The sequence below is a fragment of the Crinia signifera genome, chromosome 5, assembly GCF_055691185.1.
Source record: "Crinia signifera chromosome 5, ASM5569118v1, whole genome shotgun sequence".
NCBI lineage: Eukaryota > Metazoa > Chordata > Amphibia > Anura > Myobatrachidae > Crinia > Crinia signifera.
The window spans coordinates 310,603,432-310,718,306 of record NC_139221.1 but is presented as its reverse complement, the minus strand read 5'-3'; the positions used below and the strand labels follow the sequence as shown (position 1 = coordinate 310,718,306).

Below are 114,875 nucleotides of genomic sequence, written 5' to 3'. Positions count from 1 at the left end.
CAGTCCAGTTTGTTCTCCCACTGCTGATGGATACATGGTAGGTGGCCTGACTCCCCACACTCCACCCGCATCCTTAACTCTGTTGGGCAGGCTTGACTCAGTGAGAGGAGGCCTGGCTCTCTTCCCTTCTCCTCACACTGCTGCATCACTGCTGGGATGTCTGTTCTCTTCATGCTCTCTGAATGCTGCCGCTGGATCCTCGGTTTATGGTCTTTCCCCCCTCCCTCCTTCCACCACTGCTGCCGCTGGAGACCTGATGGGCTTTAAAAGTAAGTACACTTTCAGCCCAAAAACTGCCTCTGCACTCTGTGTTCTCACTGTTACCCTCTTGCTCGCACTCTTTCGGTATCCCCACTGCCACTCTCCTGGTCTCCCCTCTGTCACTCTCCCAGCATCCCTGCTGCCATGCTCCCTGCCCCGTAGTCCCCGCTGTCACTCTCCCAGTCGCTGCATCCCCACTATCAATGTTCCTGTGTCCTCACTGTCACTGCACCTGCATAACCACTTTTATTGTCGTTGTGTTCCTTCTGTCACTTTCTGTGTCCCTTCGTCCCTGCTGTCACTTTACCTGCCCCTGTGTACCCGATGTAACTGTCTCCATGTCCCCACTATCACTATCCCCATGTCCAGTATTTGGATTAATTATAACCCTTTTTTATTTGGAGTTATTCTATGCAGCACAGGTGAGTGTGTCCCTACACCACACAGGGCAAACCCTGTAAAATTTATATGGACTAAATATACAGCAGAGGACAGCACCAATGGACTAAACTAGATACAGTAGAGCAGGTGACCCCAAAGCTGATACAGCACCACAGCACCACTGGACTGGACTGATACAGCAGAGCAGGTCACCCCCAACCTGATACAGCACCACAGCACCACTGGACTGATACAGCAGAGCTGGTCACCCCCAGACTGATACAGCAGCACAGCACCACTGGACTGAACTGCTACAGCAGAACAAGTCACCCGCAAACTGATACAGCACCACAGCACAACTGGGCTTGACTGATACAGCAGAGCATGTCACCCCAAAACTGATACAGCACCACAGCACCACAGGACTGATACAGCAGAGTGGGTCATTCCCAGACTGATACAGCAGCACTGCACCACTGGAATGGACTGATACAGCACCACAGCACCTGACTGATACAGCAGAGCATGTCACCCCCAAACTGATACAGCAGCACAGCACCACTGGACTGATACATCAGAGCTGGTCACCCCCAGACTGATACAGCAGCACAGCACCACTGGACTGAACTGCTACAGCAGAACAAGTCACCCGCAAACTGATACAGCACAACTGAGCTTGACTGATACAGCAGAGTATGTCACCCCAAAACTGATACAGCACCACAGCACCACTGGACTGATACAGCAGAGTGGGTCATCCCCAGACTGATACAGCAGCACTGCACCATTGGAATGGACTGATACAGGACCACAGCACCTGACTGATCCAGCAGAGCATATCACCCCCAAACTGATACAGCACCACAGGACTGATACAGCAGAGCGGGTCATCCCCAGACTGATACAGCAGCACTGCACCACTGGAATGGACTGATACAGTAGAGGAGATCACCCCCAGACTGATACAGCAGCAAAGCACCATTGGAATGGACTGATACAGCAGAATAGGTCACCACCCCACTTTCACCACAGGACAGCACCACTGAAATTATACAGAAAAGCAGGTCACCACCTCACACTATGCCACTTTCCCACAGAAACTAGAAAGACACATACTCTCACTACCCTCTCCAGGACTGGAGTGAAGATGGCGGGCAGGAGGCACAACATATATTAAGTCTGCATCTCAAAAAATTCCAACAGCGGGATGATGATGTTTTGCTTTGTTCCAACCAGGATCCAAGTTCGGCGTGAACGACTGAGCCCCACTGTGATCTTGACTCGGATTGCTCATCACTAATATGGATACATATCCAAACCTTGAGGGCTGGCATATATATCTAGGTAATACAATACTATTTTATATACAGCCACCTTCCTGTTAGCTTGTGCCAGCACTGCTGTCATTATGAAAGCTTGGACTGAAAAGGGTGACACCTAGTACTCGAAATGGATATTTATATATAATGGCAGGGGTCTTGTAAGGAGGTGGATTTAGACCTAATGAAGCCCTAAACATTTATTTTCCTGGCCATCCACTGCCACCGGGCACTAAGTGGTCACTAGTGTTTCTCTGCTGAGAATCAGCTGATTTTTAATAAGGGGGAATTCAAATATTTGCACTGGCAGCTGTCAGTGTTGGCAGCCCGATGGAGAATGTAATTGTTGTTCCATACAGATGAGAACAGCTGCGGTGTCTGGAACTTCTGCTCGCAGCCAACCTAAACTGGTAAGCAGAAATGAGCAAACAAATTACCCATTTGGGTGCCCAAATGCCAGTGTTCACATTGCACCCAGATCTTCAGTTGGTATAAGCCATATTGCCCAGCTAAACACGGCGCTGCAGAGCTGCAATCAGTGCACAAAAACAAATAAGTTAAATAACGCCACCACTATCCCCCTCCCCCTTACTGATCATCTCCTGTAACTTTAGACAGGAGATAAGGCACACATAACCATTCAAATTGCCCCCCAAAGTACAAAAAAAAATGGGTGCACAGTTTTTGTGCAAAACAAAACAAGTTCTTCCAAAATATACGTATGATAATATTGTGTTTGCAATGAGCTGCTCATGACAGAAGTAAATATAGTCTCATAGTATTAAGCAAATTGACATGCAGATAGACAGCCATCAGTGTACTCAGTAATAATGCCGTGACCATGGTGTGTGTACTGTACATAGTGACTGTGAGTCAGGTGGCAGTTCCGGGTGTAAGCGGACACCAGCAATGTCAGGGAACCTGAGCTACACTGAGAAGCACTGTATACTGTACACTAGAGATGTGTGGGCTCAGTTTCCAGGAAACCAAGCCCATCAGAACTTCAGGGATCCGAAATCGAGGAAAGATGTCATCATCCTGGTGTCGGATCTTGCAGGAATTGGATTCAATATGTCTCTCCCGTGGTGATATCATGGGGAACATGTCATACAAAACATCCAGAACAATAGAACACGCCATTTTGCAATGGGACCCCATCAGGCAATTATTGTGACTCCCCAAGGCATAAGATACAGTATTTAAAAAAATGATTTCCTTTGTACAACTGGGGTGTGCTCATATCGCCCTACTTTGGTGTTCTGTTTTGCGGGGCTCCTGCACGTGCCAAAATTTGAGGGGGTGACCTTGCGGTCAGGGGACTGCTTACAGTCCTTGCCACGGTTTCTGAACTAAATAGAGACTGGTAAATTGAGAGAAATCAGGAGACCAAGGTTCCCTTGCAAAGTTTATTTTTCAGGATACAGACATCCGACCATCTCTCTACAAGCTGCTTTGTCAGATGGTGGAGTCCTAGCCCCCCCCCCCCCCCCCCCCCAAAAAACAAAAAAAACAACTAACTATGGGCACAGTCAGCAAAGGGGCTTTTACATATAAGGGATAACTCTAACTAACTACAGACTCACTATATTCTTAGAATTAGTGACCTGCAGCTTTTCTGAACAGTAAAAAAATAAAAACAGACATTGAACAATATCATCAAACAGGTAATTTCAACTTTAGATTTCAATTTTGTACTGTATGAACATGGCTAGGAATAACAGAGGCACAGGCAAAATTTTTAAAACTATGTGTGCAAACGCTAGAAGCCTAGGAGACAAAATTCCTGATCTAATCGCAATAATGACAAGGGATGACCTAGACATTGTGGCTATCACAGAGACATGGTGGAATGAGAACCATGGCTGGGACGTAGCTATACCAGGATACAATTTATTTAGGAAGGACAGAATGGGAAGAATCGGAGGAGGGGTAGCAATGTATGTAAAGAAAAGCATAAATGCTACTTTAATACAAAACATTGAAGAAAAAACTGAGGCCCTTTGGGTGACCATAGAAATGGGGGAGAAGGACATTATTCGTACTGGGGTCATCTATAGGCCACCAGGCCAGGGGCAGGATTTGGACAGGAGCCTATTGCTTGATGTCACTAAAATGGCTTTAAAGGGAGAAGTCATAATCATGGGAGACTTTAATCTACCTGATGTGAATTGGGAGGAGTCTTTTGCAAGATCATCTACAAGTGGCAAATTTCTAAATTCCCTACAGGGAGCCTCTCTCATGCAATTGGTGAGGGAGCCTACTCGCAAAGACTCAATATTAGATTTAATACTCACAAATGGTGACAGGATATCAGACATATATGTGGGTGAGAACCTGGGATCCAGTGATCATCAAGCAGTATGGTTTAGTATCAAGGCAGGGTCCAACTCCAGTCACACAAAAACTAAGGTGTTGGATTTTAGGAAGGCTGACTTTGCAAAAATGGGGAGATGTTTAAGCGACTCATTAGCGGATTGGACGAACTTGAAAGGAGTGCAGGAGAGGTGGAGAAAATTAAAAAGTGCAATACTAAAGGCAACGGACCTTTGTATCAAAAGGGTTAAGAAAAGTACCAGGAAAAGGAAGCCAGTGTGGTTTACAAAAGAGGTATCAACTAGTGTAAAAGCAAAAAAGATGGCCTTTAGGACATACAAGCAGACTCAAAATAATAATGACAAAGAAGTGTATCTTGCCAGACGCAAAGAGGCTAAGAAAGTGATCAGGCGTGCCAAGGCACAAGCTGAGGAGAAAATGGCTCAGTCGGTAGATAAAGGAAACAAAACTTTTTTTAAGTATATAAATGAAAGGAGAAAATCAAATGGAGGAATAATAAAACTGCGGACAGACACTGAGAATTTGGTGGAGGGAGACAAGGCAATTGCAGATCATCTAAATAATTACTTTTGCTCTGTATTCACTATAGAAGGAGAAGGGAAGGGACCACAGTTAAGTTGCAAGGACATTCATAAAAATAAGGTAGATGGAGGTACATTTACTAGGGAGAAAGTCCTAACAGAACTTTCAAGACTGAAAGTGGATAAATCAATGGGGCCAGACGGAGTGCATCCAAGGATACTAAAAGAACTAAAAGATGTGTTGGTAGCGCCATTAACAGATTTATTCAATCAGTCACTAGATACAGGTGCAGTTCCAGAGGACTGGAGAAAAGCAAATGTAGTTCCACTGCACAAAAGCGGAAGCAAAGAAGAAGCAAGTAACTACAGACCAGTGAGCCTTACATCAGTAGTAGGGAAAATAATGGAAACACTATTAAAAGAATAGTGGAATATCTTAAATTAAACAACTTACAGGATCCAAAACAGCATGGTTTTACTGCAGGGAGATCATGCCAAACAAGTCTCATTGACTTTTTTGACTCAGTGACCAAAATACTAGATGAAGGGGGGGCTGTAGATGTGGCATATCTAGACTTTAGTAAGGCATTTGACACTGTCCCACATCGCAGGCTGCTAAATAAACTTGAAAGTGTGGGATTGGATTATAAAACAATTAAATGGATAAGAACCTGGTTGCAGGATAGGAAACAGACAGTTGTCGTAAATGGAGTGCATTCTATGGAGGGACATGTTACCAGTGGAGTACCCCAGGGATCTGTACTTGGACCAGTGCTCTTTAATATCTTTGTTAGTGACATTGCAAATGGTATTGAAGGGAAAGTATGCCTTTTTGCAGATGATACAAAGATATGCAACAGAGTAGACACACCAGGAGGGGTAAATCAAATGACTGATGATCTAAGTAAACTTGAGAATTGGTCAAGAGAATGGCAACTACAGTTTAATGCTAAAAAATGCAAAATTATGCACTTGGGACTCAAAAACCCAAAGGCTCAATATAGTATCAAGGGTACTATAATGGAAACTACTGAGGAGGAAAGAGATCTAGGAGTCACTATTTCAAGTGACTTAAAGGCAGGGAGGCAATGTAACAAAGCAATGAGGAAGGCTAGTCAGATGCTTGGTTGCATAGGGAGAGGAATCAGTAGCAGAAAAAAAGACGTAATAATGCCACTTTATAGGTCATTGGTACGACCTCATCTGGAATACTGTGTCCAGTTCTGGAGGCCATATCTTCAGAAGGATATAAATACATTGGAGAGTGTACAAAGAAGGGCAACTAAAATGGTTCATGGCCTACATCACAAAACTTACCTGGATAGACTAAAAGATCTTAACATGTATAGTTTGGAGCAGAGAAGGGAAAGGGGGGACATGATAGAAATCTTCAAATATATCAAGGGTTTTAACATAGTACAGGTGGGAAATTTTCTTCAAAGGAAAACAAGTAATAAAACACGAGGACATGCACTGAAACTGGAGGGAGGTAGGTTCAGGGGAAATGTTAGAAAGAATTACTTCACAGAAAGGGTAGTGGATAAGTGGAATAGCCTCCCATCAGAGGAGGTAGAGGCTAAGACAGTAGAACAATTTAAACATGCTTGGGATAGGCATATGAATATCCTTACAAAGAAATAAGGCTTTAAAAGGGTTGAGTTTACCTGAAGGGTAAAAAAGGGGCAGACTAGATGGGCCAAATGGTTCTTATCTGCCGTCAAATTCTATGTTTCTATGTTTCTATTTAAAAACACACTCATATATGGATGACAAGTCTTCTGTAGGTTTCTCCTTCAGTCTGCTGAGGTAATAGGTTTCCACTTTTTACAATGCAATGTATGTTGGGTTATCTATAGTTCATCCTATGTTAGTCTTTGATTGACAGGAACAGGATATATCCTTGAAAAAGCCCTTAGAAATTAATTCTAAATGATGAAATCAATGTTCATATAGTAATACAATAAAACTCTCATCTTATCAAGACTTATGAACGAGCTTCAGGTGATGAATAAGGGAGGATGTCCCTAGGTGGCCAATGGCCTTAACCTTGCTCATTGCAGCTTTACATAAGCTACATATGGCAAGACCGGTGGTCCGGATCTAGATAAAAATAATTCCAGACCAAAGAGGTGGATTTTTTGTTCTTCTGCCCAGGCATGGCAATTAGCTTTTCCATCCCACAAACTACAACTATCTCCCTTGGTGCCTATTTTAAGAAAACCACATCCCCACCAGCATCCTGCTCAGTGCCAGCTACATCAATATCCTACTCCTGGTGTACTTAAGCATTGACACCTTCAAGCTCATATTCAGAAACTTGAGTGTGGCTGATCCTTCCAGCATATGCAGAGGGCGTGCAAATGGATGAAGGAGCCACCTTTTCCCACACAGTGATGGGAAGTTCCAGAATCACAACTACCAACACCCTTGGACTCTCCTTGGGGATTTCTGATGTTTTTAGAATGCACAGATCTTTGCTGTGTTTTGGATGACAGCTTAACGCTTTTATATTTTCTAGCAGGGGAATGGAGGAGGATGGCTTAGATCATCATGTGGCCAGGGCCTTAGCCATTCCTTGCCTCTCATGTCATAGCATATTGGCAAGCTTACGTTTCTCTACCAATTTTTTTAATAAATAATCTCTTTGCGTTACTGAACTTTGGTATTTTGGATTTTACATGCCCTCTATGATGATATTGGACATCGGCCTTGCCAGACATTGATGGCATTTCATGTTTTATGGCACGTCTAGTGGCAGCAGCTTCAGCACTAGGAGGAAGTGGTTCTTGTTCAATTAAACCAGATAGGACAAAGAGATGTGTCTGATAGGTTAAAATAATAGGCAGAATGGCCGGCTGGATCCTTAATTGGCTCCTGGTCATGTCACTCAAAAGATCTAACATTGGAATGGTCATTGATCATAATATAACCTTCCTCAACCCAACAGTCGGGTTCGACCTATGATTAGGCGTTTAAGCGAAACGTACGTCAGGACCGAATTGGCGAGGTCCACATAACTGATGTGACTGGCCCGACACGTTAAAACTGTCCGCTATATATATGTGTGTGTGCAGCATTAAGCTAAGCTTCATGGTAGTCTTATAGGATCACTCTGTGAAAAGATCCAGATCTTTTAAACAGATCACCGGCTGACTTTGAAAAAAGGGGTAATTTGATAATAAAGAAGCATAATTTGTTTTACAATCATTTATTGCCATTTTTTTTAAACTTTTTTTTTTTGAACAGTGAGCTGAACAAATAAGAACATATATGACTGATTGATGGCTGGGTGCAGAATCGCCATCGGTGGCAACCATCGCTGGAATTTTGTGTGTCCTCACGCAATAGGCATACATTCCAAATCCACAATAGAATAATCTTTTCTCCTTCATCCAAGGGGACACTGAAGTCACTACGCTGGGGGATAGAGTGGTGCATTGGAGGAGTCGGCACTTTAAGAAATTGAAGTGTGGCATGGCTCCTCCCCCTCTATCCTCCCCTCAGACCCCAGTCTTAGTTAAGTGCCCAGGGGAGTCGGATCCCTGGGCTAGGGCTCCTCTTATGGGGGCTCTATAGTGTTTAATTTTTTTTATTTAAAGAAGTGTCTCAGGCAGCCAGAAGACCTTGCTGGCTGCCTGCTTCCTGGGATGCCCTCTGGTGGGTTCAGCGCGGCACCGCTTGCGGCGCACGCATCTGACCCTGGTCACCAGTGCATCGGCACTGGGGACCCGCCGCAGCCGCCCGCGGCCAGCGTTACGGGTCCAAGACCGTGTCACCCGCCGGAGGTACAGGGGCTAACCTAGGAGTGACGTCTGGACCAGAGAGCGCACTGGTCCAGCTCGGAGGGCAGAGGCACGCAGTGCCGCTGTTCACAGCGCGCGTTGAGCGGGTCGTCAGAGGGGGCGGAGCTTACCTTCTCTGCTACACGGAGGCGCCATCTTACATCCCACGCTGCCTCTCCTGCTGGTGCACCTCAATGGATCTCCTGAACAGGGCATTAGAGCACTGCTCCTATTCCTCATCAGCTGGTTCACTACGCTGGGTGAGTGACAGGGTATCCTGCTGGGATCCCCTTTGGAGTGATATCCTTTACTGTGGGCTTAATTCGGGGAAGGTGGGCTCCTCTCCCCCTATTACCTTCTTTCTCTCCCTCACTGCTACCTAATCTTGTGTGTGTGACAGGCTAAGGTGCTGTGAGTTTGGTAGTGTTTGCAATGGCAAAAAGTACTTCAAAGACATCTCAAAAACTTGTTGTCTGCACCCAGTGCACTCAGCAGCTTACTCAGCACATTAACTGGAACTCTCTTCCCAGAGAGGTGGTAACAGCTGGCTCATTAAATGCATTCAAGGCAAAGTTGGACAAATATTTACTGGATAAAAACATCCATGGGTACAAATAAGAAATATAATCTGTCTTTAAAATATCAGAACCTACCAAATCAGCAATGGATATCTATACCAGGTTGAATTAGATGGACGCAAGTCTTTTTTCAGCCTTACCTACTATGTAACTATGTAACCCTGTGCAAGGATTGTTATGAGAGGGATGAAGTAGACAATGCCCCTTCTCCTCTCCTCAATGTGGAAGGGGTCACTAGTGTTTTATCCACTTTGGCAGCAGAACTGGCTAAATCCCGTAGGGACAGGGAGGTGTTACACTCCCATCTAGCTTCTATGGGTTCAGCTGAGCCTTCCTGGGCCAGGGACCTTATCAGCTCAGTGGATTCTTTGGTAAGAGCTACTACCTCTCAACCCGTAAGCATTCCTCCCCCACCTAAAAAAAGGAGTATTCCCTTGCTTTTAAGGGGGGATTTCTCTGGGGATGAACAGGAGGATCCCTTAGGGGATGTGGATGTACAGGATGATCCCCTCCCTCAGGCTGATGGGGGGGATGACGAGATCATAGAAGGATGTTAAGTTTACTTTGAATGTAACTGAACCAGAACCGCCGGCCTTTGTCCCCATTTTTGGCCACCCTCCTAAGGCGGTGGAGTGTTTCCCAGAATCTGTGGAGTTAGACAAACCTTTATTGGATGTTTGGAAATCTCCAGGGAAAAAGTTTAAATTATCAAAAAGGTTTAAAACTACTTATCCCTTTGCACCAGAGGCAAGGGCTAAGTGGGAAAATCCGCCCTTGGCTGACGCATCAGTGTCAAAGCTTTAAAAAAAAGCAACACTTCCTATTCCAGGGGCTGTTGCACTTAAAGACTCTCCTGATAGGCGTCTAGAAGCGGGGTTGAAACATATGTTTACCACCGCTGGAGTCACCCTACGCCCTGTTTTAGCCATTTCTTGGGTTAGCAGGGCCATGGAAACTTGGGCTGAGGAATTAGCTAAAGGAATAGAGGAACAAAGGCCCATGGAAGAGCTGGCTTTGCTGGCGGCTGCACGAATCTGCCGCCTACATAGGAGAAGCCACCAGAGATTCAGCAGCCTTGGTTGCTAGAGTTTACGCCTTGTCCGTCACAGCTAGGCGTTCCTTGTGGCTCAAATCCTGGCAGGCGGAGGCAGACATAAAAAAGGCTGTAGAAGGTCTGCCTTTTACAGGTGATGTACTATTTGGGCCTGAGCTGGACAAGCTGATTGCTCAGGCCACAGGGGGTAAGTCCACATTCTGCCCACCTCAACTCCACCTCCTAAAAAGCCTTATCAAGGCCCCTCGTGGAGCACCAAAGTTTAGAGGGAAACCTGGAGGTGTCTTTACCATTTCCCGAGGCAGAGGCAGAGGGTTTGGAGGCGCGGCCACTACTTCAACCGCGGGAGCCCGCCGCACTGACTCTAAGCAACCAGAAAAGCCTGCAGCATGACTGTCTCCCATCTTATCTGGGGGACCCCAGAGTGGGGGGAAGGTTGCGGCATCACTGGATTATGTCATGTACAGACCAATGGGTTCTGTCAATTGTGACAGTGGGTTACAAGCTGGAGTTTGCTTGCAGACCTACACTTCAGTTTTCACAACAGGTGTCCCTCATGTCGAAAAGTACCAATTACTACTGATACAGGCCATTCAAAAACTTTTGGCAGCTCGGGTCATAATACCGGTCCCAGCAGCCAACCGCACAGAAGGCTATTATTCTCCTCTTTTTCTGGTACCAAAGCCAGACGGGACTGTGCGACCAATTTTAAATTTAAAAACTTTGAACAGGTACATAACCTACCACAAGTTCAAGATGGAATCGCTAAGATCAGTAGTGGCCGGTCTGGAACCAATGGAATTTTTGGCCTCTCTAGACATAAAAGATGCCTATTTACATGTCCCAATACACGAAAATCACCAACAGTTCCTTCGCTTTGCTAACAAGGAAGATCACTTTCAGTTTTGGGCAATGCCCTTTGACCTGGCATCCGCTCCGCGCCTCTTCACAAAAATCATGGCGGTGATGATTTCCTTACTACACACTAAGGGGTTAAACGTTGTCCCGTACTTGGACAATCTTTTGATCAAAGGACCGTCCAAGAAGGTACTTCTTCAGAGCATTCATGTTTGTTGTCAAGTGTTACTACAACATGGGTGGGTTCTGAATTACAAAAAGTCCCAGCTGACTCCGTCCCGACGGATTCTTTTCTTGGTCTTATCATGGACACGTCTCTACAGAAACTCTTCCTTCCATTGGACAAGATTCTTTCTCTTCAGGATTTGACCAGACAGGTTCTCAGTCCTCACAGAGTGTCAGTACATATGTGCATCCACTTGTTAGGCAAAATGGTCACCTCCTTCGAAGCACTTCCCTTTGGCCACTTTCATTCCTGGACATTCCAACTAGATCTGCTGAAACAGTGGTTCGGTTCGCATGTGCACATGCACAGGCGAATTATCCTGTCGCCATGCAGTCGTCTTTCTCTGCAATGGTGGCTCCATACACCAAATCTGTTGGAGGGCTGCCGTTTCGGTGTCTGGGAATGGACCATAGTCACCACGTACACCAGCCTCAGGGGCTGGGGTGCTGTTGTGATGGAACAGCACTTCCAAGGGCGTTGGTCTCCACAGGAAGCAAAGCTCTCGATAAACATCCTGGAGCTTCGGGCAATACATCTGGCCTTACTCAAGGCGGACCTTCTACTGTGGGGAAGACCTGTAAGGATCCAGTTGGACAATGCCATGGCTGTGGCATATGTCAACTGCCAAGGAGGGACCCGCAGTCGCAAAGCTATGCAGGAAGTACGCCCAATTCTCCAGTGGGCGGAATGTCAGGCCCTGGCTTTTTCAGCTGTGTTCATACCAGGGGTGGACAACTGGGAGGCGGATTACTTAAGCTGCCAGGATGTCCACCCAGGGGAATGGGCCCTACACCCGGAGGTCTTCTCTCAGATTGTCAACCGTTGGGGGATGCCCCTTATAGACATGATGGCATCAAAGCACAACTGTAAAGTGCCCCGGTATTGCTCCAGGTCACGGGACCCAGCGACGGTGGCAACGGATGCCCTAACCGCCATTTGGGATTACTCTCTAATTTACATATTCCCACCGTTTCCGTTGCTGTCGCGTGTACTCAAACGGATCAAGAGGGAATCAGCAACAGTCATATTGGTGGCACCGAATTGGCCTTGTCGTCCGTGGTATGCCGATCTTCAGGGGCTCCTGATAGACCGACCTTGGCAGCTTCCTCCAAGGGACAATCTTCTTCTGCAGGGGCCATTCGTCTACCAAGGCTTACCGTGGCTGCGTTTGACGGCATGGCTATTGAAGCCGCGCTGTTAAGCAGATGTGGTATACCAAAATCAGTCATTCCAACAATGCTCAGAGCTCGGAAGTAGGTCACTTCACAACATTACTACCAAATTTGGAAGGCTTATGTGGCGTGGTGTGAACGCCATAAATTACCCACATCTGTGTTCTGTCTTTCACGGTTGCTCCGATTCCTACAGGTGGGGTTTAAGGCGGGTCTCTGGCTGGGCTCACTTAAAGTACAAGTGTCAGCCTTGTTGATATTTTTTCATCGCCTCTTGGCAGTCATTCCGGAGGTCCAGACTTTCTTTAATGGAGTCCTTAGGCTCCAGCCACCTGTTTGGGTCCCAGAGGAGCTATGGAATTTGCCTCTGGTGCTTGATTATCTCAAGTCCAGTGTCTTTGAACCATTGGACTCCATTGATCTCCATCTTTTCACGTGGAAAACGATTATGCTTCTGGCTCTTGCCTCGGCACGAAGGGTGTCTGATCTTAGTGCCCTATCGTGCAGGTCCCCTTATCTGGTGTTTCACCAGGATAGGGCTGAACTTCGGACCAGAATGGATTATCTTCCAACGGTTGTGTCAGCGTATCACCTCAACGAACCTATTGTTGTTCTGGTACTGACGGGTGATTCAAAATCACTGGATGTAGTTCACACTTTATAGGTTTATGTGAACAGAACCAAGGAGATCCGTAAGTCAGACTCACTATTCATTCTGTATGCTACTGCCAAGAGGGGCTGGCCAGCCTCCAAACAAAATCTGTCAAGATGGATTTGCCTTACCATAAAGCAAGCATATGTGCAAGCGGCTCAGGGTCCGCCTTCTAAAGTTTCGGCCCACTCCATACGTTCAGTGGGGTGTGTCTCTGACTCAGCTGTGTAGAGCAGCGACATGGTCTGGTCCTAACACATTTATCAAATTTTACAAGTTTGATACCTTTGCGGCCTCTTCTTCAAATTTTGGCCGTGCTGTGCTGCAGGATGCCCAGCGCCTTCATGCCCGTAGGGATGGCTTTGGGATGTCCCCAGCGTAGTGACTTCACTGTCCCCTTGGATGAAGGAGAAAATAGGAATTTGGTACTCACCGTTAATTCCCTTTCTCCGAATCCATAGGGGACACTGAACACCCTCCCGGCGCTGTGCTTTTCTGGCTATGGGTGTGTCCAGTTCGCATGTGTTATTTGTTTGTGCATGCGATTGTCTGCAGTTTACAGTTTACAGTTATACTTATGTTACTTTGGCTGTTCTTTACTCTCTCTCTCTCTCTCTGTCCGAGATTCCCTGGTCTCTTTTCTCCTCTCGGGCACAGTTAACTAAGACTGGGGTCTGAGGGGAGGATAGAGGGGGAGGAGTCATGCCACTCTTCAATTTTTTAAAGTGCTGACTCCTCCAATGCACCACTCTATCCCCCAGCGTAGTGACTTCAGTGTCCCCTATGGATTCGGAGAAAGGGAATCAACGGTGAGTACAAAATTCCTATTTTTAACATTATAATTTTACAGTTAAACATTTGTTATACAATACCTAAATACATATCTTAGATAATAGATTACACTCTATATTGGCTAATATCAACACTGTCTATGTGAGGTACCTTGGTTATATTCCCCAGACCTAATCAAAGCCTGTTGGAACATCAATTGTATTTCCTCAGAGGATATTGTGGTATACTCGCCTGAGCAATACAATTCTGGAAGATACCTCTTGGTTTTATTTGCTACACTAGAGTATTATACAGTACAGTGGAATTAGATTCAAAAGTTGACACAGTTGAATCTGTACAATTGGGTCTTATGGTCTCTGATCCCTCTGCCATATCTATGCAAATTATTCCCTCTGTGCCTTTTTCTAGGACGGTGGCATTCAAATGTACTTGTTTGTGGTAATCCATAGCACACACATATTACAGTAGTACCACTGGACTGGACTTATGCAGCAGAATCACTGGACTATACTGACTGTAGTAGCACTGGACATTAATAGCAGTACCACTGGACTTTAAGACATATTGTTTTTCTTAGTTGAACCCCTGGATGTTTTTAATCAATAAATGTTTGTCCAATCTTATTTTAAAATGTATTTATTGTGTCTGCCGACACCACCTCACCAGGAAGAGAGTTCCATAGTTTGGTTGCTCTGCCCGTGAAAAAATGTTTCCTTCTAACGAAACAAAAACTTTTCTCTTCTAATCTACCCACGTGTCCTAGAGTCCTTCCTTGAATTAAAAAGTGCACTGGAAAGTTCCTTATATTGTCCCCTGATATATTTGTACATGTTAAGCATGTCCCCCCTTAAACGTCTATTTTTTAGCGAAAACAATCCTAATTGGTTCAATCTGTCCTCGTAGCTTAAATTCTCCATTCCGTTTATTCGGTTTTTTTATGCTCTTCTTTGGATTCTTTCCAGTTCTATAATGGCCTTTTTATAGCGGGGCCCAGAATTGTACTCCATATTCAAGATGTGGTCTAACCAGTGCTTTGTACAGTGGCATAATTACTTTTGAGTCCCTAGTTTCCATACCTCTTTTTATACATGCCAGGATTCTATTTGCCTTGTTAGTTGCTAAATGACATTGAGCACTGCACCCAAATTTGTTATCTATTTGGACTCTTAAATCCTTTTCAGGTTCTGAATTACCTACTGCCTCCTCGCTTAGATTATAACTAGCACATTGGTTATATCTCCCGAGGTGCATAACCTTGCATTTATCTACATTAAACCTCATTTTCCACTGGACCTAAACAGCATTACCAATGGACTTTAATGGCAGTATTAATGGATTGGACTTATGCAGCAGTATCACTAGACTGGACTTTAATGTCAGTACCACTAGACTTTAATGACATTTTTACTGGACTTTACTGACATTTAACGGCAGTATCACTGGACTTTAACAGCTGTAACATTGAACTTTAATGGCAGTATCACTTTACTGGTTTTTAATTGCAGTATCAGTGGATTTTAATGGCAGTATCACTGGACTTTACATCAGTACCAATGGACTTAAAAAGCAGTATCACTGGACTGGATTTATGCAGCAGTATCACTGGGATGGATTTTATTGCCAGTAGCACTGGACTGAACTCATACAGCACTATCACTGGACGGGAACTGCAGAATAACTGAACTTTAACTGCTGTATCACTGGAATTTAATGGCAGTACCACTGGACTTTTCTTATATAGCACTATCACTGGACTGGAACTGCAGCAGTGACACTGGACTGGACTTAAACAGCACTATCACTGGAATGGAGCTAAAGCGGTGTCACTAGAGTGAATTTATACAGCAGGATCACTGGGCTGGACATACTGTATGCAGAAGTATCACTGGACTGGACTTTAATGGCAGCAGTATCACTGGACTGGACTCAGCAGGACATGACACAAGTCTTGACACCACACCACAGCACACCCTTCCTCTCCTCTCTCCTAAGCTGGAGTGAGGAAATGGCACTGCCTGCCCACATATATAGGGTCTGGATATCACAAGATCTGACTGTGGCATCTTGCAATGTTCCAAGACCCGTGCTCTGAGCCTGGATGGGAAATCCCAACCAGGCTCTGAGAGCAGGTTCATATTAGGGGTGTCCAGGGGTCTCCGGTTCCCTCTAATCCGAATTTGCTCATCCCTACTTAAAACTGGGTGAGAAACTCTGCTACAAAGGTGAGGTTATGTATAGGATCCTATTTGAGAACACCTGAGGATGTGGAGGGTAATGGATGAAAAAGTAGAATAAAAAAGTAATGACAAACTGGTCCTGACCTTTTCATGTGTTGACCAGTTGTTGATATTGACCATTTCATCATGCCGAACATATGTATGTTGACTCTAGAGTGTCGACATGTTCACTGTCTATCTAGACATCTGTAAATCAATCTAAATATGTAAAGAGTGTCAGGAGTGCAAGGATGTCAATAACACCTATGCCAATTATAAGTGGTATTACAATCCGGGTACAGGGGGCGTAGCATGCACCCAGGTTTTACCTCAAAAGTCGTTACATCAAAGTGCCGGTGCTTCTGCAGTGACAGAAGCTGGCATGATACACTGTAGCTCTCAACAACCGCAGATTTATACCCGGCACTGCAAACAGTCCCATCTCTGGGGCCAGCCAGCATCTCCAGGGCTACTAGACTTGCTCCCTTAGTGTTGAAAACAGTCCCCCAATAAGGCAACACCCCTTTCAAGTAGGCCAAAAGAGTCTAGTAGCCCAATATGGAGTCTCCTGGAAATCTGTCAGAGCAGCTATAACTAACTCCAATATGAATTTAGGGGATTTCAGTTAGTTTGTATGTAGGTTGGGAACAGATGATCTTTTTGTGACTGGATTTATGTCCTTTTTATTTGATTTATTTCCATTTATGTCTAGATTGGGTATGATGAGGAATCAGACTCTCAAAGGGTAACACTGTTGTCTCAATTGAGCTTTAAACTTACGTCTTGGACCATTCATCAATAGGTATACTTGGGCACAGTGTCTGAGAACAACGTTGCCATGGGTAATTGCAAGTAGTCAAAATGAATTCATGGGTCAGGTGTTGGAGCACTGTCATTTTATCTCTGAAGTATAAAGGGGATGCGGTTACCATCCTGTAAGAGTGGGGAACATAACAGTAATAACACAAAACATAACAGTAATAACACTAGACAGGGTAATAACAGAAAGCGGTATATGTAATACTGTGGGGAACATAACAGTAATAACACAAAACATAATAGTAATAACACTAGCCAGGGTAATAACAGACAGGGGTATATGTAATACTGTGGGGAACATAAAAATAACAACAGGGGGGTCAGCTAAGTATAATTAACTGACCCCTTTCCGGATTCCCTGCAACCCTAGTGGGGATGCCGGCATTGGTTTTCTGACTGCTGGAACTCCACCGCAGGTCAACCAGATGTATGTTCCACAAACAGAAGAGAAGGGGGAGGCTTGAAAAAAAAAATGAAACACGATATATTCTATTATAACTTAATAAATAGTACTGTATTTACAGTAGAGGGTAAGGCACGGGGGCATGGGCTGCGGAGTGGGAGGGTTGTTATCTTTACTTGGGGGGATGTCAAAATAGGAGTAGGGGGCGCAATTTTTATAGATACGCCACTGGTGATAATGCATGTCATATAACCAGGGCCGGACTGGCCAATGGTCTGATGGGCCCGTCTTGCCTAAAGGCCCCCATACATTAGTCTGACTTGTCCTAGGGACAAGTCGGACCTGATTTCACCCTGCAGCTCCCCGGGAGGGGGACACACGATTAGGCACTTGATGTGCCATGGTTTGCATATGATAAATCGCATGGATTTATCAAATGCAGTCCCCGGGGAGCTGCAGGAGGAGGGATCCATGCGGGGGACATCAGCGGGCAGGGGATGCGGGCTAATAGAGAGCCGAGCAGGGAGGTGGCTGCATAGGGAGCCGGGGAGGAGGAGGCTGTTGCGGTGGGGTGACAGCGGGAGCAGAGCGCCGGGCAGGGAGGAACAGATTCAAGTGCCTCCTGCCCGGCTCCCTATGCAGCCTCCCCCTGCTCGGCTCTCAATAGCCAGCATCCCCCACCCGCTGTCATCCCCGCATGGCTCTGGCGCTGGGCTGCACATAATATTTAGCAAATCTTATGTGCAGCCCGCCCGACCTCCCGACCCCGATCCGATGCGCACGAGACCGCACACCGGATCGGACGGGGTGTGTGCAAGTTTGATTTTGGCCGATTTCACGGCCCGATTCATCCGAATCAGGTGAAATCGTGCCCAAATCGCATAGTGTATGGGGGCCTTAACAGCATGCCTGAGCAGTTCTGCTTAAGCTCATGACACAGAAAGACTGGGCTGGCAAGAAAGCGCTGCTCTGCTCAGCTGGAGCAGAGAGAATTTTATGAAGCATCCTTTATGAAGCCTTGCACTGGCAGATTCCTTACTGGTTGACACCTTCCCTCAGTACCTGTATGCAGGCCCAGCGACAGGGTGGTCAATGGGTATAGCTAACCCGGGCCCTGCCAATCTGAGGGGCCCGAGAAGAGGCCCGCCATCAGTGGCGGGCTGGGTCGTGAGACATACCCGGCTGCTGCTGCTCCTGCTCCCGAGGAGACTCACTGTCAGGTGTCAGCAGTGGTGTGAGAATATGTGAGAGCCTCCAGGAGCAGCAGCAGAACAGGAGGCTCTCACGTGTCCCAGGATTCTCAGTAGCCACAGCAGCACTCACCCCCTAGCCTTCCCCCCTCAGAAGCCCAGCATCCTTGCTAGGTGGGTGGGTGGAGCTACAATTGTCCCACCGGGGGCGGGGCTAAATGGGCAGAGCTATGCAGCTGCTGCTTCAAGTTCAGTGAGTTCAGTGTTTCCTCCTGTTATTGGATTTGCTATGGATATTTAATACCCTGGTACTGCAAGAGTTAATACTACAGGTTGAGTATCCCGTATCCGTATATCTATTATCCGAATTATTCCAAAAACCGTGGTTTTTGGAATCATTCGAATTTGTTTTTTTTTTTACCCTCCCTAACCCTCTTTTTATACTTACCAAGTCCCAGGGCGTCCACAGCAGGCCTCCGGCATCTTCTCCAGGGTCTCCAGCGGTCCCAGGAATGCATTGCGCGAGTGTGCGCGCGTGCCGGTGACGTCACCGGTGCGCGCACACACTCGCGCAATGCATTCCTGGGACCGCTGGAGACCCGGAGAAGATGCCGGAGGCCTGCTGTGGACGCCCGGGGACTGCGTGGACGCCGAGGGACCACCGGACACCATCAGGGGACAGGTAAGTATGGCTAAAACAATTTATTCTAAAAACTGGAATATTCCCCTATCCGGAATGCTCGTGGTCCCGAGCATTTCGGATAGGGGATACTCAACCTGTATTTAGTTTTATCATGCATAGCTACGGCTATTTCCTGTGCACTGATTGGGAGAACTATTGAGATCAGGCAATGATGACATGCAAGCCTCCTGCAGAGGGGGAAGACAGGAAGTGTAAGTTAGAAAGAAGCAGATTCAGCACAAGTTTGGAGTGAAGAAGAAGGTGCATGGATGGTTGCTGGGACCATGGAATGGCTAGCTGTCATTTCCATGGTCCCCAGCTTTGGAAACAGCAGTCATGAATTGCACTCCTTCTATGGAGAGAGCAGCAGCACATGTGGGTGCTTTTCTGCAGAGAAATATGAGGAGAATGCAGCCTCAGTGAGAGCCCCTCACAGTACATGTGGGGAGTGCTGCCAGTCCCAGTAAGGCACCTGACAGAGAGAGAGAGAGAGATCGCTGTGTGAAAGCAGCAGTACTCAGAATCCAGTGAGAGGGTAATGCCCACCTGTAGAGGTGCCCTAGAAGAGTGCCAGGTGTAAGTCTCAGGAGAGGACGTACAGTATCTGGGTGAGTGGTCGAAGCTACGTGGCATGCTGAGTAGCCCCCCCATTGACAAGAGTCCTTGTTATGTATGAGAGAGATAATAACCTGTGATGTGTAGCACTACTGGTCCAGGATGTGTATGAACTGATGTTCGCCATATTTATGCCACTGCAATTAAGTGATGTGCTGGAGGAGGTGCCTTGATGTAACTGATGTAACCAATATGATTAATGTGCTGGAGGAGATGGTGTGATAAGTGACCTGATGTAATTATTATGCTGTGTGCTGGTGGAGAGTGTTCAGAAGTTATCCCTGCTACAGTGTATCCCCGCTATATCCCCGCTATATCCCTGCTATCTGTTCAATAAACTGTTTATTGCTGTTTTATGAGATGGCCTGGCACCCAATTCTTTCTGCACTGCACTGACACCTGTAGTCCACTCCACAATGCAAGCGTAATTAAACTCCTGATTATTCAGGGGACCCCCTGGTACCTGTGCCTTACCCATGACCAGCCGGAGGAAAGTAAGTGTGATGCACTATACACAGTTACTGCAGGTATGCATACCTAGTGCTGGTGGGGTTTTACAGAGGGGACACAATGGAGAGGCTGCTGGAATTCCATGCCCACACAGGCAGTAAGACTGCACTCTGCGGATGGTTTAAAGGTAAGTGTGAGCGGTATGTTTGTATTTATGTGGGGTGTGTTAGGCTGGTGGGGGGGGGGATAGGCCTCTGGGTATGAGGGTTAAGAACTAGTGGGGACTGGGAGTGTCATTATTAGCTTGAGGGGGGAGGGGGTGAATCACGTCAGCATGATAGAGCGCAGGTCGCAGGGTAAGGGAGCGCATCATTGTGATAGAGCGCAGGGTGATGGAGTGCATCAGTGTGACATAATGCAGGTCGCAGGGTGAGGGATTGCGTCAGTGTGATAGAGCGCAGGCTGCATGGTGAGGAATGGCGTCAGTGTGACATAATGCAGGGTGAGGGATCACGTCAGCGTGATAGAGCGTAGGCCGCAGGGTGGGGGATTGTGTCAGCGTAATAGAGCACAGGCTGCAGGGTAAGGGATTGTGTGAGTGTGATAGAGCGCAGGTTGTGGTTTGAAGGTTGGCGTCCCTGTGATATAGAGAGGCCGCAGGGTAAGGGAGCGCGTCCAGTTTAGGTTCAAGCATGGGAGGGAGTTCGTAGCATTTAAGAGGGTGGGGGCCCTCCGTGATATCAGTGTATGGGGCCCCAAGTTTTCTGTTGCCGGCCCTGCCTGTATGTATGAATGTTTTATAAAGTACAAACTAATAACAAAGACATTTTGCACAATCTCAAGGGTTTTTTTTATGTCTCCATTGTTTTTTTACCAATTTACTCCTTAAAATTGTCTAATAACTTAAACCAAATTTAACCATAAGTTATCCAAATTAAATAATGACATAGACACAAAGACAACTTTGCTAAAAGCTTTTTATTCAGTTATAATTGATCCTGAGAGGTCCTGGTGGCCAGTAGATGCTACAAATCACTCCAAATCACCAAAGAGGCTGTCTGCAAGATCAGCCCCCACTTATACACCCCTAAAAACAAAACACTCCCCTTGAGCCCCTAATTGGCTCAAATTAATGATTGATACTGCAAGCCAGAACAACTAATCAGTAACAAAGATTGTCATACTTAGCCAATCAGGAAAAAAGCAGGATTCTAATTTATACTTATGCCTAGTCAGCTAATACACTCAATTGAAATAAATGTAATCAAACTATTAATTGTATACTGGATATAATATATTATACTTCATCTTCCGGTGTAGTGAATAAGTTTTGTCCAAGGAAACAGTCGGGGGTTCTCTTTCTTCTTTAAGAATCATCTATCGTGCCCCCTTCTGAAGATTCTATAAAGAAAACAGAATAGATTTGCAGTTAGACACAAGCACTATACACAGATATCAACGCTTCAGTCTTTTCATCAAGCAAATCTGAAAAGGCCACAGACGGAGAGCTTCAGGATCATGTACCACATTTTAGGTGAGATGTATCAAAGCTTAAGGAGAGATAGAGTAGAGAGAAGTTAAGGTGAAGATATACAAATCCTGGAGAGTTATCAAGTGGAGAGACAGATAGACAGATAAAATACCAAATAATTAGCCCCTGTTCTCTTTCAAACACAGCCTGTAATATTGTAGTTAGAAGCCGATTGGCTGGTAGTGTATCTCATAGAAACATACAGTATAGAAACATAGAATGTGACAGCAGATAAGAACCACTTGGCCCATCTAGTCTGCCCCCTTTTTAAACATTCTTCTCTTCAAAAGACAGAGGTGTCCTCTCATCAAAAGGTGGAATTACTGCCATACATCACTGGTGCGCCTGAATCCCATTCCGAACTCAGAAGCTAAGCAGTGAATGTCTGGGCAAGTACTTGTGTGGGGGACCAATAGGGAATACCCAGAGTTGTAACACACTAGACAGCAGAAACACCACAAACCGGTCGAAGGAGCCATTCTATTCTTTTTATTCCTAATCGTGCACTCAGCCACTCTACCACTGGGACTATATTGCATTAAAATTGACATATGGAATATAGTGTCATGCGTCAAAGACTCCCATGTGACTCAGAAATGTATTGAAATTTGTTTCAAAAATTAATTTAAACCATTTGATCACAGGGATTTTATTCTTGCCATTTTGCGCTTGAATATCAATTTGTGACGAAAATATATATTTTTTGTTTGTTATTTCTTCTCAACACGTACTGTCATTTTAGCTATGATGTTGTTGTGAAGAATGTCTCCCACCTGTACCTTGTTAAAGCCCTTGATATATTTGTAAGTTTCTATCATGTCCCCCCTTTCCCTTCTCTGCTCTAAAGTATACATATTAAGACCTTTTAGTCTTTCCTGGTACGTTTTGTGATGTAGGACATGCACCATTTTAGTTGCCCTTCTTTGGACAGTCTCTTATCTATTTATATCCTTCTGAAGCTATGGCCTCCAGAACTGGACACAGTATCTAGATGAGGTCGTACCAATGACATATACAGTGGCATTATTACTTCTTTCTTTCTACTGCTGATACATTTCCCTATGCAACCAAGCATCTTACTTGTCTTCTTCACTACTTACCTGCCTTTAGGTCCCCTGAAATAGTGACACCTACTGTAGATCCCTCTCTTCCTCAGTAGTTTCCATTATAGTGCCATTTATACTATATTCAGTCTTTGGATGTTTGAGACTCAAGTGCATGATTTTGCATTTTTCACATTAAACTGTAGTTGCCATACTCTTGACCATTCTTCTAATCTACCTTGATCATCAATCATTTGTTTTCCCCTCCTGGTGTGTCTACCCTGTTGCATACCTTTTGTGTCATCTGCAAAAAGGCACATTGTACCCTCAATCCCATTTGCAATATCACCAATAAAGATATTAAAAGCACTGGTCCAAGTACAGATCCCTGTACTCCACTTGCAACTTTTCCCTCTTTTGACTGTACTCCATTTACTACAACTCTCTGTTTTCTGTCCTGCAAACACGCTCTTATCCATTCAACTATCTTAGAATCCAATCCCAAGCTTTCAAGTTTAATTAACAGTCTGCAATGTGGGAAAGTGTCAAAAGCCTAAAGTCTAGATAAACTACATCTACAGCACTACCTTGATCTATTACTTTACACCCAGTCAAAAAAGTCAATAAGATTTGGTTGACATGATCTTCCCCCAGTAAACCCATGCTGATTCGGATCCTGGAAATTGCTGGTTTTTAGATATTCTCCAACTCTTTGTTTTAATAGTGTTTCCATCAATTTCCCTACTACTGATGTAAGGCTCACTGGTCGATAGTTGCTTACCTCTTCCTTGCTTCCACTTTTGTGCAGTGGGACTACATCTGCTGTTTCCAGTCCTCTGGGATTACTCCAATAGCTAGTGACTGGTTGAATAATTCTGTTAATGGTTTTACCAGCTCCCCTTTAAGCTACTTTAGTATCCTTGGATGTATCCCATCTGGTCCCATTGATTTATCCACTTTCAGTTTTGAGAGTTCTGTTAGGACTTTCTCCTCTTTAAATATACTTGTTTCTCCCTCATTTTTTCTGATGATACTTGCAAATTAACTGTGGCCCCTTCCCCTCTCTTTCAGCAGTGAATACTGAGCAAAAATAATTATTAATATGATCTGCTATTACAGCGACCCCCTCAAGATAGACTTCAACTCTCTGTCTTATTCCAATTTATCTCTCTCCAAGGCTTAGTAGATCTTATACATAGTACCAACCAGTCAGCTTCTAACTGTTAATGTCACAGAGTGGGTTTAAAATATCACAGCTAGATACTGATTGGCTGATTGGTTGGTACTTAGGGACTAATGCACTAAGACTTGGGGACATATTTTTCACAATCTGTATCTCAGTATCACAAGGGGGGGTGGGATGCAACGCTGTCCCTGGACTTCCGAGTCTGAGCTTTGGGAGTCCCTCTGTGCATGTGTAGAGTGATGGTGCTGGTCATAGGGCATGCTGGGAGCTATCCATGAGCCCCGCTTCAAGCTTGTGACTGAACAGAACCTGTTCAATGCATTCATCCACACACCAGCAACTGCGATAGCTGGAGCCTTCATCACATATGCAAGCTGTCAGCAGTGATGCTTTCACCATTGGCTGGATTACACACGCTGGGAACAGAGGACAGGTCGGGCAGCTAGTGCCAGCTACGGCACAGAAGGTAATATCTCTCCTGCCTCTAGCAGCAGCTCCCTGCTGCATAGTGCGAGACCCATTTTCATGCAGGGAGTTAGTTAAATGCAACATTAAATTAATTTACTATAATGTGTGTTCTAATCACTGAGCGCCCCATATTTTCCCTTTTACTGTCTTTTATATTTTGGAGGTGGGCATTCCTCCATTGTGGCAGCTGCCAGGTTGCACGGCACATCACTGCATTCCCCAGCGCTTTGGACATTTTTCCTCAACTCTTTTAGGGATTGAAACAACATTTTCTCGAAATAACGGGTTCATTTTTAATTAACCATTCTGTGATCATAGCTTTCTCATGCACCGCAGGTAAGCTCTTTTTTTTTTAAACCTTTCACAGCAGCCCCCTTAGTGCTAATTCAGGAGTTGTGATGGCCATTGTCTCACCTTTAAAGGTATTCGGCAAATGAGGTTTAAACCAGGAAACAAGCACATGTTCATCTTAGTTATAATGTGTCTGTAGTTGCCAGGTTCTTAAGAGACCAGTTGTTAGTGCAGTGAAATGGGGCCCCTTGGTGATGGGCTGCAAGCTTAAATGCATTGATCCATTCATGAACTAAAACCCTATTATTTTTGATTACAGATATATATATATATATATATATATACTAGGTGATTCATCGCACTTCACACCGTCGTAAGGGGCTGCGCCCCCTTAATTTGTGAACGTTTGTATATGAGAAATATGGTTAGAATTGTATGAAAGATGCCTGTATTGCAACTTAGGTGTCCGCGAATCGCGGGAGGGGGGGTCGCGGAGGGTGCGGTGAATTGCAGGAGGGGGGGTCGCGGGGGGTGCCGCGAATTGCAGGAGGGGGGGTTGTGGGGGGGGGGATGCTGCGAATCGCGGGAGGGGAGGGATTGCAGAGAATCGCGGGAGGGGGGTCGCGGGGTGGGTTGCCGCAAATCGCGGGAGGGAGGTTACGGGGGCGGGGGTTGCGGCGAATCATGGTAGGGGGGGTCGCGGGGGGTGTGCCGTGAATCACGGGAGGGGGGGTCACGGGGTGGGGCGCCGAGAATCGCGGGGGGGTGTGTGTGTGCCGTGAATCGCGGGAGTGGGGGTTGCGGGGGGGGGTGGGGGGGTGTGACGCAAATCGCCACAAGAAAAAATCAACACAGAAAGGTCAACACATGTAAATGTTGACATAAGTGTGGCACTTCATTGGTGTCCATGTCGACACATGAGAATGAATATGAAAACATTCAAAAAATGAAAAAAAAACTTCAAAAACTCATGTCAACCTTTTTCATTGTCGACCATAGCCATGTCAGTGTTTTCCATGTGCAATTTAATTCTGGAGCTGCCGCGAATCGCGGGGGGGTGCCGCGAATTGCGGGAGGGGGGGTCGCGGGGGGGGGGTGCAGCGAATTGCGGGAGGGGGGGTCGCGGGGGTGGGTGCCGCGAATCGCGGGAGGGGGGGTTACGGGGCGGGGGTTGCGGCGAATCATGGGAGGGGGGGTCGCGGGGGTGTGCCGTGAATCACGGGAGGGGGGGTCACGGGGTGGGGTGCCGAGAATCGCGGGGGAGGTGTGTGTGTGCCGTGAATCGCGGGAGTGGGGGTTGTGGGGGGGGGGGTGTGACGCAAATCGCCACAAGAAAAAATCAACACAGAAAGGTCAACACATGTAAATGTTGACATAAGTGTGCCACTTCATTGGTGTCCATGTTGACACATGACAATGAATATGAAAACATTCAAAAAATGAAATAAATCTTCAAAAACTCATGTCAACCTTTTTCATTGTCGACCATAGCCATGCCAGTGTTTTGCATGTGCCATTTAATCCTGGGGCTGCCGCGAATCGCGGGGGTTGCCGCGATTTGCGGGAGGGGGGGGTTGCGGGGGGAGGGTGCCGCGAATAGCGGGAGAGCGGGGTTCATGGGGGTTCCGATGGGGGGTTGCCGCGAATTGCGGGAGGGGGGGGGGGTCGCGGAGGGGTGCCGGGGTGCCGCGAATCGCCGGAGGGGGGGTTGCGGGGGGTGTGACGCGAATCGCCACAAGAAAAAAAATCAACACAGAAAGGTCAACACATGTAAATGTTGACATAAGTATGGCACTTCATTGGTGTCCATGTCGACACACGAGAATGAATATGAAAATATTCAAAAAATGACAAAAAAACTTCAAAAACTCATGTCAACCTTTTTCATTGTCGACCATAGCCATGTCAGTGTTTTCCATGTGCAATTTAATTCTGGAGCTGCCGCGAATCACGGGGGGGTGCCGCGAATTGCGGGAGGGGGGGTCGCGGGGGTGGGTGCCGTGAATCGCGGAGGGCGGGGTTCACAGGGGTTCCGGTTAGGGGGTTGCCGCGAATTGCGGGAGGTGGGGGGTCACGGGGGGTGCCGCGAATCGCGGGAGGGGGGTTGCGGGGGGGGGGTGACGCGAATCGCCACAAGAAAAAATCAACACAGAAAGGTCAACACATGTAAATGTTGACATAAGTGTGCCACTTCATTGGTGTCCATGTCGACACATGACAATGAATATGAAAAAATTAAAAAAAATAAAAATAAATCTTCAAAAACTCATGTCAACCTTTTTCATTGTCGACCATAGCCATGTCAGTGTTTTGCATGTGCCATTTAATCCTGGGGCTGCTGCGAATTGCGGGGGGGGAGGTGCCGCGAATCGCGGGAGGGGGGTCGCAGGGGGGGTGCCGCCAATTGTGCAAGGGGGGGTCGCGGGGGGGTTCTTTTTGCCGCGAATCGCGGGGGGGGTGTTTTTTCCGCGAATCGGGGGGGGTCACGGGGGAGGGTTTGCCGCGATTCGCGGGAGAGGGGGGTCGCGGGGTGGTGGTTATGCCGCGAATTGCGGGAGGGGTCGTGGGGGGGTTCTTTTTGCAGCGAATCGCGGGAGGGGGGGTCGCGGGGGTGTTTTTGCTGCGAATCGCGGTAGGGGGGGTCGCGGGGAAGCGGGTGTTTTTGCCGCGAATCGCGGGAGGGGGGGGGGCGGGGGGGTAAGGTTTTGCCGCAAATCGCGGGAGGGGGGCGCTCACCTGGTGGCTGTGGAGTAGCAGTGCTGGGCAACATGGGAAGGCAGTGGGTGTCTGGCACTGTCTGTGGGCTCACTGGGCTGGTTCTCTGTCACATACCTCCCAACATGACCCTCTCCAGGAGGGACACAATGCTCTGTTTCTAGACTTCCCCTTAATGTATGATTGCCATCACCTGTTTTAAACAGGTTAATTTTTCAGAAAGGTGTTCAGCACAGATGAAGGCAATCACACATTAAGAGGAAAGTCCAGGAACAGAGCGTTATAGACACAGACACCCACTTTGAGTGACAGATGTAGCCAAATATATAGGAGATATACACACACACATACACACACAGAGGAATCCGCACTCCCAATCAAGATATATGACAACAGTGAGGTGCTCCACTTAAAGTACCACTATGTGTACAATACACAGTTCCAGAAGCTGACGCGCTAGGTCGTCCAAGAGAGCACACTCCAAAAGCCAACAGACTAATTTATTGATACATCACCAGTATGACAAAAATCAGTCAACGTTTCAGACTGCAAACAGTCCTTTATCAAGACATCATCAGAACAGCCAAACAGCTCAGCAGCAGTGCAGGGGGAACTGTGCTGTGCTGAGCCTGGGTCGTCCCTTTTCAAGTTCACTGACACAGACTAAAGAATACACCTGTGACACACTAATCAAATAAATTAAGGAAGCCTAAAGGGCTCAATCTAACACATACCTGTATTGCCATCTCTACAGTGTGTGAAAACGCTGTAACAGCCACCGGGTCCCGGACAGTGCCGAATTCCGGAAGTGATCAACCTGTAAGTGATGGCGGTGCGTTCCACCGGCCATTAACTTCCGTGATTTGTGTTCCACTGCGCCTGACCATCATATCCAGGCTCTTATATGTTGTGGAACAGCGCAAAGCCACTAATTTTGATACAGGAAGTGCCCATGCGTTCCATATTGCTACAGTGGAACGCACAGACAAATAGGCAAAGTCGTATAGAACAAAATTGTGGTGAATGTTTACTACATATATGTCTTATAGGGCACATGATCATAAAACACATGATAACAAGGTAGCATACATACATATATAATAATTAGCTGTCACCAGCGTAGACCATGGCGACTTCAGGAATGTGTATATCATTTAAATAGTGATTCAAAAATTGGGTTTGAAAATATCTGAATCAGATTCCTATGGCCAATAAAGGAGCGCAGATAAGCCCACCAAATGCCTAGCATAGGATCAATGTTTAAAGAGTAAAAATGACTCAACATATAAGAGACAGACATCAAAACAAATAAAAAACAAATACATACTGTACATGAAAAATACATTTATACATATATAAGTCAATGGTCAATCACCAGTCATCAATGCATAAAGCATTATATCTCAATATACACAAACACATAGACTGGTGAACAATCACCCAGTGTATTCCGTTACCCACTACCGACAGCCAACAATCCGGTCAACTGGGTCTGATTATGTCGACAAAAGCAATTTAGCGGATTATGTTCATTAAGTCCCCGAGGGGCAACTGTATTTAGTCGGTGTATGCAACAGGCCTCAAGTCGACGCTGTAGCAGATTTCTGTCTCCACCTCTTGATGGTTTGGGTACATGATCAACAAGGAAACATCTCAGAGTTGTGATCTGATGTCCCATTGCCAAGTAGTGTTTGGCTACCGGTTTGTCAGAAATACCAGAGGAGATAGCTGTCCTAATTTAATAGCGATGGTTTACCATACGCTCGCGAAAAGACCTTATCGTTATATATATATATATATATATATATATATATATATATATTGTACACACACACACATCTCAACTTTAGTCATTTTCAATTAGGGACCTGCCAGGTGGCCTGAAAAGGGGCAGAGCTATGCTTGCTCATTGCATCTCTTCAGTGGTCAATGGCCGCTCTGCATCTACCCCCATTGGCATCCCCTACTGCAGGACACTGCTGTCCACCAAGGGCCGCCTGCCACCCACACAGCCGTCCACCCCCCCACCCAAACCCCCACAGGCATGCGAATGGATGAAGACCTTGGGTGTGAACGAGAAATCATTAGATGGAGTTGCACTCTTGCTCCTCCTACCTGCAATCAGTCCACAGGCATCCATCATTTCTGACAGCAGGCAGCTGCCGGCAGCCATAAAACTAGTCTGCTGGTGGCACCTTAATATCACAGCTGGGACGATGGATTCACGGGAAGGGGGGGGGGGGGGGTTTCTAGGCACTCATTTAAAAAATCATTATTAAATATTGAACATTTAAGAATTTCGGTACTTGTTTCCTAGCACGGCGCCCATCGGGTCCCAATGTATACCTTAACTTAAGGTATGCAATGGGATCCGACCGGATTTGAAAAAAAATCCTTATTTAATAATTTCATTGTTTTATTATGGATTCATTTTTTTTAAAATTTGTCTTTGTTTTACTTAAAAAAGAAACACTGAATTTATAGTTATGTTGTGACCGGAAATAATCCTATCTTGTGCCATTGGCATACACATTTACTGCAACCTGGTACAGAGATAGTAAAAGGGAACCTAGCTAAACACATACTGTATTTCTAGGTCTAATCTGGCAATACGGACTATCCGGAACAGTATCGGAACCGAGGGTGACGGGTATTTGATGATGTACCTGCACATCATAATTATGCTTGTTACAACAAAAAGATGCGACAAAAATTCACACATGTAGACATATAACATCTCACTACTGCCATAGACTTACCACTGTTGCGCTTTCCATATACTTTATGCATCCTAGTGTAACGGTAAGTAGGCAATCCGGGCACTGGAAATCTCTGTACAAAAGAGACACATACAGTATGATCATTACATCAGACAGATACCGTGTAGCCATGCATTTTGCTTGGTTGGAATGTCTTCTACTGAACAGATGAAACCAGCAAAATATATTGTTTTTTGAGATAGTGACAGAAACATTTTTGGAAGTAGTGTTGACTTCTGCTTGGGTAAAGGCATCCGCTTGTCCCCATCACTGGCTAGGTGCCGACTACTACACAATGTAGCTGACAGGCAATAGGCTAATGTGAAGTACTGTAGTAGCATTAATGGTACAGTACTACAGTATGCTTGGCTTGTGCATTGGCTACAGCCCATAGAAGCCAGCTAGAGCTATTCGAAAGGCTGAGAGTTGCTTCCTAATGGTACATCCTTTCCTGCAGGTGCATGAAAGGTAGGACAACCAATAGGAAGTCACAGAGAAGCCAGTGTAGTCATGGACATGAACAGAGGTTGTGGATTTTACTGGGGGGGGGGGGGGGGGGGGATCCACCCCTAGCAGGTAGATGGTGTGACCAAGTATTTCAAATTCCCAAAGAAGCGGCCACCTGGCTGGATCGACATAGGCTGGCAAGGTATGCTCTGGACAATGATTGATCCATATTGGCCTAATCCATACTTCTACAGCATAAGTATACTAACCCTCTCACCAGTGATGCTTCACTTTGTTAAATATGGCTGACTGGTCGTTTATTGACTTGTATCATGTTATTTCTATACATATTTAATTTTTTATTTGTGGTTATACACTCTATTAGCTTTTTTTTATTCTTCTCTCTATGGAGACATTTTACTGCTCAGGTTGGTCGGGAGTATACGCCGTGGGTGGTGAGCTGTATAATATCTGACTCTTCTCTGTAAGATACTGTATGGTGAAACTTCATTTTCTTACATGGAATGTAAGTGGAATTAATGATAAGCTAAAAAGGTCATTGGTCCTGGGCCAATTTAAAAAGTATGCTCCTGATATAGTGTGCTTAATGTAAACACATTTAATGGGCACTAGAATCGTATCTCGTTTATGTCTAGAAAACAGAGTAGTAAATTCCACGATATTTGGGGGGTATGGTACTATTCAAAAAATTATGGGGGAAATTTACCAATATGAAAAACCTAGTTTTTTGTATTGGTATTTCCCCTACGGCTGCATACGACTGTTTTAGTCGTATGCAAAGTCGTGTTCCGGAGGGGAAATTACAAAGCAGTCAGATACGAATGCTTTGTAACCCTCCGATGGTGTAACCATTCGTATTAGCGGCACATATATACGGCCGCTAATATGAATGTTTCTGGCAGTCTGCACGGATCAGTCAGATCCGTGCAGGCTGCAGTGTGTAAAAAAAAAATAGAAAAAAAAACCCGGCGTGGGGTCCCCCCCACAGCTGTAACCAGCACCAGGCTGAAGGAGCCGGTAATTAAAAATCAGGGAACCCGACAAATAGGGGTTCCCCGATTTTTAACAACCAGCCCCTGGCTCCAGGTCCGGGGCTGGTTCCCAAAATACGGGGGACAAAATGACTAGGGGTCCCCCGTATTTCAAGAACCAGCCCGAGGCACAACCAGCCAGCAGGGTAATGCCACAGCCGGGGGGAGACTTTTTATACAAGTCCCCCCGGCCAAAGCATTAACCCTACCGACCAGTCAGCCTGGCCAGGGGCCCTGGGGGAGTGGGGACCCCCCCAATAAAGGGGTCCCCCCCCTCCAGGACTTACCTGACCAGGCTGAAGCCTGGTGCTGTCCTCGATGCCCCTGGGCGGTGGGCATCGAGCTTCTAAATGGTGTAAAAAAAAGATTAAACTATTGTCTAATACTGGGGCACTATGAGTCCCAGCAAGCCTCCCCCGCAAGCTGGGACTTGGAGAACCACAAGTCCCAGCCTGCAAGGCATTAAAGGGCCTGCTGGGTCTTGTAGTGCCACAGTATTAAAAATAGTACAATAAAACACACTGACACATACTTAAAATAAAACTTTAATACATACAAAGCCCACACATACTAATACTTACCTATCTTCTTTCCGTAGGTAGCCCTGGTCCTGTGTCGTCTTCTGGTCCTGTGTCGGCGGTCTTCTGGACCCATATCGACGTCCTTCTTCAAGGCGACGTCGCTGTCGGCGATGGCGTCCGGATCCGACGAAATCCATGTGGAAGCTGTGGAAGGAAACCATACTCACCTGTCCCAGGGCGACGTAGTCCAGGTAAGGGTCTTGGCAAAAAAACAAACCGACACCCGAAACCCTTCCGGACAGTAGGAGCCGCACGGTGTTTGTGTACATCGTGCGGCTCTGCCTCCCGAATGCCGCTATTGGCCGCCTTGCATCTGGCCTTCTGTCGCTAACCTCTACTCTAATATCCAGCTATCAGCACATTCTGACAACTTGCCCTATATCAGAAATGAGTGGGATTCATACCTAGTATTCTTACAAAGTTACATAGTAGGTGAGGCTGAATAAAGACTTGCGTCCATCTAATTCAACTTATGTTTATAGTAGCTTATAGTAGCTTATCCCTTGTTGTATAGTATGTTCTGATATTTTAAAGACAGATTATGTTACTTATTCATACCCATGGATGTTTTTAACCAATAAATGTTTATCCAGTCCTTATTCTGCCGACACCAGGAAGAGAGTTCCAAAGTTTGACTGCTCTGACTGTAAAGAAATTTTTTCTTCTAGATGAACAAAATCTTTTTTCTTCTAATCTAAACTCGTGCCCTCGCGTCCTAGATTCCTTTCTAGTAGAAAAAAGGGTGTTTGACGGTTCCTTATGTTGGCCCCTAATATATTTATACATGTTGTTTTCTCTAGTGTAAATAGTCCCACATTGTTTAATCTTTAATAGTCCCAAATTGTTTAATCTTTCCTCATAGCTTAAAATCTCCATTCCGCTAATAAGCTTTGTTGCTCTTCTTTGGATTTTTTTCTAATTCTATGATGTCCTTTTTATAGTGCGGGGCCCAGAACTGCACTGTGTATTCGAGGTGCGGTCTAACCAATGATTTGTACAGAGGCATAATTACTTTTGAGTCCCTAGTTTCCATGTCCCTTTTAATACATGCTAGAATTTTGTTGGCCTTTTTTGTTGCTATATTACATAGAGCACTACACCCCAGTTATTTGGACTCCTAGATCCTTTTCGAGTACTGATTTACCAAATTCATCCCCACTTAGGTTATAACTAGCACACTGGTTATGTCTCCCAAGGTGCATGACCTTGCATTTGTTCACATTGAACCTCATCTTCCACTTTTTTGCCCACTCATCTAGATTGTCAAGATCATTTTGAAGCGTGGTGACATCTTCTGATGATTTAATAAGTCTGCTCAGTTTTGTATTGTCCGCAAAGATGGATACATTGCTGAGTAACCCCATCCCAATATCGTTAATAAAAATGGGTCCCAAGAACCAAATCCTGTGGCACTCCACTTAGTACTGGTATCATATTTGATACGGCACTGTTCACGACCACTCTTTGTTCTCTATTACACAGACAGTTCCTTACCCATCTACATGTATTTGCCCCTAATCCCATGTCCTCCATTTTATTTATCAACCTCTTGTGTGGTACTGTTTCGAAGGCTTTAGCAAAATCTAGGAAAATCCCATCTACAGCGTTTCCATTATCAAGGTTTTTGCTAACCTCTTCATAGAAACCAAGTAGATTAGTTTGGCATGAACGATTTTTCATGAACCCATGCTGGTTATTACTGAGTAAACTATGAAGGTCTAAATATTTCTGGATACCATCTCTTAAAAATCCTTCAAATAGTTTACCCACTATTGATGTTAAACTAACAGGTCTGTGATTAGCGGGATCCTTCTTTTTTCTTTTTTTGAATAATGGCACAACCTCTGCTATTCTCCAGTCTTTTGGTACCTTTCCTGATGATAGTGAATTATCAAAGATATAATGTAGAGGGAAAGCTAATTCCTCCCATAATTCCATTAGTACCCTAGGATGTATCCCATCGGCCCCAGGTGATTTATTTTTTTGGACTTTGCTGAGCCTCATTATTATTTCCTCAGTAGAGAATTCAATATTGAGGTCCGGCTTGTTCATCCCATTTGTGGTATGTGTGCGTTCCACTGTCTGCTCTCCCTTAGTAAACACTGATGAGAAGAACTCATTTAACAGTTCTGCTTTTCCATTGTCCTCCGTAAAACTTTTTCCATTGGTATTGGATAATGGGCCTATGTTGTCCTTAATTATATGTTTACTATTTATGTATTTGAAAAACTTCTTGGGGTTAGTTTTACTTTCAGTGGCAATGCGCTCTTCATAATCCCTTTTAGGTACTTTGATTACCCCTTTGCAAATGTTGTTTGATTCTTTGTATTTGGTGAATGCCTCCTCATTTAAGTTATTTTTATAGAATTTAAATGCTCTTGTTTTGTTGTTGATTGCTGACCTAATTTTTTTGTCCAACCATGGTAGCTTTTTTATTGAATTTACTCATACTTACTTTAGGAATGTATTAATAGTTAATGATTAGAGTATCCCACATTTCCTCAAAAACTGTTTCCCACACAATTTTTTTTAGGGCTTCTCTTAATAATTCGAAGTTAGCTTTTCTGAAGTTTAGTATTTTTGTCGATCCTTTATGATGTAATTTACTGAAGTTAATTTCCAGTGAAACCATTGTGGTCACTGCTCCCTAGGTGTTCAATTACTTTTGTGTTTGAAACTAAATCTCTTTTATTTGTTAGAACCAAATCCAATAATACCTTATTACGAGTTGGAGCTTCTACCGTTTGTGTGATAAACTGGTCTTTAAGTAAGCTTAGGAACCCATTGCTTCTTGCTGCTTTACATGTTTCGTTTTTCCAATCAATATCAGGTAAATTAAAATCACCCATAATTAATACCTGACCCTGATCTGATGATTGTTTGATTTGGTTTAAAAGAAGAGACTCGTCCCCTTTGTTTATGTTCGGTGGTCTATAGCATACCGCCATTAAAATTCTGTTATTAGGTTTTTTGTTATTGTTGGTTATCTCTGCCCACACGGCCTCCGTGCCTGTGCTCATTTCTTTCTCACAAGATGTTAAGTTATTTTTTACATATAGGCACACCCCCGCCCTTTCTATTTTCCCTGTCTTTTCTGTAGAGTGTATATCCCTCCATGTATAATGCCCAATTGTGCGACTCGTTACACCATGTTTATGTAATACCAATAATGTCATAATCGTCCCTAGTGACCAGTTTCAAGTTCCCCAATTTTACCTGCTAAACTTCTTGCATTAGCCAGTAGGTATTTTAATTTATGTTTATTTTTATTTGCGTCCCTAACATTGTGTTGAATTTCTCCTCTGGACTTATTTGTATTCCTTACTAACTTTCTCGTACCCACCTCCCCCTTAGTAGACTCTCTACAGGCCTCCCCACCATTCCCACTGTCCGACCTATTTACAGTTTTGAAACTTCTTCCTATGTCATTAACTCCTTCCCAGTGTTCCATGAACACAAATTCCTCCTTCCTACACCAGTCCTTTAGCCACACGTTTACCTCCCTGATCTCCCTCTGCCTCCCTGGTCTAGCGTGTGGCACTGGTAATAATTCTGAAAATATTACCCTAGATGTCCTCGCCTTTAATTTCATACCTAATTCCTTATACTCTTTCATGAGGACATCCAACCATTATTTTTGTCATTGGAACCTATGTGTACCAAGACCGCTAGGTTGCTCCCAGCCCCTCCCAACAATCTGTCTACTCGTTCCGCGATGTGCCGTACCCGAGCACCAGGGAGACAACAGACTGTACGGCGATCACGGTCCCGATAGCAGATTGCCCTGTCTGTTCTCTGATGATAGAATCCCCTACCACCACTATCTGACTTTGCACCTCCCTGTCTGTCATCCTGTTAGAGCTAGAGGGACCGCTCCTCTGGTTGCTAGAGGAAACAGTCTCATCCAGCTCCGTCATTTCGTCGCTATCCTCCACCGAAACTTCGTCCAACCAGGCGAATTTATTCAGGTGTGATAGATCCGAGATGTCGTGCCTGTCCCTCCTGGCCCTCTTTTTCCTCTTTCTGACCGTGACCCAACTGGCTGCCTGATCATCCTCATCTACCGGTGGCCGTATCGGCAACTCCTCCACCGTTCAATCTAAGCTTTGCTCGAGATTGGAAGTATCCCTCAGTTGCTGAACGGTCCCCTCTAGATCAGTGACCTGGGCTTCCAGGGCGGACGTTCGCTCACATCTCCTGCAGATGCCGATGATACATGGGAGTCAAGGCCCCAATATACTACCACGATTTGGGCTGATTTCACCTGTTCATGAGGGAACAAGTCAAGAAATCGGCCCAAACTAGGTGCGTGTGATGTCCCCTCAGGCCCGATGCTCCCTCAGGTCTGATGGTCGGACTGTCATTCAGGTGCAACCGACCTCCCGGCGGTGGGGACATGTAATCCATTACATGTGAAAGGACCACATGTGATGTATAGCATGAGACCCTGCTGCCAGGAAAGGTCCGGGGTGGCTCTCTGGGGTTCGGCTAACCAAACACTGCTGCGAGGAATTGCAGTAGTGTATGGTCAGCTTTAGCCCTTGCCAGTCCCAGCATCTCTACTTGACAGTTTCTTATTATCTACAGGATATACTACACTTCAGACAAATTAATGGGAATTATTTCTACCCCGCAAAGCCCAAAGTGTGGTGCTCATGATCGTACCTTTTGGCACCTTTTATCATCGTGTCCACATACAGCAAACTTTTCGTCAGGTACAGTATCATAGACTTTTTAATGAGTACTGATATCCCAAAGGATGTTCCCTCGCTCACGGTATGTCTACTATCTTCCATGGGGAAACTTTAAAACCACTGACTAGGTGTTATATGATGGATCCCTGCTCCTTGGCTAAGGTCTGTCTAGCCAGGACTAGGCTAGCTAAAAACTTCCCAACTACACAATATTGGATGTCACTGGTTATTGAAATGATTTTCTATGAATTCTATTGTAGCCACTTGGAATTGGACTTTTAACCACTTTGGTTGTATGCAGGAGCTGGCTCTCCCAGAAAATTCTGTGCATGCCACTGATAAGTAGTTGTGCGCCAGCGTTGCCTCAAACTGTGCACCACTGGCGCAAAACTGTCTGGGAGCATACAGCACCCGCATACATTCGCTCACCTCCCCACCTCTCCACCCCGGCGATTGTAATACAGATCGCCGAGGCTCCACTACTGCTGCCACCAATGCCATTCACACCAGCCCTGCTTGGGGACGTTCAGGGCTGCTCTGGAGCCCTTGGGCATTTGTGTGTTTGGGCACCTGAACACACGAATACCCGAGCGCCCAAACACCCAAGTGCCCCCACCATACGGCTCTGAACTACCATGAGTGCTGAGTGGACAGTAACAGCCAAAGCCTGCCCCAGGAAAACCCGCCACTCAAGGGCTCAAAGGCAGTGGGACCACAGGAAGGAATGACTTAATAATATTTAATATATTGGTATTAATAGGAGATTCTCACCTAGCAATTTCAACATCGCCAATGGCCAATCAGAGGTACTGTAACAATCAGGGGCGTAACTAGTAGTAGTAGTAGTACGTTTATTTATAGAACTAGAACTTTGTGGGCCCCATAGCAAAATTTATAATGGGGCCCCCCCTAACTTAAGTCTCTACTAGTGCGCATTGCACCGTGTGCGGCCACCATTAGTGTGAACAGTAAAAATGTGCCCCTCAAATAGATATTTTCAAAATAAAGAATGCACACATTCTAAATAAAAGTGTGTGTCCTCGCTTCAAAGGGTAATGCCCCTCACACATTATGCGACACACCGCAAATCCCCTTGCGCATTATGCAACACACTGCAAATCCCATTACATGACACACCGCAAAACCCATTACACATTATGCGACACACCGCAAATCCCATTACACATTATGCGACACACCGCAAAGCCCATTACACATTATGTGACACACCGCAAAGCCCATTACACATTATGCGACACACTGCAAAGCCCATTACACATTATGCGACACACCTCAAAGCCCAATCCACATTATGCGACACAGCGCAAAGCCCATTACACATTATGCGACACACTGCAAAGCCCATTACACATTATGGGACACACCGCAATGCCCATTACACATTATGCGACACAGCGCAAAGCCCATTACACATTATGCGACACACCGCAAAGCCCATTACACATTATGTGACACACCGCAAAGCCCATTACACATTATGCGACACACCGCAAGGCCCGTTACACATTATGCGACACAACGCAAAGCCCATTACACATTATGCGACACACACCACAAAGTCCATTTAATAATGCAACAATAGCAGGAGTGGGGGGGGGGGGGAGGTGTGCGTGCTGCTGCAGGGCCACCATCAGGAGTTGGATAATGGGACTGTGTCTCAGGCCCAAAGACCCCAAGGGGCACAGCAGGAGATTGGTGACCCAGATACATAGCTCCTGAGCCTCAGGAGACCAGTGCTACTTCCGCCCCTAGGACTGTCTGTCTCTGCTCTGACTCTGTGTCAAGCAGATTGGGGACGGAGTCTGGCTGGCAGCCAAACTTGTAGAGACAGTGCAGCAGCATTTTGAATTTGCCGCTCACGTAAATGTAAATCACAGCTCACGGACGGCAGCCAATGAGGAGCGACTGCCGATCTGTGAGCAGTGATTAGTTCACTCACTGACAGCAGCAAATTCAAACTGCCGCTGCGATGTCTCCACAAGTTTGCCTGTCAGACTCAGTCCCCAACCTGCTTGTCAGAGCAGAGACAGACAGTACTAGGGGCGGAACTTGGAAGAAGCTCAGGAGCTTTGTATCTGCGTTTCCTGGGGACTGGAGCACGAGGAGCCTGGAGGGGAGTGGGGGTTGCAGTAGGGTAAGGTATCGGCAGCAGCCGGCGGGGGGAGGGTGCGGCGGCCGTGGAGAGTGGCTGTGCCTCTCGATGGACACAGCCACCGTCGCACATCACAGGGATTCATCCCTCGGCTGCCCTTCACTGTCAATGAGTCCCACTGCCGTGCTGAGCTAGGCAGACAGTCCCTCCTCCATCACAGTCTCCCTTCCGGACTAGCGCCCCCGCCCGGCTCCTTACTCTGCTCTGCTCTCCCCTCCGGCGAGCAGCTGAACATACAGACGGCCGCAGCTCCATAAAAAATAAAAAACCTAAGCACGGTGCAGGGGAGTGCTTGCTGTCTATTGCCCCCCCCCCCCCAGCCACCGGGCCCCATAGCAGCTGCACCCACTGCACCCACGGTAGTTCCGCCACTGGTAGCAATTAACTGCCAAGTCAACAAAACACAAATGCACAAATGCAATATTCTATAGTAATATAAAAATGGAACTTATTGGAGAAGGCCGGAAGGACTCTACACTCTTACACACATGTTACGCACATGATATATCAGCCCCACCGGCAGCGCAACATGGTACTAGAGATAGATTTTGCTTTGCAATCCTTACTGAATCACCCCCCTGATCCCCTAGTGCAGGGGTTCTCAAACTCAGTCTTCAGGACTCCACACAGCTCATTCTTTTCAGGTAACCCAGCAGATGCACAGGTGCATTCATTACGCATTGGCACATTTTAAAAGATCCACAGGTGGAGCTAATTATTTCACCTGTAATTCTGTGAGGAGACCTGGAAAACATGCACTGTGTGGGGTCCTGAGGAATGAGTTTGAGAACCTGTGCCCTAGTATAACACATTGCCATTAGTGTCATAGTGTAATACATCTGTGATCGCTTAGTGTAGTCTAGTACACTGCCACTAATCTCCTTGTATAATACATGGGATGTTCTTAAAAGGTCTACAGTGTCTATATTGACAATCAATAGCCAAATGTTGCAATAGGTTGACACAAACAAAGGGTTGACATGCACTAAGTCGACATTTCCTAGTGCATGTCAGAAAGGTAATATCCAGGGCTGCTTTGGTTACAGAGTGCCAGTGTACTATCAAGGTCCCGTCCAAAGTGACCTTGGAAAAACCTGCATTGACACAGTGAAACGCGTCAGCTGCCTACCGTCACCCACTTAGATGGGACCTTGAAGGTACACCAGCACAAGTAATTTGATGATTATTACATGTATTGTGAATCTGAGGTTCTTACCTTGACAATGTCCCTAGAAGAAAGCTCATTGTCACTGTTATGTCCCATTTCTGCGGCAAACACCTGCGCGGACACCAGCATTAGGACAGCGAAAAGTAAGAGGGTTTTCATGTCTCCTGTTTTCTGGGGGAAAAAAAAAATACAACAATCTCACAGACTGCAGTACTAGATGGGCTGCACTGTCTCTGAGTCAGGGTGGAAGGGTGATGCTTGGTGCTCTAACTGACGAGAACAGCCTGATATCAAATATGGGTCATTGGGTTGACCAAATTAAGGTTAAAATACATTAGGTCGACCAATAAAGGTTGACAGGCCTTAGGTCGACACCGAAAAAATGTCAACATGCCTAAGGTTGACAGGGTCAAAAGGTCGACACAAACATTAGGTCGACATTGGGAAGGTCAAAATTTAAAAGGTTGACCCCAGGTCAACCTTTTGGGTTTTCAGGGTTTTTTCATAAATATCAACATAGTTGAGATGGACACCTCTTGGCTCGCATGGCTCGTTGCAGTCGCCATGCTTCTGGCCCAGTGCCTCGCTATGCTCGGCACATTATTATTTTCTCCCTGCAAGCCCTAGTGGATGGTAGGGCATGAAATTCCACCTGTCGGCACATGTCGGCTCATGAAAAACGTGAAAAACCCTGGTTGACCTTTTGACTGTCCACCTTCCCAATGTCGACATAATGTATGTGTCGACTGTATGACCCTGTTGACATTAGCCACAATGACATTTTGTCTGTTTCAACCTAAGGCCTGTGAACCTTCAGTGGTCAACCTTAATGGTGTTGACCTAGTGACCATATCCCCTGATATCAGGGATGTATCTGCAACAGAAGATAAGAAGTGCCAGTCAGCAGGATCAGTAACACATAAGACACTTAAGGGGGTATTCAATGTGACCTAGTCTCGTTCTCGGTCAGCTTGACCGAGAACATGCAGACGGGATTCAATGTCCCGCCTGCAGCAGGACGAGAAGGGGGTGTGGCCACAAGTTGCAGCCGGGAAGAGGCGAGCTGCAGCCGGCAGCTCGTCACTTCCCGGCCATTCTTGGGAGAACGAGCCCGACAGCTTGTGATGTTGGGCTCGTTCTGCCGAGATACCCTGCTCAATGCTGTCGGGGAAGACAGCATTAAATAGGGCCCGGCGGGCATCTCCCCGACGGGAGATGTTTGCCGGTGATTGAATACCCCCCTTAATCATTGAAAGTTTTCCAATGTAACTACAGTAAGACGTTGCTGAAGGCTGCAGAGCAGGATGATTACTTACTGTAATAGAAGGCTCTGCAGGTACGGTCTCTCCAAGCGTGGTATACTTCACTCCCAGGAGTTCTGCACTATATATAAGAGGAGATGGGCAGCACCAGAGAATGTTCCTATTTGCTAATCTAATAAACCAAATCTATTTACCATATGGGAATCTGTGTGATGCCCCTACAGCAGTGTACCGTATCAATATGGGAATCTGTGTGACACCCCTACAGCAGTGTACCATATCAATATTAAATTATTCTCTGAGGCTTTCTCGTGTCTCATTTTGTCAAGCCTCCCTCTTCTCTTCTTTATACAGGACATACATGCGGATGACCTGCAGTGGGGTTCCGGCAGTCAAAAAACTGATGCTGGCTTCCCCACTAGGGATTCAGGGAATTATAAAAGGGGTCTGTAAGATTACTTAGTACAGCAGAGTGAAAAAGTTGAAATTGAGATATTCAAAATTGGGTAGTGTGGAAAAGTTGTGACTTGACCGGAATAAAAAACGTGCAAAAGCGTTTTGCTCTAAGTCAATATCTTCTGTTCCAGCAAGACTCGATGCATGAGATGTAATAGGAAGAGACAGTGGCGTAACTGTGGAGGGTGCAGGGGATGCAACTGCTATGGGGCCGGCCGCTGGGGGGGCCCGAGGTCCCAGCAGGCAATCCCTACACCCTTTCAACATGGGGAAAAGGGTAATAGGACAAAATTACCTGTGCACTAGTACCACATATAGTTTTAGATATTATGTACTGTATGTGTAATATTTGATGTTCCACGATTTGAATATATCAGGTGCCTCTGCACTAGTAATTGTTGTGGAGGTGCTCCCATGAAAGTAATATACAATGCAAGGGGAAAAGAGAAAGTACTCTCTTTTTTGGGGGGCACGCTTTTTATTAAAACGTTTATTCATAAATTTATTTTTTTAAAGATTTTTCTGTATGACATGACAGGACGGACACACATTTAACACAAAAATTACTGCAAGATCTCTTTACGGGATTTCTATAATAGTTGTGGATTGGTCTATATTGTTAGTAGAGATGTGCAGACTCGGATTCCAGAGATCCGAGCCCCCACGGACGTCATCATTCCGAGCCTGGTTCCGAGCAGCACTCGGAGATTCCCGTCTGACTCGGGTCCGTCCGCGTGGTCAGAACGTCATCACTCGGCGCCGGATTTCACAAGGCTTTAAATAGCGGCTGCTTCGCCCGCTATCTTCACTCCAGTCTAGTAGTGGGTTGGGAGAGGGTGTGTTGGTGCTGCTGCTGGGGCTTAAACTTGAGCTTGACCTTGACCTTGAACGCAATATTTTTTATTCGCTGGGGCTGTCTCTCAGTGCTGCTGTGTAGTCTAACTGTGTACTTGTAGTACTACTGTCTCCTCTGTGCGGTCTACCTCTGGTGTGCTGTGCTTTAATTATTTTATTCGCTGGGGCCGTCTCCCTCAGTGCTGCTGTGTACTCTGTTCTCCTTTCTGCTTATGGTGGGCTCTCCCTACCAAGGAGGACAGTCTAACTGTGTACCTGTAGTACTACTGTCTCCTCTGTGCTGGGGCCTACCTCTGGTGCTGTGCTGTAATATATATTATATGAATAATTAATTATATTATATATAGTCCACTGGTGCTGCCTGCACTGAATCTGCCAGTATTATTTAGTTACTCAGTCCACTGTTGCCACTGGCAGTGCTACTGCCTACCTAGTGTACCTACCTAGTACATACTAGGCTGCTATATCTAATTTAATAAAAAAATAATACTTGTGCTGTGTGGGACTGTAAAAAATAATTCCATGCTGCTGGTGCACTGACGTGTGCCACTGAGTGCCACTGCCAAGCAGTACCTAATAATACAATTAATTATTATAAATTCTGCTGGTGCACTGCATAAAGCTACTGGTGGTGTGTAATATAATTACCTTTTGTGGTGACCACTGGCAGTGCTACTGCCTGCCTACCTACCTAGTAGTTTATTTTCTCCACCTACTAGGCTGCTATATTATTAATACTTAATTAATTGAATTCTATATAGTCCACTGGTGCTGCCTGCACTGAATACTGTGAATAGAGGTTGCCAGTATAATTTACTCAGTCCACTGTTGCCACTGACAGTGTTACTGCCTAAGTGTACCTACCTAGTAGTACAACTACATACTAGGCTGCTATATCTAATTTAATTAAAAAATAATACTTGTGCTGTGTGGGACTGTAAAAAATAATTCCATGATGCTGGTGCACTGACGTGTGCCACTGAGTGCCACTGCCAAGCAGTACCTAATAATAAGATTAATTATTATAAATTCTGCTGGTGCACATACTAGTATTGCTGACGTATCAACCTGTCTGGTGCCTAGTACTGCCATATCTACCTGTCTGGTCTGGGGCCCACTGCCTAATACTGCCGTATCTACCGTTTGTTTTGGGTCTCACTGCCTAATACTGCCGTATCTACTGTCTGTTTTGGAGCTCATTGCCTAATACTGGCGTATCTACCATCTGTTTTGGGGCCCTACCGCTGCAATACCACTCTTACATGAGCTACGTGTTTGTGCCGCACACTTGTGTGACTTAGCATAGTTATCCAGCTACCTCGGTGCAACCTTTTGCCCTAAAAACAATATTGTGAGGTGTGAGGTGTTCAGAATAGACTGGAAATGAGTGGAAATTAATGTTATTGAGGTTAATATAGCGTAGGAGCAAAAAAAAAAAATTAGAACCCAAAACCCAAAAAATCCAAACACAAAACACTTAGGAGGTGTTTTGCCGAAACCCATTAGAACCCAAAACATCAAAGTAATCAGAATCCAAAACCCAAAACCTGAAAAGTGGCCGGTGCACATCCCTAATTGTTAGGCTTACCAATCTGGAGGTATTCTGATTGGGAGCTGCCAATCACACAAAAAGAGGTACCACAGTGTATAAAGTGGACCACAAATATTTAAATAACGTATTTTACATCAAAATATATGTTTGTAGTGCTTTTTCTCTTACTGGTATTTTTGAAGAGATAAAAGAAGGAGTCCCTTCTTTTTAGGTGGGATTTACCAATGGGATTTTCATGAGAGAGTGCTCTCTATGCAGCCAGAGGTTGGTACATAAAGAGAGGAATAGAATAGGATGAATTGGTGTCAGTACATCCCTGCAATTTGTTTGTTTCACGGTGACTGCTGCTGATTGCTCTATCCGGACTCTATGCTAAGTGTGTCGTATCAGTTCAGGGGTGCCTGCATGTGTGCCGTATAATTTCATGGGTGCCCCCATGTGTCCCGTATCAATCTAGGGGTGCCGCCATCTGTACCGTATAATTCCAGGGATGAGCCAAGTCTGCCGGATAATTCATGGGGTGCTGCCAAGTGTGCCGTATCAGTCCAGGGGTGATGCTAAGTGTGTCGTATAATTCCAGGGGTGAGCCAAGTGTGCCGTATAATTAATGGGGTGCTGCTAAATCTGCCGTATCAATCCAGGGGTGCTGCCACCAAGTGTGCCGTATAATTCCATGTGTGCTGTATCAGTCCAGGGGTTCTGCCATCTGTGCAGTATAATTCCATGTGTGCCGCCATGTGTGCTATATCAGGTCGCGGGAGGGGGGGTCGCGGGGGAGGGGGTGTTTTTGCCGCGAAACGCGGGAGGGGGGTTAGCCGCGAATCGCGGGGGGTGTGTGTTTTTGCCGCGAATCACGGGAGGGGGGGTCGCGGGGGGGGTTTGCCGCGAATTGCGGGAGTCGCGGGGGGGTATGCGGTGGGGGGTGCTCACCTGGTGGCTGTGGAGTAGCAGTGCTGGCCAACATGGGGAGGCAGAGGGTGTCTGGCACTGTCTGTGGGCTTTACTGGGCTGGTTCTCTGTCATGTGAGTCAGTCATGTGAGTCAGAGGCTCCACCCAGCGTTGGAGGGTCAGACACACTTCGAGACACAGATGTAGCCAAATATATAAGATATATAGAGAGAGAGAGTTCCAATAAAGGAGGCACACGGATGGATACTTTAAACAACAAGTGTATTCAGGGCATAGCACAATTCAAGCGCTTTCGGGGAAACATCCCCATCATCAGGATAGCAGCCCCTTACAGGAATCGTAGACAACAGTGTGACATTAGACAAACACAGATTTATACATACCCGCTCCTTCAGCACGCCACGCTGCAGTTCGTCCACCCAGCGCCACCTCATCCTGCTTCCTGTAGTTCGCCGGACGTTGTCACCAGAACGCAGCCTCCTGCGTTCCAGATACTCACTTCCGCATTCCACCAGTCCGCCTGAGGGCTCCATCTGTCACTGGGGGGCTTGGCATTGGCGATCGTGGAACTGTGACAAAGCAGAGGGACACACCACATTAATACAAATATGACCGCAGTGATAAATGCAAATATATCTGAGAAAAAAACAATAAAAATACATGTAGAAAAAAGACATACAGTATACAGAAAATATAATAATCAATGGTGGCTTATTATGTGGGAAACATTTAAATTGACTAATGCTCCACTGGGGAAATGACTAATAAACTGGCAGTAAAACAGACGAATTAGGCCAAACTATTCCATTTATTTTATCATTGAGACCTCCGGGTCTGATAAATAGGATAAATTGGAATAGTTTGGCCTAATTCGTCTGAAACCGTAGTCAAATTAAACTCAAAGTTGACAAGACAAGGGAGATAAATGGGATGGGGGGAAGGGGGTAGAGCTAGGGAAGAGAGGGAGGTGGAGTAATGGGTATGGAGGAGAGCCTCCTGACTGGTAGTGAGGATTTTCTCTAGTCTGTTTAATGATATGTATTGGCGGTCTGCGTCATGAGGGTTCTATTGGTATATGGCCCTTGTAGGTGGTGGTGGTTTTAAAGTCCAGCCAAGCGAGCCAAGTAGCCGCATAATCTGTTTTTCTAATGCTAAACAATATATATCTTCCAGGGTTCTGTAAAATTCTATCCTCTGGAACCATTCCCACACCGTGGGAAGCTCTGGAGATCTCCAATGGACCGGTATCACAGCTCTTGCTGCATTGTTTAGGTGTTTGAGAAGTGATTATTTTGTATTTTGAAGGAGGAGTAGTTGTGTTGGAGAGTAGCCAGAAATCAATATTATTTGGGGTTTGAAACCCCAGTTTCTCAGAGGAAAGTTGAATAACTCTATTCCAAAAGGTCTTGATCAGGGGGCAATCCCACCATATATGTACCAGAGTCCCCCATTCCCCGACACAACAGAGGGGGGAGACTGGGGGGGGGGGATTATTTTATGCAATATAGTGAGGCACCAATACCACCTAGTAAGCAATTTGTACTGCATTTCCACTACCTCTAAGCTCGTAGAACAGTGTGCCATAATGCCACAGTGTTTTTTCCAGTTTATATGTATCCCCCGGGGGGAGAGATCAGAATCTCAGGCTTACAATAGGAAGTGATGTCTGTGGTATAATTATGTAGTATAATCTTGTAGATTACTGATATGACATGCACGGGCTCAGAGGAGCGGGAACACAGCACCTCAAAGTAAGATCTTTTGTCAATGCATCAGATGACCTCTGTGAATGTAGAAAATGACATAATTGGAGATAAAACCAGAAGTCTGTTGAGGGGATATAATTATCTGTGCATAGGTCACTAAAGGTAATAATCTTTCCCTCTGAAATCAGATGCATCACCCTGGTCAGGCACGCCAGTCGCCATCTAGTGGGCACCCGTCCCGTGATGCCCGGTGGGACGTTTGGGTTGTTAAGAAGCAGTAGGGAGTCCGGAGAGGAGAAATCCAGTTTGTAGCGCAGAGATCTCCAGAAAGCCAGTGTGGGGCCGACCATCAAATTAGTAGATTGATTAATGACAGGAAGCCATGGAACCGCCTGGAGGCATAGGCCTGAGGACCATCTTTCCAATTCAACCCATTGTTTCAGACATGTATCTGCTCTTGACCAGTCCAGGATCCTATGAAGGACCGTAGCCTGGTGTTAGGCCGATATCATGGGTAGTTGTTGGCCTCCCTGGGATCTCCCGCGAAACAGGAAGCAATGTTTGAATCTGGGCCTTCTGCCACCCCAAACAAATCCACTAATAGCCCTGTGAGTGTCTACTAAGTACTTTGGGGGGAGTTGTAATGGTATAGTCTGAAAGAGGTAGCATATTCTGGGTAATATATTCATTTTCACAATATTTTACGACCCAACCAGGAAAATTTCTGTGGGAGCCAATGTGTAGTTTCTCTGCACAACGTTTGTAACAGGGGAACATGGTTAAGAGTCACTGTCTTTGATAGAGAGGAGGGAATAATAATGCCCAGATATTTAATATGTGTTGGATGCCATGCAAAGGGGAATTTGGGGATCAGGGACGAAACTAATTCATCAGAAAGAGAAATATTAAGAGCCATAGATTTGGTGTAACTGATCTTAAAGTTTGACAATGTGCCAAACCGAGAAAATTCCCCCATGAGCAGTGCTTTTTTTCAGCAGGAACCAGCAGCAACTCAGTTCCTGAACCTCTATTTAAATATGACATCATCAGGAACTGAAAATGTACTTTTCACAAGATAAGTTTTATTTTAAAGTCACCTGTGAGTTCCTTTGTTTCTAAATACAATATATACATCTATCTCTCCCTCCCTCTCTCTATTATATATGTATTTTTTTTGTTTAATTGATCCACCCCCAGACCTGGAGTTCCTGAACCTATTTTTCCAGAAAAATAGTACTGCCCTTGAGGTTGGGCAGTGAAACGGCTGGGTTCGTGATAACTGCCAGGAGGTCATAAGTGAATAAGGCTAAGTGATGTTTTGTAGTCCCAACTGTCAACCCTTCAATGTCTGGGTTTATTCTGATGGCTCTGCCCAGGGCCTCAATACAGAGAATAAATATTAATGGTGACAGTAGGCAACATTGTCTAGTGACATTGGAGATGATTATTGGGCTGGAGAGTATTCCGTTAACTCTTACTTAAGCCGAGGGAGATCTGTATAGGGCAAGGATTTTTTACAAAAAATTCTCATCTATTCCTAGGCGACGCAATGTGGCCTCCATAAACACCCAGTCTATGCGATCGAAGGCCTTTTCGGCATCTGTGGAAAGGAGCATTATAGGGATCTTGGTCATCTGGGCATGCGCTATCAAATCGAATACTCTTATAGTGTTATCTCTTGCCTCCCTCCCCTGTACAAAACCAACCTGGTCAGGATGTATCACCCCTGGCATCGATATTCTGATTTTTAATGGACGCTTCCTATTTAAAAGAGACCACAACTGCATTCTACTAAATACACAACATTGGATGTGTCACATGTAATAAAGTCTCTGTGACTTGATTGATGGTTATTTCGGTGGTCTTTGATTTTTCCGACTTCACATTTTTGCAGCCAATACATGTACCACATCTGTGGAATCCTTTTGTACGGACTAACGACTTTCTATACTCAGGTAGACAGCTTTTTACCAAGGTGTTTGTCAGATTGGCTGATTTTCTGTAAACAAACTTAGGCCATTCAGGTAGAAGTTCTTTCAATATAGGGTCACACTTTAATAGATGCCAATGCTTCCTTAATGATTTTTCCAAGTCTTTATGGCATTGATCAAACTGAGTGAAAAGGGCAAACTGAAGTTTGTCTATGTTTCTATCTCCTTGTATAGTTTTATCCACGGTTTTCTCTTGGAATAGGATTTTTCTATCCTTTTGGTTGATTTCTTCAATCACCTTATCCATTTCTGTGCCTTGATGTCCTTTTTATAGGAATTCATTTTTTTAATTTCAAATTCTGTGAGCGAAGAACTTCAGGCTCACTGCAGTTTCTTTTTAAATGGAGGAATTGGCTCTTTGGCACTCCTTTCAGCCATGGACGGTGATGTTGGCTATTTGAAGGAATAAATGTGTTAACATCAGTAGGTTTATGGTAAGTTTTTGTATGTATGGTTTGGTTATTGGTATGAATGGTTAAATCGAGAAAATCAACTTCTGATTGACTAAAATCGAATGGGAATTTGATATTATGATCATTCTGATTTAATGTTTCTGTAAACAGATGTAGTTACTGTTCTTCTCCCTGCCAAATAAGCAAGACATCGTCAATATAGCGATTACACTTACGGAGTTTTGTGCCCCAAGCCATGCTCCCATAGATGGAGTCCTCCTCCCATCTAGACATGAATAAGTTAGCATAGCTTGGAGCAAATTTTGTGCCCATCGCGGTTCCTCTTAATTGTAGGTAGTATTTACCTTCGAAATAGAAGAAATTGTTGTATAAAATGAAAATTATTGATTCCAGTATGAATTCCTTCTTCTCTGTGGTGTAATATGTTTTCTCTAGGTAGAAGCTTACCGCTTGTATGCCATCCTCCAGTGAGATACAGGTGCATAAGGAGGTTACATCTCCTGTAGCTAAGCATTTCTGTTCATCCCAGATTTGTTCCTGTAATATTCTTAAGATATCACCCGTATCCTTGGTATATGAACGATTGAGTATTACTATTGGATGCAGGAATGAGTCAATCAATGCAGATAAATTTGAAGTGAGTGAATTAGTTCCAGCTATGAATGGTCTTCCGGGCGGATTTTCACATTTTTTATGTATTTTTGGTAAAACATATATATTTTTTTAAAATACTTTTTATTGAAAAGTTTTTCTGTTAAGTATACATATATCAAAATCTGCAGTATGTACAAATCGTAAATCATTACAATTTAACATCAAATATGAAGCATTGTGACAATTCTAGTAAGTCGTTTTCTATGATCTAGTTATTCTGTGACTAAAATATTATTATAACAACTTGCACATAATGCATTAATTCAAAGCTTTTATCTGAAAATTTTGACAATAAACATAAGACATAAGAGGGGGGGGAGGAGGAAAGGAAGGGAGGAAAAAGGGGGAACCATCAGTGGTAAAATAATATCTCAATTTTTAAACATACTGTATATGTTTAAATATCTACATATCTGCTATGAATAATAAACCATATTACATCCATATAGTCAAGAAGAAGCAGGTAGATTAAGATTTTCAAATACTGAAAGAATATGCGTTTTAATGGAGAGTTCGAGAGTGTCTATAAACAAAGACCATTGTTGATAATTTTTTTGAGCTCCAGCGACTAAGTCCAATTTTGGATATTTACGTTCAAAATATAGTATTTGTAGAAGTTTTTGTTTAACCATTAATAGTTGCGGGCCAGTTTTCTTGGTCCAATGGATCAGAATGCACTTTCTCGCCACTGTTCGAATTACGATAAATAAAGGAAGCTAAGTCCCAAAAGTGCTGAGGGTTCTGGAGACAGTGCCATGTGAAATGTAGTGTAGAGAAAAGTTAAATTTTACACCAAAACCTCTTTATTTTATAACAGTCCCACATACAATGTGCAAAATCTGCTGCATTTACACCGCATTTTACACATTGACCTGTTTCTTCCGGTAACATATGTCTACGCCTGTAGGGTGTAAAATATGCTCTGTGTACTGTTCGTAGATAAACCTCCTGTAGGTATACAGAATTTAATGATTTTAAAGAAATTGAGTGAAGACCAATAATGTCATCTAGTCTAGATATTCTGTATTAGGTATATCTTTTGCCCATTTTTCTAATAATAGTCGCCACTGTATATGATTCATACAGTTCTTCTTCATCAATAATAAATACAGCTATTTCACTTTGTACTGTTTAACCAAAATAAAGTTAAGAGGTGAATCTATGGATGTTACCTGTGACATAGTTATAGGCGTGGTACTTTTATTGATGTTAAATAGTGTCTGACTTGAAAATACATGAACTAATGTGTGAGGGGTATCATACATTTTTGTGAGAGATCTGAAAAGGTAAGAATAGAGCCTCCTGGGTCAAAAATTTTATTTGATGTATCTAGGCCTTTAGCCTTCCAAGAGTTAAACAGGGAATTAGTTACTGAAGGGGGAAAATATGGATTGCCCCACAGGGGAATAAATTGGGGAAACAAAAGGGTTTCTGACACATTTTGTGTTTATAAGCATCCATATATTGTAAGTATCCCTAAATAAGATATGCAATTTGATTTCTAAAGGAATATTTGAATCAGTGCTCCTGGAGCAAATGGGTAAGAAATAGCTTGTTCTAAATCCAAATCTGTGTATGTAGATCTATTCAAAATCCAATCACAGACATATCTAAAAAATATTGCTGAAGAGTAAGTTTGGATATTATGTGATCCAAATACACCCTCCGATTTAGGGGTCTGAAGTTTTATTCTAGCTATACGTGGCCATTTATTTTGCCAAATAAATTTAGAAAACAGAGATTCCAACCGAGTAATATCTGATTTTTGTAATGCTATACTGTAGGTAACATTTGCATACAATAAAATATTTTTGGAAAGATAATTGATTGTATGATAGCAAGCCTTCCCAATAAGGATTTTCGGTAAATAATATATAGTTGGTGTAACATCATCCCTTTTTGTTATTCCATGATTCGAAAAATGTTTTTCTATAAGTTTGTTAAAGTTGGTCTTTCTATAAGTTTGTTCAAATCTTATTGGTGGAATCTTGATTGAGTTCTTTGTAAGTGTCCTTATCTTCCAGTTGTCTATTGATCTTATCTACATATTGTTCTCTGTTAAGAATGGCTATTCCCCCTCCCTTATCACAGGGTTTGATCACAATGTCTCTATCTTTACTTAGAGACTCCAAAGCTTCTTTTTCCTTCTTCGTCATGTTATTCCCTTAGTTTTTTATTAATCTTTTTTTCTATTTTTTCTAAATCATTCAGAACCAGTTTGTTGAAAGTTTCGATAAAATTCTCCTTCATATATGTCGGGTATAATTTGGATTTCTTTCTAATTTTCGGGTTAGTCATAATTCCTTTGTTTCTTGATGTTCCTTCTAATGCATCTTTGTCCTTTTGGCTTTCTTTTGTGGTGAAGAATTTCTTCAGAGTCAATTGTCTGATAAATTTTTGTATGACCACAAATTTATCAAAGATTTTGGCAGTGGATGTGGGGGCATATTTAAGACCTTTATTGAGAACCTCCTCTTCTATTTCTGTTAGAGTTCTCTTACTTAGATTAAACTCTATATTGGTTTTATTTTCCGGATCTGTATTCCTGGTCCTTCTTTTCAGGCTTTTCCTTTGGTGTAGATCTTCTTAGATGCTTTCCCCCCTCTTTTCCCTCTATGATTTTTTTATTTTATTGGAAGCTCAGTTTCCTTCTTCTCTGTTGATCTTCCTTTGTGGTTCTTCTTTTTGACTTCTCCCTTCTTTGTTCTAAAAAAGAAGTGGTGGGATCTATCCTTTTCTTTGGGGTTAGTTCTCGTGTTTGTTCTTGATGTTTCTCTATTCTTCGAAGATGTCTATTCCTATTTTCAAATGACTGGTTGATTTCCTCTCTTGGGGATTTTCTTCTATAGTCTCTTTCCGTTCTTCTGTACTTTGTGGGTTCTGAGCAATCTCTGTGTCTTTCTTCTTTGCAGGGAAGTTTAGATAAAGGAAGTATCTCTCTATATTTTTTTATTAAGTTTTTATTTATTTATATATATATTTTTTATATTTTTGGATTCCATCTATGCCCATATATTGAGCACCTAAAACCTGAGTCCCATTTATATATTGTAATTCCACTGGGGGTCCCCAGAGTAAGACCCCAGGGTAGCTCAGAAGGGTGAACTTCAAATGACTTAGCGCCACGTTAACCTTTACACCCATTTGCTCGACTAAGTGTGCTGTATAAGTCCAGGGGTGATGCTAAGTGTGCCATATCAGTCCAGGGGTGCTATTAAGTGTGCCATATCAGTCCAGGGATGCTATTAACTTAAGTGTGCCGTATCAGTCCATTGTTTGTGCCGCCCACTTGTGTCGCTTATCATAGTCATCCAGCTACTTTGGTGCAACCTTTTGCCCTAAAAACAATATTGTGAGGTGTGAGGTGTTCAGAAGAATAACGTAATGTCTGCAATAGGCATGCAGTGGGTTAAACATCCAAGACTGTTGTGTGACCTAGGGAAGCATGTGACTCGGTGGTCCAATAAGGACTTAGGGAAGGGCAGTGTTAGCTGGGATATCAGGGCAGGAAAGGGAGGAGTATTTCTCTTTCCTGAAAGTTTTCTGGTGAGTGGACCTGTGCCCCTGAGCCCTCCCTAACTGGGGAGTTAGTGTATAACTGTATTCAGTTGAGTGCTGATACATTGATTTGCTGCCTCAGTAGTGCTTTCCCTGACTATTACCATGCCATGCATACCTCCCAATTTCTGAAGATTGCAAATAGGGACTCTCACAGCGCCCTAGGGGCGTGGCCTATGCATCATCCCTGTCTCTGGTCCCCGTTCGCGGATGGGCTTGTGGTAGACACCCGGCTGCAGGTGAAGCCTTGGAGGCTCCTGCGCTGCGGCCTGCTTCCGGCCTCAGGCCCCGGGGCGGCAAGAGCCAAGGGACGGGACGCTGTGGGGCAGCTAGGCCCGGTGTTGTAGGTGAGCGCTACAGTAGCTGCAAACATTAGGGGTCGGGCAGCGTGGGCCAGGTTAGTGCGGGCAGCATTTACATGCCCTCATCGGCCCGCTGTGAGACACTGCCACCAAGGGGACATACTACTGCACGGGCTTCTGGGGGGTGGAGTCAGGGGGGATGGCAGGCTTCCACCGGTGGGGTGCGCTCTGGATCTGTGGCAGGGTCTGGGGGTGCAACCACGGCTGGAGTCTCCACTACCTCCTTTGACCCCTCTCTGCTGTCCGCAGCAGTGTCCTCCATTGCTGGGGCTCTGGTGCCCATTGTTAATACTCTGCCCCGGGAGACGGTGGGGTCCCAGACAGTTAGAGGTTTGGTCTCAGGGGGCACAAAGGAGGCCCATTCCAGGGTGCTCAGAATTCTTGCAGGCTTTCAGGGATATGGGGTCAGCTGTTGCCATTATGGAGAGGGAGACACTCTGAGGTGATGGTTCTGCACAGAGCCGCATACGTGACCGAGGCCTACGGTCCTCGGGTTCCCCTCCCCCTTTTGCATGTTTCCACAGATGTTGAGGCACAGCTGGACTACAGCGAAGAGGATTCGTTCGCTGCTGGCGAAGTCGGGGAGGACGATGTAGATGATGGGCTGCTCAGCCTGAATCTTCAGACGTCAAGTCCCCACGGATTTTCGGGTAGTGGAGTCGGCTATGGAAGCGGGCATGGATAGTGATGCTGATGTTGGTACATGGGCGGCGCGGCCTGGATTTTCAGTTGAGGGGGCTGAGCCTGTATCGGGCGGCTTATCTGGCATTTCTCAGTCGTCCGTCCCCCCCCTTTTTTTTTTCCCTTCTAGGGGGCTGACATTGGTTGGGCTCTGCGAATGCACAGCAGTCCTTCCGGTATCGAGGCATTAAGTGAGAGCCGTAGGGGGTAAATTTAGAAGGATGACTTTATGTACTTGTTCAGCCTAACCGACGAGTCCAAGTAAGCCTCCCAGGCTCGGTGTTTCTATGTCTCAATTAGATCAGCCTCAACCCCTAGATCAGTTGTTCCCAAACTATGGGCCTAGGCTCCCTGGGGTGCCTCAGGACACTTGCAGGGGTGCCTCGGGTTGGTGGCCTGGGACCAATTCAAACTATTTACATTCAATTATTTCTGGACAAAACCAGCGCTGGTGGCTGTCAATCATAAAATGTGTACAATCGGAAGCAAATCCTGCCCTTTACCACATAACTGACCCTAAGACAAATATATCAACAGAATCTACTTGATTTGATATATTTTTGGGGCCTGGGGGTGCCTTGGAAAAATTCTGATACTCTAGGGTGTCGCAATTAGAAAAAGATTGGGAACCCCTGCCCCAGATACTGTGTTCCTAATGAAGTAATTCAGCTCAGGGACCATCCTTCTCCAGGGTATTTCTCCAGAAGGGTGTGATTATTACTGCAGAATGAATAGATTACATAACATGGCGGTGGAAGCGCAGTACCAGCTAATGAGTTATTTAGGAGCATCAGCCTCTAAAGCTTGGATTAGCTGTATTCTAAGGTACAAGACCTGTCATTTGCTTTGCAATGCTAAAATTATGATGAGTGAGGGAAAGGTGACATGATTGGCGGCAGAACACATCAGGTAAGGGCATGGGCAACGCTGTGTTCTCGCACAGTTATATTCCCTTCTAAAGGGAGGGGTAGAACATAGAATATTTTGGTCTGGGGCGTGGCCACGGCGGTGCAGGAGTGAGGAGGTAGGCGCGTGAGCTCCCGGGCAGATGGAACGTATATACCCCCTGATGGTCTGCAGCCGCCTCCAGCAGCCCTAACCCGGCAGTCTCCGCAGCCACGAGCCGGCCGCAGCTTCCATTACCACGTGTCCCGTGCACTGCATATCGGCGGTCCGTCCACAGCCGCCGGAGGTGATCGCATTCCACAGCCGGGTCTCGGAAAGCTCTCAGAAGGCAAAGCGGCACAGTCACAGACAGGACGGCCGGGGGATCCCAGAGCAAGAGAGCCGTGCGGCGTGCACGGCAGAGACACGCTAGTTCACCCCTACTCTGGGGGAGCCCAGGAAGCGCAAGGCTCCAGAGGTAAAGCCTCAAGGCGCCAGTGTATATCCCAGCGTGTGCGTGTGTGGTCCGGACCAATCTAGCAGCTGGAGCCGGGGAAAGGAACGGTGAGAGAGCTCCCAGTACCCGGGAACTGTACCTGCTGCCGACCCTAAGAATAACAAGCACCTAAATCGCACAAACAGGGATTGAAGGAACATCCTAAAAAGCAGCAAGAACTGGGTGTAGTATTGACTTTTATTTTTTACATTTATATGCAAATGACATTGCCATTGTTTCCGGATTAAAATTGTCACTCACGGGGATTGCCAAAGTCAAAGCAAACCACGTGTTATGTGGGACTGTGCTTTATAGCAGTGGTTTGTCGCTGTGCTGGCCCCACTTTATGCTGGACTGTCTCTCCCTGTGACCAACTACAGGTGGTACTCAAACTGGCTGTAACCTCCTCACGCTATATCTCTACCATGTGGGACTAAAATCAAACTAAGTCCCTTGGTATAGCCTCTCCAGTCTAATTACCACACAGAGTCGGTGATCCTTGCTTGTGTTTCCCTGGACACCCAGGCCAGTGGCCAAAATTGTAATATGCCCAAAGCTGGTAACGCTGCGGCAGCTGCCCGGCTGGAGAGATATGCACGCACGCAAGGGGGAAATGCATCACAAACCCCCACAACAACTCCATCATCTACCCCTACAAAAAATAAAAGTCCTACTACAAACACAAATACAAAGTCCGAAATCACGCTTCAGCAAGTGCTGGAGGCAATAACCAACAGTGAGCAACGCCTCTCTGAGCAAATTAACACCGTACAAACAGAAATCCTTGCAGTGAAAGCAGAGCTAAAACATACAGTGGAGAGGATTACAGAAACTGAAGTACGGATATTGGCACTAGAAGAGGTAAATCAGCAATAGGGCCAAAAGTTTCAAAATATGTCACAACAAATGACAGAAATCAAGGCCAAAATGCTGGATGCCGAAGGACGCTTAAGGAGAAATAATCTCCGTTTTGTTGGGCTCCCGGAGCAACAGGAGGGCTCAGATGTACCCAAATTCATAATAAAATGGATGATCGAGAAATTTGGCAAGAATTCCTTTTCGGAACAATTTGCAGTTGAGAGAGCCCACAGGGTGCCATCTAGACCCTTACCCCCAGGTGCTCCTCCCCGCACCTTGATCGTAAAAATCCTGAACTTTCAAGACCGGGATGCCATACTCCGATTAATCCGCACGGATGGGCCCCTGCTTTGGAATGGTACCCGTGTATCTGTATTCCCAGACTTTGCTCTGGATGTCCAGAAAGACAGAGCTAAATTCACTGATATCAAGAAAAAGCTTAGGGACCACAATTTTAAATATTCTATGCTGTTTCCCTCCAAGCTAAGGGTAGTGGCGGATAATGAAACATTGTTCTTTAGCACACCCAATGAAGCGGCAAAATGGCTCGACATGCGGAGCCCAGGGGGACGGCAGCTGGCGGCTGAGTAGACCAGAAATTATACTAAGCTAGAGAAGCTGCCCACCCTGCCCGGGAGCTCCCCGCACCTTGGTGGCTTGACTAGCAGCCCCCCAACGGGTGTGAGGAGTCAGTGTTTTTAGTCTGTTGTTTCTGTTTTGTTTTGTGGAAATTTTTTTTTTCTCTCTTTCAGTGCTCTGTCTGGTTGCGTCAGGGGAAGGGCGGGTCGGGGTATAGGTATGCCTACAGGGAAAGGGTGTACAGGGAGGGGGGAGGGTCGTCACCACCCGGGGGTGGGCATGGTTGGTTTATTTGGTCCATTGTATGATAAGGTCGTAAGCACGATTAATTGTTATATTGGATATCTTTCTTTGTTCCTGTTTTTCATATACAATGAGCGATACATAGCTGACAGTGTGAGGTATGACGTCTGCAGAACTATTAGAATGTATCTTACTGGAGTCAGCTATGTGCCAGCTGGAAAAAAAAAAGTGGTATGATATTGATGCCTAAAGTGAGTAAAGCAAATAATGATTAAGTTGTTATCATGGAATATTAGAGGCCTAAACCATAAGGTTAAGCGCTCTCTAGTAATGAACCAGATTCGAACGTATGGGGCAGATATTGCATGTCTAATGGAGACGCACTTGGTGGGCGATAAACTCACGACGCTTAAACAACGGTGGGTTGGGTGGGCCTTTCATTCCCCCTTTTCCACAACGTCGCGTGGGGTGTCAATTCTTGTTAGGAAAACCCTAAATTTTGTTAAAAACCGGGTCGAAGTAGATCCAGGTGGCAAATACGTTTTTTTTAGATTGTCTTCTCAATAATATACCAATGCTTATCTTAGCAATATATATCCCCCCCCCCCCATTCTCATATGAGACATTGATTAAGGCTGTGGCCTTTATATCTCTTAACCCCACAGCTCAAGTTTTGTGTGTGGGGGATTTCAATAATATATTGGACCCTTTATTGGAAAGAATGAAAAATAGTCCCACTACTACATCTGGTGGGAACACTGCTTTTTCTAATTTTCTGGGGGATGACGGGTGGGTGGATATATGGCGTGAACGAAATCCCAATAAACTAGAGTACTCCTGCTTCTCTCCATCGTATCAGACCTTCTCCAGGATTGATTTAATATTGGTGACAAGATCTTTTATGCCCTATGTTGGTAACGTGGAGTATAAACCCCGTGGCATATCTGACCATTCGCCAATTCTCCTGGAGATCTCTGATGCAGCGGAGAGAGGCCAGGGATTTTGGAAACTCAACCCAACCTGGCTACACTCTATGGGACAGGAGGAGGATATTAAGGTAGGCTGGAAGGAATACTGGGTGATCAACCAGGGCTCATCTACAGCTGCAATCGAATGGGATGCTTTTAAAGCATACATGCGTGGGCTATACAGGAAACGTATAGCGGAAATCAAAAAGGCGAGTAAAGCACGCCTACAGAATATGGAAAATAAATGCCTGGAGTTAGAACTTAAATATCTGTCTAATAAATCGGAAACAACATATGACAATTGGCAGGCGGCCCAACAGACTTGGTTGACGGCAATACAGGATGATAAAACGAGAATGATGTATCAGTGCTCGTGTAAAATATACCAAACAGCGGATAAAACAGGTCGCCATCTGGCCTACCTAGCAAAGGCTGAGATTCCCGCATCCTGTATTGGCCCAATCAAGGATCTGGCTGGCCATCTTATTTATGACACCCCACAGATAGGGGATTTATTCTGTGACTATTTTAAGAATTTGTATACTTCTGAGCTTAGGATCACCCCCGAGAAATGCAGGGGTTTATTGACCACCTCGATCTTCCCCGCCTCTCCCCGATCGATAGTCAGGATCTGGAGAGACCAATCAATATTAGTAAGTTGAGTCAGGCAATTAGAGAGCTGCCAGGGAATAAAGCCCCTGGGCTTGATGGGATTCCAGTCGAGGTGTTTAAGAAACACATAACTGAAATAGCCCCAATGCTACTCACGACGCTAAACCGCAGTTTCGCAGAGGGGCGGCTCCCCCGATCGATGGTGGAAGCAAAGATCATCATTATTCTCAAACAGGGAAAGGAGGCGGATGATCGTGACTCATACCGCCCCATTTCTCTTCTAACTAACGAGGCTAAGATCCTTGCAAAGATCCTGGCCAACAGGCTTAAAAAACATATTCTTAAAATTATTCATCCTAATCAATCTGGATTTATGCCAGGCAAGTCGACCTCTGCTAACCTCCGCCGCCTTTATACCCATTTACAGCTCCCTCTTGAACCCAATGGCCAACCAGTGGTGATGTCACTGGATGCCAATAAAGCCTTTGATGTGGTGGAGTGGCCCTATCTTTGGCCCACTCTGAAAGCATTTGGACTCGGAGTGGACTATATTAAATGGGTACAAATGTTATATGACGACCCTACGGCCAGGGTTTCCCTAAATGGATGGACATCCCCAGCCTTTAAGCTTTCTAGGGGTACGAGACAGGGGTGTCCCCTATCCCCCCTTTTATTTTCATTAGCGATTGAGCCCCTAGCATGTTTAATAAGAAACCACGCCAATATACGAGGCCTACAAAGCTTCAATTCAAGTGATATTGTCTCGTTATACGCAGACGACTTGTTAATTTATTTATACGATTATAGGGTCTCTCTCAAATTCTGGAGGTGATTGCTAAGTTTGGGAAGTTCTCCAGTTTTAAAATCAACTGGAGGAAGTCCCATATCATGTATTTGGGTACTACTCCTCTTCCCCAGCTTCCCCCCCCCCTCCCTTTGGTATGGTCAAATAAATTTAAGTATCTGGGGATTCAGATCACCCGAGATTCCGAAGAATTTATCCAGCAGAATATCGATCCATTGCTGGAAAAGTTTGATAAAAAGTTTAAATCATGGGGTAGACTTTCGCTGACCATGACAGGACGGGTCAATCTAATTAAGATGGTGGTATTACCCCAATTGTTATATATTCTCCAACAATCCCCAGTCTTCCTTCCTAAAAAACTGTTCAGGAAGCTTAACAGTAAATTTTCATCTTTTATTTGGCACAATGCTCGGCCTAAAGTGCATTTAAATAAATTAATGATAGACAGGGAGAGGGGGGGCATGGGACTGCCTGATTTTCGTTTATACTATCTAGGGGCGTAGCTAACGCAGCTGCGCCCCTGGTTAGTTGACCTTGAGGATACTGATACCGCACAAGCATTGGTGGCCCTGGCCACACCCCATATACAACCTAAAAATAGGATCCTACAACCTAAGCTTTACCCAAATGACCCACCACTGGTACGACAAGCCATTAAAATCTGGCAGGAGGCTGGCAAACAGCTTAACGCCCTGGGGCTCGACCCATCTCATCCCTTAGATGACCCCGTCACCTTTAAAGAACTAACAACAATCCAGGTACGAGAAGTATGGAATAGTCACTCAATCACGACCATTAGCCAAGTATATTCTACTGGCCATCTAAAAACCTTTATAGAACTAAGAGATGAATTCAACCTCCCTAGATGATATTTTTTTCGATATTTACAGCTGAAAGCAGCACTTGAGACACAATTCTCAACTGTATATCCAGTGCTAGGCGAGTCCCCAATCAAAAAAATATTAAGGTCGGGGGAGAGTAGTAAACTTACCAGCAGAATGTATATAAGACTTAATCTAGAAAAGGGCGGAGATGTAATGGAGACATTAAGGAACAAATGGGTGCAAGATCTAGGACCTGTTGAAGAGGAGGAATGGCGACATGCCGTCGCCTCTATCACCCAATCCACAAGTGCTATAAGAACCCAGCAGGTCCAGTTCTATATACTGCACAGATCCTATATGACTACGACACGCCTTGCCAAATTCAAAGGTCGAACATCTGCAATATGCCCTAAATGCTGTATCAATACAGGCACTTTTTTCCACTTGGTATGGCAGTGTCGATGTGTTGCCGATTTCTGGGAGGGAGTCATTCAAACAATAGTAGACTCCGGTGTTCCGAGAGCAGTCCTTAGTGACAAAGGCTGTCTCTTGAACATCATGGAAGATCGGAGCCTAAAACCTGGAGATCGGCAATACATCAACATTTTATGCTCCCTGGCGAAAGTCATCATCGCAAGAAACTGGTTGGCTAAGAATGGTCCAAGCCTAGCAGCTTGGGAAGGACTGGTAAATTATACCTATAAACACGAAAAATATATATATATCGGTAGAAATGCACTACTCAGACACCAAAAAATTTGGCACCGCTAGTTACAGCATCACCCTAACCTAGAAACTTAACTGTATATTTAATAGGAATAAATAGGCCATTAGACACGAAAATAAGTTAACAATTAAAACTTTTATTAGAGAATGTATAATTCCACACAAAAGTAAAATGCCACGCACTTATAAAAAAGAGAAAATCAAACAAATAAGTTTAAAATATTATTTAGCACTTGCACTTTAGAATTGTATTAACAAATTAGGCGTATTGACCCAAGACTTAAATAGCCATAGACCTGTACAAGAAAGTAGAAGACGCCATTTGGTACGAATTGACCAACCTGCCGGGGGGTGGGATCGGGTGGGGGGGTGGGTTTGGAGAGGGGGGGGCTGGATATTAGGGGTTTTTTTTGCTTTTCTTTTTCTATTTTGTGTGTCTTTTCTTTTCTTGTATGATATCATTTTATTGGTGCCATAGGTTTTGTATATCAGTTTTCATGAATGCAAGTACCTGCTTTGTGCACCGTGTTAATGTATTGATGGATGAAAATCTATGAAACAAAGGCAAGAAATTTTTTGTGTATGTGTTAAAAAATCCAATAAAGATTATTATAAAAAAAAAAAAAATTATCTTCTAAAAATTTCCAGCGCTCCAGGCTATGCTACGGACGCATATCTGGATTAGGGGTCGTTCAAATCAAAATATTTGCTTCTCGAATGTGTCACAAGCAGCAAAATAAAGAAAGGCAAAATCTCTAGCATTGCAGTAATAATCATTATTTTCGATAATATTATTCCACAATAATACTTCTAAAATTCATTGGATGCCAAGAACGAAATGAGTTTTGGTGGGCATATGTGTCCAGGTGAATTAAAATATAGACTTTAAGTTTAACCCCTTCATGACAGAGCCAGTTTTTGCCTTCCTGACAGAGCCCTTTTTTTCAAATCTGGCATGTATCACTTAAGTGGGGATAACTTTTTTTTGCTTTTACTTATCCCAGTGATTTTGAGATTGTTTTCTCGTGACACATTGTACTTCAAGTTAGTGGTAAATTTTCGTCGATACAGTCTGTGTTTTTTTGTGAAAAATACCAAAATGTCGTAAAAAAATGGAAAATTTTGCGATTTGCAAAATGTTAAATTTTCTGCTTGTGAGACAAATAATCTTACCACTCAAAATAGTGAATAACTAACATAGACCATATGTCTACTTTATGTTGCCATCATTATTTCAACCTCATTTTCATTTTTTTGGACACTAGGAGGCTTCAAATATGAATAGCAAATTCTCAAATTTTCAAGAAAATTTCAAACTCTGATTTTTTTAGGGACCAGGTCAGTTATGATGTGACTTTGAGTGACTTGTATGTGAGACACCCCCATAAATGATGCCATTTCAAAAACTGCACCCCTCACAGTATTCAAAACAGCATTTTGGAAGTTTGTTAACCCTTTAGGTGTTTCACAGGAATTAAAAGAAAGTGTAGGTGAAATTTCCAAATTTCATTTTTTTTGCAGATTTGCAATTTTAATACATTTTTCTAAGGAACACAGTAGATTTTACTAGAGAAATGTGACTAAAAATTGATTCCCCCAATTCTTTGGTTTTCATAAATATCCTATATGTGGCCCTAGTGTGCACGGTGACCAAACCACAGGCTTCATAATAGAAGGAGCACCTACTTGATTTTGGAGCCTCCTTTTTATGAGATTATTTTTTAGGCACCATGTAGGTTTCTAGGCACCATAAGATGCTAAAAGTTAGGTACCCCCCCACAAGTGACCCCATTTTGCAAACTACACCCTTCAGGGAATTCATCTAGGGGTATAGTGTACATTTCAAACCCCCAGGGGTTTCACCAATTGTGGTACAACTGGGCTGTGAAAATGAAAAAAAATAATTTTTCATTTTCACAGCTCAGTTGTATCAAAATTGGTGAAACCCCGGGGGGTTTGAAATGTACACTATACCCCTTGATGAATCCCTGAAGGGTGTAGTTTGCAAAATGGGGTCACTTGTGGGGGGGTTCCACTGTATGGGTGTTTCGGGGGTCATTCAACCAGAATCTGTGCTGCAAAATCCAAAAATCACTCCTTCCCTTCTGAGTCCTGCCATGCACCCAACTGGTATTTTTTGGTCACACGTGAGGCATTGCCGTACTCGGGAGAAATTGGGGCACAGATTTTGGGGTGCTTTGTCTCCTTCATTCCTTGTGAAAATGAAAAATTTTGAGCCAGATCTGCATTTTTGTGTAAAAAAATGTAATTTTTTACAGAAAAATGCAGTTCTGGCTCAAAATTTTTTATTTTCACAAGGAATGAAGGAGACAAAGCACCCCAAAATCTGTGCCCCAATTTCTCCCGAGTACGGCAATGCCTCACGTGTGACCAAAAAATACCAGTTGGGTGCATGGCAGGACTCAGAAGGGAAGGAGTGATTTTTGGTGGTGGAATGAATGGTGGGTGCTATGTCGCATTAGCAAGACCCCCGAAGCACCAATACAGTGGAACCCCCCCACAAGTGACCCCATTTTAGTCACCAGCTTTGGGAGGGGGGCTGGCGCTGCGGCTGGCGGGGGGGTGGGAGGGGTGCTGGCGCTGCGGCAGCCGGGTGGGTGGGAGGGAGGGGGGCTGCCGGGTGGGAGGGGGGGGGGGGGGGGCTGGTGATCGGTGGTAATCGGTGCGGTATATACACACACACACACACACATATATATATATGTGTGTATATATATATATATATATATATATATATATATATATATATATATATACATATATATACACACACATATATATATATATATATATATGTGTGTGTATATATATATATATATATATATATATATAAATATATTTTTCAGTGCATATGTTTATTTTTTTACTTTTTATGCAGCTTGATGCTGCTGCTGCTGCTGCTGCGGGGGGAGGGGGGAGGAGGGCAGCGCTGCGTGCGCTCCAGACGCTCCGGGGGAGCCGGGGGAGCCGCTGCTGCTGCCGGGTGAGTGCCCGGCGGGTTCGAGGGGGGGCTGCACATCGGTGGTGATCGGTGCTGTACTTGACAGCACCGATCACCAGTGAATCCCTGTGTTACCGAGCGGCTTAGCCGCCGGTAACACAGGAAACGCTGTGAATGGCTGTTCAGATTTGAACAGCCAATCACAGCGATCGCCGACCGGGGGGGGCACCCCTGCCCCCCCTGGGCGGCGAGGGGGGATGTCTGCTGTCAGGGACAGCAGACATCACCTAACTGTCACTGCGTCTCTAGACGCAGTGACAGTTAGAAGTCATGACGTATATATACGTCATGTGTCGGGAAGTACTTCCCGACCATGACGTATATATACGTCAAATGTCGTGAAGGGGTTAAGGCAGCAATCTATGGGTGCATACGTCCCCTGTAACGCACCACGTAGTATGGGAACAATGTACATCACCACTACCAATGAAATAGCAGCAATGCCATGAATAAATGCATCAGGATTATAACACCTTTAGCCTGTTATTCACTAGCCTTAGCGAACGGATCTGCTGTGGAGAGGCGAGGAATACTTCATCGTCAAGTGTTGCCGATGGGGTGTTCCATTTCTCGCGCATAATTCAAGGGGTTACACACCTTTACACTGGGGCGTTGAAGTGTCCCCGTGTCAGGGCTGGATCTCTCACTTCCTTTAGGAATTGCTTTTTGTTGGCCCTGCTTATTCTGAACGCTGCGCTAGGCTCCCGGGTGGTTTCTGTTCGCTATTCGGACATTTTGGTGTGCTAATTGCTGAGGTAGGAATGGAGGAGCAGTTACTTACCTGTCCTTTCTGGGAATCCAGATTGCAGCTGTGTATGACCTCTGTTACCTGAAGTCATTTGTACCCATGGGTCACTTGTCTGCCGCTCACTAATAAGGGCCGCTGCGGGCGTGGCCAGATCCCATCATCTGGTTCGCTTGTCTACCATAATTGGGCAGGATGGGATCTGGCTGGCTCTAGTAGTTGTCAATGCAGGGCTGCAGCCATCTACCCAGTAGGCCGGGTCTCCTTGGTTGCGTGGGCTAGGGGCAGCTCGCCCTGCAATGTTTGCACTTCGCAATTCTATTTAGGGAACGTATGTTCCAGGCGTCGGGTTGGCTGATCTGCGCAGTCAGGTTGGCGGGGGTTGGGGTTAATGTTGTCTCTTCTAGGAGATGTTTAGTGCCGGGAACTTCAGGGTGGTACTGGTGCATTACCTAATGGGTATTTATTTTAAAAAAATGCCCTCCCCTCCCCACCACCTTTTGCTTGCTGCTGGTTTAGGGTTGCGCAGACTTTGCTTATGATACGCTATTGTCCGGGAGGAGTCTATCCTTGCTGTTTTGCTACAGCTGCATGGTGCCCCTCGGGTGTCTTATCTGGTAGTGCTTTCTAGGACCCGCGCTGCATTTTTTGCTGGCATCAGATATCCGACTAGTCCCCGGGGTTCGGGGGTTTAAGATTAGGCGGCCAAGATGGATCTGACGGTTGGGGGCGGAAGTGTGTCCTTGGCTCCTGTGGTGCCCTAGGTCATCCTCCCAGTGGCCTTGGCAAACATTTATACACTGGTCCGGCTTTCCTTTGCAGGCTCTGGCTCCTGCAGTTTGGTGGCTCTCTGATGACCTGATGTCAGTTTGCTGGGTCGACGTGGCGTTGTCCAGCGAGTTTCCATTGGGAATTTGGAATCCATTCCCACTGCCTTGGGGCTATAGCCGCTCAATTGGCCTTGTCGAGCTTTAAATCGCTAGGGAGATGGCGCTCCGCAATTTAAATAGTACATTAGGCCTCACCTACTGCGCTGTAGGTCCTTGCGCTTTGTATGTATGTGTTTGATTGAGGTCATTTGTTTATTCCCCCATCCTTGTCCATCCTACTCGGGGATTAGCTACGCTCTGCTCTTGGGCCAGCGTCCGGAGTTTTCTCGTTTTTTGCCTGAACTGACGGACTGAATTTGATCACTCTGATTCGGCTATAGTCTCAATTAAGAGTCCCTCAGCAGGTCCAGTTGTTTTTTCTCCGGCCAAGTACACCCGTTTTTTCCTTATACCCTTCCATTACCTTGCCCTCCCCCTGTTAGTCTCTTTCCATCTTTGTTTCCTGGTATGGCTTCAATTGGTATTGGAGCATGTCTTAAGCACTTAAAATTGTGCTTCAACAGAACAAATTTATTTTCTTTTTTGGCAGATCCTCCTATTATACTTAGGTCACCCCTTTAATATAAATACTACTAGTCTCCTCTTATAGCTTCTCCTTTAGAGGTATGGGGAAGGATAGGCTCAGGGTGTGCATAGTTGAACATTCATTTGTGTATTGCAGGGGTTCTCAAACTCAGTCCTCAGGACCCCACACAGTTCACGTTTTCCAGGTCACCTGGCAGGTGCACAGGTGCACTCATTACTCATTGACACATTTTAAAAGATCCACAGGTGGAGCTAATTATTTTACTTGTGATTCTAGGAGGAGACCTGCAAAACATGCACTGTGTGGGGTCCTGAGGACCGACTTTGAGAACTTGTGGTGTATTGGGCAGCCGGCTGGGCCTCATCTGGGGGTAGGCCGGTTGCGAATTCTCTGTTAGTCTGGTGGCTTGGAGTTCAAGAGCCGTACTGGCTTGAGTTTAGAGGCGTTCCTTGAGGTGAATGTCCGCCAGTGTCTGAGGTCTTTGGTACTTCAGCTGGAGGCAACAATTTGGGAAAATGTCCCGATTGGAGCTGTCGGCCTTGATCTTGAGTGATCTTGCAGCCATTAATACAGCTTGGTTTTTCTGCACCTTGGTTGGTCTCCAATTGTTTCCCCGACTCCGTTTTGAGAGATGTTAGAAATGGTAAGGCTTCTAATGAGGCTCGGAAGCAGCTATATCGGCGGTGGCACAGTGGGTTCTAGCTGCCAGAGGTGCTGTTGACCCACAGGAGAGGATTAGGTTTTGGTGCCATCAGGTCTTCCTGCCTAACGGGGTGCATTTGGTTAGGGATGGTTCATTAATTTTGGAGGATCTATCTCTGGTTGTAGCTCAGTGCGTTAGGTTGGTGGCCGGGCGGGGATTCTGGGCTCAGAATCCCCGCTTTGGCGGGAAAGAACGGCAGGTGAATAGAATTAGTTCTTATTCAAATGATGATGCTACGTATATGTTTGCTTTTCGGTGCGCTCGCCTCTCATTGGCTTAGGCCTTCGCTCGATCACCCGCTCCGGGGGGCAGCGAACCCATCAGATGGGTGGGTAGTCAATGCAGTAGGTCGAGCGGATACCGCTTGTTAGGGTAGGCTTGATTACGTATGCAGATTGTGTGGGTGGAGCTTAGTTAATTAGCCGTTCTTTCTGGGCCACCATTAATTAATTAATTATTAATAAATTAATCTAGCTTAAAAGTGCTAAAATAAATCAGCTAACAATTTCTGCCAAACCTAAGTCTCCGAGTCTTTATTTCAGGTTTAGTTTGTAAGTTTTGAAATGTGATGTATATACATGCTAGAGGTCACACACATCAGATGCTAGGATGTTTAAAGACTGGAAATGATTGGAAATGAATGTTATTGAGGTTAATAATAGCTTAGGACCAAAAAAAAAAAAATTCTGCGATTTTAGCAGGTTTTATGCTTTAAAAAAAAAAAAAGTGTCAGAACCCAGAACCCAAAAAACAAAACGTATGGCAAAACCCATTAGAACCCAAAACCTGAAGGTAATCAGAACTCAAAACCGAAAACGCGAAAAGTGCCCGGTGCACATCCCTAATTTAATCACCCCCAATGAGTTTATAAGAGCAGAGGATGAGACTGAACAGCTTTTTCTGCAACCCTATTAAGGCGTCTAATGCATTATTGAGATGAACCTTTTCTTTCAACTTAAACCTTGATTACCCCTAGCAGTAAATCACACGGACACAAGACCTGAAATAACTCACACGGACACGTGACCTGAAATAACGACATGGACAACCACTGCATAAGTTTAAAAGGTAAAGGGTATTTACAGATGGGTCTGTTCCCATCTTGGCAGGGGATGGCGCTGGCGTCGCCAGCCGCCATCCCCTGCCAGCGCCATGGCGATCGTGAGAAGGGGACGCGCGCGCACGAGAGGCGCGCGCGTCCCCTTCCGACGGCGCTTCCATACGTTTCCCCGGGTCCCCGCCGGCTTGCCGGCGGTAACCCGGGGTCCCCGCCGCCTGCCCGCACCCCCCCTAACCCCCCCCTAACCCTGTCCGTCTCCCTGAGGCGGGGACGGACAGGGTTTTCGTCGCGCTAGCGACGGAGACTGAGACGCGCGTGCGCGTGAGACGCACGCGCGTCTCAGTCTCCTCGCTGGCGAGGCTGCTGGCGGGTCGCCAGCGCGTACATTCTGGCGACCCGCCAGCAAGGATAGGAATAGGCACATACTGTATTGTGGTATTGAAAAGGGATGGCCTAGAGAGCGCTTGGAGACCAGCCAGTCATAAATGTTAGCAATGGCGGCGACTACAACGCCCCAACTTGTAACTAGGGCGGGGAACCGCCCCCATTAAATTCAAAGCCAGCCTGCGCTGTGACTGTCTTGCCGCCCCTCCTAGGGCATAATGAGGACAGTTCTAAAAGTGTCCTGCGTCCCCCCTCGGGGGCAGAACTCACCAGCCTTCCTGGCAGAGGGTGGCAATACCTCACAGTGACCACCTGTACTTCAAACTGGACTGCTGGTCGAGAGCGCCCTCCCGCCAATTAATATTAAAATTGATGAGAGCCAAATTTGGGTGACGGCCGGAAGGCCATGTGGTAGGTTAGCACAAGGGAGGGAGGGTGGGAATCCAGACTCAAGAGGAAGATGGATCGCCTGACTACCTCTTATATACCTCCACCTAAGCTACCACCCCTTCTACACCTGATTGGCTACCCCATCTACACTGCACTTCTATGGGTAAGTGACACTCTGATTTCTATCTTTGTCATACCATCCCAAACTGCACAGACTCTTATATTCACTCATGCCTAGGCAGCCCTCGCTCTCTCTAAGGCGTCTAATGCATTATTGAGATGAACCTTTTCTTTCAACTTAAACCTTGATTACCCCTAGCAGTAAATCACACGGACACAAGACCTGAAATAACTCACACGGACACGTGACCTGAAATAACGACATGGACAACCACTGCATAAGTTTAAAAGGTAAAGGGTATTTATTGTGGTATGACCCTATTGAAAAGGGATGGCCTAGAGAGCGCTTGGAGACCAGCCAGTCATAAACGTTAGCAATGGCGGCGACTACAACGCCCCAACTTGTAACTAGGGCGGGGAACCGCCCCCATTAAATTCAAAGCCAGCCTGCGCTGTGACTGTCTTGCCGCCCCTCCTAGGGCATAATGAGGACAGTTCTAAAAGTGTCCTGCGTCCCCCCTCGGGGGCAGAACTCACCAGCCTTCCTGGCAGAGGGTGGCAATACCTCACAGTGACCACCTGTACTTCAAACTGGACTGCTGGTCGAGAGCGCCCTCCCGCCACAGCTGGGTTCAAAAATTGCCACTTAAAGACAATTACTGTAGAACCCAAGCCCGCCAAACCTATCAATAACTAAGTCAACCAGAGTAACCCAAACCTAATCCCCTATCTGCAACAACTGAACAAATCCTGAAGTATAACGGCCATGCCTGATTCTGACAAATGGACACCATCACTTCTGTAGAAGGATGGGGTCTCCAGTGCCAATGAGGGGTGTCTAACCGCTGGGCCTCCCATGGACGTGGCCACCTTGGAGACCGCAAAGTTAACCTCGCGTCAGATCCTTTCTAAGGACTTAGGGTTCCAGCAGCCTCTCCAGTTGAAACGAGGCACTATGTCGGACCAAATTATCCGCAATCCAGGCCGAAGGCCAACCAGAGTCTTAAAATCAGCCTCGATCCTCAAAAGAAGGCCTATGCTGGTTCCCTGCCTAAGTCGTTACACCCTAGGTGGACCACCAAAAACATCCGGGCGACCCCAACAACACTCTTTGTCTGACAACAATGGTAAAAGACCATTGCACCGGAGACCCCTGACACCGAACCAATGTACTGCCTTCGCCCCTAGCTCTGCCCGGGCCCTGACAGCTAACTGATGATTGGATGTTAGAAAATGAATTAATGCCCGACGAACCAGACAGTGCAATGAGTCGTTGAAGGGGGGGGGAAGGGCTGAAAAGGAAAACCCTAACCGGTTAGCATTCAAACTTAAACTGTATAATGCACAACGTAGGGTTAGACATATAATGCACAACATGAATTAGTACACTAGAATCCAAGTGAAGGGGAAAACCTTAAAAAACCTCCGGTGGACTTGAGGGGGGGAGCCAATTGTAATCAGCCCACTATCGGAGGAAAAAGTAAAAAATTCCCTTCACACCCTCGATTCCATAACGCTGCCGTTACCGAACCGAGTGTAAACATCGTTTTTGGATCCAGCGCCAAAGGCGCGTGCTAAACCTTATCTAAACGAATATAAGATTTATATAAGCGGAGGACTTCCAGCGGCCGAGTTCTTGTATGGCATTCACTGGAAGACCCTCCACTGCTGCGTTGGTGGCCGCACCAATACCGAACGAATGCGTCCCGCAATCGGCGACCTCCAAACCCAACGCAGCCACACAACGCTTAAACACAGCAGTGCACAGTAAGTGCGTCTCGGCCATGTGTCAGCATGTGCGAGGAACTGGGCCGAAGCGGCAGGCCTCAAAGGCAGATATGCCGTGGCCAGCCGCACGGTGCAGATCCCCTTTCCAGCAGGGACTTAAGGGATACCCAGCGGCCTCTGCCCAACTGATCGGTCTCAGACCGGCAGAGCACACAAGGACGAGCCGTCCTGGAAGACCATGTCTTCGAACCGCACCTAAATCAGTGGCATTCTTGCTGGCCGCCACCAGCTCGCTGACCCTAAAGTCCCTAAGAACGCAAAAGAGAACGCCACCCGAAAGAGTGACGTCTCTTCTGCGCTCCCCGCTATGCTCTGAACATAGGCTACAATTTCCACTGCGTCTACCACTCGCTAGACTTGCGGGAATCCGCTGTCGTTGTCTGCACTCACGCCCGCCAATCAAAGCTCTCGCTAGCGCAAAGGCTTTGGTGGGGTCCCTTTCTCCGCGTAACTTAGCACGGAATATATCTCGGCTATGGACAGGTCCGCGCCATAATGCCCACGCACGAAACAGCAACGGTGATCAACCGACTTCCGCTGTTCCCCGGGGACTCCTAAAAAAGGCCGCCCAGTCCTGCAGCGTGGCTGCACATGCCCTACGGGTGGAGGGGGCCAGGGATGGCCAGGTAATCCTCTCACATCTGCTCCCTGACCTGCCATGCAGGACATGGACAAGTGAGCCCAAGGGGCGCAGCGCTCGGTACCAACTCGCGAAACTTTGCAAATTAGAACCGCTACGGATCCTCGGCTATGCCGTTGACACCACTATAACGTGCTGCGCCATAAAATGCATGTTGACCTGCAAGCAGCGTAATACCAATGTTCGAGCAAACGCAGTGTAAGGGGTGAAAAAAGGTGCCTGGTTGTTAGTGTTGTGCACCCTTCCTAGGTTATGTCACTATAACCTACCGTCTGGCATGCCAATCCATGAGCCCACCCTCCCACCGCTACAACGATGGGAAAGAACTCGAATAGCAGCCAAATGGCCATGAAACCACTCCCAATCCATGATTGAGGCCCTGGGCTGCGCGCCATACGCCCTGAAAAAATGCCCCGAAACCCGTGGACCCCGGGGCCTGCGTAAATACTGAAGCCTGGTCATAGGCGAAGGCTCTGCGGTCTAAAGAATCACCCCTTAAGGTCCACCAGAAATGGAGACCAGCGACCAGGTCATAGCGTATATCCCGGGACAGCCTAACCATGGATGGGGAACCTCAGTCCCCGCTGTAGCCCCTTCCCGCTCGAGGCGAAACCCTCGCCCCTGGGGGCGGCCCAGTACTCAAAGCTAAGGGACCCCCAGTAATGACTGGACCTGCCCTATATTGGCCTACCTCTAGGCCCGGCCGCCCTGGATAGGGACCAGCAACTTATAGACTCCGTCAGCCGGCTAGGCCACAGCCGCCGGCTGCAGGGCAAATCCCTGAGCCTGGGCAAGACATGACGCACGGTGACCCGTAGGTCCTGGCGTCGGCCACTGATACCCATAAGTTAGGGTGTCACGGGAGGAGGCAGGAACGGACCCCATGTCCCGCTTGGCCCTGAGTGCGTAGTGCCAAAAATTGTGGCCCAACCCGGGTGCTTTATCAACAGCTGATAACGCCCTTGCAACTTATCAGTAATAGCATCGTTAGTGGATGCCCCGTGTGGGTAAGACAGGTGCTGGCTTACCGGTATTTACCTGAAGCCTTCTTGGGTACTACTCCCAAAAGGCGAGTAACACGCGCTGGGCCATGGGTCAGCCGTGTACGGGCCAACCCCTCTGCTCAGCTCACGCCTGCGTCTCACACCTCGGGGGCATACACCACTGATTTCAAATTCCTGCCAGGAACTACCGTTGCGCCGTCGGGGATGGGCAAACCAAAACCGTAACTAAACCTTGTAACAACAACAGGGCCTCTTCCCTGTTAGTGCAGGCATGCATACGGGGTTCCAGCTCGAACAGTACTATAAAGATGTGCCTTACTTAGAGCTGGTGCTGGTGTCGCCAGCGGGGTGGCTTTACAGGTCTTAGCTGGGTAGATGGCCCCCAATTACATCATTCGTGGCGAAAAGGCATTTTCCGCCTCTATCACACTCTGCATCGTTGAAGGCAAAGCCTTTGCCTTTTGCGGCAGGCTTGTACCCTTCCTGCCAGGGGGAACTGGCTTCTCGGGATGTGACTATAAGCAGCGTGGCCTTTACCCATGGTCCGCCCCCATATGCTGACATGCTTAAGGCCCTCGGCCGTAACCCGGCGTGGGTCAGACTAAGTTTCTCGTCCTAATCCCTCCGAGCCTTAACCTTGTAAGCTAGAAAAACCCGTATACAAGGAACATGTACCACCGAAGGCTGTTGCGCTTCGTGGGTCTAGGGTCAAAATACGCCAGATGGAAACACTTAACCCAGTGGTGAAAACTCAGATACAAGTTTTCACCGGCACCGGCCGATTTCCTGGCCCTGCCGCAATAAGTTAACGTGAAAACATCCCCGAACTCCCTTTGGCTATTTTTCCCTTAGTGCCTACATGAAGGCCCCTGGACCCTGCAGTGTTGCTGCGGCTGACCATGTCAAAGGAAAGAAGGGACCCAGCGACGGATTGGTCTTGCTAGCCCGCTTCCCCTCACCCCTGCTTGCTATGCAACTGCGCGCGCTGCTAGCTAGGCAAACCAGCGGGGGCGTCTAATGGTTCCTGACTCCTCGCAGCGGCGGAGGAATGGCCCGCAGAATATTCAGAGGTATCATACTCATCATGCTCACCATCACCCGAAAGGTCGACAGAACCCAGAGACCAGGCCTCATGCGGCGTCCCTGCTGCAGCTGCAGATGCCTGTGTACTGTTCTCTCCAGAATGATGATCCACGTCCGCGGCCGCCCGCCGTGCAACTGATGAGACCTTGGAAGAAGCATGCCAAGTGGTTAGTGACTCACTTATGACCAGTGCAAAAACCCAACCCCGCCCTGAAAATGTGAGGGGCGGAGGTAGCACCGTAACCAACTTTATTAGCAGAGGCCTGAGAGCTGGATGGGGACAGGCGGGGAAAACCGCCTGCCCGGTGGGAGCTGGCGGTAGCTGAATGGCATGCCTAGGGAATCTCGCTTAAGCCCGGGGGAATATACAAACTCCACTCAGTGCTGCGAGGTAGTAATGCTAACCGTTACACCATACATGCTGCCCATGGGCCTGCCCAATTCCGGCCGAAAGGGCCGGGAAACTGCCCCCCAGAACTCCCCGCAGGGAAAAACGTCTGACAGGGGCGGGTGGGTAGCTGTACCCGAAGCGCCGACGGGAGGGTATTGGGTCTGAAGGTCCGTGGCAGGAAAATGTGCCCAGAACCTGGGTAATGCCCAGATGGGTTACCTGTGCAGGCGTGCCGCCGTACGGCGGTGCCCATGGCGCCCCCGGCCCTGAGGCACCGGCAGCGCCCTGCCGGGTGCAATACCCCCCAACAGAGGGAACAACCCTTTGACCCCGGAGGGGGAAGTTGTGGGCGGTGACGGTGTCCGGACGGATACAGGGGAAGCAGGGGGCGGGGTTGCCCTGAACCCGCCCCTGGAGGGGCAACCCATATGTGCCAGCTAATGGGGCCCTGGTAGCGGTGATGCAAAAAACGGCCAGCAGGGGGAGCCAGAGCTCCATGACCTGCGGCCAGCATGCCCTGGAGGGGATACAGGCCGCCCTCATACCTGGGCGACCTGGCCCCCCCCCCACTGTGTTTTTGGGACATGAGGCCCCCCACCCCTGGTGTGGGGGGCTGTGGCCCTGCCGCCGGAGCTGAGCTCCTGGGCGGCTCATGTGACCCCCCCAGCCACCGCTCGGACGCGTTCTTGTCCAGCCAGAGGGGGCTGGGGAGGGGGGCAGTCGGTGCAGAAAACGTGGGGAGGCCCCCCAGAGCAGCCGGGCGAGCTGGGAGGAGGCGCGGGGACGGGGGAATGTGCAACCATGTGCACCCCCGCGCCCCGCTCGGAGCATGCGCCGCCCGGAAGTACCCTGTTAAATCCAGCGGCGAGCAGGGGGTGACGCGTACAACGCGCTCGCCGCTGTAGGGGGAGAAGAGGGGGAGCCCGGCCGCGGAGATGACCGCTCAGGATGGCGGTAACTTTGTGGTGAGGCTGCGGCGCCCGTCTGCCGCCACCTCGTGCTGCTGCTGTTGCAGACAGTGGCCGGCAGACTCGGGCAGCCAGCGGGGAGGGGGAAAGGGGGGGGGGGGTGGTGGTGATCTGAGGGAGCGGCGCCTGGCTGCTGGGACCATAAGAAGTTATTGTTCATTACTTAACTTTGTTTTACAATCTCTTGCAGCTGCGCTCCGACCCTGCTCTGCCCCGACTGCAATCCAGACTCAAGAGGAAGATGGATCGCCTGACTACCTCTTATATACCTCCACCTAAGCTACCACCCCTTCTACACCTGATTGGCTACCCCATCTACACTGCACTTCTATGGGTAAGTGACACTCTGATTTCTATCTTTGTCATACCATCCCAAACTGCACAGACTCTTATATTCACTCATGCCTAGGCAGCCCTCGCTCTCTCTTATCTTTATAATAACTGACTGTTTTCCCTAAGTAAGGTCAGTTAAAGGGACTGCAATGGTAGTAAAATTGTTTCTAAACGTTCTGTTATACCCAGTTATTCCAAAAAAGGTTCTCATCTGCTTCTTTTTAAAAGATCTGGGTCACTTCTGTATTGCCTTCATTTTATTGGGGATTTAGCAAATCACGGCCTATGGTGTATGCCAGATGCTTTACTTCCTCCATTCCTAAGCAACACATTTTTGGGTTATCTGTTAAACTTGTCTTATGAATGGAGTCCAATATTGCTTGAACCCTGCCTGGGCAAGTGAGTCTAACCATCAGGACTTTATAAGACTAAAGTATATCATCAAGATAATCAGCAGCATACCATCTACAAGGCCTTACAATTCTATCCATTGGTTAACTCTAAAGCAGTTAAGAATCATACAGTTAAGAGCCAGCCTTTCAATAAGCTCATCAACAAGAGGCATTGAGTAGGCATCAAACTTAGATGCACGGTTCAAATTACAGAAATCATCGCAGAAGAACAAGCTACCACCTGGCTTTGGAAGAAGCACAACTGGAGCTGACCACTCACTACGTGACTTTTTAATTATATCTATGCTCCCATTGAGCTTCTAGTATTGTATTTGGCTTGAGGTTAACCTTAACCACTGGTTCAGTAATGACATCATAGAGTATGACTGTTTTTCCTTGTACTTTAGAAAATAAATCTCTATTTCTAATTCTTTAGCCATTGGCTGTTGACTATTTGATCGAATTTTTGGCTATTACCTCTTCAAGAACCAAAGGTATTTATGTTACTGGAGGGGCCGTGGTTGCTTATAGAGCCTTTCTTTCCTTCCAAGAATTTATTCACATGCTATATCTGGTTATGCTCTCCTTTTCTGGCTAGTATCCTTTTTATTTAGGGCCAGCTTTAAAAGTGATAAAATGGAGAGTGATAAACAGCCGACCAATCAGCTCCTGATCTCACAGAACCTTGCTCCCTTTGTTATTTGCACTTTATTGGATCATCTCACAGATCTTACTACCTTCAGACTTACCTGGCTATTGGATTCCATCTTTGATACCATCAATGTTCCAAGCTTGCACGTGGAGCACCATTAGCCTTTGTTATATAAATGTGCCGAGGGAGCCACTGCACAATGGTATAAGAGGGCATCATAGAATATGGGATCTCTATAGCCTCTATTTCAAAATGGGATTGCATTTTGGAGATAACTTTTGCAAGTGGAGGATGAGATGCAGTTTTCCATTGCTGAGCACTAGTGGCCTTGGCTGATATGAAATGTGGCCCAAACCATGGCAAGCAAATGTGGGTACTGTGTTAAGATACCAATGCAAAAGGACCAATGAGGGATCTAAAATCAATGTGACACCCAAAACATCCTGAACCAGGGCAAACATGTCCATCCAAATGGGCAGTAATGGGGGACAGTCCCAAAAAACATAGAAAGTACAGTACGGTCTACGAACGACACTGATGGCGCTTGACTCCAATGTTTCGTTTTATGCATACATTTTTGTGGTATACAGATGCGGAAAGAAAAAGATATCTGTCAGATTACATCCAACAACTGAACCAAACTTTTAGGTATAGAATATCTATAAGACACCTCCATGCGTGTCAAGGAGCAGGAAAGGAGACTGTTTTGGGCGTACTACATCCGCCGCAGCATAACATCTTAGCCGGGTGCACGCATAGGACTAAAGCGCACCAGACGTCACTTCCGTGCGTTCCAGACGCCGGAAGTGTACGGTCGTGATACAAAGATATCACCTTTCCAGACCCTCTACAAGCGAGGAAAGTAAAGTAAGAGAATACTAAAATAGCGATTAAATACCCGCTGGTAAAAACATACATATAAATGGTTTTAAAATAGGTATCTTATTATGATGCCATCAATCCCGGATATGCAAATATGAAAACCGGAAGTGATGATCCGGCAGGGTATATAAAGCTGTAGATTCAATCACTCTGCAGCCTTGATAAAGACAGCAGTAGCTGTAGAAACGCGTTGGCCCAAGGAGTGACTGAATTTTTTGGACCTGGGTTGTGGCTGTGTCAACCCCAGGCCACCACTCAGGTAACTCCCTTTTTAATCTTTGTCTTTTTATGTATTTTATGTATTATTGGTGTGATGTACAATACATTTTTGAAGTGGCACTAAGACCATTCATTTTTTCTTATTGCCCACACCACTGGTATATGAGTTGAATCGGTCAAAACCGGATAGTACATCTGTAAAGAACCTGCTACGCATATGTCTGTGCTAACCGTGCTGTAAGTACGATACGCTTTACATTTATTTCATCTTCAGACCTATGACACTTGGTGGATAAAAAGATACCTTTATGAGCATGGTGTAATTATTTCTCCTGTGAGTTTGGTACGCATCTGGTGGAAGGTGGTTGTGTGAAACCTATACAATTGTGGTCCTATGCTCATTCATTGTTATATCCTCTTCTCTCACCGAACTCGACACATGAATGTGGAGTGAGACGTGGAAATATTGTGACCATAGTCGATAAAGAAACCTTGATGAGAGGCATATACTTGACATAATAGTGAGTACGGTATGCACACCAGTGACCTACCAGACCTTAACACAGGTGGTGACCCCATAAAAGATACCTTTATGCACGGGGGCTCACGATTAACTTTGTGAGTTCGGTACGCTCTGAGATATTCTATACCTAAAAGTTTGGTTCAGTTGTTGGATGTAATCTGACAGATATCTTTTTCTTTCCGCATCTGTATACCTCAAAAATGTATGCATAAAACGAAACATTGGAGTCAAGCGCCATCAGTGTCATTCGTAGACCGTAGTTCCTTTCTAAGGAGGACCCTCCAGTGACCCTCCATCTACACTGAGGCAGCAGGGACTCTAAGATTGCGCCTTGGGATCTTCTATTTTTTCTATTGTTTGTTCTATAGAAAGTACAGTAGTCTTTTGTATATAATTTTAAGGATCATCTATATAATGTCAGTGCGGCTCTAAACACTGACATCTGTTGGCAGCGAGTTAAAGTACATTTACTAGCTTTGGAAGCATTGCATTTGTCCCCGTCCGTCAAATCACCATCCACCAGAAACCTGCGTATGGCGATCTGGCGGAAACAATGAGTCTGGCCCAAGGCCGGACTGGGTCCAGAAATCGGCCCTGGCATTTTGAGCCCACAGGCCCACCTGCAGTAGGCGGGACTCTTGCGCAGCAAAGCCGTGCATCAAAAAGGGGGCGTGAACTCATGGAAACGACGTGTGGCATCAGAAAGAGGAGGCATTACACATTATGGAACACATCGTAATGCTCATTACACATTATGGAACACACCGTAATGCCCATTACAGAATATGACACAATCTGGACCCCACAGGCTGCTCCCCGTCTATAATAGCAGGACACAACAGGCTGCTTCACCTGTATAATGTCAAAACACCACAGGCTACTCCACCTGTATAATAACAGGAAACACAGGCTGCTCCCCCTTCACAATAACAGAACACCACAGGCTGCCCCCCTGCACAATAACTGGACACCAGAGGCTGCTCCCCCTGCACAATAACAGAACACCACAGGCTGCTCCCCCTGCACAATAATAACACCACAGGCTGCTCCTCCTGCACAAAAACTGTACACCACAGGCTGTTCCCCCTACACAATAACTGGACACCACAGTCTGCTCCCCGTGCACAATAACAGGAATGAGGAGTAGTAGTAGTAGTAGTAGTACGTTTATTTATAAGGCGCCGCAAAGTGTCCGCAGCGCCGTACATAGCAAACAAAAAACAAATGACAAGGTAACGTACAGGGTGTGTTGAAAAATACAGTATAAATAGGGGTATAGCTGGTAGAAATAAAATCAGCATCAGTTCAGAAGTAGGTGTCAAAATTGTCGAGGGGACTGAAGATGAAGTAGAGGAAGGGAAGAATAGGACAGGAGGACAGGTGAGGTAAAGAGGTAGGGTGAGTACGTGAGGCAGGAGGACCCTACTCATAAGAGTTAACATACTAAAAATAGGTGGGTGGACAAACGAAAAACAACAGGATAAGTAGGAACGGAGGGGAACGGAGGCAGGAAAGGAGGATCAAAAGAGGTTAGGAGGAGGGATAGGCTAGTCGAAAAAAGTGGGTTTTGAGGGAGCGCTTGAAGGAGGTAAGGGAATCAGAAAGCCTGATGGGTGGCGGGAGGTTGTTCCAGTGCAGGGGGGCAGCGCGAGAGAAGTCTTGGACACGGGAGTGGGAAGAGGTGATTAGGTGAGAGGTCAATCGGCGGTCAGCGATGGAGCGAAGAGGACGAGAGGGAGTGTGGATAGAGATCAGTGAAGAGAGGTAAGGAGCGGTGGAGGAGGAGAGAGCCTTGTAGGTGGTGGTGAGGAGTTTAAAGATAACTCGGAAAGGAATGGGGAGCCAGTGAAGAGATAGACAGTAAATCGTTAGTGACTTTGGTCAGGGCAGTTTCAGTGGAATGTAAAGGGCGGAACCCGGATTGGAGGGGGTCTAGAATGGAGTTAGCAGTAAGGTGGCTTAGGAGATGATTATAGGTCAGACGTTCTAGGAGCTTGGAGGAAAAAGGGAGGAGGGAGATGGGCCTGTAGTTGGATGGAGAGTTGGGGTCCAGATTTGTTTTTTTGAGAATTGGGGAGACAAGAGCGTGTTTGAAGGAGGAAGGGAATATCCCAGAGGATAGGGAAAGATTAAAGAGGTGAGCCAGGTGAGAGCAGACTGACGGACTGAGACGACGGATAGTATTGAAGGGGATAGGATTGAGCGGGCAGGAGTCAGGACACCACAGGCTTCTCTCAGAGAAGTTCTCTGGGAGAAGCCTGTGGTGTCCTGACTCCTCAGTCCTGTTTTCCCTCTGTACATATGCTATTTACCTGAGGCTGTGAAACTGATTTCGCCGCTGCCGGATGGACACCAAAGCTGCAGCCTGCAGCACTAGCAGGGTGAAGTAATGTGCACACACAAGCCGACCACAGGAAGTAGGGTGCCGTGTGAGGATCAGCACAGGCAGTCTGTGCTGATTCCTTCCTGGCTTCTCCTCTGCCCCGCCCTCTGTCACAGCCTGACTACACAGGTCCTTAGTGCAGGAGACCAACGGCCATGTTCCTGAAACCGCGGTCATATTCTTTAAGCTGCGGCCAGTGCTGCCGAACAGAGGATAGTCCCAGCCACGGCCAGCGACCAGTGGGACTCAAATTCGGCCCACCTGGCCAACGTCCCTTCTGGCATTTGCCAGAAGTGCCAGATGGCCAGTCCGGCCATGGTCTGGCCCCTTCTGTAGATTAGGGTCTTCTGCTCACGGAACTTGTCAGCCATCACAAGTGATTATTGCAACATTGTGAATTGAACCAAATGTGGGAAATAAAGATATTAATTTTCAAAGTAGTTCAAATGAATTCACTTGTTAGTCTCATTTTAGCCATAATTTGTTTAATAATCATAGTGACATCTAATAATCATTACAGTGTATTACACAGAGATCTTGCTAATTATTTACATGAGCTACATCTGTAAGGATTGATAGAGTGGGGAGTGGTTCATTATGTTGAAAATCTCTGTCGACTAATTATAGGTCAACATCAAATATTCAACATAAACAAGGTCGACACTGGAAAAATATTGCCACAGAAAAGGTTGACGCATGAAAAGGACGACACATGAAGGTCAACATGCGTTTTTCACTTTTTTTGGGTTAATGCCGACACCTGAGCATGAAACACTGGTGTCAACCTTTTTATGTATTGACCATTGCCAAGCCCACCATTTGTTGATGTTGACCAATTGACCATGCCGAACATATGTATGTTGACCGAAGAGTGTACACATATTCACTTTCAATCTAGACCATCTCGTTACCGATAAAGTGGCAGGAGTGTGAGGATGTCAGTCACACCTATGCCAATTGGCAGTGGCATTACTATATGGGTACAGGGGGTGCTACTTGCACCCAGGTGACATCAAAGTGAAAGAAGCTGGTACAATACTCTTTGCAGCAATCGGCTACCACAGATATATAGACAGCACTGCAGACAGTCTCATCTCCGGGGATGCAGGACTTGCCCCCGTAGTGTTGAAATTAGCCCCACTTTATGTGTTAGGGGATAATGGCCTGCTTAATCCTGAAAGGGTCTCACACCCCATTCTGGAGTCTCCTGGAAATCCTACGAGAGTAGCTATGAGTAAATAGGAATTAAGGGGATTTCATTTATTTGGTATGTAGGTTTGGATAAAAGAATCTCTGTCTGTGACTGGATTTATTTCCTTTATTATATTGATTTCCATTTATGTCTAGATTGGGCATGATGATTAATCAGACTCCCTCAGGGTAACACTGTTGTCACAATAGAGCTTCCCACTTAGGTCTTGGACCATGCATTAATAGACATTCTTGGGCACAGTGTCTGAGAACGACGTTACCATGGGTAAATAGCAAGTAGTCACAATGCATTCATGGGTCAGGTGTTGGAGCGCTGTCATTTATCCCTGAAGTATAAAGGGGGTGCGGTTATTATCCCATAAGACAACATGCCGGAAGTTATCAATGAGGATGCCAATGCCAGAATCCTGACTGCTGCATCAAGATTATATGTATGCTGGGCAGGTTAGCGGTAGACCAGGGGAAGGGGGTCAGATTTAGGTGCTAGCAGGGATTTAGGTTTATGCTGTGGGGGAGGGGGGGTAGACTGTAGGGAGGATTAGGCGAGGGCAGGGAAAGCTAAATATACTTAACGGACCCCTTTCATAAATTCCTGCAACCCTAGTGGGGATGCCGGCATTGGTTTTCTGACTGCAGGAACCCCACCACAGGTCACCCGGATGTATGTTCCGTAATAATAAGAGAAGAGGGAGGCTTGAAAAATATTAGACATGAGAAAGCCTCCAAGTATAATTCAATATTGATAAGGTACACTGCTGTAGGGGTGTCACACGGGCCCATATGGTAAATAGAGTTGGGGTATTAGATTAGCAAACAGGAACATTCTCTGGTGCTGTCATCTCCTCTTATATATAGTGCAGAACTCCTGGGAGTGAAGTATACCACGCTACCCCGCTTGGAGAGACCGTGCCTGCAGAGCCTTTTATTACAGTAAGTAATCATCCTGCTCTGCAGCCTTCAGCAACGTCTTACTGTAGTTACATAGGAAAACTTTTACTGAATAAGTGTTAGATTCTGTCACATGCATTATCTGCAGAGCGGCTGCACTGAGATACTGTGCTGGATTTATTACAGGTTGAGTATCCCTTATCCAAAATGCTCGGGACCAGAAGAATTTTGGATAACGGATTATTCCGTATTTCAGAATCTTTTTATATTTCAATGATGTATCCTGAATTATCTTGCATTTATGTTGTACAAACACATGAAATACACACAAATGATGTATATTTTATTTGTGCATAAAACAAGGTTCCAAAACATACTGTAAATCAAAGTTTGTGTACTATCTCTGTACTGAATTTGAATGGTAAGCAATCATGTCCTTGTATGTATGGTTTTCGGAATTTGGATAACGGGTATTTGGATAAGGGACACTCAACCTGTACTAGCATCGTGTGTGCAGGGCTGCCAAGAGAAATCCTGGGCCCCAGTAAAACAACTTCTCGGAGCCCCATGTTGACAGCATGTTGGGAGCATGTTTAGCACATGAGTGTGTGTAATATCTATATCTATATCTATATATATGTATTGTAGGTCCGGCACTCCCAAAACATGAAAGAAACTTTGCCCGGTGCCTCTACAATTCGGGTAATAGCAACATAGGCGTGCGCACGGGGGGTGCCGGAGGTGCACAGGCACCTCCTAATGTTCGGCAATCCCCCCGTACGATTTTACAGGGGCACAAGCAGGGGTTAAAGTGAGCCGGTGGAACGGTTCCGTCTCCGTCCACTCACCTACCATTAAAGCACCATCAATAGTTATCAGGTGCAATGCATCATAAAACGGGCAGCGCCATTACATTTAAAATTTGGCACACTCCATAATACAAATTCAAAGTCCGGAGCTCGCCAGCCAATCAGGCAGCGGCGGCTCCTGACTGACTGCCGAACCTCGAGAGCGCCGATTGGTTCGCGCTTCGTACATTTCAATTGGCTTCTGCTGCACTGGGAATCGGGATCGCGTCATCGCGGGAACTGAGGAGCGCAGGGGAGAGCAGCAGCCTTGGACGGCAGCACCTGGGGAACTGGAGAGAGGCAGCCGCGGACCGCAGCAGAAGACTGGGACACAGAAGACCATGGCCGTGGAACAGGAGAGCAGCAGTGGCGGCAGGAGAGACGGGAGGCCGGGGAATCATAGAACCGCTGATTATAGTAAGGGACCAGCCTTCTCCCCACCCTCTCCACTTCCACCTTTTACCCCACCCTCTCTAACCAATCTTGCATCCTGTCAGCTCGCCCATTACCTCCAGCCCTCCTGCCCCCTATCGTCTCACCCCCTGTCAGCTCCCCCCCCCCTCCCCCTGTCTCCTCACTTGCTCTGAGAAGCATGTAACCCCTAGCAAAAATCATGTAATCCCTGGCCCCTGAGCATGTAACCCCGGGCACTGTGTACATTAAACCCTGGCCCTGAGCATGTTACCGCTGTCCCTGAGCATGTTACCGCTGTCCCTGAGCATGTTACCCCCTGACCCTGAGCATGTTACCCCCTGACCCTGAGCATGTTACCCTCTGACCCTGAGCATGTTACCCTCTGACCCTGAGCATGTTACCCCCTGGCCCTGAGCAAGTAAACAACGGGCACTGTGCATGTAACCCTTGTCCCTTAGCATGTAACCCCCTGGCCCTGAGCAAGTAAACACCGGGCACTGTGCATGTAACCCTTGTCTCTTAGCATGTAACCCCCTGGCACTGTGCATGTAAACCCCTGGCACCGTGCATGTAAACCCCTGGCCCTGAGCAAGTAAACACTGGGCACTCAGCATGTAACCCTTGTCCCTTAGCATGTAACTCCTGGCACTGTGTACGTAACCCCCTGGCCCTGAGCATGTAAACCCCTGGCACCTTGCATGAAACCCCTGGCACCTTGCATGAAACCCCTGGCACCGTGCATGTAAACCCCTGGCCCTGAGCATAAAAAACCTGGCACTGTGCATGTAATCCCCTGGCACTTTGCATATTGTGTAATGGGCATTACGGGGTGTGGTACAATGTGTATTGAGCATTACTGTGTTGGATTATACCCCTGTCCCACAAAGCCATGCCCTACATTTTTTATGTCCACCTTCGGCGCGCACTGTTACGTTCTTGTAAGGTGTCGGGCTGTTTTGCACTGTGGGCATAATTTGAATTGGCGGAGGTATTATGCTGCCCGCATTATTCTTTTTCTGTGTGTGTTGGATAGGCCAGAAATGTAAAAATTGCAGGGGAGTGCAGAACACGACGGAGGGGAAAGTGAGTTCCAACACCTCTCCGGGACAACTTTAAGCACTGGGCATAAGCCGTGCAATTGCACAGCTTGTCCCCGCTGTCAGAGCCGGCCTTAGGCATAGGCAAACTAGGCAATTGCCTAGGGCATTTGGAATGCCTAGGGGCATCAGCAGCTTCTGCTAATTAAAATGATATGCAGCATGCCTATATTCTGTGTGTGAGTGAGGCTGTATCTGCATATGAAATAGTGTATTCATGGAAATCATTGTAACATAGTATTCCGTATGCAGGTACAGCCACAGTCGCACACAAAATATATTCATGCCGCATATCATTTTAATCATTGGAAGCTCCTTGTGTGTGCTGGTCATAACAATGCAAAAAAGGCACCCAACGTTAGCAGAACTGGCCAGGAGCTGATTGAGTCAAGATGTATGAGGAAACATCTGTATCCAAGCAGAGGCAGAGGTCACAGTGTTAGTGGCTGTGCGAGTGCTGTCTGCGGGTGGGTTGGTTGTGCAATAGTGTTCGGCATATGTGTAAGGGGCATTATGTGTGTCATGTGTTTAAGGGCATTAATAATGTGCAACATATGTGTAATGGGCATTATGTGTGGCATGTGTATAAGGGCATTATTAATGTGCAACATATGTGTAAGGGGCATTATGTGTTTCATTATGTGTATAAAGGGCATTAATAAAGGTTGGCATAATGTGTAAGGGGCATTATGGTTATAAGGACATTAATAATGTGTGTCATGTGTAAGGGGCATTACTGTGTGGTATTATCAGGGGTGCCGAGAGAAAGGGGTAGGGGGTACAAATTACCCAGGCCAAAGTCTGATGGAAGGGCCCAGTGGGGGCACCAGGCCCCCTCCCCTTAAGTGACAACAGCAGCTGCAGATCTTCTCCTCTGCCCAGCACACACTGCTTTGTTCTGGGTTGCAGTGTGGCCATGGAGGTGCTTAAAATACAATATTTTCTCAGGATTTTTTTCTAAGGGTATATTGTGAATAATGTGAGGAGTAATGTAAATAAGGTAAAGTGGTACTACTGTGTGATGTAACGTGAATAAGGGATACCATCACATGATATAATGTGAATAAAGTTACACTACTGTGTGGCATAATTTGAATTGGGGGTACTATTGTGTGGCCATGCCCATTCCCAGCAAGAACACACCCCTGTTTGGGCTGCGCACTGAATGTGTGCACTGTTTCTATTTAAAATATTGCGGGTAGGAGCACCAAAATGATGACTGCTATGATGAGGGTTGATGGTGCTGGGAAAGGGGAGCAGGGTCAGAGGCGGAACTAGTGGCAGTGCTAGGGGGCACCAGCCAAAATCCTGCCTAGGGCATCATTTAGGCTAGGGCCAGCTCTGCCCGCTGTTGCATGACAGCTGACACAGCTCTTACAGAGCCTGTCACTGTCTGGAGAGGGAGCAGTGGCGGCGGAGTCTGCGCTGCGGGGAGCGCAGAGATAATGATGTGCAGGTCCTTTCTGCACTTTTGGCATTGTTAGCCCTGCAGGAGGACTCGGAGTCGGAGCGGAGGAGGGCACTGTCAGTGGGCGGGGCTACACGGGAGTCAGGGGCGGGGCTACATGGGAGTCCCTTCTGGCCTGCTTTCATTGCTGCTGCTGCTGTCATGGAGGGAGAGGAGGGGCAGCTCCACATCCTTCCAGACCAGGGCATGCCCATCAGGAAGATTACCCTCTGTTCCTAAGGCAAGAGTGAGTAGAGGGAGTACTACTGTGTGTGTGTTTGTCTTGTGAAATTAAGTATGTAAGGTGGGTTAGCATTAGGTTGGAGGAGGGAGAACTAGATTTAGGCACTAGAGGGGACATAGTGTTAGGCTGCGGGCGCCAGTGTCACCCATATGCCACTATCACTGTGTGGCATAATGTGTAATGGGCATTACAGTGTTTGGTATAATGTGTATTGGGCATTACGGTGTGCGGCATAATGTGTAATGGGCATTACGGCATGTGTTATACTATGTAATGGGTGTGTGACGTGTAATAGGCATTACGGTGTAAATTTTTGCCGCACACTCTCCCTATTGTCCCTATTTTACAAAAATACAGGGTGTGGCATTATGTAGAATGGCCATTAATATGTGTGATCTGGGCATTATGGTGTGTGGCATTATGTGTAATGGGCATTACTGTGCATGGCATTATGTCTAATGGGCATTACAGTGTAAAGGCACTGCACATTCCCTGTTTCTAGTATGCGTGGGGGGGTGATTCATTTAAAATGCATGTACATAAATAAGTCCCCTTCTATTTAGTTTGCACAGCCCAGTAGGCTGTGATGGACACGCCCAGTAGATGGTTATGGACACGCCCAGTAGGCGGTGATGGACACGCCCCTCTAATGGTGCACCCCCTAAGGAAATGGCCTGCGCACGCCTATGAATAGCAATAGGGTAGGTGCGGCACACAGGTCATATAGACGTCAATAAAGATGAGCAGACGGAGCTGCTAAACTTTTTTCTAAACAACGTTTCAGTTTATTGCAAACTGTTTTCAAGTTACAAATGTGTACAGGACAAAGACTTACCTATATAGACTAGTCACCCAGTTTAGCAGCTCCGTCTGCTCATCTTTATTGACGTCTATATGACCGGTGTGCCGCACCTACCCTACCGGCAAAGCCGCTCTAATGTCACTCATTCACCGGCCCCATGCACACACATCCAATGGTAGGCTACATGCCGCTGTTGCTGAGGAGACCATAGTAAATAAAAAGAAATACATTCTAGACAGTGTAAAAATACAATACATTGTAACAAAATAACATGAAGTATCCACCAGAGTGAAATACAGATACAAGATAACTGCATAGATAACATCAAACGTGTTGCGTCTGTAGACAAAGACACTTGATCTCAAATATAAAGCATAGCATTAGTCGACACGAAGAGGGATGTCAACATGAGCACCGCATTATAGAAAAAACCTGTACTAAAAAATATAATGTATAGCAGCAGAATATACTAAAGTATAATAGCAACATACTGAGCAACATAATGCCAAATAAAACAGTGGAGTCCAGCTGACTCATTTACCCCTCTGGGTGCTAGCGTATTGAGTCTATGGATCCACTGCGCCTCACAACGTAATAATTGCCCTTTTGCGAATACTACTTGGCATGTGATCAATAATGATGTACTTTAGCATACGATCGTATCTCTGTATTCTAACTATGGACACCTTTCACATCCCAGCTACCGAACATCCCACTGAATTTGTGAAGACATCTAATTGGATAAACTTTCTAATCATGATGATTATTTCCAATATCTTGATTGAAGCCATACTTTGGTATAAGACATTAAGCTCCGGTACCCATCATATTGATATACCTTAGGGTATTTTTCACCGATTGATTCTCTGTTACTCCTGAAGAAGTCCCCATGGGACGAAACGTGTAGGGTGATCTTAGACCAATATATATCTATGGTCGAATCGGGTATCAAAACTTCTATGTGAAATCACCAATTGGAAAGTTCACAACTACTGTTCAGAATAAATGTATTTTATAATGTATTTTATGTTTTATTAATTGTTCAGAATAAATTTATTCTATTTTTACTTACAGTATGTAAGAAATTCTTTCTGGTAAAACACATTCTAGCGCACCTCTATATCTTTATATATAAAGATATGGACCCTCAATATATATATACTCTTATAGATGTTCTGATTATACATTGGATCACTTGTCAGATTTATCCGTTGGCTTTACCCACCTTGGGTCCTAACTATACGAAATTCCAGTAACATACTGGTATGTATTTTGTTGGATATAAGACACTGGTGAATGGGGTTCCCTCTAAACATCCTCCTCCACCCCCTTCCCCCCCCACCCCCCTTCCTCTCTTACTATCCTCTTATTAACTTCCTCCCCAAAAATATATCAGACGAGATAGTAAAAGCTCTCTGTTCTGCATTGTTTCACCTTTTTTAGATACACCTATAACCCTGAAGAAGTCCTGTTAGGGACAAAACGCGTAGGGTGATTTCAGGAAAATTGTCTCTAAGCGGTATCCAACACAGGACCATTCTAAGTGAAAATCTTGTACGAAATATTATTGTTTTTTATTGTTTTTATTGTTGTAAGAAATACATTTTATATCTTTTTTTGTGAAATCTTTGGTGAAACTTCCATCAGCGCACTTCTATACCCTTTCTTCTCTATCCCTATTCTGTACCTCTATTAACAGCGAGGTACTTAGAAGTGCAGCTACCTACACAGCGCAGGGAAGGACACAACCCCTTTTTGTCCGATTATATATATATATATATATATATATATATATATATATATATATATGTGAGGGAGGGCCCGGCACTCTGGACTTGAACGCGGATGCTGTCTATGACGGGCTCTGGTGCCTTCAATTTGAGGTGTGAACCTTCAACAAATATCAGTGGAGAGAATCTATATATAGATATATCTCTCTCTCATCGTTAAAATCAAATGCGCTCACCTGTGTGTATTTGTAGATGCTCTGTTTATGTGTTACTGATCCTGTTGACAGACAATTCTTATCTTCTCAGAGACAGTGTGAGACCATCTTGTGAGGTTCTTTTCAGAAAAAAAGGAGTCATGAAAATCATTGTAGTTCTCGCTGTCCTAATGCTGGTGTCTGCTGAGGTGTGTCTGGTGTCTGCCGCAGAAATGGGACATAACAGTGACAATGAGCTTTCTTCTAGGGACCTTGTCAAGGTAAGAACCTCAGATTCACAATACTGTACAAGTAATCATCATCATTAAAATTTAAAATGATTTCACTCCAAAACTGGTGCTGCTGCTTTTGTTGCTGCCTAAGGTGATACATCTACCCAGTGGGCTGTCACATTAATATAGTCCTTAGGTTGCCCTTTACCACTTGTCCACATGTCAGTGGTAAACCGCATGTTTTTTTTATTCCAACATTTTTATTAAATGAAGAATCACTAATACATTTTTTTTTTTTTACAAAAACAAAAGTCACAATTAGATTGAAGTAGTGTAAAAATATTATGAATTGCAAGTAAATCACCGGGTGCGCGCTCCCGTTTTCTGCCCCATTCTAATCGCTGGTCACAGGAGCTTGCCTAATACTATTACTATACTATTAATACTATTACTATTGTAAAGCGCAACGGAATCTGCTGCGCTATATAAAAAACTGTAAATAAATAAATGAAATAAATAATAGTGTTTCATTTAAAGTTAATAAAAATTCCATAGGCTGCAGCGATACAACATTGTTTTACATCCAGAGGGATCCTACTTGTCACTGCAAAGTGAAATATTAAAGACATCTTCACAGTGACACAATATTCATGTTCTGCTTTCACATTTTACCATTTCTCACTGATCAGAGAACAAATTCTGCTGGCGAAATGCGTGACATTGTCAGCTGAATGGGGAAAGGTGCAAGATTTCATTTAATTTGGAAAATGTCACTTAGCTGTACCCGTTGTCATATTAGGACTTGTTCCAAATGCCAGATTTATTGCTTTAGTCAAATTATCTTGTTACTATATGTAATGTATACCCTGACACGGCACGCTCTGTATGTATTATCACATATATGTACTAGTAAGTAATGTGATCTGTTTGATGCATTTAGTGTAAGTAATGTGGGACAGTGACTGTATAGGAAATTTCAAGGCAATGGTCTGTAATTGTATACAGTGTTACACTCATATACTGTATATTGACTATAAACATCATAGCTCTCAGTACGAAATACTAAGAAGCCCATTTACCCAGAGCAAACCGAGAGACTATTCATCAATCAGTATTAAATATTTATGTGGCTACTGCCCCCCTTTCAGGTAGCCCTAGCTGGCTTCTATGGGCTGTAGCCAATGCACATGCATAGTACCATTGCTGCTATCACTGTACATTAGCCATTCCTATCACCTGTCAGCTACATTGTGTAGATGTTGGGACCTGGTCAGCAGTGGGGACAAGTGGCAGCCTTTACCCAAGCAGAAGCCACCGCTACTTCCAAATATGTTTGAGTTTTAGTTACGTCACTATCTCAGAAAACAATATATTCTGCTGGTTTCATCTGTTCAGTAGAAACTATTCCAACCAAGCAAATCCATGGCTACACTGTATCTGTCTGATGTAATGATCATATGTATCTCTTCTGTACAGAGAATTTATATACCCGCATGTGTATATAAAGGGACTTGTGGAAAGCGGGACATTGGTAAGTCTTGGCAGTGGTGGGATTTATTGTATCATTTTTTAACAAGCATAATAATAATGTACAGGTACACCAACGAAAATTCGTCACCCTTGGTTCCGACACTATGATGGTTAGTCTGGTTAGCCAGATTATTGGTGGCATCCGCTTCGCAGCACACCCCCCCCCCCCCACACACACACCTTCCGTGTCCCCATTGCAGTGCAGCTTTTTCACCCACTGACCTTTGCCCGTTGCTGATCTCTACCTGTTTAGCTAGGTTCCCTTTACTATCTCTCCTGTACCAGGCAGCAGTGAATGTGTATGGTAATGGCACAAGATGGGATTATTTTCGGTTACAAAATAACTATAAATTCAGTGTTTGTTTTTTTTTACAAATAAATTAAAGTCAAATTAAGTAGCCAAACAGTAATTAAAAAATGAAATTCTTATAAGTTAAATATTTAATTAGGATTTTGTACCTAATGAAATCATCAATCATTCGTGTGAATGCAGCCTATCAAATCACTTAATGGCTTAATGATGTCACTGATTTCCAGTGAATGGATAGACTGTATTATCAGTGATGTCACTAGTTTCTAGTGAAGGGATGCAGTTTAAATCCCGGCGGTTGGGATCCCGGCGTTCAGAATCCCGACGCCGGAATCCCGAACTCCGAAATCCCAACACTTTCTCCCCCCGTGGGTGTCCACGACACCCTTGGAGGGAGAATAAATTAGCGTGCCGAGGGTAGCGAGGCACCGGGCCTGCTGCGTGGCAAGCGCAGCGAGCACGCAAGGGGGGGCGATCCACGTCACCCCCTTGTCGGGATTTCGGCGTTCGGGATTCCACCATCGGGATTTTGAACGCCGGGATCCCGACCGCCGGCTTTTCATGCCGAATCCCTAGTGAATATGTACATTAACTAATGCATGGGGGGTTTACTAGTACCTAGAACCCCCCTGCCTGCCTATTCAATGGCCCAGCTGTCATACTAAACTGCCACCAACAGACTGGCTTTGTGGCTGCTGGCAGCTGCCTCCTGTCAGAGACACAGGCTGCTGCTGGGGTGGCTGCAGGTAGAGGGAGCTGGCATGCAGCTCCTCCCAGGCCATGCTCCATGTGGCAGTGACATACTTGACTACCCTCCCGGCAAATAGGGGGTTCCCCGATTTTTTAAAAATCCCAAAAAAGGTCCCCTGTATTTTAAGAACCAGTACCAGGCCAAACCAGCCAGCAGGGTAATGTCACAGCCGGGGTACACTTATTATATAAGGTCCTTCGGCCAAAATATTAACCCTACATTAACCCTACTGACCAGTCAGCCTGGCCAGGGTCCCTGGGGGAGTGGGGACCCCCCAATAAAGGGTCCCCCCCTCCAGGACCTACCTGACCAGGCTGAAGCCTGGTGCTGTCCCCGGTGACCCTGGGCGGTGGTCACCGGGCTGATTAAGTGTAAAAAAAAAGAATAAACTATTGTGTAATACTGTGGAACTATGAGTCTCAGCAAGCCTACCCCGCAAGCTGGGACTTGGATAACCACAAGTCCCAGCATACGTGCCATTAAAGGGCCCTCTGGCACTTGTAGTTCCACAGTATTAAAAATAGTAAAATAAACACACACTGACACATGAAAAATAAAACTTTAATACATCCAAAGCCCTTTCACACTGATACTTACCTATCTTGATCCCATCGGTAGGTCCCTGGGTTCGGGGCTCCATGGTCCATGGCCTTGGTTCCTGGGTCCGGGGCTGCATAGTCCGGGGCCTTGGTTCCTGGGTCCAGGGCTGGTCCGGGGCTCCAGGGCTGTAGAGTCTGGGGTTCCAGGATCTGAAGAAATCTATAGGGGTACCTGTGGAAGGAAATCCAACTCACCAAGGTCCTCCGGCAATGATCTGTCCTCTTCGTTCCAACGTAGACCAGGTCTTCAGAAAATAACAAACACCGGACTATTCCGGCCGGTACCCGGGACGGACTGAGGAGAGGTGCAGATGTTTCATCTTCCGCGCCTCTCCTCCGAATGATTCTATTGGCCGCCAAGCGGCCAATCAGGAGTCGACTTTCTCGGCTCCTGATTGGCCACTAGGCGGCCAAGATAATCATTTGGAGGAGAGGCGCAGAGAGGCCGTTTTATACCAAATAGCGGCCATATTTTCCATACGGCCGCTTAGTAAATAAGGAATCACCATTCTTTTCAATGGCGATTCCTGCCGTATTCTTTTGATGGTGTATTCATTCGTATTTGTAAATACAAATACGAATGTCCCATCAATACGAATACGAAAATTTGTTACTGGAGGAAGGGATAGATAGATAGATAGATAGATAGATAGATAGATAGACAAAAGATATAGGGTGCGCTTAGTACAGTCCACCACCTTATTATACAATTCAAGGGTAGCCCAAATGATTAAAAACATATAAAATTTATTGATCAGACAAGGATTACATAATCCAATTCTTCCAAATGTAATGATACTCAACGCATTTCGTCATAAATGACTTCATCAGGGGTTATATTATCTAAACCATTAAAGATAGGTTTAAAGTTTGAAAGTAGTGTATCCACTTACTGGTGTTCTTTGTATATATGGAAAAAACTTTTTTTCCAAAAGGATAAATGAATCTCAAGTGGGATGTAGAAAAAAAGATTTTTCCAATGGATAATGGGCAATAACCTGAACCAGTAATCTGACTCCTATGCCTTCTGATGACGAGATTACATTTCTCGAAACGTTGATAAAGAAACAGGTCTCTGTCTGTATTTCTTCAAAATCGCCGGAGTGCCGCCTGATCTCTTCTCTACATATTGGAACCCAGAGGGGCTACCAATGGAGGGCACCTGGTGCCAATTTCAGGAACTGAGCTGTGGAATGCTGGCCTATCTCTGTTGATGGATAGATAGATAGATAGATAGATAGATAGATAGATAGATAGATAGATAGAATATAGACAGACAGAGATCTGTGGCACTCACTCGGACTTGCAAAAGATGACTGAGGACACAGTAGGTACAGCCGACATTTTGGATTTTAATCTATTTTCAAGGAAAGAACAACAGCAATGAATATAGCACTTGCCTAAATACTCTGTGTACCGAAAACAATCAGATCATTTAAGAAGCAGATCGCTCTTCATTGGTCGGCCATCAGAGCTGCACTTAATAATAAACCTTATGACCAACCAGTTGCTAAGCATTTTGTTTCGCAAATCATACAGTAGCTTGGCCAGTCTAGGCAGAGATTTTACACATTTTCGTACTCAGTAAAGTCCCTCCGTCAAGGCATGGCTGCAGAGGGAATCTCCAGCTTTTGCTGGTGATATGCTATATAAGCCTATGGGCTTCTCTCAGCAGCTCTGTGTGAGGGAACTGTCAGGGATCCCTCCCAGCATGCCCTGCAGCTGGCGCCATTACTCTGCACATGCGTAGAGGGACTCCCAGGTCTCAGAACCAGAGGTCCAGGGACAGTGTCACATCCCACCCACCTTGTGCCACTGAGATGCAGATTGTGATAAATATGTCCCCAAGGCTTAGTACATTGGCCCCTAAGAACCAACCAATCAGCCAATCGGTACCTAGCTGTGATTTTTCAAACTCAGTCTGTGACATAACAATTAGGAGCTGAGGGGTTGGTACTTTGTATAAGATCTAATATGCCTTGGAGAGAGATAAAGTGGAGTGAGATACTGTACAATATCAGCCAGTCAGCTTCTAACTCCGGGTTGCCTACTTAGAAAATCTTCTCTACCGGAGAAGCCCAGAGAGGAGACTGTAAGCAGCACTTCAATGGGCGGGGCCTGATGTAGTTGTCGTCAAGCCTCACCCCATTACTGAAAATCCCGCAATTCACGGTACTTCGAGGAGGGGGCTTGGCTAAATGACACAATTTGCATCTTTATCCCTGCCCCTCCCCCAAAAGCTGCGAATTTCGGTAATTTACTACTGCGGCCAGGGAGATTAGGGGGATTTCGGTGGTATTCAGGAGGGTTGCACAACATTCGTCAGGGCTGGGAGGGGGAACCAATTTTCGGGAGCCTCCTGGCCATTCCTGGAGGGTAGGCAACCCTGTTCTAACTGCTATACTACAGGCTGTTTTTCAAAGTGAACAGGCGCTGATTATTTGCTATTTTATCTGTCTCTCCACTTGATAACTCTCCCAGGCTTAGTAAATCTCCACCTTTACTTCTCTACCTCTGTGGCCTTTTCACGTTTGATTGATCAAATGACTAAAGTTCTGATATCTGCGTATAGTGCTTGTGTCTAACTGCAATCTATTCTCTTTTCTTCATAGAATTATCAGAAGGGGGCGCGATAGACGAATAAAGAAAACGGAAAGAGAACCCCAACTCTTACCTTGGACAAACTGTATTCACTACAAATTAGGAATAAACCAATGGAAGTCTTAAAATAAATCCTTGAGATTGTAAAAAATGTCATTGTTATTATTTTGTACATTATAAAGCATTCATACACACGGGTACTGAAGGAAGGTGACAGCCAGTGAGGAACCTGCCAGTGCAAGGCTGGGGTATAATGTAACCGTATCTTTTTCCAGGGCCGGCTCTACCAATTAGGCAGATTTAGGGTCTGCAGAATCTGGAGGATTCTTCCTAAGGGCCCCCATACACTATGCGATTTTGGGACGATTTCATACGATTTCGGCACTTTGGGATGATAACCGGGTGAAATCGGCCCAAAATCGCAGTTGTGTGACATCTGATCCGATCCGATGCGCGGACCCGTGCGCATCGGACCGGATCAGGGAGGTCGGACTGTCAGCACATAAGATCACGTCCGACCTCCCTGTATGCTATGCATATGCCTGCCCACCTGACAGGCATATGCATGCAGACTGACCGGGAGCAGCGGGTCCCTGAGCACTAGCACACACTGACCTGGCCGGGCATGTGATCACAAATAGCAGCGCTGCGGGACGGGCAGTGCAGTGTGGCGGCTATTAGATTTTTAAAATACCTGTCAAATGACTGGCCATTCTCTGATTGGCTGAGAGCTCTCTCAGCCAATTAGAGAACGGCCGGTCATTTGACAGATATTTTGAAAATCTAATAGCCGCCACTGCACTGCCCGTCCCCGCAGCTGCTATTTGTGATCACATGCCCGGCCAGGTCAGCAGCACTCGCCGCACCCGGCACCCGCCGGGAACTCATTTGAGAGCCGCCACCCGCCCCCACTACTGCCGCTGCCTTGCTCCTCATTGGCATCGACGCTGCCCACCCCACTGCTCCTCACCTCCCTGCAGCTCCCCATTTGTTTTACATGTGATAAATCGCAAGCGATTTAACACATGTAAAAATTGACGACTCCACAACGCTCACGGACGGGTCTTTCCATGCGAAAAAACCTGTCCGCATAAGTACGGTCATTGTGGGCGGCATTGGGGCGTGTTGAGGGGAGCGGCCGAAATAATGAGGGAAACTGGGCGTAAACATGGGCGTACACGGAGGTGTGTACAATAAATGTACTGTGCTACTACCGCTCGAACGGCGAAAGCACCGTTCATTTCGGACACAAAACAGGCGGCCGCCAACCGCCACCTCAGACCACCCCTACAGATACCGCATGAGAGCGGACGCCTGGGTCTGCTAATTAACTACTCAAACACATACACCTGAATGTAATAAGCAATGCTGCAGCCTATTAAGCCCAAACCATTATTTCACTACCTGCAAGCTACACACAGCACTCAAACACATTGGAAGCATATCTTTCTACACTTCTCTACATGTAAAGGTTGGTTTAATTTAAGGTAAGAATCATTTTAAGACCTGCTTATATATGCTAAAGTAGGTATTTTTTCAACATTTATACACATTCAATAAGTGTTATCATATACTTTAAACAGCAGCACGCTCAATCTACACAAGTCGACGTGTCAACGTTTTCATTCTAATACAAACATTTTAATTTTTTAATTTAGCTAAACTTATATAAACCACATCTAAGAGCTACAAGGATATGCCAGTGATGTTCTAAGGCCATGGCCACTATTTAGCACACAATCTTTGTATAGTACCCAAAATACATAACTGTAACACTTTCTGATCTGCTATGAATGGGATTTTACAACACTCTGGATGTAAAATGCCACCATTCACATTATTGCAATCACATCTCTATAGCAAAGGATTCCTACATCTGCTTATGACACAGAAAAATCATATATATTAAAATATTTAAACATGTTTGTTCACAAGCAATTTTATCATGTTTGGTCGACTCACACATTTGTAACATACTTGTACCAAGACATGACTTGTTTTTTAGGAAGGACACATATGCAATCCTACACAAATGCCCCTTTTGACCCTTGTTTGCCTACCTCACCCACTCCATGATGAACTCATTGTTCTAGACCTGCTTTTACCTACTAATGTAGGAGTTACCTCACCTGAACAGAAACTGCTTTCTCACCTATTATAATAATTTATTTGCTGTTCAGCATCACAGCTTAGTAGACAATTTAATATCATAAATTAAAATAAAATATAAAATATTGACAAAAATAACCAACAGCAATAACAAGAGGTTGCATATCTCCAAACATGTGTTACCCTGCAAATGCAATGGTGAAAGAAATGTGGACACCAGAATACGACCTGCAACAACCAGGGAGAATACTAAGCATGATACACACCACCAAAAATAAAACCTGCATTTCTAGAGGTCAAAATAAGCACTTTAGTTCCCTTTGCACGAAAATGGATAGATGGCCAACTCAGGAAGTGGATGTCCAGTGCAATTTAAAAATTTGGGGTCCAAACACAGAGGAAGTGAACCAGATGACATTATTTTGGCCCTTTTTTCCCCTTTTTGGATGGGGGCTTGGGGACAGGGGCCTTTGGCACTGAAGGCTTGCGCCGTCTTGGCCCAGTGGACAGAGGAGGGTCAGCAGAGGTGGTAGCTTGTGGAGCAGCTTGGGGTGGGGCAGCAGATGGGGGATTGTCCCTTAGGGACCTGGCGGTGGTGAGCAGCTCCGCCAGAATGTCATTCTGGCGGCTGAGTTGTTGGGCAATGCTTTGCATGCCAGCCGCCAGGCCAAATCCCCATGAAATAAAAAAATTGATTCTGATGTTCTCTAGCCTCCATCCCATGCTGCTCTATCTTCTCCAGCATCTTCAACAACCTCACATCATATGAGGCCAGTGAATGGGTTGGCCGTATTGGTGGAGGCTGGACCACTTGCTCCACCTGTGGCTCTGAAGAGGAAGATGCTGCCGGTTCATCCTGTGCTTCTGCTTCTTCTAGGATAATAATTGAAAACAATGTCAGCATCACATACACAAAAAATCTATCTTACCAAATACAATGCATTACTGTGACTTACCATCAAAAGCACCAGCAAATACCTCCACCGGGAGCTCACTATCCATATTGGATATCCCCCTGACCTCGGCCACATCAATGACATCCAAGGCCTCCTGCTCCAGGGGGGTATATTCCAAGCTCTCTGGCATAGGCCCCCTCCCGTTGGACATGCTGTGGTTGTACCGGTCAGTCATCTTCCTCTTCAGTACAGTTTTGAAGTCTGACCACCTACAAAATCAAAAATTCAAATATCAACATGAGATATGTGCACCACTGTGCTTTTGAACATCATGACTAGGTTACATTTCCTAGTGTGGGTGATCTTATGTATTTGATGCATATGTTTCCCACACACACATTAATGTCTCCATTATGAGGCATTCATTAGGCCACTAAATGCACATACATATATCACTATGCAGAAATGACATCATCCATGGCCAAATTATGCACCTCCACCTGGTGTGAAACTACACATCCCACCATAGCTTGACAGTGTTGATAATATAGAGTTAGTTAACTATGGGAAGGCATGCTGGAATGTGTAGTTTCACACCAGCTACATGTGCACATTTTTTACATCCTTGTTTCAGTAGCATCATCTGGAACTTGTTACTACAACACTTTTTCATCTACACACTTTCTGTTGTCCCATCACATACTTCACATGAGCAGAACTGTGCACATCACACCAATGGTGCATGTTTCAGATATAAATGTGGGTTATTAGACATGGTTGTGTTCACATGTGTCATGGAAGTGTAGCACTATCTACAAACACACCTTTCTATTATTCTCCAAACATACATGTAACATATGTACACACATATGACATTATTAGGGGGAGAAACACACTTGCCTTTTCTTCACTGATGTCAAATCTCTGACCACTGTTGACACCTGGTTCACTTCCTCTGTGATCTTCTCCCAAAGGTTTCTCCTTGCACTTTCACCCGGCTTCCTGGTAGGTAATTCTATCCATTCTCGTGCCCTGGGAACTAAAATACGCAATTCTGCCTCTAGAAATGCAGGGTTTCTTTTTTTGGTGGTGGTATCCTGCTCAGTACTCGGCCTAGATGGTGCAGGTCGATTTCTGGTGGCCCCAGTTCTCTCACCATGCAGTTGCTGGGTCACACATGTTTGGAAAGATGCAACCTCTTGTTCTGGCTGGTTGCTTGGCCCTTGTGTAGCTGCTGGCGTTGTTAGTGAGGGGCCCCCTTACTCTTGGGCCCTCCTTCTCTGCTCCTGCTCCCTCTGCCTCAAACTTTCAAGTAGGGATTCTGCTTCTGCTCTTTTTAGGGCGTCCTCAGCTGCGGAATCATCTGAGCTAGACATGTTTGCAGCAATTATGGTCAGCATCTGACTAGATATTTATATGGTAATCTCCCGCCTTGAACAAGGGGGCGTATATCTTTTACTGCAATGTAGTAGCTATTTTTCGCCGATATTTCCTGCCGATATTTCCCGCCGATAATTTCCGCCGTTAATTACCGCGGAAATTATGCAGGTCTCAATGCACCTGAGCATTCACCTGTACATGCACATACACAGGTTGTTGACCATTGTGTGCTACATGGTGAAATGTGTGCACATGTTATTCCAATGATGAGTGTTTTTAGGTGGTCTCTGTTGGCAGTACATGTATGCTTTCTTAAACAAATGTATCAACATACCAACATTACAATGCTTTCCTTACATTTGTTATGAGGATAAATTTGTCATACACCAACATGTTGTATGTGCCTTGTTATCAGCGTATGTATTAGTAGATGGTTGCGTGTATAATTTTTCGCACACTGTATATACAGTACGTCTCTCTCTACATTGAAAGCATACTGTATGTTATGGGGTGCATATCTGAACAGTCCGCAAAAGTTTTTATTCGCATACATATTGTTAATGTAAGATGGATTAATAAAGTTAATAATAAAAAAAGCTCGGTTTTAGACCAATCAGCAACCACCAAAAGTTATATATGTACCTGCAATTAGTAACTGTGCCATTGCCAATATGTTTTCCTCAAGGGGTAACCCCTTCACAAATGAGAAGCTGCTGGCGTTGGTCCAAGTAATGGACCAGCGCCTGGGGCCCAGGGGCCCATATGTTTCTAATCAAGATAAGCGGCGGGCGTATAACGCTGCCCGCCGCTTAATCTACCGCCGGAACGGCGTCCGCAGAAGCCTGGGGCAGGTTCAGCGGCGCTGGTCTGACCTGCAGCGGAGGCAGCCACAGCTGCTATGTTCCATTCGGCGCCATATTGCCCGATGTAAGTATATAATTTTCAAATATGTATGCGTTTTGTAGCCAGGAGTTCTTTAGTTTTAAAACATGTGCATGAGTATATGGGGTGTATATGGGGGGTATATGGGGTGTATATGGGGTGTATATGGGGTGTATGTGGGGGGTATATGGGGTGTATATGGGGGGTATATGTAGTCCCTCTGTTTTTGGGTGTAGCATATCAATTAGTTAGCATGATAAATGTATTAAATATAACTGAAATGATCATTTGTAATGTTATGAGCATGACTAATGTGAATTTTTCTTTCCCCCATTTTTATGAAACCCAATCTTTGATTTCAATGCCATCAACATGAACATTTCAGCACGCGCCAGGGCACGCATGGAAGCCCGGGAGGAGGAAGAGGAGGAGGAAGGCCGGGAGGAGGAAGAGGAGGAGGAGGAAGGCCGGGAGGAGGAAGAGGAGGAAGGCCAGGAGGAGGAAGAGGAGGAGGAGGAAACATTGGGGCCTGCTGGAGCCCACCCCATATCTACCTCCCCTTCCACCAGCCACTCCCCTACCCCCACCCACTCCCTTACCCTCACCCACACCCCTACCCCCACCCTATTTCCAACCCCCCTACACCTCCCCACCACCCACCCCCAAACCTTTCCAATCCCCACTCCAACCCACTACCTCTATCCCAACTCCAATCCCATCCCCCTTGCTCCTGACCCCCCCAACCACCGGACACCCAACCAGCGGCGAGCAGGATGGCTCAACTAGCCGTAAGTAAATAATGTGCCTAATGTTTACCTACACATTTCTACACATAAACAATCACAACAACCACATATGTGTATCCAACATCATCATTAGTTGCAACATATCACTGCAGGTCGACCATGAGGTGTGGCCTGTCCTTCTCCAGGAACAAGGGTCCCCTTGGTGGTTTTTTTGAGTGTGGCCATGCCTCACCCCTTGAATAATTGACATAACAGTACATCCAATGACATATCCGACATTAGTGGTGTTGTAGTTATGTGGGTCCAGGTGTTGTGTAACTCCACTTCCCAGCATGATGTGCAACATTAATTTATAGATTGTTTTGTGAATAGTGTGTGAGGCTATGCAGATGCATGCTTTACAAACATAGCTTTAGTCCTATAATTTGTACAGCAATGTCCTAAATTTTAATTAGTAAGGAGTGCTTAAGCCCCAACAATGTCATTACCCTTAAATAGCACAGCCTAATTGTGAGGTTAGAGGTGAGTCCCCCCCCAAAAAAAACTACCAATTGGGATACAGCATACATTAATCCAAGAAGGAGGAATTTATTTAATGTTATGTAATATGAACAGTATGTGTGTGTTAACATATTAGTTTTTAGTACTGTGTATACATCAGACACTTCTTCAATGTAGTTGAAAAATGTATGTGGCCTTCACACATAACTCACAACTTCTTATTATGTACAAATACAACAAACATTTGTGTATATTATATAATCAATATACGTTTTTTTTTTCCCTTCACTACAGACACTGAACAGCACCAGGAAGATATGGCCCAGATTTTATGTGAAATTTTCCACACCCTTTTGTATTTAAATCTCATGTTTGGCCGACTGGAGGCCCTCCTTTAATTTTTTTTTTATTATTATGTTTACAAAAAATAAAAGGTTATGTTCAGTTAGAAGTTGCATGTGTTTTAAATCAGAAATATGTTATAGGGTTTGTAAGGGCAGGTACATACAGATGTGTAAGGTACTTTATATTTGTAATTTGAGGTGAGGGGTAACGATTGCTGTGTGAATGTGTGTGTTTTTTAGTTAAATAACACATAGTGAAAATGCATGAATGTTTAATGTTGTTAGATTACAACATCACACATAACATCAGGGTAGGTATACATGTAAAAAATTCGGATCACACTAATTATGAACATAATTTAGTACATACACACAAACACCAACAATGTTTTTTGAGAGTCCCGCTCACTGTTCTGTGTCCCTGTGATCTCGCTGAAGTGCTCAGCACTTTTTCTTATCTCCTCATTTCTGACTTCCTTAATTATGCGAGTTCAAATGGGAGTGCTGTAACTGGAGACATCTGTTTTCTCCTGCTCTCCACGTGAGCTGGTCAGACTGGGATATTCCTGAGCAGGGTGTTCATCTCAGCAGCGTGTTCCTCGCATTTGTGGACTTGTATTTTTTTAAAAAGGTTTAGAAAGGTTAATGTTTTGTTAAGTATTTATTTTACAACAAATGGCTGTGTGAGTTTTTTAATTGGGTTTGTGCAGACGGGTGTATTTTGTTCTGTTTGGCCTTTATCCTTGTGTTGTGCTTTTAGCATTGTTTCTTTGCCCTGTGTTTTTATTTAATTTATTTTATAATTGTTAGCGTGTTTAAAAGCCTGTTTGGGGGTTAGGTGAGGAAGAAGAGAGGAAGCATGGGAAATTACTAGGAGCATTCCAAAATGATTTCTTATTGGTTACCATTAAAATAACTTATTAAATTCCAAATAAATTAATATAGAAGTACAGCATTATGGCACTTGCAATAAATACATTAGAGTACATTTTTTTTAATTTATAAGCCATAAAAAACAAAAAAAATAACAACTTTAACAAAGATAACCTTATAATTCACCTAAAAAAAGAAACCAGCAGGACTCGCAATTTGTGCATTGAATACACTTTTTGAGAGAGACACTAAAATCCCCATTGAACAGACTTTGCGAACACTGGGGAGAAGTGCAGGGTGAACTGAGTTAGCTTCGCAAAATATTTTTGGAGAAGCAACAGAGCTGAATACAGGGAAGCACAAAATAGGAGAGAAAAGTTCACTACTCTCCAAAAAACATGCACACTCACCGTTATTTACAGCGACATAGGAGCATTGAATACATGCCATAGATAGTGATTAAAATGCAACATTAGAACATAAAATATATACATGTAAGGAGGGTTAAAATGTAGTCTAATGCAGTCTACTGTGTTACTCTCCATGGCAGGATCTGAGTGGCATTGCCCTGAAATCTTGCCAGCATCCCATGCTGGTTCCGGGCCAGGTCCACGCCACATGGGTTCCGCCATGACACCTGCAATCACATGACTCTGTTGTCCAATGCTTTCCCTGTGACCTTGATGCTTTGACATGTGCACTAACCCATGTGACCAAAGGTGTGCCCAGGTACTTCCTAGACTTAATTGCTGCTGCGGCTTGCAGCCAATCACAGGCCAGCAGGGGGGATATAGCTGAGGCCTCTGGCCCATTACCCATGCCTTGAACCACTTGTCTGATTTCTGTGTATATCCAGTCCTCAGCATTCCAAGGCGCCAGGATCCTGTTCAAAGTCTCTGTGGATACCCTGTGCAATCTGCTGCTGATATCAAAGCTCCCTGGCTCTCCTCACCTGCCAGGTTACCTTCCTCACTGTCTACCATCTCCAGTTCCCAAGGGAAGAGGATAGAGCACTACAGCATTCCTCAGCAGAGTTTGCTACTGCCCTTAAAGGGCCATACCATCTGCTACTCCCAAGTCGAAACAGGTGTCAACACTGTAGTTCCTGCAAGCAAGCAGCTGCACTCCACAGGATTTATCAAAAACAGTCAAACTTTAATGTCAAAAACCGACGTTTCGGGGCCATGAAAAAAATACCTTCAAGGTGTACAGACAATACAGTGTTATAAGATCCTACCTGAAATACCAGAGGAATGTAATTGCCTCTTCGTCCATGCAGGGAGTCAGCTGCGGCGTCAACAAGGTGGAGCGCTAAGAAAACTGGATCAACTGGTTAATTGTAAAAAAACTATATGTATTATTTATTAATAAAATATATTATATTATCAATTGGTATGGTATAAAAACATATATAATCAACAATTGTATACTTGTGTGCTCAATTAAAATAATTATGGGTTTTTATACTTAGTGGTATGGAGTCCCGTATATAGTCCTGATTGGAGGTCCCTGGGGATGATATATTCCCTTGGGTGGATCCATCTTAAAACTGGATTAATTGAGGGTCCATAAACCTTGCTGGATTTCAGTAACTTTGGAGGAAGTGGATGAACCCCAGTTGGATTAGGGGTGTCCTTGAATGATGATACGTACTTATAATCCGCAGTTTGCAGGTGGTGGTGTCCCAAAAGTTGTTGTATAAAGATGGTGCCTTTTTCAGCTATTAGCCCAGGAATGATAGTTACTAAAGTCAATCTCCAAGAACGGGATGCCCAATACCAATCAAAGTAGCCCAAAAAGATAAAATCAGCAGGTGCTCCCTGACATGTTTCACTGTCTGACTGACAGCTTTCTCAAAGGTGTAGCACCATATGGGGCAGATTTATTAAGCTTGGAGAAGAAATAAACTGGAGATAAAGCGGAGAAAAGGTAAAAGGAGATAAAGCACCAGCCAATCAACTCCCAACTGTCTTTTTCAAACACGGCAGATTGGCTGTGCTTTATCTCCTTTTTCCTTTTCTCCGCTTTATCTCCAGTTTATCTCTTCTCCAAGCTTATTAAATCTGCCCCTATGTGAGATCTGGATTTTTATACCAGTAGACAGGAAGTGGAATGTCTAATTAGCATATCCATTAACCAGATTGATCCAATAAAAACAAGCTAATAAATCATATAACAAGTAACAATAAAAGTAATCATACATTTATATGTAGACATAAAGGAGGCAGACCTAGAATATATATCTAACACTATGTAATTTAAATAAATAATAGTTTAGAGGGAGATTGCCGGTTCCGACCTTCAATTTCTGGGTGTTGGCGCGCATGCCGCACTATAACTTCCGGTATTTGGAACGCATATAACACGCGTACTACGCGTCACTTCCGTCTCATTGTTGGGAGATGGAGGCCGGATGCGCTGTTTGGCCGATGAAATGCAAGTAAGTTCCTGCTTGCGTGTCAGCGTAGTTAGACGCTCTGCTATCTAGCAAATGGACCGAAAGGCACTGCCAGATCTATGGTGTCTATAAAATAGTTTGTAAGTATCGGCGGCCGGGGGTGTTCATATCACAATTTTTATATGGGATGGATGGCTGACATAGCAGATTTAATTATACAGTTAAAGGTGGTAAGACTGAATAATAAATAATGGTAATACACAATAATAATGCATAATAAACAATGTACTGAGAAAGCAAGACGTAAATTTAATAAAACAGTTTGAAGTGGTAGACCATAAAAAATAATAATAATCTACAATAGTAATACACAGTAATAACAATAAGAATAGAAAGTAAGGCATATACCACCACTGCCGCTGAAGTCCACTCTATCCTTCAATCCGCTTCTCCCTCCACCTGCCCGCTCGATCCTATCCCCTACAATATTATCCGTCGTCTCAGTCCGTCAGTCTGCTCTCACCTGGCTCACCTCTTTAATCTTTCCCTATCCTCTGGGATCTTCCCTTCCTCCTTCAAACAAGCTCTTGTCTCCCCAATTCTCAAAAAAAGAAATCTACACCCCAACTCTCCATCCAACTACAGGCCCATCTCCCTCCTCCCTTTTGCGTCCAAGCTCCTAGAAGGTCTGACCTATAATCGTCTCCTAAGCCACCTAACTGCTAACTCCATTCTAGACCCCCTCCAATCTGGGTTCCCCACTTTACATTCCACTGAAACTGCCCTGACCAAAGTCACTAACGATCTACTATCAGCTAAATCCAAAGGCCTCTTCTCTATCCTCATCCAGCTTGATCTGTCGGCTGCCTTTGACACTGTTGACCACCCTCTCCTGCTCAATACCAGTGGCGTAAATTCATTCCAGTTGCCCGGAGGCAAGATATATATTGGTCCCCCCCACACACACATACACATACACACACACACACACACACACACAACCCTATATATAAAATATATATTTCTGTTTAGATAGATAGATAGAGAACATATATATATTTCAGAACTCAGCCACAGAAGCAATATAGTTGGCTTTTAAATAACTGATTTAAACTTCCAGGGGGAGGAGAGGTGCCCCCTTGGGAGCAGGAGCCCGGCGGCAGATGACTCCATTGCCTCCCAGAGTTCTGCCTCTGCTCAATACCCTCCGCTCCTTTGGCATCACTGGCACGGTCTTCTCCTGGTTCACCTCATACCTCTTCGATCGCTCCTTCTCCATCTCCACTCCGAACTCCTCCTCTCCTACTACCCCACAGCCAGTCGGTGTTCCCCAAGGGTCAGTCCTTGGCCCTCTCCTCTTCTCCCTCTACACCCCCTCTCTGGGCACCCTCATCAGCTCCTATGGTTTCCATAACCACCTTTATGCTGATGATACCCTAATCTATCTCTCCTGAGTGATGATCCCCATCACTCCTGTCCAAGGACTCTGAATGCCTCACGGCCATCTCAGCCTGGATGACCCAACGCTTCCTGAAACTAAACATGGCTAAAACTGAACTTCTAATCTTCCATCCCCCGAACATCCCCTCTTCTTCCACTATCTCCATCAGCATTGGTGAAACCGAGATCACCTCCATTGACCAAAAGCTGCTGCCTCTGTGTCATCATTGACTCCTCTCTCTCTTTCACCCCCCACATTCGTGCTCTCTCACAGTCTTGGCGCTTTCACCTATGCAACATCTCACGCATCAGAACATTCCTCTCCACTGACGCGACCAAAATTCTCATTTTCTCTCTTGTCATCTCCCGCCTCGACTACTGCAACATCTTTCTCTCTGGGCTACCTCTAACCCGCCTCGCACCTCTCCAATCCATTCTTAATGCAGCTGCTGGCTCATCTTCCTCTCCCGCCGCTCTACCTCCGCCTCCTCCCTCTGTCTATCTCTTCACTGGCTCCCCATTCCTTTCCGAGTTCTATAGATGCACAGGATGTGCCACATGTAGCCACATGGCCACAGGAAAAACATTTTGTCACCCCCATACAGGCCAGAAATATACCATCAACCACAGCTTAACTTGCTCCAGTTCATACATTGTATATTTAGCAAAATGTCCCTGCGGGCTCAATTATGTTGGTAAGACCATGCATACCTTTAAGGAGCGCATGGCACAAAACAGGTCCGCCATTAGAGCAGCCATTAATGGCAAAGGAGGGGACCAACCGCTTGCTAAGCATTTTGCTGAAGCTAAACATAGCTTGGCAAGCTTCAGATATATGGCCATCGACCATATCCCAGACGATGGGAGGGGAGGTGATAGGCGTCTTAAACTATTAAAGTGTGAATCCAAATGGATTTTCACTCTTGATACTGTGAAACCAAAAGGACTTAATTATCAACTCAATTGGAACATATTCCTTTAAATATGCATACATACTGTATAATGATTAAAATCTAATTGTATCCACTGACAGAGATCGACATGAGAGTTAATGGTTTCCAATATAAACAGTTTGGGTGACATTTATTAGAGATCGATGTTGGGTTTTTGGCGATTTTTATCGCAAAAACGGCCGTTCGCACTTTTTCCCGAGTTTGCATAATTAATGAGATGCGAAAATCGGCAAAAAATGCGGGATTTGCCGCGAAATCGCACTTTCTGAAAGTGCGATTTTTTTTAACAACGGAATTCGCATCCAGATGTTTTCCACAGTGAAAAATATACAATTCGCATATTTAATGATATGCAAATTTGGAAATCGCCAAAAAAAATGGTCTAAACAGCAAAAAAAATAATAGACCTGATCCTGACTGGCGATTTTGTCAGAAACATGGCGATTTTGTCAGAACCATGCACAGATCATTGTGATCTGTGTATGGTTCTTTGGTAAAATATGTGTAAAAGTTAAAAAAAAAAAAAGGCGTGGGGTCCGCCCTCCTGTACATAACCAGCCCCGGGCTCATTGAGCCGGACCTGGTTCCAAAAATACGGGGGACAAAAAGCGTAGGGGTCCCCCGTATTTCTGAAACAAGACCCGGACTCTTGGACCGGTCCTGGTTCCAAAAATAGGAGGGACAAAAAATCTGGGGGTCCCCTGTATTTTGAAACCAGCACCGGACTCCAACAGCCCGCAGTGTCATGCCACAGCCGGGGGACACTTTTTACACAAGGTCCCCCGGCCGTACCATGAGCACCATGGCTGGTCAGCCTTGGATGGGGTACCTGGAGGAGTGGGGACCCCCCCAATAAAGGGGTCTCCCCCCCCAGGCTTCACCCGTCCAGGGCTGAAGCCCGGGGCTGTCACCGGCGTCCCTGGCCATTGGACGCCGGCCTGATACTGTTAAATTCACATTCCTAACATTGCTTAATACAGGAGAACTACAAGTGCCAGCAGACCTCCCCCGCATGCTGGGACTTGGAGAACCTCAAGTCCCAGCATGCGGGGCATTAATGGGCCCGCTGGGACTTGTAGTCCACCTGTAAAAAGAATGTTAAAATAAAGCACACACAGAAAAGTAAAACTTAATTACATACACACACACACACACACACACACCTCACTTTTACACCAATATACTCACCGATCCAGGATCCAGCACTGGTCTCCCTTCTGCTGCAGAGCCGACTACCCCCGCACTGACAGCGGGGACAACCGGCTTTCTCCGATGCAGCTAACAGCTTCTGTCGCGTTGTCCCAGCGCGACACAGGCTGAGAGCGTGATTGGGCGATGCGTCTCCATGGAGACGCATAGCTCAGCCCTGATTGGCTGAGCTATGCATCTCCATGGAGACGCATAATTGAAGACGCTCTCAGCCTCTGCTGCGCTGGGACAACGCGACAGAAGCTGTTAGCTGCATCGGAGAAAGCCGGTTCAGCCCGCTGATAGTGCGGGCTGACCGGCTCTGCTGCAGAGAGACCAGCGCTGGATCCTGGATCGTTAAGTATGTGGTTGTAAAAGTGAGGTGTGTGTGTGTTTGCATGTAATAATGTTTTACTTTTCTGTGTGTGTGCTTTATTTTAACATTCTTTTTACAGGTGGACTACAAGTCCCAGCGGGCCCATTAATGCCCCGCATGCTGGGACTTGTGGTTCTCCAAGTCCCAGCATGTGGGGGAGGTCTGCTGGCACTTGTAGTTCTCCTGTATTAAGCAATGTTAGGAATGTGAATTTAACACTATCAAGCCGGCGTCCAATGGCCAGGGACGCCGGTGACAGCCCCGGGCTTCAGCCCTGGACGGGTGAAGCCTGGGGGGGGACCCCTTTATTGGGGGGGTCCCCACTCCTCCAGGTACCCCGTCCAAGGCTGACCAGCCACGGTGCTCATGGTACGGCCGGGGGACCTTGTATAAAAAGTGTCCCCCGGCTGTGGCATGACACTGCGGGCTGTTGGAGCCCGGTGCTGGTTTCAAAATATGGGGGACCCCCAGATTTTTTGTCCCCCGTATTTTTGGAACCAGGACCCGTCCAAGAGTCTGGGGCTGGTTTCAGAAATACGGGGGACCCCTACGCTTTTTGTCCCCCGTATTTTTGGAACCAGGACCGGTCCAAGAGTCTGGGGCTGGTTTCAGAAATACGGGGGACCCCTACGCTTTTTGTCCCCCGTATTTTTGGAACCAGGTCCGGCTCAATGAGCCCGGGGCTGGTTATGTACAGGAGGGGGGACCTCACGCCAGTTTTTTTTTTTTTTATCACAAAATCGCACCTTTTACCAAAATCGCACCTTTTTATGACTAAAAAATCACACTTTTCATCCCGAAAATCGCCCTATATCGCATTTTCTCTCACTTTTCTTGCCGGAATACACACCTCATTAAATATGCGAATTTGCGGCAAAAATGCGATTTTAAAAAACGGCGATATAGGGCGATTTGAGCAAAAATCAAATTTTCTCAAAAACGGTCAACCCCCTAAATCTCGCCCTTTGTGTGCTAACAATAACCTGATACACTTTATATGTCTTTTATAATGTTTTGTTTTTGTGTTTTCATTTTTCATTCATGCAGCTCCTTTGTAACACCTTTCGCTGCAGTCGCCGGTCTCCCCTGACGTCAACAACAGTCTGACAGGAGGGGTGGAGCGATCCTATCCCGGAAGTCGAATGGAGGAGGCGGAGGGTGGACACCGAGCGGATGGCGCGAGACGTGAAGGTATATGTAAGTGTGGCACCCCACTAAAGGTGCCCCTGTGCCCCTTAAAGGACCTAGGAATGGTAGCAAGAGCTGCCCAGTAAAACCCCTTCCCTGTAATCAGGGCTGCAAGGGGTTAAACTAACCTGGCCAGCACTAGGACCCTGCTGGCTGCTCTGATCATGTCCTGCAGAGAGAAGCCTGCTGGGATGCAGGAAGGAGAGGTGAGAGGTCTAGAGATGGGCAAAACGGATCATTAAGCTGAGCCCGGAACCGACGGATCTCTCAATGAAAAACCCGGATCTTTTCAACGGATCCTCGGCTCGCTTTGGGAAAAAAATGGGGAATATACATGACCGAGTAAAAACACTGATCGATGGCTGGGTGCGGAATCGCCATTGATGTCAACCATCGATGGCGTCTGCACCGATGGCCATCCCTGCACCGATGGCAGCTAATCTTTGTATCACTTGTAGTCACAGCATTGTATGCAGTCTACAGAGGTAGTACATCTCAGCTGCCACAGGTGGCAGCACTGAGATTAGGAAAATGCATTGTAAACTGAAACGGATCACCTTTTTTGGGATCGGTGGCTCATTCGTTCTTCAATGGGACCCGTTCAAAAGATCCGGTTCATTCGCGAACGACCCATCTCTAGAGAGGTCAGCCAGGCAGGCAGCACGTGTAGGAGAGAGGGAGAGAAGCAGCAGCATGGTGTGTGAGCTGGATGGAACTGAAGTGTGACAGAGAGCCCATGTGAGATACTGGAAGGATCACAGAAGCCAGGACTGGTGATGCATGTTGGGTTAGTGTTGAGACATCCCCAGACAGAGTGCTGATAGCAGTGTCACTGTAGCCATCTGCTTACAGCCCTAAAGAAGCATGGAAAGCAATTCAGGAGAAACCCCTGTCACGGCGTGTATCTAACAGCTAGTGCAGAGTGGGAAGTCCTGTTCACAGAGAAGAATCCTGCAGCCGGACACAGTGTTGTGTGGGAGACTGAGTGAGTACTATCAATAGATGTCTGTGATCCCTGATCAAGCCATTTAAAGGGAGTGTTTGGGCCAGCTACCAACCTATCTCAAACTAAAAGAACACTTGCACAAGTTTGTGGAGGGGAGATTGCCGTTCAGAGAGAAAAGTGTGTGACTATTGCCCAAGATTCTAAATGATATTGTTTATTTCTACACGTGACCTTAAACTTTGGATGCATATATATATATATATATATATATATATATATATATATATCTGTAGACAATAGAGAGACAGAGGGGCGCTCCATAGTGCATAAACAATTTATTTTCAAAAAAGCACACAGCAAAAAGACAAGCCAACAGATATCGCTCGTACCAAAGAATTCATCAGTTGTGGGCTGGATACCACAAGGTTACAACATATTACCAGGCCAGGCACGTCCAGCATCAGTCCGGGGCACCGACAGGATGTTAACAGCCCACGCTGCTTCTTCCCTCACGGGTTAGGGCAGCGTGCCAATATCCTTCGCGGGAACAGACAGCGGGAGGACTCCTGGACCAAACACACACAGCGAGCGTCACCGTAGCCACGCCCTAACGCGTTTCGTGGAACACTTCGTCAGAATGTCTCCTATTCCTGAGGATCCAGGGAATCCATTTTAGAGGGAGCTGCAGTCCAAATTTATTGGAACTTTAGTGACTATTTAGCCTTGATACAGGCTTTCTTTTGCTGGACTGAGTGAATCTGAAGCGCTGTGTATTCACCACCCCTTGTATATATATATATATATATATATATATATATATATATATATATATATATATATATATTTCTCCAGCCACTTTCTACACACATTGTTATTGCATGTACACAGCATGTCGACCATGCCTCCAGCACAACAGTTGCGGGTGGGATGGGCCCCACCATATTCCAATTTGGGACTGAATAGCCCAAACAGGGGAACCATGAGGGAAGCAAAATGTAACTTCATATATATGTATGCACTAACCGATAGTTTTGTTTCAGCACAATATCGGCTACTTCAGCCGTCGTCCAGGCTTAAGCAGTACAGCCTCTTTTTGTAAAAACATGAGCACTGATGCAACAAATCACTTACATTAAGCACTTTGTAAACAATGAATAATGACACAGCATATAATTGCGGTTTTAATGTTTATTATGTGGTTATTTCAGATTGTTAACCCGAACGTTGCCATGGGAACCGGCAGGGAGAGGATGACACGTTTCCTCCGGAAACAGGAAACTGCAGTACGGGGGAATGGACATCGTGCTGCACTGCCAGGTGACCGGCAGGGAGAGGATGACACGTTTCCTCCGGAAACAGGAAACTGCAGTACGGGGGAATGGACATCGTGCTGCACTGCCAGGTGAACCAGAGCAGCAGGAGGGGCAGCAGTGATTAGAAGGGGGGTAAGTCTTTTCTATAAATATCTTGTGTGTGACACCTTGTGTTTATCCTGACGAAGGGGACCAGCGCCCCGAAACGTTGAAGTTTGCATTAAACACATACTTGCAGTGTTACTTCGTGTATCCAGTCTCTGAGTGCCGCTCGCAATATCTTTGTTGTATGCTAGTGGACCCAAGCGGCTACACCTGAAGGCACCAGAGCAAGTGAGTCCAGGGGGACAGCAGAGTGCCGGAGCCAGCACAGAATATATATATATATATATATATATAAATATATATATATATATATATATATATATATATATATTTCTCCAGCCACTTTCTACACACATTGTTATTGCAAAGTGCCCTCAATTGGTAGGAACTGTCATTGCCTACATCCAATGTGCCCTCTATTGGTGACTCTGATATGACATGCATGATCTACAGCGCCCCCTATTTGTGGATTACAAACAATCGTGCACAGTTCCAATTAAACTCTTCATTATCCTTGGAGGACATTTAAGAGCAGGACAGTTCATGCTCTGAATAACTTTAATGGTATAGATAGTATAGTGACTGTTTGCCTGAATGATTAATTGTTATCATATTTACCACCAAAGCCTTATTAATTGCATTGCCTTTAATTGTATATCTTGTAACGTGATGCTTGTTGCATTTACCTAACTTTTAACCTAAATTGACTTGCAGCGGCGACCAGTTCCCTAGTTAATAAATATTATTGTCACCGCCTTTGTGTATGTTAGTTATTGTGTGTATTGCTTGGGGTGATCATCCTTCTGCCACAGGCTCCTGCTAAGGTAGAAGAAGTTACTGAGTACTGAACCCACCCATCATCTGGAAACCAGGTACAACACCACACCGTGTCAGTCAGCCTGTCACATAAGTAATCTTTTGTGCACTTAAATGTTTGTTTGTCTAGCCTGAGGAAGGGACAATAAAGAAGTCCCGAAACGTCGCTTTAAAGGCATGGTCATGGTTAGAGATGAGCGGGTCCGGATCCCCGAGATCCGACAGATCCGAATATCGGGGATCCGGGCCAGATCCGAGCCGGCTCGGGAGTTCCCGCCTGAATTCCGGACCAATAACGAGGCCGAACGTCATCATCGCACTGTCGGATTCTCGCGGGAGCGGGATCTTATAAAAGACGCACGCGCGCCCCGCCATCTTTACTCCAATCTTGGAGAGGGAAGAGGGTGGTTGGGAAGCTCCGTGACCTGCCCTGTGCCCTCACTGCCCTGTGCTGTGCTCCGTGACCTGCCCTGTGCCCTCACTGCCCTGTACTGTGCTCCGTGACCTGCCCTGTGCCCTCACTGCCCTGTGCTGTGCTCCGTGACCTGCCCTGTGCCCTCACTGCCCTGTGCTGTGCTCCGTGACCTGCCCTGTGCCCTCACTGCCCTGTGCTG

General features: G+C 45.8%; 1 protein-coding gene across 1 annotated transcript; it reads left to right on the top strand.

Moving 5' to 3' along the window:
- Positions 1-24,399: 24,399 nt before the first annotated feature.
- On the top strand, positions 24,400-95,910 carry LOC146079756 (uncharacterized). The gene is made up of 6 exons (XM_083186407.1): positions 24,400-24,531; positions 32,396-32,569; positions 75,714-75,857; positions 89,896-90,064; positions 91,493-91,547; positions 95,819-95,910. Exons 1-4 carry the CDS (start codon positions 24,433-24,435, stop codon positions 89,917-89,919), a joined length of 441 nt encoding a protein of 146 aa, XP_083042533.1. The 5' UTR covers positions 24,400-24,432; the 3' UTR covers positions 89,920-90,064; positions 91,493-91,547; positions 95,819-95,910.
- The last annotated feature ends 18,965 nt before the right edge of the window (positions 95,911-114,875 follow it).

Bases quoted from the DNA above. Each gene is read 5' to 3' on its own strand.
- LOC146079756 (XM_083186407.1), top strand. From the start codon at position 24,433: ATGCAAGCTGTCAGCAGTGATGCTTTCACCATTGGCTGGATTACACAC. The intron at 24,532-32,395 runs GTAATATCTCTC...TTCTTTCCGTAG, and splicing joins TGCCAGCTACGGCACAGAAG to GTAGCCCTGGTCCTGTGTCG. The intron at 75,858-89,895 runs GTAAGTGACACT...TTATCTTCTCAG, and splicing joins TCTACACTGCACTTCTATGG to AGACAGTGTGAGACCATCTT.